The sequence below is a fragment of the Pristis pectinata genome, chromosome 8 (assembly GCF_009764475.1).
Source record: "Pristis pectinata isolate sPriPec2 chromosome 8, sPriPec2.1.pri, whole genome shotgun sequence".
Classification (NCBI taxonomy): domain Eukaryota; kingdom Metazoa; phylum Chordata; class Chondrichthyes; order Rhinopristiformes; family Pristidae; genus Pristis; species Pristis pectinata.
The window spans coordinates 12,407,931-12,552,109 of NC_067412.1; the positions used below are offsets into that span (position 1 = coordinate 12,407,931).

At 41.6% G+C, this 144,179-nt stretch overlaps 2 protein-coding genes across 3 annotated transcripts; one reads left to right on the top strand and one right to left on the bottom strand.

Moving 5' to 3' along the window:
• Positions 1–871: 871 nt before the first annotated feature.
• Positions 872–67,159, top strand: txndc11 (thioredoxin domain containing 11). Its single transcript, XM_052022050.1, has 12 exons — positions 872–1,355; positions 19,431–19,647; positions 24,883–24,980; positions 26,402–26,531; positions 37,973–38,066; positions 39,145–39,257; positions 39,920–40,120; positions 45,367–46,120; positions 49,566–49,711; positions 56,129–56,241; positions 60,458–60,538; positions 65,922–67,159. Exons 1-12 carry the CDS (start codon positions 1,216–1,218, stop codon positions 66,496–66,498), a joined length of 2,664 nt encoding a protein of 887 aa, XP_051878010.1. The 5' UTR covers positions 872–1,215; the 3' UTR covers positions 66,499–67,159.
• A 63-nt stretch (positions 67,160–67,222) lies between these two features.
• Positions 67,223–83,213, bottom strand: snn (stannin). Of its 2 annotated transcripts, none has more exons than XM_052022052.1 (3): positions 83,028–83,213; positions 80,531–80,680; positions 67,223–68,170 (listed from the first exon to the last, which is right to left on the bottom strand). In XM_052022052.1, exon 3 carries the CDS (start codon positions 68,065–68,067, stop codon positions 67,807–67,809), a length of 261 nt encoding a protein of 86 aa, XP_051878012.1. In that variant the 5' UTR covers positions 68,068–68,170; positions 80,531–80,680; positions 83,028–83,213; the 3' UTR covers positions 67,223–67,806. The 2 variants fall into 2 exon arrangements, with proteins under 2 accessions (XP_051878012.1, XP_051878013.1); XM_052022053.1 differs by lacking the exon at positions 83,028–83,213 and adding an exon at positions 82,730–82,872.
• Between the last annotated feature and the right edge of the window lie 60,966 nt (positions 83,214–144,179).

The following is a 144,179-nucleotide window of genomic DNA, read 5'->3' on the forward strand; positions in this document are numbered from 1 at the left end:
CCCTCCCAAAAGGCAGAAGATACAAAAGCCTGGAAGCACGTACCACCAGGCTCAAGGACAGCTTCTATCCCGTTGTTATAAGGCTATTGAATGGTCCCCTAGTACAATAATATGGACTCTTGACCTCACAATCTACCTCGTTATGGCCTTGCACCTTATTGTCCAGCTGAACTGCACGTTCACTGTAACTGTAACACTTTATTCTGCATTCTATTATTGTTTTACCCTGTACTACCTCAATGCACTGTGTAGTGAAATGATCTGTACGGATGGTATGCAAGACAAGTTTTTCACTGTATCTCGGTACATGTGACAATAATAAACCAATTTACCAATTTACATTTTTGTCCAAGTCATTCATATATCTCAGAAACAAGAGGTCTCAGCATGATCCCTGTGGAACACTGCTGATGACAGCCCTCCAGCCCTCCAGCCAGAAGAACATTGTTCCTTTTGGGCAAATTGCCTGCATTTCCTAGATCAAAGAACAAACTAATGGAAGAACTCCAGCAGTGTAGTTTGTGTTGCAGATTCCAATATTGGCGGGCCCTTGCCCCCTGCCTGCTTTTCCCACATTAGCTCAAAGTACTTCATGTAGGAGCGGGAGGGTGGGGGCGTAAGACGGTCTGGGTCGTCCTGAAGTGCTATATAAATGAAGATAATCTTGCCAACAGCTATTTCTTTTATCTCAAAACTAAACTTTATTCATAATAAAAAATATATACAAAAGAATATACACAGTGCTAAGCTCCTTACATTCTTAGTGTAATCTGGTCAATACATGTAATGTTACACGTCATTTCTACATTGGCTCCCAGGGGTTTGCCCACCGGACTCAGCCAACAACTACCGTGGGTGTCCTGGGCGGGTCACAATAGACCAGCGGATACATCCGACTCGCACAGGGACCCTGCGACGGCCGTCACCGGAGCCGCCTGTCTGCGGCAGCCGCTCCTCCAGGAGGGAGTCCTCCGCGATCCCAGGCTGCCTTGCGGACGCGGAGCGAGCGCCCCACCGCGCAGGGCGGGCGCCGTGGCCCCGGGTTACGGGCCGGAAGTGGTGGCGACGACGTGGCGGAGCGGGGTTCGCCCGGCGACGAGCCTGCGAGGGCCGGCGACCGAGGCCGGAGGGCTGAGCGAGTTCGAGGCGGCCGGCGGCCAGCGCCCGTCCCCTCCCCCTTCCCTCCCCGCCCCGTTATAAAGGCAGTGCTGAGGGATGCTGAGGCTACACAGGGAGCTCGGGCGGCAGTGCGGGTGTGTCGGCAGCGCGCTGTGTCACATGGCGAGGAGACCCGAGCTCCTGTGCGGAGCGCTGGCCGTCGTCTGCACCGTGGTCACCCTGCGGTTCGCCCTGAGGTAAGAGGCCGAGCTGCCGGCAGGGGCAGGGGCAGGGACACGCTCACCGACACACTAGCTGGCCCTGGAGCTGACAGATTCCTGCACTGGCACTGACGGGCTCCTTGCCCTGACCCAGGCACTGACGCACTCTTGCCCTGGCACAAGTGGTTCTGGCATTATAATTTGCCCTGTCCCTGGCACTGATGCACTCCTTGCCCTGACCCAGGCACAAGTGGTTCTGACATTATAATTTGTGCTGGCACTGGCACTATTCTTGCCCTGGCACTGATACACTCCTGCCCTGACCCTGGCACTGACAGACTCCTGCTGTGGCATATGGTTTTGGCATTATAATTTGCTCTAGCAACTGTCGTGCTCCTTGCCCTGACCCTGGCACTGACAGACTCCTGCTGTGGCATGTGGTTTTGGCATTATAATTTGCTCTAGCAACTGTCGTGCTCCTTGCCCTGACCCTGGCACTGACAGACTCCTGCTGTGGCATGTGGTTTTGGCATTATAATTTGCTCTAGCAACTGTCGTGCTCCTTGCCCTGACCCTGGCACTGACAGACTCCTGCTGTGGCATGTGGTTTTGGCATTATAATTTGCTCTAGCAACTGTCGTGCTCCTTGCCCTGACACTGGCACTGACAGACTCCTACCCTGGCACAAGTGGTTCTGGCATTATAATTTGCTCTGGCACTGACACAATCCTTGCCATGGCATAGCTGGTCCATGCCTATACCATGCTAACTTGCCTTTGGCACTGACTGACATGCCTGCCTGGTACTGTTGGTGCAGGTGTTGGCCCTGGCACTGTGACACACTTGTTAGTGCTGACACCATGATAGTCTGACTGATCTACTTGCCTGCCTTGGTACTGTCTGTGGAGTTGTGTGCTGGACAAGACATTGGAGCCTGCTCACTTGCCCTGACACTGGTGGTGTGATGCACTGATTGATGCTCACCTGCCTACCCTGCTGCTGTAACACACTGATGTACTTGCCTGCCCTGATACTCTGCCACTGACCCATTCACCTGCCCAGACACTGTTGGTGTGTATGCTGTCCTGGCAGTATTATTGATGGGGCAGGGAAACATGATTGCTGATCCATTCACACACCCTGACACTGTTCACATAATTCTGGCAGGCACTTGCTCTTTCCTGTTCCCACTAGAACTTACTTTCTTTCTTTCTTGCTTGCTCTGTTCAAATTAGCATTTGTACTTCCATTCATCCTTGTGTTACAGAGGTCTCTTCCTGCTCTTTTTTTTTGCACACTCGTACTCAATGCTATCCATTTATTTTTCCTCACACCTCTCCTCGGTCTCTCACATTTGTTCACATCTACTAACATTAAATTATATTACCAATAGTTCAACTATCTGCATATATTATATGCAGCTAAGAGCATGATGGGTAGATAATTGCTTGTAAGTGATTTGAAGTTGTCACGTTGAATGTACTGTGTCACTTTCCTAATTGTGGAGCTTGAAAGAGAGAATTTTAACCCTTTGTGAATTGGTACACTGTCCAAATGCTGGATATCTACTTATTTATTGGAGAGTCTTAAAATAAATTTTTGAGAAAACTTTTTGAATTCTATTTTTTTCCAGTATTTTTGAAAGTTCACTGTATATATGGTAGTTCAAAATGCAAGAACACTTGAATGATTGGAAGCCACTTTGGCTTTCTTGAGCATCGATTTGGAAGTGATACATGGTAATATGATGTGATTGGAAGTACCACTGTCTCCTATTGCTGGCGTGAATTACTCTTTTTGAACATTTGACTTGGCTCCAGAATTGGGTTAGCACACTTGTCCTTCCCAGTTCTCCACCCTGGATTTGAAGCTGTCATTCATGTAGCTTTGATTGAGAAAAGTAGGATTGTCTGTCACTTGAACCTGAATCCTTCAAATAATTTTGACTGTTAACAAATAGTGTGGTGGTAGCTGCTAGAGTGGATGACATGCTGTTGACCAAGAACTCTCTGTACATGCTTCCAGGCCTCTTCTATTCTTCCCCTTATTAAGCTGCTGTGTAAATATACAATTAATAGCTTAGCTTCTTGCTCATTTCCCCCCTCATAAGTTATGAGGTTATTCATACACAAATTAATTCTTTGGTCCAAATTTTCCTCTTCTAATTACAGGTGGAACTGACATTGCCATTAATACTATAAACTGACAGCAACCTTTACCCCTGCATTTATGGGTAAACCTAAGATTTCTGTCAGTGATTTCCAGCTCTTTCTCACTAAGCAATGTTTTCAGCCTTCAATGTAATCAGGAACATTCAGTGATCTGACAAACTTGCATTCTCACTGAAAATATTACATTTCATTTTGTGAGGTGTGTATTTTAAATGGTGTACTAAGCCATAATTACTGCTTAGTAAGTTATCAGGCCCTTAAACTCTGATTGTGATTTTTTTTTTACTCATGATTCAAAATATAATAGATTTCATTTATTTCTAGTAAGTTTTAGATTGAATCTTATTGGTTGGAATTAGCAGCTTGTATCCATCGAAACTTCAGTGAATCTTGGGTACATACACTGTCAAAAGTCTGAGACTTAGTGAGTGATAATTGGAACTGGACTTGACTTGGAATCCAAAGACAGAATCCTGCCGGGGAATTGCCACCTGACTCTATACCAGATCAAACATGGCATAAGATCTGAGATGCTATCAATTTCAATGGAGTTTCTAAACCTGTGGATTAGTAAGCAAAAGGAAAGCAAAGTACATTTTTAAAAGCAAACAAAATATTTTTAATTATTTCTTTTAGATTTAATTTAAATATTTATAAGCGTTTTCTTTTTTTAAAAAAAATACTAAAATCCTTGATGGTTTTGACAGAAGGTAAAGCTCTACCGCCAGCTCTACTTTCTCTGAAAGCCTGTCAATGACATTCTGGGACCCAGTCTTTGCAGTACACTGGGAGGCCCAGTTGTCACTGAGACCTCGCTGCCCAACTAGTGAGATGAGCCCTCCACATTCAACCAAAGCAAATGTGGTCAGCAGCCTGCTTTCAGCACAATCTAACCTTGTATTTCAGCTTCTACCTTAATCTTGTGCATATACTCTTAACCTTAATACTCTACAATGTTTAAAATATTAGTTAATTTTCTGTGAGAATTCTTTAATATAATTGGCTGCCAAGGTCAGTCTGACATGCAGTTGCTGTGCACCATTTAACTGATGTCTGGTATCAACCAGTTGTGGGAAAGGAAAGTCTACTCCACAACTTTATCGAAGGTCAGTGAGGAGTGCTGTCACTTCACCAGTGAAGGCAAAATCTAGGCTGTTCTAAGTTAATTTGGGTTTAGGATCTTCGTTTATGATGAATGATTAAACTACCTTCATCTCGTAACTTGAGTGCAACTCCTCAGGATTGATTCTGTCTGTCTTTAAAAGAACAAATTCAGTTTTCAAATATGTAAACTTGAGCAAATATTAATGCACTTCCCACACAACAGCACTAAACTGTTGTTTGCTTTCATGGAAAATCAACATAGTCCTCTATTAGTCAATAAGATTAGTGCTGCTCATAAGCTTCATATCTTTGTGGTTGTTTAATTTTTAGTTGCATCTTTTGCCATCTGCTTCCATGCCAATGTAATTTAGAGAACTGAAATGCAGTATGTATGTTGCGATGAATCATCATAATGGGCCAGAATATCTGATCTGCCATGTGCCAGCTTCCTACCTGAGAATAAGAGCCAGACTGCACACTACTTGGCCACTCTCCTGAAATCACAATGGAGTTCACACACTCCCTGTGACAGATTTAATATCTCCATCATAATGTTAATGTTTGGAGAGAATCAAAATAGAACTAGGATGTGTGTCTTGCAAGGTCTTTTTCACAAAAATGATTCAGGAAATGCTAAGATTACAGTGCCTTTTGTGCAGTATAGTAACATGAACCAATTATTTTGGGGAAGCCTGAAATCCAACCAACATCTTGCTAGTGGCAACTCTTGGGATGGTTGCAGCAGAAGTAGAGATGTGACTGTGTCATCCCATTCAGCAAGTTCTTCATTCAATAGGTTCTCCCACTTGTTCAGTCAGTGCTGGAATAATCTTGCCCCTTCTCAAGTGAATAAAGGTTAAGCTGATTTGTCATTTCAGCCACAAATGGAAGCTTATTCTTGAGCTTTGACACTTATTGTTAGATTTCTAATTATGATCTTTTAACATACCAGAATCTGTGGTTCAGTAATCCTTTCCACACACCCTTCCCCATCACCTCACCAAAGAGAGTCCAAGTCTGAACCAGTTCTTTTCTGGGGTTTCACTCCACCAAAGGTCATCCACCACTCGGTGATCCAAGTACAGGCAGTCCCTGGGTTTTTGTAATGGTTCTGTTCCTGAGAACTGTCCGCAAGCTGATTTCTCCATAAGTTAGAAAAGCCATCTAGTGGCCCATGTTGTATCACTATATAAGCTTGTTATAATTACTTCAATTCATTGAGTAATCACCTTAACCCTATCCGTAATTAAACTGATGGAATTTATGTTCTGTATTCAGTCAATAATGAATTTACCATGAAATTTTTTTATTATTATTATTTTCATCTGTAATGTATTCTAAAGTGAAACCATACCTCTGTTGCAATCTTTGGAGTTCTGAAGTTTTGGAACCAAAATTTGGTGACTGCAAGTTCACTATAATCTCAATTATCTGATTAAATGCAAATCATTGGGATTTAAACAAAATTCATCCATGCTGGCTTTTTTTTATTTATAATTTAGCCCTTCAGCAGCCAATCATTTCTCTGGCCTATGCAAATCTACCCCATGTACCTTCTTGCAAACAGCAGACCTAATACCTTGTATCTGGTTTGAAGGTGAGTCGGGGGTGCACCTCAGAAATCAAGGTACTGTATTTTTAGGACTTTGCTTCCATTATTCCAGCCTTGGAGGATTTTGATCAGTATGATTACTTGTTTCTGAATAATTATTTCAACTGTAGTTTTAGCAGTATGCTGCCAGGTTGGCAGAGAAATGTTTGCATGTGGCTATTGTATTATCAAAAATGTAAATTACTTTTTTTTTGTCTTGTCCAGTCGGCAAGTTAAAGATTTCAAACCATAATTATTTTGGTTCACTTTGATTAATGTATTCTGTTATCTAAAGACACAATTTTAGTTATTTTCAGGTACTTATGATGACTTGTAGAAGTTGTAAAGTTCTGTTCTGCCTCAGAACTGGACTTGTGTAAAAGAGCTGCTGAGTTATGCTTTTTTGTAATAAGTTTTGCTCACGCTTTTGAAGGTGGTCCTCCCTTGCTGTGATTTCAGTGTTGGATTTTTCATGTACACAACAGGTTCTTCACCACAAGGGGACCTTGCATTGATCAATGTGCATATGTACATCTGACAGTTTGCTAACTCAAGTCCCATATTCCTTGTAGTACTGAATCAGTCCTTTAATTACACTAGTGCACTTAATTTATTTTACTCTTCTCCTCACCCCACAAGCATTCTTTATCTTGATTCAATATTGAGAAATTACACTTCCTTTATAGGTTTGTTCTCTATTTTAGTACACTGTCAGAATTGTTACCCAATATCTGGATATGATTAGCTTTATGTTATAGGATATTGTTTCAGTGACAGTTATGCGGAGACACAAGTCAAAATCTCAGCAAGTGTATTTGAATTTGGGTATTTTAAGTTTGGAATAAAAATATCAAGAAGCTACTGGATTGTTGTTGCTTTCGGTAAAAGTTTCACCTGTTTTCTGCTGTTCCTTCCTGATCTGTTGTGGGTTCAGAGTTATACTATCCAATGTAGTTAATACTTGACTGCCCACTTGTAAAACACTACAAAAAGAATAAATTGGATGCAGTCAATAGGGATCAGGCTCGAGTACCTACATGAACATGCTCTCCAATCTGATATTCGTGTATCTATCCATGATGACAATATTAGTAACTGCTTTGAGCGATGACTTGGTTTACAGACTGGGGATTTCCTTCATTGTTTTACATGGCACTACCACTGCGTTAAATGAGATTTATTGTGAACAGGAAGTTCAAGACTGGGTCTCCAAGTAAGGAGTCAGCAGTACCTTGTTCCACCACCAACTTCATGGCTCAGCATATCCTTCATTCTATTATTATGATTATCATTGTTAGGTGATTAAAGAAGGTAGATAAGCTCCCTTGTTGGAGATGGTTGTTTGATTAGATCTATTGAATGTGATAGGAGTGCTACCAGACCTGCTTGCAAATAGGGTACCAAATTAGTAAAACTACAATACAGGACTCTAAATGTAACAAACATGCTGTAAAGACAGTTAATTAATTCCACAAGCCATGAATTCAAACTCTGCTGTTCTGTCACATACAATGGTAATGGGCAATTAAATGCTGCCAAAAAAAAAATCAACAATTGAGCGCAACACTTTTCGTGGGGGGTGGGGTGGGGAGGGAGAGGAAAGAGGGGAGAAAAGCACGATTAATCCATCTTTGGTCGGAAGTGCTGAATGGGCCAACAATTTTTCTTGCACTCCAGCCGAGCCAGTCTTAAGCCAATTTGTTTTATTCCATTTAAAATCAAGAATTCATTCAGGGCATTGGAGAAAGCAAAGGCTATGGAGTTGTAACATCCTGGCTCCATGACTGAAGATGTGCTCCAAACCTGGCTGCTCATACAGCCAAGGTGTTCGCTTACAGCTTCAGCACTGGCATCTAAACAAAGATTGTCCAGATATGTCCCAACCACAAGGGGAGAACAAATGCAGACTACCTAATTACCACCCCTACAGCCAACATTCAGTCACCTGAACTGCAATAAGGTAATAGTAACTGCTTACTGGTCAGTTATTATAGAGCAATAAATATTTTCCTTCCTGGTGAATGAATAAGTAGAAAGTAAATCTTTGTAATATGAGAGTGAAGTTACTGGCTTTCAAATTTACTTTGCATAATTATCTCAAAAGCAATCTGCTTATAGCTGGCAGAACTAATAGTTAGCAGAAGTCCAAGTAGCCATCAGCAATAGATGGCTACTTGGACTTCTGATAAGCTTGAGAAACTGCTTGTATAGGAATCTCGCTCTGGGTATGGGTTTCTGTTACTTTGACTTCCAGCAATGTTGTGGTGAATCCTTCAACAGAAAAGATTGATATTTAATTTAATGTTGTAGAATAATTTTAAAATATAATGCAGAGTGAGGTCTGGGAATAGGGACAGAAATTAAAATGAGGAAAATGCAAGTCTGTTAGCTTGTGGATGGGTTGTTTATTGGATGTGTTTATGCAAGTCCTTCTTCTAGAACATAGAACAGTACAAGACAGGAACAGGTCCTTCAATTCATGATATCTGTGTTGACCATAATACCAATCCAAATTAATCCCATCTGCTTGCATGTGGTCTATATTTCTTTTTATATCCCTCCATTCCCTGCCTGACCACGTGTGTATCGAAAAGGGTCTTAAATGTTGCCATTTCATCTGTTTCCGCCTGGCACCATGTTCCAGGCACCCACCACTCTGTATAAATTAAGGCCCTCTAATATTTGACATTTCCACCCTGGGAAAAAGACTCTAACTATCTACCCTATCTTTGCCTCATGATTTTATACACTTCTATCAGGTTGCCCCCTCAGTCTCCTCTTCTGAGAAAATGTATAGTTAATACTCCCTATTCCAGGCAACATAAACCTAGTGAACCTATTCTGCATCTTCTCTGCATCCTTCCTGTAGTGTTGTGTGCTGTTCTGGACACAGTACTCCAACTGTAGCCTGACCAAAGTTTTATAGAACTGCAACATGACTCCCCAATTTTTACACTGCACACCCTGACTGATCAAGGCAAGTATACCATATGCCTTCTTTACCACTCTATCTATTTATGTTGCCTCTTTCAGGGAGCTATGGACTTGTACTACAAGATCCCTCTGTACATCAATGCCCCTAAGGGTCCTGCCATTTACTGTGTTCTTTCCTCTTGGATTTGACCTCCCAAAATGCATTGGGTCATGTTTGTCCAGATTAAACTCCATCTGCCATTTCACTGCCCAGATTTCCAACTGGTCTGTATCCTGCTGCATCCTTTGACAACCTTCCTTGCTCTCCACAACTCCAATTTTCATTTCATCTGTAAACTTTGCTCACCCATGAGGAACCTTGTTGAAAGCTTTACTGAAGTCCATGTATACAACATCCACTGCCCTGCCCTCATGAACCATCTTCGTCATCTCCTCAAAAAAAAACTCAAACCAGCTTTGTAAGACATGACCTCCCCTACACAAAGCTGTGCTGACCATCCCTAATAAGATTATTCTTTTCCAGATGTGTGTAGATCCAATGCCTAGGATTCCTCTCCAATAACGTCCCTATCACTGGCCTATAATTTCCTGGTTTGTCTCTATTGCCCTTCTTCAATAGACCAACAACATTGGCTACTCTCCAGTCCTCTTGGACCTTGCCTGTGACTAAAGCGAGATCTTTGTTTCCTATCCAGGCCCCAGCAATCTCCTCACTTGCCTCTCAATAACCTAAGGATAGATCCCATCAGGTCCTGGGGACATATCCACCTTGATGCTCTTCAAGAGACCCAATGCCAACTCTTTGATCTCACCATGCCCTAGAATATCAGCATACCCCTCCCTGATCTTGCTTTCCTCAATATCCTTTGTGAATACTTTTGCAAAGTACTGGTTTAGTTCCTCGCCTCCTTCCTCTGGCTCCAGGGGTAAATTCCCTCCTTTTGTCCTTGAGTGGTCCTGCTGTCTCCCTAATTACCCTCTTATTTTTTTTTATATGCTCTACATTGATAAACTATTTCTCAGCCTTGCATTGTTTTTTATTAGACTGGTCTGTCCCTTGAACATCTGGCTGAGGGAAATTAGCAACAAGTTATTTCTGCTCCATTTTTTTTTGAAATGTAATCAGGGCAAATCATACCCAGTAAATGATATTTTTATTGAAATCAATCTACAGCTGTTATTGTGCACAGTTGCTAGTTAACATAATCTAAAAATGCTGTTGTGGTCTTCATGCTTTTAAAACACACGATTTCCTTTGCCAAATAGCTTCTTCCTGTTTTACCCTAGGTTTCCTTTTTTTATCCTCCTGCATTGCTTTTTGGTGTAGGGTTGAACTGGTGGTATGGTCCTAAACCTCTATTTCCTGATTTCATAAAACAGTACTAATGTGCTAACTAACCTCACTTTGTCAAATGGGTATCCAGAAAAGGGAAGGTCTGTAATGGGGTGGAGGCTGAGAGAATCTGAATCACACTTGCTAGCTTAGAGAAAATGGTGTCTAGATCTTGCTGCATTCAGACATGCACTGCTTCTGAGCAGTTGCAACTCGAATTGATCATTTATGGTGAATGTTCCCACTTATGATGGAAAGAAGAATAATTGATAAAGCAGTTGAAAATGGTTGGTTCCAGGACATGGCCCTGAAGAGCTTTTGCAGGGACCTCCAACAAACATGACCTTTTTGTTTTGTGCATGACATGAGTCTGACTATTGATATATTTCCCCTTGATGCCATGCTCTGTCAAATGTTGCCTTGATGTTGTAGGAAGGTCATCCCTGCAACATTTCTGGCTGAACCTAGTTGAAATTGCGTGACATCTTGTCTTTGGCGCTACATGTTGGGCCCACCATTAGTTGTTCACGGGCCATCCCTGACTTATGGACACCCCTACATACAAACAAGCTCCCATGACATTAAATTCAAAACTCTGATGTACTTGCACATGTTCATTCCTGTGAACAGCAGAACTAGATTCCTCTGTCCACTTTTAGTAATTGTTCATTCTTAACAGTTTTATGTGCTTTTGATGTCATAAGGTATTGTTACAAATGTGAGTGACTTTTGGTGTATTTTCTGACTTGAGGATGTTTGTAGAAATGGAACCCGTTTATAACCAGGAACGGTCCATAATTGTCCACCACCATACATTGAGGTAGAGAATACCAGGGATTGTGAATGAATTTGACACATTGAGTATAAGAGAAGATTCCCTGAGTAGAATTATGTCCATCTGTTCCTTGATTTGTCTGTGAAACATCTCTCGTTACGTGGACCCTCGCGTCCAAGGAGAATGTAAGGAGGGAGCAGTTTGACTGGGCTAGTAAAAACGTTGCCATGTCTGACTCTCTTTCTCTGCAAACTGGTAGTTCCACAGTTACCCTTACTGAGATATTTTAATTCATTTCCAGATGATTTAATTAACTGAATTTAAATTCCACAGCTTTGTCTCTGGGTTTTTGATCTAGGTGTCTGGATTACTAGTCTGTCAATATACCATTCCAATAATCCACCGATCCTCTCTAAAGTGAATTTATTCCTGAGAAACTCTGAGTCAAATGTCCCTGATGGATTCATCGAATAAAATGGTCCAGTTGGGACCTCAAGAGACCACTGCAGAAATCTGTACTTGAAGCAGAAACTGCACATGCTAGAAATTTGAAACAAAAACAAACTATGCCAGAACACTCAGCTGGTCAGTTAGCATCTGTGGAGAGAGAAATAGAGCCTGCAGAATGTCACTGGCGTCTTCTGTTCTTGTTGCAGAAATCCATGTCCTGTCTGACCAAGTAAAATAATAACTATATTAGCATAGAACCTTTTCATGTTTGACCCAATTGCTATGGTAAATAAAATGAAAGCAAGTAATTCACAATAAAACAAAATCTCTCTAGATTAGTGTAAAATCTTATCCCAATTCCTGCATATACCAAGAGCATCTTTCCGACAGATCCTCTGTAGGTAGTTTTATACGAAAGCCATCCACTGAGTTGGGGCAGAACCTTCCAAGAGGGGTAAAACTAGTCAAGGCTCACAGAGCAGGTCAAGGCTCTCAGAGCAGGACAGCAGTATTTTTTCTTTTGTTCATTAAGACCAAGAAACCACCACAAATAAAATGCAAAAAAAATTTTTCTGGAGGAACTCAGTGGGTCAGGCAGCATCTGTGGAAGGAAATGGCCAGTTGAGACCCTTCATCTGGACTGTTTCAGTTAACTGTCCATTTCTCTTCACAGATGCTGCCTGACCCACTGAGTTCCTCCAGCAATTTGTCTTTTGCTCCAGATTCTGCAGTCTCTTGTGTCACCACAAATAAGATTATGGAATTAGATGTTAAATGAAATTACTGAAGATTTAAATTACAACAAACTGATGCACATTAATATGAAATGTGTACTCTGAAGGTCACATAGATTACAGTTAAGGGTTAAAACTATATTTTCACATGTACATCTCTCTGCATACAAATTGGCTGTAGTCAGCTATCTGCAAAATGCCTATTAAATATTACTCTCTTTAACTCTACATGATTTTAGACTTTCCCGAGCAATCACTTAGCACGTGGTATAGTCCTTTTCATGGTTTTAAGTTGCCAATGTTTGTCTTGAACCCTCCTAATTTTATAATCCAAATATTGTAACTGTGGCAATTTGATTGGTGTAAACTGGCCTTTATACCATGTTCTTCCTGTTTGCCTGCTATGAATTGTCCATTTGTTGAATTGTTTAATGTTTAACAAGGATGCTTTAATGAGGAATAAGTATGAGCATTGATGTTCACCCCCTTCAAAGATAGAACTAGGCATATCAAAGCCATCTTGTTGACTTGCAAGTTTTACCAGTGACATTGCCACGTTGCAGAGTTCTGGAGAGAAGCTTGTGTTTGAGTAAACCAGTTCTTCAGGATTTTCCTTTGGCTTGCAGCCTGTTTGAAAACTTCAGCAAAGAATCCCTGGATCCCTTGTGGCGTGCTGGAATGGAGGTTCTGGTCAGTTTTAGCTCATGTGGCATTGACTGCATCGCTTGATAAAGGTGTGACTGCAAAGTTCAGTTTCATCATCAAGACAGTAATTTCTGCTGTAAATTATCCACAAACCACCTTTGAAGCAATCCCATTAAGATTAATTCTCTGTTTCCACAAACTCTATCTGAAATGCTGAGATTTGCAGCTTTTTGTTTTTACATTAGGCTTCCTATCACACCTATCGAAATTTGCACATAGTCGCACTGTAGCATTTGCATTTATTTTTGAAAGTTGCGTAATAACTTTTCCACCTCCATCGTATAGAAAATGCTCAAAACACTCAGCAGGTCAGGCAGCATCTGTAGAGAGAAAGAGTTAAACTTTCAGGTCAAAGACCCTTTGTCAGCACAGTTGATCTGATAAAGGGTCTTTGACCTGAAAGATTAACTGTTTATCCTCTCTCTACAGATGCTACCTGACTTGCTGAATATTTCCACATTTTCTATTTTTACTTGAGGTTTCCAGCATTTGCAGACTTTTGTTTTGGCTACCCTCATAGGTTGTCTTTTGCTTCTCCTGCAAAAACCACAGCTTCCTTCCAATAATTAAATAATTCTTTGCTTGTCCTCACTGATGTATTGTGTGTGAACTGGCTGAAAGAAACAAGATTATGGGCACGTATCATTGCTTGGTTAGTGTTGTGAACAAGTTATTCACTTCAGATAGTGTACCAATAGAATTTTCATGAGGTCTGTTTCTGAGTTTTATCTGAAATTAAACTAGGTATTCTGTTACACTTTAGAGCTGGGCTTCCTTGCCTTGTATCCTCATCTGTGTCATTGTCCTCAATATTGTCATTGCCATTCTGCAAATCCTATTATTGCCACTGGGTGGCAGTGTAATACAGTTGAAGTTGTCTGTCATTGGCATAAAATTGACTTGATTTCTTCCAATTTTCTCAGATGCACAGAACAAATTTCTCATTTACAAACAATAAAAATTACAGGATTTTTCTGAGACAGTGAAGGTGGAAGCTATTCCATGTCTACCCTTACTTGGAGTAGGTTGCCCAGAACAGCTATGAAGGAGGCAAGTCCAGTGGACAAATATTGTGTTCTGAGCTTGCAGTTTGTTGTTCCAGACACAGTTTGCCAAAGATTACAAAGAGGCTTTGCCAGTTCTTGTATCATTTTTTTCTGTTAAGACTAAGTGAGCTGATAACAGTTGAGCTGTGATGTTATCCAAAGCTTGGTAATTATTGTAACGTGTACCCAAGATGCAGTGAAAAACCTTTTTGTTTGCATGCCATCCAGTCAGATCATTCTAAATGCAAGTACTTCAAGGTAATACAAAAGGAAAAAAATAATGCAGGATATAATGTTACAGAGAAAGTGCAGTGCAGGTAGACAAATAAGGTGCAAGGGCCATGATGAAGTAGATTGAGAGTTCATCTTTATCATACAAGAGGTTCTTTGAGTCTGGTGGTATGTGGTTTCAAGCTTTTGTATCTTCTGCTCAATGGAAGAGGGGAGAAGAGAGAATGACCAGGGTGTGAGGGGTCTTTTGATTATGATGGCTGCTTTACTGAAGCAGTGAGAAGTATAGGCAGAGTCAGTGGAGGAGGGGCTGGTTTTCATGATGGACTGGGCTGTGTTCACAACTCTGCAATTTCATTGACAAAGTCAGGCATTTACTCCACCCCACTTCCTGAAGTCAATGACCATCTCTTTTGTTTCGCTGACTTTGAGGGAAAGGTTTTTGTCTTGACACCATGTCACTAGGCTCTCTATCTCCTTCCTGTACTCCATCTCATCGTTGTTTGAGATTCGGCCCACTACTGTGGTGTCATCTGCGAACTTGTAGATGGAGTTGCAACAGAATCTGACCACGCAGTCGTGAATGTATTGGGAATAAAGTAAGGGGCTAAGGACACAGCTTTGTGGGGCACCAGTGTTGAGAATAATCATGGAGGTGTCGCTGCTTGTCCTTGCTAAATACAGGTCTGTTGGTCAGGAAGTCAAGGATGCAGTTGCTTCATTCTTGATAAAGACTAAATGGTGCCCTGTGACTTTTTGATACTGATTGCTATATTGAACTTGGTGCGTGCATTGAAAAAGTTGTTCATTGTGTTCTGCAGTTCATCAGATGAGTTGGGGATGAATGCAGTGTCTTCTGTGAGTGGGTCTTCAATGGTAAGCTGGTTGATGTCTTTTGCTCTGAAATTTATTTGATGTTGACCAAGCTGCCATCCTACATTTAGTTAACGTACCAGATTGTTTCTTGAGGCAAACTTGAGAAAAATACTAAAGCTGGTAGGTGCTCTTCCAGTATGAGTGCTGGCCTCAAACTTTTTGTTCTCATAATGGATCTTTGCTTTCATTTCCTCATGGAAGTCTGAGTAGGGAGAGCATCTTTTCATGGACAGCCATTTCTCAGCATTATTTGTGTGGATGGCATTACTGTTAATGCCTTTTGTAGTTCAAGGAGTGTTTTATGGTGTTGCCTGTTGATCACTTCTTTTCATGCAGTAAGCGAAGTGTGTAGGAGATGCCAGTTGTGCACCTTGCAGCTTTGAATCTCATCAGCTCTCAGAGCAGACTCTTTCATTTTCTTTTCTTCAGCAGGACTCTTGCTTGCATTTAACAAAAAAATAGGATTTTTCTGAGCCAGAGGGCATGTGAGAAATAAGGAGTAGGGAAATGGGATTGATGGAATTGCTTTGAAAGCTGGCTTAACTACCTACCTGTATTGTAAGAAAATATAACATATTAATAGAGGTGATTTTCTTTGGCAATTGCTACAGTCCTATCTGCCTTTAATCTGGAGTTTAATCTTGACTTTAATCTGGAGTAAGTGGCTTCCTTCCAGTAGACACAGGAAATAGCATAGTCACTTGCCAGCTTCCTCCCCAACTCCATCCTCTTGCCGTTAGCAGCTCTAGAAGTATCTGATGATTGCCTGCTGCTTCCCCGGATGCTTCTGCTTCTACACCATCTTTGCGAGTTGGGGTTTCAATCCAGTCTTGTATTGTGGGAACCAGGGATTGACAGTTAACACAAAAACACAGATAATGCCATCCTTTGAGCACTACAGAGAACTCTTCTCAATCTCAGTTTGTTGGTCACCTGACTTCTGGGTGTCTGCCATTCACCACCCAAGTTTGCTTTGAGACTTCATCTTTTTGCAATTTGGACTGAATGTCACTTTGATTCCATTATGGGTACCTCGAAGGTTTCCTCTCTCAAAGCAGATCTGTATCATTTTGCACCAGTCTTGCCAATTCTGGTGCACAATCTTGGCCGCCTTTGAACTTCAAAGTTCTGGACTTATTTGATTGAAGTGAATTGGGTGAGCTTGCTTTTTCTTTGTTATGAACGGGAGCAACAGTGTTCAGAGGCTGTGTTCCAGTCCAAGGGTTTTCTTTAGCTCCAAAGGCATCCTTGGCAGTAGTCAAAGCCTTGAAGTTTTCCCACAAGGTGCTGGGCATGGATTAATCATTTTCAGAAGCTTGGTCTAGCACTCATTTGCAGTTGTCAAAGTCCTTTGTTAGTGGCACTGAGGTGAGAATTACCAGTCAGTTTTGCATGATGGGTCTTTTTAAGGTGCATGTAGAGCTTGGCTCTAATGAGGGTGAGGTCTCTAAAAGAACCAGCACTGTGTGTCAATCAGCAAGCAGTCAATCGATGTCATTCCTTTAGTAAATGTCTCTGGCTCTGACTTATTCCACCCACCATAGTTTGACTCTACCTGTGATCATAAGTGTGAACAAGGTATTCAACATTTCTCAACTGTTCTGAGTTCTTGGTCGCACCCTATCACAGATGTTCCCTTTTTATTCAGCCCTCCACCCACTTCATCACCTTTCCAGTCCTGAGAAAGTCATTGACTTGAAACTTTAATTTTTTTCTGCTTGGTATAGAGTCATAGAACACGGATAGAGGCCATTCGGCTCGATGAGTCTATGTCAACCATGTTCTACCCAGCTAGTACCAATTTCCTGCATTCAGCCCATATCCCTCCATGTACCTATCCAAGTGTTTCTTAAATGATACTTTTGTACCTGCCACAACCACTTCTTCCTCTGGCAGCTTGTTCCATATACTCCTTGCCCTCTGTGTTTGGGGGGGGGGGGGCAGTTGCCCTTCAGGACCCTTTTAAAATCTTTCCCCTCACCCTAAATCTCTGCCCCCAGTTCCCTGCAACTCAGACCCCCTAGTCCTGGCAACATCCTTGTAAATCTTTTCTGCACTCTTTCCAGTTTAACCACATCTTTCCTACAACAGGGTGACCAAAATTGTACACAGTACCCCAGGTGCGGCCTCACCAACAATTTATACAACTGCATCATAATGTCCCAACTCCTATACTGAATGTAACATGATAAATGCCATTTTCACCTCCCTGTATACCTGTGGTGCCACTTTCAACAAACTATCCACTTGTACTCCTTGGTCCCTCTGTTCCTTTGCACTCCCTAGTGCCCTATCATTCATAGTACAAGTCCTACATTGGTTTGACTTCCAAACTGCATCACCTCACACTTGCCTGTATTGAAATCAATTTGCTGCTCCTTGACCCACTTCCCTAACTGATCAAGCTCCCCCTGTAATCTATGATAACATCCTTCACTGTCAACAGCACCTGCTAATTTCATGTCATCTGCAAACTTGCTGATCAAGCCTTGTGCATTTGTTGTTTATATAAATGATTTGGATGTGAATAACAAGGGACCTAACCTTCCAGACCACCCTGCCATGTGGGACCTTGTCGAAGATCTTCCTAAAGTCCAAATAGGCAGCATCCACTGCCCTACCCTCTTGGTTACCTCTTCAAAGAACTCCAAAAGATTTGTCAAACTTGATTTCCCCCACACAAAGCCATGTTGACTCCTCTGAATCAGACTCTGTCTATCCAAATGCTGGTAGATTTTGTCCTTCAGAATTCCATGCAGTATCTTTCTCACCACTAACATCAGGCTGACTGCCCTATAGTTCCCTAGCTTGTCCTTGCTACCCTTCTTAAACAACGTTGGCCACCTTCCAGTTGTCAGGAACTTCAATAGTGGCTAATGATGAAGCAGATATCTCCACAAGGGCCTCCTATATGTCCAATGTCTTCTGTTCTTGTGTCAACCATTAATGTTTCTTTGAAGAGTAAAAGTCTAGCTGATGCCAGTGCCTACAAAAAAATGGGTCTCAAACTTTTGGCTCAGTAGAAGCACAAATTTGCAGGCCACTTTCTCTGAGGCCTCCTCTGTTGTGTGGTTGATGTATTTATTGTGCTTCTGGTCCTTGCAAAATGCAGTGGGTGCCAGAAATCTGAAGTTCAAAAAGAAAATGCTAGAAATGTGCAGCGGGTCTGGCTGTAGTGAGAGAAGTAATGTTTTGAAGGCCACTTCTTGAGTATTTGAAGGCTCTTCTGTTTTTTTTGTTTACTTCTCCTGGCTCATACCAAATGGGCATTGATATCACCAAAACCAGCATGTTTGTTTATTGCAGATGGGAATATTGTCCCTGTCTATTAATTAGTTTATTACAGTTGGAAATAGAACTCTTTTTACTGTTTGGACTGGTTAAGTGCTGGTCTGTAGGCGAGAGAGTCAAGGTTCCCAAATTCATGTTCCCAGCAGCCTTATTGAATTACCACAGTGAGGAGTTGATGACAGCCCTCAGAATAGAGTCATACAGCATGGAAACGGACCATTTGGCCCACTACTGACCATACTGACCAATGGGCACCATCCGTATTAATCCTATCTTCCAGCATTTGTCCCTTTTGGCCTTCTATACCTAGGTAATTCACACGCTCATCTAGACACCTCTGAAATGTTATCATTGACTCTGCTTCCAGCACACTAAGGCAGTGTCTTCCACGTACTCGCCACTCTCTGGGTCAAAGAGATCCCCTCAAATCCCCTCTAAATCTCTTGCCCCTGTACCCTAAATCTACATCCTCTAGTTTTATCTGCCTCCAAGTTTCCTGCAGTCTACCCTATCTATACCCATCATAATTTTATACACCTCAATCATGCCCCTTCTCTTTCTCTCCAGAGAGAATAGATTTAGTGTCTCCAGTCTCTCCTCATAACTGAAGCACTCCATCCCAGGCAACATCCTGGTGAATCTCCTCTGCATCCTTTTCAGCACTACCATGTGAAAGATTGTGTTAATTGGGAAGAGAAAAATTTGTAAATTAGCATTTATTTCCCTCTTCTCCATTTAGAATGACTTTTTTCTGGCAGAGTTTGTTCAAAACATTAACACTGATTTCTTAATAATACTGTTTCATCAGTTCATGTATCTACATAGCCCTTTTTAAACTGATTTGTGTTTTTATTTAACTTTATTTTGCAGTCGGGCAAAAGATGTGGTCAAAATGGCTCCACCGCCTGTTCGGTTTTTCTCCCCCAACTCCCCTGTGATCGACCTATACATGGGGCAGCTAGACCAAGTGGAGAGACACTGTCGCATGTCTGAAGTGTCTTTTATCCTGTTTTATGCCCCTTGGTGTGGAGAATCGATTTCTGTCAGGGAAGAAATTGATCAGGTTGCAGGGCAGCTTCAGGAACAGGTGAGTCCTTCTCTTCTTGGCCTTTTCATTGCTGCATTTCCTTTTTTACCTACAAAGAGATTTAATTCCCTCATGGGGTGTAAGTGTCACTGGCAAGATCAGCATTTAGTACCCATCTCCCAAAATCCCTTGAAGCGGCGACCTACCTTTTAAGCACTGCAATCCAAGTGGTTAATGTTATAATAGTTTGGTCCTACTGATGGTTTGCTGGGTCATTTCTGTAGGTGGAAGAGTCGAAGTTCCCAAATGCATGTTCCCATCAGCCACGTGATTCTCTTTTTGAATTACCACAGTGCTCTGAGGACTTGATGACAGCCCTCAGAATAGAGTCGTATAGCATGGAAACGGGTCATTCAGCCCATCGTGTTCATGCCGACCAGTGGGCACCATCCATATTGATCCCATCTTCCAGCATTTGTCCTGTACCTTCTATACCTAGGTAATTCACTTGCTTATCTAGGCACCTCTTAAATGCTATCATTGACTCTGCTTCTACCACACTGTCAGACCGTGTATTTCACGTACTCACCACTCTCTAGGTAGGTAAGGATCAACCACGTTGTAGTAGATATGGTGTCACCATTAACGACAAGATTTAAAGTAGGCTTGTTCCCAAGTATGTTGGTGAGCATTGTGGTTTTTACAAGCACTTGGTGGTTTTGTAGTCACCACTTCTGATGATTCTTTTGTTTTTAAGGTTAAGATTGATTTACTAACAAAACATAAATTCACCAGCTACTGAAAAACATCAGTTAACAAATTCACTGGATGTATTGTGTACCACACTGGTGCTGTTTCCTGTATATCTTTTGTTTAGGTATTCTCTCTCACCAGTGATACCTGTATACATCTAATCAAACACATTTGAACAGTTATCTTCAGTTCTAATTCTGGATGCTTGCTCATCCTTGCAGTCATTTCAATGCTGGCTGCCTTGCCTTTAGCTGCCAAGGTCTTAAATTCTTCACCCCTCTCTCCTCCTCTTAAGACACTCTTTAGAACTTAAATGGCCAAGCTTTCAGTCAACTCCTTGAATATCTCATGTCTTTGTAGCTTTCCTCTGAAGTGCCTTAAAATATTTCTGCTGTGGTTGAGGCACAATGCAAATAGTGATGGGGGAATAGGGAGATTATGCCAATATAACTTAATGATCATAAACACCAGTATAGTTCAATTGGGTTGAATTGTTCTACTCCATAATGTCTGTATAATTTTACTGATGTGTAGAACTTTTTTACCTGTTGTACAATAAACTACATTATGCTAATTGATTTGGTTATTTTTAAACATTTTTTATATACATCAAACCCTTAAGTGTAAGGTTCAGCAGGCAGTTTGTAGAAATACTGTGCATGCACTTAACATCTTCAAATGTCACGCTCTTGGTTTGGGGACTTCTGCCTGTGGCATTTAACAATAATAGTAATTAAAAATACGTTTAAAGGTAGCATTGGGAATCCCTAGCATCTGTTCAAAACTGTTTGTGTACTTTGCGCTAAGTAGTGATGAGCAATGTTGATGGCTAAGCTATAAGTGCACGTTCAGATTTCAAGTAGTCCATTAAAATGTTATTTGCTTGGTGACAAAGTTTAATATAAAATGGTCTTCTGTTTATGCGCTACTGAGGTGGCAAGTCTATTAAAGCACATTGAACAGATATCTTCAAGGACCATTTACTTGCTAGTTTAAATGCTACCTGAAATTTAAATCCCATATAAGACTACTTTGCTGTTTCTGTTGTGCATAAAGGTCCTTGTAGCTTCTGGGTTGCTCTGGTCTTCATTGTCCCTTGTTTGAATGTCTTAAAGTGTGCTGTTTTAGAGTCGCAGAAATAATGTTCTCAAGAAAAGTTGGCTTGCTTCTCAGTTTTTGAAACTTTGCTTTAATATTCAGTGGGAAGGTTGCTGAACTTGCATGCTTTTTAACAAGACCCATTTTCCAGGGCTTGTGTGTGTTTTAATACTGACTGTTCACCTACTGAAGTTAGTTATTATAATCCAAAGAATGACCCCAATAATCTTGCTTTTAGGATGACAAAATGCTTAAATTATAACTTTCAACCAGAAATCTTTTAAAATAGCATTGGTGCTGAATTGATTTTATATTAAAGATGAAGCAAATTCCAGTCTGAAGTGTTCCTCCAATTTTTTTTTTGGATCTCTGAAATTGAATAATAATAAATATGCCTACTGCTACCGACTCTCCTGCTTCCTCTTCCATCATGCTTACCTACATAACACTATGTACTGGCATCCTGTGAATTGGCTCTTTTGATTAGGTTAACATGCAGTTTTTTTAAAAGAAAATCACCACTAAGCATGGTAGTTTAATGTTTCAGTTCCACACTCCAGGGAAATGCTGAGGGAATACTGTTTTGCCAGTTCTATATCTAAGCCCTCCTCTGGCAGCGATCTTATTTTAGAACATAGAACAGTACAGTACAGGCCCTTCAGCCCACGATGTTGTGCCGACCCATATACACCTACTCCATGATCAATCTAACCCTTCCCTCCTACACAACCCATATCCCTCCATTTTTCTTGATTTTTAAGTTGCTTTCCCTCCCTTATGATCTCTCTTCACTGTCTGTTGCCATCTCAGGAAGTTTAAGGATCCATTACGTGCAGCTTTTATGGTATTGGCTAACTCTGAAGCAGCTGTTGGTAATGTTCTCACTCCTGTGTCAGGCATTTCTAAATACAAGTTTCACACTAAAAATCTGATGTGGGGTTTCGACCTGAAACTTTGACAATTCCTTTCCTCCCACAGATACTGCTCGATCCACTTGAGTTCTTCCAGCAGATTGTTATAGAGTCAAAAAGCAATACAGCATGGATACTGGCCCTTCAGCCCAATAAGTCCATGACGATCATGTTGTCCACCTAGCTAGTCCCAATTTCCTGTGTTTTGGCCAATATCCCTCCATGTACCTATCCAGGTGCTTAAGTGATACTATTGTACCTGCCTCAACCATTTCCTCTGTCAACTCATTCCATGTACTAACTACCCTCTGCATGCAAAAAGTTGCCCCTTGGGTCCTTTTTAAATCTCTGCCCTCTTGCCCTAAATCTATGACCCCCCCCCCCAGTTTTGGACTCCTTACCCTGGGGAAAAGACTGCTACTGTCCACCTTATCTGTGCCTCTCATAATTTTAAACACTTCTATAAGGCCGCCTGTCATTCTCCAATGTTCCAAGGAAAAAAAATACCTAGTCTGGACAACCTCTCCCTATAACTCAGGCCCGCTAGTCCTGGCAACATCCTCATAAATCTTCTCTGCACTCGTTCCAGTTTAACCACATTTTCCCATAACAGGGTGTCTAAAACTGCAAGTATGGCCTCACCAACAACTTGTACAACTGCAACATAATATCCCAACTCCTATTCCCAATGCCCTAACTGAAGGCTGGTGTTTTAGCACACTGGCCTTCTTTTTCACCACCCTGTCTACCTGTGACGCTGCTTTCAATGAACTATGCACTTTCAGTGAACTAGGTCCCTCTGTTCCATTATACCATTACACTCCCCAGTGCCCTGCCATTCATAGTATAAGTCCTACTTTGGTTTGACTTTCCAGAATGCATCACCTCGCACTTATCTGAATTGAAATCCATTTGCCACTCCTTGGCCCACTTCCCTAACTGATAAAGCTCCCCCTGTAATTTATGATAACCTTCTTCACAATTAACAACACCTAATTTTGTGCCATCTGCAAACTTGCTGATCAAGCCTTGTGCATTCACATCCAAATCATGTATATAAATAACAAGGGTCCCAACACACCCTGCAGCACACCACTAGTAACAAGCCTCCATTCTGAGAAACAACCTTCAACCACAATCCTGTGCTTCCTATCTCCTGAGCCAATTTTGAATCCACCCAACTAGCTCTCCCTGGATTCCATGGGACCTAACCTTCCAAACTAGTCTGCCATGTGGCACCTTGTCGACGGTCTTGCTAAAGTCCAAATAGACAACATCCACTGCCCTACCCCCATCGACGCTTGGTTACTTCAAAGAATTCTAAAAGATTTGTCAAACTGTACTTCCCACACACAAAGCCATGCAGACTTCTCCTAATTGGATTCTGTCTATCCAAATGCTGGTAGATCCTGTCCCTCAGAATACCCTCCAGCAACTTCCCTACTGCTGTCGTCACACTGACTAGCCTATAGTTCCCTGGCTTGTCCTTGTTACCCTTCTTAAACAATAGAATGACATTAGCCACCTTCCAGTCTTTGGGAACTTTACCAATGGCTAATGATAAAGCAAATATCTCCACAAGGGCCTCCACAACTTTTTCTCTACCCTCCCACAAAATCCAAGGATGTACTTGGTCAGGCCCTGGGGATTTATCCACCTTAATGTTCTGTAAGGCTGCAAGTACCCTGGTAATATGAATGTTCTCCAGAACATCTCCACTTGTTTCCCTTGTCTCTTGAGCAACCATGATTTTTCTCCTTAGTAAATAGCGAGGAGAAATATTCATTAAAAATCTCACCCATCTCCTATGACCCGTGACACAGTCAGCCTTGCTGATCTCTAAGGGCACCTACTCTTTCCCTAGCCACCCTTTTACTCTTAATATATTTATAGAACCTCTGGGGGTTTTCCTTAACCTTGCCTTCCAGATCCAGATTGTTTGTTGCTCCAGATTCCAGCATCTGCAGTCTCTTGTGTCTCCACTAAAAATCTAAGCTGTTACTTTGGTGCAGTATTGTGGGATTGTTGAATTGTCAAAGGTCAGAGATATTAATCGTCAGCTCTGTATTTTTCAGGTTGATACAAAAGATCCCATTTTGAAGGGCAGAGCAGTAATCTACTGTACCCTGGGCAATATTTACTTATCAACCATCATCCTAAAACCAGTAATCTGGTCCTCTTTATTACATGCTCTTTGAGTTTGCTATGCATAAATTGGCCACTGAATTTTCTGCACTTACGATTGCACTACAGAAGTATTTCATTGGCAGTAGAGCATTGGGGCATTCCAAGAGGGACATGAAAAGGTGCTAGATAAATGCAAATCCATCAGTCTCTTTTAGCAGTCACAGAGCAAGTCTGTGGATTGTGATTAGATCTATACCAGGTTTTGTGTTTCTTACCACTGAGAGATTGGTTGGGTCATTAATTCGTGCATTTGGACTAAAACTGAGAGAGAGGGTGACAAGGTCCATCCAGCTGATGTAAGAGGCTGCTGAACTTGGGATAGGACTGATCTTGCTCTGTGTTCCAGGTGCTGTTCCTTGCTGTAAACTGCTGGTGGCACCAGGGGAAGTGCAGGAAGCAAATGAATCTCTTTTATTATCCTGTGATTCATTTATATCAGAGGAGGTAAGAAGCAATTTCCTGATTAGTCAACTGACATGCAAAAGTAACCAAATGATAACCAGCCTACCCCCAAAAGACTGACAAACAAAAATTGTGAAAACTAACAGAACAACTATTAATAAAGACCTACAACCAGGGGCATTATTTTGAAGAACAATGAATAAGTAAATTTTTCTCTTACCTGTTCAATTTTATTTTTTTTACTGTTTGGCAGTGGAAACCCATTCTCCTTTTATGGAAGACGACGAGTGTATAACACAATACAGTATATCTGCCTATCTCAAGGGAGAAATGAGGCAGGAAAGTAGATTTTGAAGGACTGTGTTCCGGTGTTGAGAGCTGCTGCAATCCTCTTCTTGCTGTCAAAACCCATCCAATTTGCTGCCCTTTGGGAAGGGAAATCTATTGTTACTTGCTCTGGCCAATGCATAACTCTAGACCCATTGGTGTATTGTATTCTAACTACCAGGGCAAATATGGTTGAACAATATACCTTTTTATTCCATTGCTAGTACCAAAGCAAATTTTTAAAAAAAAATGATTTAGTGGACAGATTATATAGTGAATTTGAAACTGCATAAACTGAGGAAATGCCAGCAGTTTTGTGTGAAACTGCTGGTATTTTCCACTGAATGCCAGTGTACTGGGTGACTTTGTTAACCTCCTCATGAGCCACAGCTCAGCAACTTTCAATAGTTGTTTATGCTCCCACATGATACAAGGCAAAATAGCCCCCAGCTAATTCCCCATTTGATGTCAGAACTTGAACTATTATCTTGCAATTATAAATAATAATGGATTGACAATGGTAGTTCTATAATTCTTTTACATTCCATCATAAATAGTGTGCATAGGTACTAATAATATCTACATTCACACTACAAGTTAATCATTTTAAAACATCTTCTTCAGCTCTTTTTTTTATTGATGTCAGAAAGTTGTATATCTGACTCCATTTTTATTTTTGTTTGCCTTTGTTGCAATGGGGATGGAATAAAAGGGTATGGAGACCTTGCTATAATACTACAGAACTCTAAAACCAACATCTGGAGTCCTGCGTACAGTTTGGTCTCCTTGCTTTTTTAATCACCTTTCCTGTTAGTAAACATCCAGTGCCAAAATTCCACAACTCCTGTTCATCAATGGAACGGGCAACTTGTATAAAGAAATGTACAGCTCAATAGGTATAACTGTAGGAACTAACAGTGGAATGAAATGTTGAATGAGTGCAGAGGCTCACCACATCAAGGGAAATTGGGGATGGGCTCTTGTCAATGATGCCCTCATCCTGTAAATAATTGAAAAAAAAAATAATTATTCCAGGTGTGCTGCAATATTTTGAGATAAGATGAGAGCCTATATCCAAATTAAAAATAAAACTTCATATCACAATTGATAGAAACTCACTTTTTGTCCTTTTTCAGATTTGGCCCTATTGAGTACAGGGGACCTCTTACAGCTGGTTATATTCACAATTTCATTCAACGAGTTATGAGTCCACTTCAGTATATCTCGACTCATTCAATTTTACTGGACTTTCTTTCCCACTATGAGGTAGGTACTTTTCTTTGTATACAGGGTGGATGGGGAATCCTGGTACTATATTTTATGTTACTAATATGTCATCATTAGTTTCTGAATGCATGCTAATTACATTTTTTCTTGATTCTGTAGATTTTTTTAAACTAGCACTCCACTGCATATCTGAAGGAATGTTATTAATGTTAAATCAAATGCACATTGAGGGTTTAATTAGTGATTAAAAGAGCTGTTTTCTTTGAATGTTTACCTTGCAGTCTTCCAGTGTCAAAATATTAGAGGAGAAATATAATTCTTTTGTACTTGTGCAATTTTATCTGACAACAGTAGTGTCAGGTTTTGCATATTAAAAGAATAAATGAGTGTTTCCAAGGTGGATATTTTTCACTTAATAATTTTACAGTGTAATTTGTTTGAAATTTGGTGTATTTAAAGAATGATGTTTATACAATGCCTTTCATTACCTTTGTCCTAAAATCACAGAAGCATAGTTGCTTTTAAGTAGGAAAACTCAGCTGACTGACAATTTTTTACATGGCAAGGCCCATGAACACCATTGATATAAACATTAAAATCATAAGAAATTGGAGCAGGAGCGGGCCATTCTGCCCTTTGTGTGTGCTCCGTCATTCGATAGGGTCGTAGCTCATCATATTTTTTTTAAAAACCTCTTTGGCACATTCTTGCACTAATCTGATTTAACATCCAAAAATCTATTGATCTGCCTTTGATTATATTCATAGGTTCACATCAGGTGAAGAAATGCCTTCTTATCTTGGTCCAGAATGCCTACTCTTTTATTTTGAGTCTGTGACACCCTGGTTCTAGATATGTCAGTTGGCAGAAACAGCATCCCAGCATGTATTGTTAGAATTTTGTACGTTTCTATAAGACCACCTCTCATCTTTCTATGCCCAGTCTGTTTAATCTCTCAAAGGACAGACCTTTTCATTCCCACTATTATAGGTTTACCCTTCCATCAGTAGGGAACCAAACCTGTATGCAGTATTCCGGGTGTGAAATCACTATGGTCCTATATAGTTGCAGTAAGATGTCTTTATTCTTGCACTCAGTTTCACTTGCAATAAAGGCCAATGTACCTTTTACCTTTTTGTAATCATTTGCTCTGATTTGTGGGCAGCCAGGTCTCTCTGAGCACCTGGATGTTTTGATTTCTCACCACATAAAATGTATTCTGTTTTTTCTACTTCTCTATCAAAGTGGATGACCTGACATTTTTCCACATTGTTCCATCCACCATGACCATGCCTATGTATTCTGGCATTCCAGAAGCCCCTTTTTGCTTCCCTGAATCCTCCTAGCAGCCCACACTGCTACACAGCTTTGTGCCATCAGCAAATCATTTACAGTAGATAGGGCTCCGACACTGATCCTTGCAGCACCCCAGTAAGCACAACCTCCCAATCTGGGATGTGGCTCATTTATTCTTATTCTGTTTTCCATCCATTAACTAATCCTCAGTCCACTGACGTATCTTTATCTGCAATAACATGCTCTCTAGTTTTGTTTTACAAGCTCTTGTATGACATTTGCTGAAGAGCCTTTTGGAAGTTCAAATTTGTCTTTTGTTATTCAACTTCAAAACATTCTAACAGATTTATCAAATATGATTTCCCTTTTGTAAATCCATGTTCACTTGCTGAATCTTTTATTTTCTAAAATGTTCTGTTACCATTTTCATACTAGTGGATTGTGGCATTTACCCTACTACTGATAATGGGCTAACTGGTCTGCAGTTCCTATTTGCTGTCTTCCTCCTTTGTTAAATATCAGGGCTACGTTTGCTACTATAATCTGTGGGAACATTATAGAACCTGTATCTTTTAACCAGGGTATAATTTTGCAGATATAAAATGTCAGTACTTCCTTCTGAACTTACTCGCTATTGCCTTTAGCAATTTGCAACGGCTTCCCCTCAGGTTCTTGCAAGTATGGAATAAGGTTTGAATCTTGGCAGATTGAGTGTCTGGGTCCTTCTGCTTATTCTGCCCTTGTAGTGGCGATTTAAGGCTAATACGTAAGTTGGATAATATAACCAGCTTCATTTATTTACCTTCTGGTTATACTAATTTTTCATGGTGAGTTCTTGCTTCTGGCATATTGCTGAATGGAATTTAATTGTCATTTTAGAAAGTTGTAAAACTTGTTTCAGTTTTGCTCTTTTATATGTGCACCTGAGGTTGTTATGACATTGTGACCATTTCCCTACAGACCACAAGAGGGAGGTCAAGCATAAAAACATTAATCCAGTATCAGGATAAAACTAGACTTTTAAAATAGTGATTTTTTTTTTGTTCATAAATGTGTAATGTTCCAATGGAACAGTTCATTTTCTGAATGAATTGACTGATTACTGAATTGATCTGAATACAATATGGATGGATGGTCCATCAGTGACTCGTGCATTGCAAGCCAAAATATGGTAATTGTTTTGCATTTTCTTCATGACATGTTACATTTAATAGCTGGGATAATGAACTTTCCCCCTAATGAGAAGCTGAAATTAAATTCCAGAAGTTAAGCAAGTTTCCCTCTTGCATTCAATAGTAAGAATTTATTTTGGAGAAATTTGACAAAAATGAAAACCCTGAGTTTTACCTCTGCTAACTTTGGCTAATGTCCCTAACAGCCACTCGTAGGGTCTTTGAGCATATTTTTAGTTGTTTTAATGATGCTCTTTAATTATCTAATGACCTTATTTTTCCTTTTTGCCATAGAATCTGTTATTAAGAGCATTGGACTTAGTTATGAAAAACTGATATAAGAACATGCACATCAGAAAACTGTCCATTGATTGCTAGATTTCTGGAGTTTGAATTAAAATAAAGGCATAAAAGGAGTTTTAATCATTCCCTTCAAGGACAAGCCCATCACCATTGCCTATTATTCAAGGGCTTTCACCAGCACTAATATGTGATTTAGCTCTCTGCACATTCTGGTGTTTATGATGCTGGTTATTAGTTGACAGGGTATAGGATTTGCTTTAATATTATTGATCCAGAGAGATTTCTCCTTTTAGTTAACACATATTACAAGAGAAAATACTGCAGTTGTACATTACAGGTTATTGAATATTAATTTTTATCTGGTGCTTCTAATTGATTTCAATTAATTGCACCACTAATGTGCCCATTAAAATTTCAGTGACAAAAGCTTAGCTGGTGCTTTACGTAACTGAGTGCTGTTCATTTGCCGCTTCAGTGGTGAATGTTAATTAATCTGCTTTGTTATTAGTCTGAATAGATGAACCAAGTTCTGTGTCTTTAATTTGTAGGACTGGACAGTGAAAGGAAAAATAACGGTTAAAGTGGCGAACATGCCAGAGTGAGGCAGAAACACTTTTAATAATTTAGCTAGAGACAATATTTTCATTGAAATTTGTGTTAGATATAAATTTAACAGTAGTTATCTTAACATAAAGGTAGGAATTCCAGCCCAGGAAGAGACTTGTGCGGAAAGTTGCAGCACAGAAACTGACCTTTTGGCTCAATCAGCCCATGCCAGGATTTGTCCTGCATCTTCCTTTGGCTCTTCTAGAATAACTGTCCATTTCCTCCTCCATTTCATATCCTCCTCTTCAATACACTTGGAACTTGATCAAAGATGGGCATGTTTGAGGCAATTTATACAAGTCTCTAGGTAAAGAACTTGTTTGATTTCTTGCAACTATCTTATATTGCAAGCTTCTGCTTTTTGTTCCCTACAGGTACAAGCACTCTTCCTATATCTAATCCATCAAAACAAAACCCTTTTCAGAAGAACAAAGACCCAGCCTATGCATCCTTTAGAATTAGGTGAAACTTTACATTTCTAATACCACCCTAAAATGTTTTCTTGCCACCTTCTCCAGTATGATAACTTGTATAGCAATATGTACATAACTGAACATTGGTTGTCTCTTGCGAGCCAGCAATGATTGTGGTGCTTTTGGGAGGCTTCTCTTGTGTCACTGTTTGTTCTTTGGTTGATCTTCTTCAGGAATTGTTTGCAGGCGTGTATTCTCAGCAGGCTTGGAGGAAATAAATTAACTTCCCAAAAGGCAAAACTCAGCCTAACCTTGTGTGTGTTAAGATATAACATCCAGCAACTTTTTTGAATGTAATATAGCAATCAGAATTGTGCGTGTGGGCTAGCAAATGTTTGACACGTGTTGAGCTGGCAAAGGCCGTGGTGTTGAGGAAGGAGTAGGAACTTTCCACAAACCAGAGAAAGTGATGTATCAGAGTAAAGCAGGAATGCCCAGAGCAATTGAACTTCTCCAAATAGGAAATGGTGACTTCCTCTCAGGAAATTGAGGATTTTGGATGGGACTTGTAGATGTGCATTTTGCCAAAAACAATGAAATGGCTGGATTGGCAGATTGAAATAGCAGATTTTGGTAGTTAAAAAACCCATAGGTCAAATGTAGTGACATTAAATCCATCAACATTTGTTATTGTTACTAAATGAAACTACATCTTCTGGAGTATGCACATGCACAGTTATAGAGTCATAGTTGTACAACATGGAATCGGGTCCTTCAGCCCAACTTGTCCACGATAACGTGGGTGCCTTCCCAAGCTAGTCCTGTTTCCTGCACTTCCCCCTAAACTTTTCTTATCCATATACTTGTCTAAATGTATTTTAAACATTGTAATTGTACCTGCCTCTACCACTTCCTCCAGCAGCTTGTTCCACATACCCACTGCCCTCTGCATTGGAAGAACTTGCCCCTCTGGTCCCCTTTAAATCATTCCCCTCCTGCCTTAAACCAATGCCCTCTAGTTTTGGACCCCCTTATCCTAGGAAAAAGACTGACCATCCACGTTACCTATGCCCATCATGATTTTATAAACTTCTATATGGTAGCTCCTCTGCCTCCTTCACTACAAAGATGGTTGCAGCCTATCCAGTCTCTTTGTAACTTGAGCCCTCCCAGTAACATCCTTGTGAATCTTTTCTGCAGCCCCCTAGCCTAACTGCATCCTTCCTATAGCATGGCAACCAGAACACCGCACAACATTCCATTTGCGGTGTTACCAACATCTTAATATCAGCTGAGTTAAATAAGGAAATACCAAGTTGCTGTTGGTGATTCCTTCTGCTTGTAAAATGAGTGTTTTATAGCCTCCTTTAATATAATCAGGGAAATCTGTAACTTATTGAGAGCATTCAGTAATTCATGAACAGTTTGTGAATAAAATGTTAACACTTTGTTGCTTTGAGTTTGTTTGTGCATTAATAATTGCTTAGCAAATTGTTTAAAAGAAAATATCGGACTTGTATATGTGGTTTATAAATGTCAAACTGATTCTTTATTTTTGAGGTTTGTTTGATGTTTGTTTCTTAAAGGAGTTTGATTTATTCTTTATTCCTTCTCTATAAAGTTTGGATACTAGTGTTTACTTCCTGGCTTTCTGCCTGTGAGTTCTTTGACCAAATTGATGGCATCAAAAGGTGTTAGTGGGGGTTCCTTTAAATTTCTGCATGAGAACAACTGAGATTGGAAAAGGGGACATCCATTGCCACAGATTTACTTGATCTTTTGTGGGGAGTTCCTTTTGAGGTCATCAGTAAGCCTCCTGTCTGTGCTGATGAATGAAAAGTCCAAGCCAATGTTTCTTTTTCAACCCAGAACAAAAGCACTAGTTGATTTACCCTCTGAGAATCAAGCCTTATGCTTGTGAGTTTGTAAAATCTGAGAGTGATCGGTATGTGCTGAGAGCTTGTTTCCTCAGTGTAAGAGAATCTAGAATGAAGGAGCATTGGCTCAAGATAAAGGGCTGGTTATGCAGGACTGGTGAAGATTGCAAACCTTCCAAATAAAACAGAAAAATTATGAAAACGCTCAGCAGGTTAGAGCATCTGTGGAGAGGAAAGTAATTATTGGTATTGGTTTATTATTGTCACTTGTACCGAGGTATAGTGAAAAACTTGTCTTGCATACCATTTGGACTGATCAATTCATTACACAGTGCATTGAGGTAGTACAGGGTAAAAACAAAAACAGAATGTAAAGTGTGACAGCTACAGGGAAGTGCATTGCAGGTAGACAATAAAGTGCAAGGTCAGACAAGGTAGATTGAGGTCAAGAGTCCATCTCATCATATAAGGAAACCGTTCAATAGTCTTATCACCATGGGATAGAAGCTGTCCTTGAGCCTGGTGGTATGAGCCCTCAGGCTCCTGTATCCTCTGCCTGATGGGAGAAGAGAGAATGACCCAGGTGGGTGGGGTCTTTGATTATGCTGGCTGCTTCACCAAGGCAGCGAGAGGTACAGACAGTCCATGGAGGGGAGGCTGGTTTCCATGATGCACTGGGCTGTGTCCACAACTGCAGTTTCTTGTGGTCCTGGGCAGAGCAGTTGCCATACCCAGCTGTGATGCATGCAGATAGGATGCTTTCTTTGGTGCATCGATAAAAGATGGTGCGTGTCAATGGGGACATGCCAAATTTCTTTAACCTCCTGAGGAAGTAGAGGCACTGGTGAGCTTTCTTGGCCGTGGCATCTATGTGGTTGGACCAGGACAGGCTATTGGTGATGTAGATTGGTGATTAATGTTAAAAGGTCAATGATCATTCTATAATTCTTTCCTGAGTGATCTTTGTTTTTAACTGCATTGATTTGACAAACAATTGTTGTTATTTATTCACAAAACAACCACATTTAACTAATAGTTTTCCATAAAGCCTTGCTACTTAAAGGGCCAAACTTAAACAATATTCTTTGTCATTACTGTGATATGCAGTATATCCTCCTATAACATAAAATAGTCTTGTGTACTTTGACTCTTTTTGTCCATGTGAGCTAAGGTCACAGTCATTGTTTTCAGCCTGCTTCTGATCTCTGCCATATCAAGAGTTTCTTCACTGCTACAGAGATAAGATTTTAGTTATTTCACCTATTTGGGCACTGGGATTTGCCTGCATTGCAGTTTTTGCTGAAATGCAAGCTTTCATAGCCTGCATTTGTGGAGTATTACTCCTTAACAGAGAATTCCATTGCAATGTCCTGCTAGGAGTTGGCTGTATATATAAAAAAAAATGAACCTGTAATGCTCAGTTTGGGTAGCTGTGAGAACTTGCAATAGATCAATATAATGTAGTGCATTGAACTGACACAGTATGACATTACATGAGGAAAGCTGACAGCACTGTTCTTTAACATTGCAATTAAAGATTGTGAACTTTATGGGGCTTTCATAAACAACAATGGGGTGAGACACAGCTATGTTTTAATGCATCTTCTAGATGCTGGTATGTATTAAAAGGAAGAAGTGCAATAGTGGTTGGGCAGAAATGCTTGAATCCAAACAAGTGAGATTCTGATAATTAAGATATCCATATTAATTTCTGGTGCCATTTTTGCCATTGGATTTGGCATCTTCTGGGCTTTACCATTTTCTCATTGTTCACTAATGGATGTTGTGCAGTGTTTTACATGATTTTTTTTGAAACTGAAAGCATTGCCTTTATTTTTTTTAAGAAAAGGCCCTAAATTCTTCAAGACTTGTATGAAATCATTAAACAATCTTCTGTGACATTGTACATGGGGAGGCAAGACTTGGGCAGTTTTGGAAAGACTTGAATGTTGCAAAACGTAGTGACAGCACACCCAAAGCAGAATCTGGTACCATAACATGAGATTTAACCAAGCATCCATCAAGGTTGTGTTCTTAACTGAATCCAGAGGTGATTGCAGACTTTATATCAGCAGCATTTGGACAGGTAGAAACATGACCAACTGGATAGTGGTGGTATAAAAAGGATTTAAATATTGATTTGAATAAGATCAATATTTAATTGAAAAAAAATCTTCACTGTGTAAATCATTGGTACAAACATACTTTGAATACTGTATGTTCTGTCTGCCTTAGTACAGGGATATTCAAGCAGTTGAAAGAATAAAGAGAAGAACTGGATTGGTAAGATTATATGGAGCAGTGAAGTGAATTCAGCACGTACCCAGTGAAAAAGACCATTTTAAGGGCAAGGAACAATGCCAGTTATGGAATGAAAAAGAGTCCACATGGGCAATAAATTCAGTTGCATTGGCATTACATGAATATTTTTTTTTAAATCTTATCCAGACCAGTAGAGCTAATGGTCATAGCACTTGGGAGGGGTAAATTCAAAACTGAAATTTGGAAAGCATTTTAGTACATGAGTCGTAAATCTACAGCTCTCCAATGAGGTCAAAAAAATGTCTTTGACTATGACTAATCTGAGACAGCAGTAGCATGCTGGAAAAGAACAAGTAACTTTGGAACTATATTGCAGCACTTACCAACAGAAGAATTTTACATTTTATATTTGGGGCTGCTATAGACCATTCAATAGAGATTAATTAAAATTGTTAGTTGACCATTGTATTATATAACAACCAAGGTGGAAGAAAAAGTAAATGAACCTTAAAGATATTTTTGTCCAGTGAATTCTGCAAGGGCGAATTTCCGTAACCCGAAAGGCTGTAACATGGGTCGCCTATACAATTTACCTTGTATCGATATTGTATTTAACCAGTGTTGACTGACTGCCTGCTTCTGGTCTCTCCTGCCAAATTAATGGTTCAGTGAAGTTTTCTCTGTATCATTTGTTGTGTTGAAAGCTAATCATCATCAAAGACTCAAACTGCATTTGTTTCTGGATTTCTACTTCAAAACACATATGGAAAGTTTCAGTTGTTAACAAGTTCACTTTATGCAATCCAAAGTCAATAATGGTAATTATTTGGAAGATCACATTTCTAGTCTTAACTGTACTTTTTGGATTGTGAGTTTTCTTCAGCTATTGGATAATTCTGTTTTGCTTCAGCTATTGGATAATTCTGTTTTGCTTCATCTACTTGCTACTGTATCATAATTTCAGTGGATTGGCATTGGGATGTTTTGAAAACACGAGTGATGAATTAGTTTTAATCCAGTAATCAGTGCTGAACATGAAGTACCTAATGAGTAGGTTGGTGTCAAACTCTTAAGTAGGCAGATCAAACTTCAGGGGAAAAGAACAGTTTTATGAGAGCTGTTCTTGTGTAAGTAGTGCTATTTTATAGCTTTAATTCCCTGTAAGTACTTGCTCAAATTTACAGGTATTTGTGAATAATATGAATGTGAGACCAACATTGTTATTGTCAGAAACAAAACAAAACTCTGGCTGGCTGTGAGGTTTTTTTTGTGGGGACATTGTATGTCTTTTCCTTTTGACCTAATATTTGATAACTTAAGTTAAACCACTTTTTTTTTCCCCTGTTGGCTTTTTTGCCTTAAAAGAATATATAAAGGATTAATACATAGTTTGCAAATAATGTTTGCCATTACTTGTTTACTGTTAAACCTTTTTATATGAAATTTCGCAGCTTACCTTGCCTAACCCGTTCTTATCTGCCTTTATACAAATTTTAAAACCTTGGTTCAGATTGAACTAATCATTTGCAAATTTTAGAAACTTATCATATTATGATCACTGTTCTCTAAAAGTAGTTTAACTACCAGCTTATTGATCAACATTTCCTCATTAAATAATATTATACACAATATTTTACAATTCAATATAGGCTGTACTAGGCAGAAATGACAGATTTCTTTCTCTAATGGACATCAGTGAGCCAGATGTTTTTCTACAACAATCTGATTAGTTTCACAGTCAACATTATTGATGCTAGCTTTTCAATTGAATTTAAATTCCTCAGCTTCATGATAGTTTTTGACTCTCAACTCCAGTTCATTTTACTGGATCACTAGTAGCATAATTTAACCACAGTTACACTACATCCTCCATTATTACCAAGAACCCATTACAGCCATTGCTCCTGTGGTTAGCAAGTTGAACTGTACCTTTTAACCTCTTTTTAAAACAGTGACCATGTGCTCACCTTGTAGCAGTCAATTTGAACTAAATACTACTTTTGCTCAATTGACTTCCATATCCATTTATTGGTAGCTGATTTCTGTTAGTTCCTGCTTAACATGCATATAAAAATTGAAAGAGAAAGCAAAGTTGGTTCAGGAAATTAGTTGTTGGGAATTTAAATGTTGATACAAAAATAAACTGTTGCTATTAGAGTTCTGAAATATGAATGCTCAGCAGATTAGACAGCATCTGTGAAGGGACAAATAAGAGTTGAAGACTTGCATGACTGATCTTTCATCAGAATCTGAAGTTACTGTTATAGGTCAAAGTCCTGAAAGTTAATTGTTTCTTCCTCCTATACATGGTGCCTAATCAAAGTGTAACATTTTTTCTGCTTTTTTGATTTGATCACACATTAGTGTCCAGTCATGGATATTGCTCAGGCAGTGAATGTCTAGCTATGCAGTAAAAGTAGCGCACATTTATATGGTTGCTGTCGAGATCCAGATGCATTTTGAGATGTATAAGAAATGGAGCATACGGTTGTTGCATAAAAGCAACAGTGGTCTTAAGTTACAGGCTTGGGATGGAGCTGCATTAGTTTGCTGCCTTCTGACTTAAGTGTGAAAGTGAACATTGAATTTGAATCTTAGAATGTAGACCATAGGGCCTGTTCCTGTGTTGCACTCTATGGCCCACCATGTCTGCACTGACCATGATGCCAATCTAACTAGTGCCATCTGCCTGCATGTGTCTGGATCCCTCTGTACATCAGTACTCAACTGGGTTCTACCATTTTAGTCCCAGCTATTTTTTTCAGAACAGCATTGGATTGAATTCCTTTTTTGGAATGAGAAAAATTATGCAAATGTCTTTTTTTTCTCCATAGTAGTATGATTTTTGAATGCTGACTTTCAATTACTGCTTAATTAATAAGAATTTTATACCCCTTTTGCCCTGGTGGTAACTGTTTGGGTGAAATACAATAAGTTGTTCCTTTCAATACCATTGTTTCCCCTTTTAACTCTGTTCATTGTCATTGAACCCAGTAGTGTATTTATTGCCAGACTGCTAATTGTGTGTAAATTGCTGGAAAAGTTAACACTTTTTTTGAAATTGGGTTCTAATTGAGCTATGAACTTATGATTTTTCTTTTAGATCATTCCTGGGATTTTTTTTTAACTACATGCAAATGTGCTTCATAAACCCAAGTTGTTGTTATTGCTACTATATTCAAATAGTGGTTTTTAACTATCACTCGGAAGCTCGTCTCATAACATAGGATATCTAAACAAACAGGTGTTCCTAGCATTTCTTTTATGTGATGCAGCTTCATTTGAGTTATTGCTGTGTGGACAAGGTCATATGAGTGTTATGTGGGGGGGGGGGGGGGAGGGATTTAATATCTTGATATATAATAGCAGCATGCCCTGGAAGGATTGTTTGACTTTAATGCACTAACCTGCATCACAATCATCTTTACTTAAGTATAAGTAACTTTTCATGGTGCTAACTGTTTTCAGTGCAAGTTTTGTGACTAGGATAGAAGATGCTAATGAGCCTTCTCAAGGTTGAGTTGCCTTCATTTTCCCTTTCTCCAACACAGCCAGGTGTTCTTGGATATTTCGAGTTCAACAGCTCGCCACAACCTCCGGGTTACCTGACTCTCTACATCTCCGCATTGCATGCACTAAAAAGAGGTAAAATATTCTCTTTTTTTTATTTGAGGAAAAAAATGTATGCCAAAAGTAATACAATCTGTGTAATGTAAACTTTAATATCTGGTGAATGGATTTTAATTTGTTGTAAGATGTTGAATGTTAAAGTACAGGAGACCATTTAACCATCCTGCTTTTAACTTGTCTGTCCTTTTCCTCCCCCATCTTTTTCCTTTTAAGTGTCTATCCACATCCTTTTTATGGATTTGTTGTGCATGTTCAAATAAAACTTGTCTTTCAACTTTTGAAAGCTTTCAAAAAACATGACCATATACTTACCCAGATTTCTACAAAATAGTGGATATTTTCCTGGCTAGTAAGATATCTTTATTAGTCACATGTAGTACATCAAAACATGCAGTGAAATGCATCTTTTGCATCAAGTGTTCTGAGGGCAGCCCACAAGTGTCGCCGCGCTTCCGGTGCCAACATAGCATGCCCACAACTTCCTAACTCATACGCCTTTGGAATGTGGGAGGAAACCGGAGCACCCGGAGGAGACCCACACAGACACGGGGAGAACGTACAAACTCCTTACAGAAAGCGGCCGGAATTGAACCTGGGTTCAATCCTGGAGGATTAACCAGTTTATAACTTTGAGCATTTGTAGCAGATTTCCTGGTAACATTAGCATATTTGTTTCAAGATTCTGGGAATTAATTCACCATGAACATGCAAGCACTAACTTCAGATTTGGTGGCATATTTGCTCATGGAGGTCAGTGGATTTTGCTGTACTGCTCTTAAAGATCCCAGTTTGAAGAAGGATGGCTTCTGGTTTTACTCAATTTTTAAATCTCTGGAAACTGCACACTATTTAATGGAAATTGAGATGGCTTGTCAACAATTTCATTAGAATGTCATGGGTTGCATTTCTTCGAATTCTGATGTTGATACTAAAATAAATGTAATTTGTGGGGATTGCTCATCTCCAGAATAATTCCAGCAAAACAAAGTAATGTGATCGGGGGGTGCATTCTTATTTCATGAGGTGTTTTGATCTATTGATGCTCTAGAATTAAGTTGAGATCTGCTGAAAATAAAACATCTCTTGGTTTCAGATCATCAAGGAACAATTCGCTTTGGTGTGATTACAAGCAAGCAGGTGGCTGAAGAGATATCAGTAACTGATCCTGGAACAATTTATATGCATAGACATTTCAACTCTTCCTTAGTAAGTTATTTATAAGCCAGTTTCCAATTTAAATGTAACATAAATTCCCATGTTCCTCTAATTGCTGCACAATGTACTGCTTTTTATATTTTGTATATTAAACAATGTTTTTGTTTCCAATTAACTAATTAAGAATTGAACATGAATTTTGGTGTTGAAGGATTGCAATAGTGGTGTAACAGTGCTATTAATTGAAGATTTGTTCTTGTGAACATTTAGGAATAGTTAGATGATTTGAAGGATAGAAGAATTAAGGAATAGGGGAGCTGAAGTACTGTTCACAGTTGGATAGACAACAAAGACTACTTGAGTCAGACAGTATGTTTCAATGCAAGTCAGGAAAAGGTTCTTTCCCAAGGTGTCTATACCCAGAGCGCAAGATCACATTGAATAGGTATGGCAAATTGGGAGATGTTACCATTCATGAGGGTCAGAAAAGATTATTGAATGGTTCCTCTTGATGGTCTTGTGTACTAATCCTGCTTTGAGCTGATTTTGGAAACATGAAAGGATTTGATTGTGATATAGAGGACCTAAAAGATGAGAGAAAATAAGAGTATGAGACAGTTATTTAGACTTGATTTTATTTTACTTATTTGGATTTATCTACTTCTGTTAATTAAGACTAGTATCATTCTGAAATGTATGTTTTGCCAATTCAGGTCTTCCCTCATGAGGTCCTAAATTTCACCGCAGTGAATGTCTACAGCTGGGCTTATGAGAATAGAGAGACCTTTATACACTGGTTGCGACCACATGGAAGCAAGAGTCTGCTCCTGAATAATGAGCTGAAGAAAGGCCCAGCTTTGTTGTTGTTTTTCCCCTTCAGCCCATTAGCTGAAAAACAGCCCCTGATGGAGGAGGTGAGAAGTTAAGATGTGTGAATATAATTGCATGACTGACTGTTTGAAGGGACGAATTGGGCTGTACGTCGGCAGTAAGATTAATCTGTCCCGTTCAATTCCTATATCTGGCTGCTCCTGCTTTCTTATTGTTGGTTTAGCTGCAAGAAAACCACTTTACAGGCTGTCCTTGGGTTATGGACGCCTGATTTACGGACATACAAGTTCCCCTAATATTAAATTCAAAGTTTGAATATACTTTCGCTCATTTGTCAGACGTTCATCCAACGAATGGCAGAACTAGTTTCCTCTTATTTTCTCCACTTTTAGTACTTGTTCTTTCTTATTAGTTTTGTGTTTTTGATATCATTTTTTACAATACTGTTGAAGTATGGTTACCATAGAGTAACAGTTTTTTCCAACTTGTGGACAAAATCAATTTGCAGGATGTCTGCCTTTTTTTTAAAAAAAACCTATTCATTATCCACAGATGGCCTGTAAACTGCTATACCACCTTTATCCAAGTAAGTGAGGTAATTGTGTAAACACGTGCTAGAGCATTGCTGTGGTACCTCCCATCTTTCTGACTGGTCAATGATTCATGTGTTCCACAGTCTATTCTTAATGACAACAAATGCTCAAATATCCAGCTATTTCCTGATCAGTGTAGCTGAGGTTCAGAGACTCCCATTATATACCTACGGAATCAAAAGATGGGGACCTTCATTGGATTTGTATTAGATGTTTGATTGTAGTCAAAGTCAAGCTTATTGCCATGTGTACAAGTACATGTATGCACAGGTGCAATGAAAAATTTGCTTGCAGCAGCATCAGTCATTAGGGCAGAGCTCAGAACTTTAAATTTGACAGCTTTCGGATGGGAGCAATGATCTATTCTAAAGCTATGGGATTAATGTATGCATGCATGTCCACTATCATTTTGTATATGCTGTTTGAAGGGGTGGATCATTTGTCATTTTATAATTTTGTGGTTAAGGAGAGTTAAGTAAAGTAACTCTGAAAATGGCACGATTGAGAATGATAGTATTGTTGGACAGACTTCTCAAGCCCTCCTTGTCCTGATCAGTTTTTGAAGAGCTTTTAAGCCACGTTACAGCCCCACAGTTCCCTTTTTACCAATGGATGCTGCATTCTTGCCTATCAAAAATGAAATAATGGGAGGAATAAAAAAAATACTGGAAGTCTGAAATAAAAACATAGAAAATGCTGAAAATACAAAGAACTAGTTTGTCTTCCAGGCATTTTCTCCTGCATCAGCATTTTTATAACTAGATTTTACAGTTTGTTGTGTACCTTTTGGTGCACAGTATCATCTTTTAAGATCTGTAGATTTCAATCAATGAGAAATGGAATAGAACAGCTCAAAATTTTGCAGCTAAGACATTTGAAAGTGTTACTTTTCAAGCCAGACATGATGGAGAATGAGTAAATGAGTTTCTGAAACTTGCTTTTAGCACTGTTGGATTGGAATCGTTACGCCTTGCTCAATACAGAACAAACATATGTTAGGGGAGAAAAGAACTGAAGAGGTGTAGTGATGGTAATGCTATAAATGAGATATAATATTATCTGATCATTCAAGTAGATGTTGCCACAATGGCAGTTGGCTGACACTGTTAGCTTTTTCCTTGAGTCTCACCTGGAAAACTCCTTAAATCACAGTTTTGTACATTTATTGAGCTTAGTTCATTTTCAATAAATGTAGGCGATCCAGAAAATCTATTCCATAATCCTGCCAGTGATTTAGTGGATTTGTATCCGTAGTCTAAAAATGGTCACTTTTCAAAGTACAGATATGATATCCAGGAATCGTGAGATGCTTTCTTTAATTACACCTTGGCTTTAGATGTTCTCTATCTGCTATGCTGTAAATGGGAAGCTGTTTTAACTATGAAGGAATTTGATGGACAGGCTTTTGAGAAAATAGCATCAGGAAATGATTTGGTTCAAACTAAATTTGCCATAATTTGCAGAAGAGTTAGTTCTTCATGTCGTGCATGTCTTTATATTTTAAAAAAAAGTAATCCTTGAGAGGAAACTCCTTTTTAGCAGGCGATTCTTGACATGACTTGCCATGAAGTTTGCTCAGCATTTAATTTAAACATTTCCAAATATTGGAAGCAAGTTTGTTGTGAGAACTAAAAATGTCTCCTTTTGTCAATCCTTAAATTGCTGAAGAATTTTTTTTGCTTCCTCCTGATTTTAGCACACATCATCATTTATGTAATGCATGGCATGAGAGGTAAACCATTTCCTCACGAAAGGTGCCGCAATTCTTCTTTAAAACTGGTGCAAGCAAATTTCATAAACTACTTGTATGTTCTTCAAAGTGAGTGTTGAGCAATAAACTTTTTCTGTTTTGCTCATACTCTACATCTTATTACAATCATTGGTTAAAAGTTAAGTTCTGCACAGCCAAATGCATGTACATTTGTCTTGACCTCTGGGTGGGAGGAAATGTTTTGGTGCACTAGTTTAACACTTTCTCATTTTATATAGGGAGTGAGATTAGTAAATTAAGACTGTTTGGAATGTAATGATAGAAGTTGATTGTAGTGTTTAGTGTAGGATCATTGCAGCCAGTAGAGAGACTTTTAAACGTTATTTATTCTGGCTAGGATTTAAACGTCAGTCTGAGGTTAAAGACTATCTGTCTGTTCTATTTCAGCATCCTTCTACTAAAGGCCAAGTTTTTATGATTAAAGGGTTATTGTAGTGTCTCTAGGCTCCTTTGTGTTGCCATTCAGCAAAGCAAGTAACTCAAGTATCAATAAAATATTCTTGAAAATAGTCAACTAACAGCAGGATCTGGTACAACAGTGTATTAAATATCAGATCTTATGGTACAGTTCTTAAAGTGAATCATACTTATTACTCTGGTTCCTTTTACTAAATTGCCTTTTCCACTCGTCCTCAAGAGATTCTGCCTTTGTGCCCCTGCCCTCACTGCATCTTGCCTCGTGACTTCCCCTTGTCACTGAAACTGCTGATGTTAGAAACTCATCATCTCCGACCTTTCTCTGGATTATTTCCAGTGCTTGCTCCATTAAGACAGCAGTATTCAGCCTTTCTTGATACACTTTGGCCACCATGTATTCTGTTGCTATCAGTGAGTTCAAGCCAAGTGTAACATTACTCACAGGATCCTCCGAACTCCACAGTGCCAAACATTCCTCAGTTACAGTATCCTGCTTAATCTGAGCTTGTTTCAGCCAATTCAGTAACTTTGTTCTTTTTAAGGAAAAACCCTACAAACATCAAACATCTTTCCCAAGGTATACCTTGTATTCCCAAGGTAATTTACTAATCTCACTCCCTATATAAAATGAGAAAGTGTTAAACTGGTGCACCAAAACATTTCCTCCCACCCAGAGGTCAAGACAAATGTACATGCATTTGGCTGTGCAGAACTTAACTTTTAACCAATGATTGTAATAAGATGTAGAGTATGAGCAAAATAGGAAAAAATCTATTGCTTTCCCATCATCCGGCATACTGGAAATAGCCTTGCTGCAGCACATAATATCCTGATGAAGGGTCTCGACCCGAAGTGTCGACTGTTCATTTCCCTCTGTAGATGCTGCCTGACCTGCTGAGTTCCTCCAGCATTTTGTGTGTGTGTGTTGCTCCAGATCCCAGCATCTGCAGACTCTGTGTCACCATTCTTCTCACCATCCATCTTGTCTGTGGGCACTTGCAGTGGTACAGTTGTCATCCTGACATTGAAGAACCAATTGTCTTGTACTATCCAAACAGATTAGACTCTCTGAACTGCTTGCTATTGAAGATTGTTCAAATGAATTTGGGCTCAGTGGACTGCCCTCCACTTCTGAACATGCTCCCTTTTCCTGGTTTGTTGGTGCTTTGTACCACAGATTTGTCTTTCCACCTCAGTGACTGCTGCCATAATGAACACCCACCTGGTAAATCACCTAAATTTTGGTAGACTTCTAAGTATGTAGTTGGACACAATGACTACTTTTTGGTAGTGGGTGAGGGGGAGGGTTGCTGGTGGGGGAAGAGTTAAGTAGCTTCAATGCAGTAGCTTCAAGATTATCTGCACCAGCCTGCAACCCCATCACCTTTCCATATTTCTTTATGACATTGGTGGAAGCCCTTTTGGCTCATTGAGTCTATTTCGGCTCTGAGAGCAATCCCATTCCCCACTTATTTTTCCATTTCTCCCCATTAACTCCCCCAGATTCTACCACCCACCTACACTCTAAGAACAGTTTACAACTTGCATGACATAGTGTTATACAGCATGGAAACGGGTCCTTTGACTCAGCTCGTCCATGCTGACCAAGGTGTCTACCTGAGCTGGTCCCACTTTGCATCCAGCAGCGGAGGTCAGAGTTTAACCCAGGTTGGTGGAGAGCGAGACAGCAGCTCTACTAGCTCTACCACTGTGCTGCTTAGTGTCTTGGATTTTGTACTGACTTTGCTTCCATGGTTGCTGTAGACCTCCATAACTTCATCCATATGATTCCTGTTGATGAATAGACACAAATTACAGTGGTCACTGTTTATAGACTAATTCAGCTTATTGATTGGGGCTGTAGTTTCCAGGAGGTGAGGAGGTGGTAGGACTATCAGATTTGGTCCCTATTTGATTTTCCCAGGAACTATACATTTTCATGAAGCAGATATAACTTTACCTGAATGCTACCTATTGAGTTACTTGATATGACTGGGATACTGAACCTATGTGAAATATTTCTGCTGCTGTTGTTCCGATTGAGATCGGCCAATACAACTCTTGGTTGACACACTTCACTGCTATTTCAGATTCTGTGCTTCCTGCTGAGCTATTGAGAAATACTTGAATTGAATTAAATTATCCAGCAAAAATTGCAAACATACTAATCTGTTCATATGTAGCACAATGGTCTGTAAAATTATGATAGTGTTTCTTCTGGCTATAGTAAATAATAAAACTTTTAGTCAAATAAGTAGAGGTTGGGATGTAAGCAAAAATTTGCCTGTTCAGAAATATTTTGGGTTTTGAAAAAGCACTTTTTTTTAATATATACCAGCTCTGTTCTCTGTTACCAGGTTTTCAGGAGGTGAACAAATCACCTGTTCCTGCAGAAAGGCTCAAATTATGATGCCATTTAGTAACTTAATAGGGTAGGTAGAATGGAATAGAGCCTTGCCTTTGCATCACTACATATTGTGACCAAAGTTCAGTGACAATACTTTCCTGGTTATTACAGTGAATTTCATCTGATTTCATTTCTTTTCAGATAACGGAAGTTGTTCTTCAGTATCGCAACTGTAACAACAGCAAGACCATTCAACGTATACTGCAATACTTGGAAGAGACAGAGCAGGCAGATCAGGAATTTCACTCGACAGAATCTTTCTTCCAGACTGGAAAACCTTGTTGTAACACAATAGTGCTTTCCCAGTGGCATTCTATAGCTCAAACCCACAACATCTGTGAGCTCTGTATTAATCAGACTATTGGAATTCAACCAAGTGTGGTCCACATTGCAGAATGCAATTTTATAGAGATGGAGGCAGCTCTGGATTCATTCTACCTCAGAGAACAGACATTTTTCCAGTTGCAATCAAGGACTGTAGAATGCAGCAATTTCTTGAGTTATTACAGCCCATTCAATTATTATACTGCTTGCTGCAGGACATTTAGCAGTCCAATTAAGTCTAAACAAATTAATGCCCTTGCCCCTTCAGAACTGTTTTCCAATGCAGAGCACAACCAGGGAATGATTTCACCTAATTTTCCTCACATTGAGGATAGATCGACGGGTCGTCGTGATTTGCATCACAGTCAAATTCGCATTGCAGGACTAAGTTGTAATACTAATAAAACTCTAAACTTTTACTTACTGGATTCAAACTTGCACTGGAGATTTGCAACTAGATTAGGAGCCAATGAATCTGCACAAGTGCAAGAATTTGCTACCATTGTTGATCTGTGGGATGAAGTTCATTATGTTTTTGACCAAAAGCAAGTCCTCAATAAGTCTTCAATTGGTAGGTACCCATGAAAATAATTTTGAATGCAGCTGATATTTTACTGATTTTTTTTTTGAAATAATTTGTTCAGTATTAATTTATAGATTCTAGTTCTGTTGATGTTTCAGTTAAGTTTAATTTTCAAAATTTGGGTTAATTTTATCCCTGTGCCCCCACTCAAGAAAGAATAACTTAATACTGCAATGAAGCAAAAATCAAATCTGTGTAATTGATGCCCTGAAATGAGCATGGATTTAAATTTCCAAATAGTTTGATTTTTTTTTTTTGCCTTGCAGCATTTAAAATTTGACTTGCTGTATCTCTGCTTTTAAAATCTGCTCACTAAATCTTTCTTTTGAGGAGCCTGCTTAGCCCCAGAGTTAACAATCTGCAAAATAGTTATTTAGTGTGTCTATTCAGCTATGTTGCAGCACACCTAACTTTGGGTTACAAGGTTCTCTGGGAATTCAATGACAATATTTATGTTTGTATTTCTTGAATTCCACTTTCAGTTTACAGTAGCTTCATCTCAGTAGAACTCTTTTCAATTTCTAAACAATATATTTCCTGTAGACACCTTGCGCAATTTTTGGATCATGCTACAGAAGATCCTCTTGGTGAGAGGATCTACAGAGGCATGAGAGAGGAGCTGGCCAAAGCTGATTGGAAGGGGACCCTGGCAGGGATGACAGTAGAGCAGCAATGGCAGGAGTTCCTGGGAGTAATTCTGAAGACACAGGATCAGTTCATCCCAAAGAAAAAGCAGCATTCTAGAGGATGAGGCAACTGTAGCTGACAAGGGAAGTCAAAGGCAGCATAAAAGCAAGAGAGGCCATACAATATAGCAAAAATTATTGGGAAGCTTTTAAAAACCAGCAGAAAGAAACTAAAAGAGCAGTAAGGGGAGAAAATATGAAGGTAAGCTAGCCAATAATATAAGAGGATACCTAAAGTTTTTCAGATATATAAAGAGTAAAAGCGAGGCAAGAGTGGATATTGGATCGCTGGAAAATGACACTGGAGAGATAGTAACGGGGAACAAAGAAATGGTGAATGAACTGAATAAGCATTTCGTGTCAGTCTTCACTTTGGGAGACACCAGCAATATGCCAGAAATTTGAGAGTCGGGGGGGGGGGGGGGGGCAGAACTTGCTATCACTAAGAAGAAGGTGCTTGGGGAAACTGAAAGTTCTGAAGGCAGAAGTCATCTGGACTGGATGGACTACACCCCAAGGTTCTGAAAGAGGTGGCAGAAGAGATTGTGGAGGCATTAGCAGTGATCTTTCAAGAATCACTAGACTCGGGAATGGTTCTGGAGGACTGGAAAATCGCAAGTGTCATTCCAATCTTTAAGAAGGGAGGGAGGCAAAAGGCAGGCAATTATAGGCCAGTTAGCCTGACTTCAGTGGTCGGTAAGATGTTAGAGTCCATTATTAAGGATGAGGTTTTTGGGTACTTGGAAGCTCATAGGCCAAAGTCAGCATGGTTTCCTTAAGGGGAGATCTGGCCTGACAAATCTGTTGGAATTCTTTGAGGAAGTAACAGGCAGGATGGACAGAGTCTGAGGATGTTGTTTACTTGGATTTTCAGAAGGCCTTTGACAAGGTGCCACACCTGAAGCTGCTAAACAAGATAGGAGCCCATGGTATTACAGGAAAGGTACTGCATCGATAGAAGATTTGGTGACTGGCAGAAGGCAAAGAGTGGGAATAAAGGGGACCTTTTCTGGTTGGCTGCCGGTGACTAGTGGTGTTCCACAGGGAATGGTGTTGGGTCCGCTACTTTTCTTGTTATATGCTGATGATCTGGATGATGGAATTGATGGCTTTGTGGCCAAGTTTATGGATGATACAAAGATGGGTGGAGGGGCAGATAGTGTTGAGGAAGCAGGGAGTCTGCAGAAAGACTTGGACAGGTTGGGAGAATGGGCAAAAGTGGCAGATGGAATACAGTGTAGGGAAGTGTATGGTCATGCACTTTGGTAGAAAGAATAAAGGCATAGACTATTTTCAAAACAGGGAGCGAATTCAGAAATCGGAGGTGCAAAAGGATTTAAGAGTCCTAGTGCAGGATTCCCTAAAGGTTAACTTGCAGGATGAGTCGGTAGTAAGGAAGGCAGATGAAATGGTAGCATTCACTTGGAGAGGACTAGAATATAAAAGTAAGGATGCAATGCTGAGGCTTTAAAAGGTGTTGGTCAGACCATATTTGGAGTATTGTGAGGATTTTGGGGCCCCTTATCTAAGGAAGGATGTGCTGGCATTGGAGAGGGTCCAGAGGAGATTTACAAGAATGATCCTGGGAATGAAAGGGTTCATGTATGAGGTGCCTTCGATGGCTTTGTGCCTCTACTTGCTGGAGTTTAGAAGGATGAGAGGAGATCTCATTTAAACCTACTGAATATTGAAAGGCCTGGATAGAGTGGACGCGGAGAGGATGTTTCCAGTAGTGGGAGAGACGAGGATCACAGCCTCAGAATAGAAGGATGTCCCTTTAGAACAGAGATGAGGAGGAATTTCTTTAGCCAGAGGGTGGTGAATCTGTGGAATTTATTGCCACAGACGGCTGTGGAGGCCAAGTTATTGGGTATATTCAAAGTGGAGGTTGATAGGTTCTTGATTAGTAAGGACATCAAAGATTATGGGGATAAGGCAGGAGAATGGGGTTGAGAGGGAGAAATAAATTGGCTGTGATCGAATGGCGGAGCATACTTGAAGGGTTGAATGGCCTAATTCTGCTCCTATGTTTTATGGTCTTAAGGCTACTCTCCTTTCAACAGTCTAAACCAGGATGCAAGTAATATTCTTAGATATCCTTCAAATTTTCCATTTCTCTAAACAAGCAATTTGGCTGCAATGATGTGGAAAAGCTCAGTTGATGAATACCTCCAAAAATAATTAGTGTCAAATAAATTTAATGAATTGGACAGTTAGTTGTGAGTCTGATTAGTTGCATATTTTAATCAAATCCAAAAAATTTGAATGGAATGTCTTGTGATCTTCCTTTGCCAATGTTGGTACAACACAAAATAACCAAGTTTTGTAACAATTCATTGAAGTAAGACTAGACTTTTTTTTGTTTTCATTTCTCAGGATCTGGGTATTGCTGGCAATTATTAATATCTGTTTTTATTTCAGGTTTCCAGCATCTGCAGTATTTTGCTTTAGGATGAAAGTTAATTCTATTGCACAATATAAATCATTTCATAAATGGATTAACTTATTTTTCTTCTAGTATTTCTAAGCTTGGCAAACTGCGAAATGTCTTGTCAGGACAATGGAATTCTACTAAAGCAAAATACTGCAGATGTGGGAAACCTGAAATAAAAGCAGAAGTTATTGTGCTAGTGATGAGGCTCAGGATCTGGAGTGAGATACAAACTGATTGTCACAAACTAGCATTAGTTTGTAATGTGCAGTCAGAAATATTGTATTTTTACTTGAATACCATTTTTGTGTTGCAGAAAGCATTATAAAAAATTACAGTAGGACATACAGTCCATTAAGTCGGTGTCTTATTGCTGGAACAAAGTCTAAAGCTCAGGAAGAATATTTAATTGCTGAAGTAACAACCCAAACATTCGACAGCATAGTTCTGGATGTCGAAAAGGTGAACCTCTCATTTCTGTCATTACTTATCTAAATGTTCGTGTTTACAGTTAAAGCTATTTGTTTTGTTGAAAATGCCATTGTACTTATTATTGTGAGGTAAAGTTTAAAGGATAATGCATTTCCTCAGGGCATTCCTATTTTCTTATAAAATACATGCAAATATCTAGTTCTTGGAGCTCATGGGTGCAAACTGGTGCTTCTCAGCAGAATCCATGTTGGTTTTGTATTAATGACTATCTTTCTCAATGGTCCAAGCTCAGAACTAACTAAGCTTAAATAGAGTACCACTATTGCAGGCTCACTTACTGAACAGCTGTGAAAATTGGAGGAAAACTTGCATTTTGACGACAGCTCATTGACTAAAGTATTCTATAGGATTTTAAGATTATTTTTCCTCTTTTTGAAGATGGAAATTCATGCTGGTAAATGTTATTCCAGCTATTGCCAATCTTTTGGTTCTTGAACTGTTGTCCTGCATAGATTAAACTAGATACTGTGCTGTGGGAGTAGCTAAGTCATTGGAGTCCAGTTTACATTCTGCTCAAAGTCTACACATTAAGAAAGTGCATTCTCTTTTAAACTTCTTAATGTCGATTTCTATTATCATATGCAAACAGCTAGTTCTTTGGGTCTATCTCTGCATAAACTGGTGCTTCTGAGAGTGGTCACCACAGACCAATGGGAGCATGGACCCCACCTTTCTTTCAGAAACTTTTTTTTTTGTTCCCCACCTCCCCCCCCCCCCCCCCCCAATTGCCCTTCATTCAAGGAACTGACATCAACTTTTGCCCAGTGTTCTGCTCTATTCAGGAGCTTCCACTTCATGTAGGCAGCCTTGATCCCACAATTTCCTCCTCTTTTTCCCATTCTAAAAGGACAATTATTATCGTGTACAGTTCCAAAAGTGTCCACAGCCAATTTTCTATCCTATCTGATCTTGCTTGCACATAGCTGTTGTGTTGGCCGGCTGTCCCACCAAACTATCATCACATTTGAGCTTCATGCCCCACACTTCACAGAACTGGTCATGAACATGTGGAAGTTGCAAAACCGACAGGAAACAAAAATTCTTAACCCCGCCTCACTGAAAACCAGCCTAACCTGTATTGGCATTGAGCCTTCTGGCCTGTTATTATGCAAACGATTAAATTACAAAGCAACCCCTAATCTCCTGCATTGTTTGGGGTTGGGTGGTGGGGGGGGCCAGTGGGGGGGAGGCAGCTGTGAAGCAATATTATTCACAGCACTTCAGAAATTTCTTGAGGGCTGAGGCAAGATTTGTCATTTGGTAGTAAAGAGCTGTTTGTCTGTCTCTAAACAATTGTCTTTACATGCAGAGGTGAATAAGAACCAAAATAAGCTGTTAAGCATATCAGTTATGTTTTATTGTTAATTCATGTAATGTTATTGGTCATAATTCATCTTGCTTGCTTTTTGGAACCTGATATCGGGATTGGTGCTCAAAAATTAACTAACGGGCATTGTTTTTTCTTTAGTTCATTGTTGGATTTGGGTAAACAAGCAATATTTGTGTAGGTGTTCTGCAAGTTGATATGGAACCTTTAATATTTTAACTTTTTAAAATTTTATAGATCTGCTAAGTATCTCTTTGTGGATTATGATGACTGGGAGAGTAGTAAGCTTTCTGAAATTTATTCACTTTTTTTGCGGGATATTTCCCCTTTTTAAGATGATGCATTTAAGATTTCAATTGCTTTGAAACTTGTGTCATTACTGGTGATGGTTGTGATCCTATGTAGTTTGCATACATGGTAGTTACGGGTAGGGCAGGATCATCTGACTCCACATAACTGCCTGCACTTACTGTTTCGGGCCAAAAGATGGGTGAATTGACAGAGTCCTTTGGCTAATTGCCAAACCACCCAGCTCTTGCCTGCTTGTTCCTGAAGGTCTCTCACTGCTGCTGGGAGCTGAATCTCCCAGCACTCATTGGCACATGGCCTCCTCTTCCAGTGGTCTAGGAGTTGAGAATTTCTGACACATCTGAACTACTGGATAGCAAAAGGTTTACAATAAATGGAACCTGGCTTGGTCTGGCACTTAAGGAATTGGTGTGGAAAATAGTAGAAATGTTGAACCTTTTTTCTTTTATTGTTTTTAAAAAGCCACTATGCAGGCTTGCCACACTCTTACATATTTTTTTCTCCTGGCTTTAAAAAAAATGCTCTTTGAACCTCTCCCTCCTGTTCTGCCACCCTGGAGTATCTGTTCTGAGTTAAATCTTTTTTTAATGCCCTTTTTAAGTATCTTCTTATCGTATCCATCCTCAAGCTATGAATCAATAGTGGATGCTAAGGTAACGTTAACTAACTACAAGCTTTTACATTAAGTGTGTGGTAGAAATTATTTTACTTGACATTGCTTCATTGGTTGCCCTTTTAAACAAAAAAGATCTAGCCAAGCAAGTAGACTTCATTATAATAGTTAATTCATTAATTATTTGTCAAAACTCCACCCCAGAAAAATAGATAACTATACTTGAACAATTATGATGTAAAAAAAATTTTATTGGAAATGGTCAAATGCAATTAAAGGTGACCCTTGCATTACAGGGAAGGTTGTGTTCCTAAAAAATGGTCCATATTGTGGTTTTCCTTGCACATGCGTCAAGAAACACAAGTTGAAGAAAATATTGTTTATTTACTACTTCTCATGCAAGTTCTGTAAGAGCAAATTTTATTCTGAATATCAAACTTTTGGGTAGTGTTTTGTGAATTCTGTAGGGATGAATTTCCATTACTCAAATAGCTGTAATGCAGGGGTTGCCTGTACACAATATTTGTAAGCAGTTAATTAGTGGTTGCCTCTTTTGTCCAATTTTATATCTAGAATAATTCCTACTTCGTCTTCCATTGCAAGCTGTTCTGATGCGATTTAATTACCAGAGAGAAATGTTCACACATTTTAAACCCACTGCAAATCAAATTGATGCATAAAATGATAGTGCTGGGTTGGAGCCATGGATTAACCTTGGATTTGGTAGTCTGCTTCTCAGAATGTAAACATGCATTCTCAGATTGACTTTGACTTTGCCTCCTTCAGGTCCTTGTACAATGATCCTACTAATGTGAATATATTAATTGTTGTGTGATACTTGCAATTAAACCAATTTTAACATAATCCTATCAAGAAGTTTGTTTTGGGATGTCGCACTTTTCCCCTGAAATGATTTACTACTTCCTTTGATTTAAACTGAACCCAGGAATTTTGTTAAGTTCCTCAAAACCAGATCCAGCAATTCTATCATCCTCATTGGACTAGAAACACTGCTCTAGAAAATCTATTCTGGACACATCAGAAACTCTTCATCCTCTCTGACCTTCACTATCCTATTTACATTGGGATAATTAAAATCTCCATCTGCAACTTCTCTGTAGTTTTGTACTTTCATTTCTCTGTATTTCCTCCTAGATCTCTAGGGAATACACCAAGCAATGTAGTGTTCCCTCTAACACTTAATTCTAACTAAACAAATTCTGCTTTTTTTAAAAGGGCATTGTAACATACTCCTGTATCAGTATTACTACCCTTCCTTTCTTTCCTGAACACTTTCTATCCAGGAATATTTAAAAACTTTGAGCCAAAATTTCTGTCAAGGAATAATACAGCATGGAAACAGGCCCATTTGGCCCATATCTCTCCAAACCCCTCCTATCCATGTACTTATCCAAATGTCATCTAAATGTATATTGTACCTCAACCACTTTCTGTGACAGCTTGATCCATATACACACACCACCCTCTGCATGAAAAAATTGCCCCTGGGGTCTCTTTTAGATCTTTCCCCTCCTCACCTTAAACCTACAACCTCTAGTTTTTTGGTTCCCTTTCCATGGGACAAGACTATGTATGCATTCACCTTGTCTATGCCACCATATCATATTCCAATGAACTATCTTTGCCAGAAGTTCACCTATCTTATTTCCTGCACTTTGTGGATTTGTGTACCTGCTTGGCAAACCATGTTTAGTTACTTAATTTCCGTTTTGACTTATCCCATTTGAAATCCTTATGCTAAACTAATCCAGTGTGACCTGTCTTCTCAATTTTTTGCTTTTAACTTTATCTTTACTGTATTTGCTGATCCCCTCTTGTGCTTGTATGCTCTGATCCTTCCTGATACATTCTGGTTATTGTTACCTGTTATTGCTTTGCACTATTGCCTTTTCCTTTGTCTTCCTAAATGCCCCATCACCTGAACCTCTACCTTCTGATTTCGGCTTAGCTTTTCTCCCTTCTGACTCTACCCACAGGTTCCCACTTTTATGCCAAGCTTTTCAAGCTATTCCCACCATCACTATCAAACTTCCCCACGTGCTGTTCATCAGGCTTGTAGATGTCTCATCTCCCCTACAAACTGTTCCAATTCCTGAGAAATCTAAAGCCGCCTTTCCTGAACTATTTCTCCAGAAATGTTCACTTTCCTTTTTTTTGTACTCACTAATACGCGGCACTGGAATTATTCCAGAGATTACAACCGTTTTGTTATCATTTTTAATCTCTTTCCTACTCTGCTTTGCCTGCAGGACCTCATCCCTTTTTCCACCACTTACAATTTACCCCTAGACATGAATTTTAAGGCTTCTGCAGTAAGTGTTGGTAGTACCCTTTCTGGAACAAATACATTTTTCCATGATTAATTACTGTGGAGAAATGTTTCCCATCAAAGGCTGATTTTAATCGCAATATCATCTATTTGAGAGCTTAATGATTCATTTACTCTTTTAAAAATATCCTACCTCTGAATACTGACACAAGGTCAAAAATACTGTTTGTAGTGACCATGGAATAAGGATTTACAAGATGAGCAGATGTTTCATTGAAAGGAAATATCTTAGAACTGCAACACTGAAAAACATCAACTTGTCAAAGGTTAAAACTTTGAAAAGGTTGAGATGCCTGGCTCTGTAGTTTGGCTGATTGATAGAAATGAAAACCTTGTAAAGTGAATGCTGTAACAATATACTGAAGTGCTTTTTCTTGATTTCTGCCTCTTCCCTATACACAACATTCATTGTTGCTTAGTCATCAGCTCAGTAAGGAAGGTGTTGCTGCCTTCTCCACGTCAGTACTGCTTATTGTGCCTTTTGCAGCTACAGGGGATTGCTACACATGGATGCCGGGGCCATCCTGACTGTCTGCTAGATCTAGGGTGGCAGATCCTAAGAAAACCCTGAAGACCTTTGACAACTCACTACTGTCAGAGTCCCATTTAACTGCTTTTACACTTTTGATAATTGGAGACGTTTAAAAGCAAATCAATAAATATTTTAAAAATATTTAAAAATATCTTGCAACTAGAGATTAACTTAAATTTAAAAACATTAAAAGGAAAATAAACCACTTATTTGCACTTCCCTTTTTAGTTAATGTTGGCAACTTTCAAGTGAATGGGATCGTGCAGTGGTTGACATACAGCTAGCTGGCCCTTCAGCTCAGTGTGCACTGGATTGTGGTGAATCCAGAATTGGAGCATGTGGTCATGTACATCAGTATGTGACCTCCATCTTGTCTCTGATTGGTATGGTTGAATGTGTGGGTGGAAAAGTCAAAGATGAGCTTATCCATTAGAAGTATATTGCCAGTGGTTCTCCACTTCCAGCCAGAGATGAGCAAAATTCTTGTACAGCATATGTTTAGACTTTATTTAGTTAGGCCTTTGTGAAACAGCTTGGAATGTTTCATACTGTTCAAGCAGCTATAAAAGTTCATGACATTTTCTAGTTTGGTTGGCTGGTGTGCCTTTTCTAGCAATCTGGCTGGAAGCAGACATCTGGGAACTTTCTTCAGAATTATTGAAGGAGACTCGTCAGACCATCTAAATACTGCTCTTTTTTTTCCTGAAAGATGTGAAGAACTAGCTCACAACAATATTAATAGCATACAGAGTCTGCATACACCACGTGAGCCAGCAACTCTTCACTTTTGAACTGATTTTGTGTTGCACCAATCCTTTCAAGGGTATATTTTAGTTGCTGAGAAGAATTGGAAAATCAAAATATTACTGGAAAACAGCAGCTTTTGCATTGAACATTAATATAGCTATACATAATGGTCTTTTTAGTTTTATTATTTTTCCAACGGTATTGCTTCAACAACAGCTGCAAACATATTATTGCTATAAGTAACTAGATTAATAGGCATTGTGTCACAATTGTTTTCTACATAAAAATTGCAAAGTCCAATGACATTCTATTTTATGTTCCTAATAAAATGTTTAGAGAGCAAATTTGTAAATGTAAGAATGTGAACACCAGCAATCATTACACTTTCACTGATCCACTTATTTCCTTTGTTTCCTTACTTAATATGTTAAGTAATACACACATAGCATTATTGAATATTTACATTAAATATATCAAACTTGTTTGTATAACCCTGTCTTTTCTTACAGAATGTCTTGCTCCTCTACTACACTCAGTGGTGTGGATTTTGCACTGTTTTGAATCATATCTTCATTCAGGTTGCTCGCCTCTTCCATGCCAATGATGGAATTGTAACAGCCAGGTAAGAAATATTTCCATTTGTTTCAAAGCTCTTTTTTTTCACATTCCTTTCTCAGTTCTTTTTTTCATTTTGCTCTTTCCCACCCCCACCACCCCCAACCATAAAGCTGCCTGAAATTGTGTGCAATTTCTCCAATCTCATTATTTGTCATCTGGAATATAGGAACTGGAGTAGGCCTTCTGACCCCTTGAGCCTGCTGCACCTTTGTACAGATCATTGGCCTTTGCTTCCCTTTCTTCTTGATCCCACTAATGTTGTGATTTTCCCCTGCAGTCCAACAATCAGTCTTGAATATATTTAATGATTCAACATTTGTACATCTTTGGGGTAAGGAATTCCAAAAATTTACAACCTTCAGAGGAGAAATCCCGACATACTCAGCCTTGAAAGGGTGCTCTTAATTTAAGACTATGCCTCCTAGTTCTAGATTTCCCACTCAGGAGAATCCAGTGCAATAGAATTTACCCTGTCAAGCCCCCTAGGGATCTTTGTACATTTCTCTGAGATAATCTAATTTTCCTAAACTATGTAGTATAAGGCCAATTTGCTTCCTCTTTCCTTAAGGATTTGTTAAATCAAGATGATGAAATATTTAATTCACTTGTCAGGCAAGTAACTCTAAACTACATGTTTTCCATTTTCATGTCTCTAAACTTGGAAAATTTGGTTTAGTAATTGGTATTGGTTTATTATTGTCAGTTGTACTGAGGTACAGTGAAAAGCTTGTCTTACAAACCAATCATACAGGTCAATTCATTACACAGTGCAGTTACATTGAGTTAGTACAGAGTGCATTGAAGTAGTACAGGTAAAAACAATAACAGTACAGAGTAAAGTGTCACAGCTACAGAGAAAGTGCAGTGCAATAAGGTGCAAGGTCACAACAAGGTAGATCGTGAGGTCATAGTCCATCTCATTGTATAAGGGAACTATTCAATAGTCTTATCACGATGTTGTGTTTCTTCTTGCCAAGACAGTGAGCTTTAAGCTGAGGTATTAAATACAGAGGAGGTGTAAAGACAGTGTGACCCACACACGTGTTCATTGTGCTGCCAGATAGCTCCTATATTTTAGTCTTTTGTAGATCAGCCATGAAAACATACCAATTGTATGTCTAAAATTTTATTGTTTATTTCAAGAAGTTGCATTGAAATTTTGGTGGTGATATCTTGCCCCATTCATTCTGCCAAGTTGGCACACAGCAGAGTCAATCAGCGCTTGTGTTTTTAAGAGGAACTTCAGAAGCTGGACTAACACCCTTGGCAGCATTGAGGCAATCCTAAATCCTCTAAGATGCTGTCTTTCAGATGTATTGGTGAACTGAATCACCTTCTCTGTTAAAGGTCCAGTGGTACTATGTTTTATGTCTAACATTTCCTCAATTCTCCATTGAAGACTTGGTATTGGTTTATTATTGTCACTTGTACCGAGGTACAGTGAAAAGCTTGTCTTACAAACCGATCGTACAGGTCAATTCATTACACAGTGCGGTTACATTGAGTTAGTACAGAGTGCATTGATGTAGTGCAGGTAAAAACAATAACACTACAGAGTAAAGTGTCACAGCTACAGAGAGTGCAGTCCAATAAGGTGCGAGGTCACAACAAGGTAGATTGTGAGGTCATAGTCCATCTCATTGTATAAGGGAACTGTTCAATAATCTTATCACAGTGGGGTAGAAGCTGTCCTTAAGTCTGGTGGTACGTGCCTGCAGGCTCCTGTATCTTCTACACGATGGAAGAGGAGAGAAGAGAGAATGTCCTGGGTGGGGTCTTTGATTATGCTGGCTGCTTCATCAAGACAACGAGAGGTAAAGACAGAGTCCAAGGAAGGGAGGCTGGTGTCCATAATGCGCTGAGCTGTGTCCACAACTCTCTGCAGTTTCTTGCAGTCCTGGGCAGAGCAGTTGCCGTACCAAGCTGTGATACATCCAGATAGGATGCTTTCTATGGTGCATCTGTAAAAAGTTGGTGAGAGTCAAAGGGGACAAACCAAATTTCTTTAGCCTCCTGACGAAGTAGAGGCACTGGTGAGCTTTCTTGGCTATGGCTTCTACATGATTTGGCCAGGACAGGCTGTTAGTGATGTTCACTCCCAGGAACTTGAAGCTCTCAACCTCAGCACCACTGATGTAGACAAGTGCATGTACACCGCCCCCATTCCTGAAGTCGATGACCAGCTCTTTTGTTAACATTGAGGGAAAGGTTGTTGTCATGACACCATTCCACTAAGCGCTCTATCTCCTTCCTGTACTCTGACTCATCACTGTTTGAGATATGGCCTATAACAGTGGTATCATCTGCAAACCTCTAAATGGAGTTAGAGCAGAATCTGGCCACACAGCCATGAGTGTATAGGGAGTAGAGTAGAGGGCTGAGGACACAGTCTTGTGGGGCACCAGTGTTGAGAATAATCGTGCCGGAGGTATTGCTCCCTATCCTCACTGTTTGCGGTCTGTTTGTTAGAAAGTCAAGGATCCAGTTACAGAGGGAGGTGTTGAGTCCTAGGTCTCGGAGTTTGGTGACAAGCTTACTTGGAATTATTGTATTGAAAGCAGAGCTGTAGTCAATAAACTATAGTCTAATGTAGGTGTCTTTACTGTCCAGATGTTCCAGAGCTGAGTGTAGGGCCAGGGAGATGGCATCCACTGTAGACCTCTTTCGGCGATAGGCAGATTGCAATGGGTCCAGGTTGTCTGGTAGGCTAGAGTTGATGTGTGCCATGACCAGCCTCTCAGAACACTTCGTTGAGGCATGTTACCTTGCTTTTCTTCAGTACCGGGATGATGGTGGTCTTCTTAAAACAGGTGGGAACCTGAGATTGAAGCAGGGAAAGGTTAAATATGTCTGCAAATACTTCTGCCAGCTGATCAGCACAAGATCTGAGCACGTGGCCAGGGACACCATCTGGGCCAGGTGCTTTCCTTGGGTTCGCTCTCCGGAAGACTGATCTTGCATCCTCCACTGTGATCATAGGTTTAGCTTCATTGGTGGCTGTCAGGGTGGATAGTGACAATCCACTTCGCTTCTGTTCAAAACACGCATAGAATGTGTTAACTTCATCCGGAAGGAATGCGCTGTTGTTAGCTATGCAGCCTAACTTTGTCTTGTAGCCTGTTATGGCATGTAAGCCCTACCATAACTGATGACTGGTCAAGGACTCTATTTTGAGTCGGTATTGCCTCTTGGCATCCCTGATAGCTTTCTGAAGGTCATACCTTGATTTCTTGTACAGACCAGGATCTCCAGATTTGTGTGCAGCAGTCCTCTCCTTCAGTAGGGAGTGGATCTCTCGGTTCATCCATGGTTTCCTGTTTGGGAACACCTGTATTATCTTCTTTGGTACACAGTCCTCCACACACTTGTTGATAAAGTCTATGATGGTTGTGGCATACTCATCAAGGCTGGCAGCTGAGTCATTCCTCTTGTGCCTGGGATCCTTCTGTAAATGGGATAGTTATCTCACTTAATTGTAAAACAACCATTGGACTTCAAAGTTGGCCATAGCACATTCAAATGCTTGGATGTATTCCTACATAATACAATCAATCACATTATAAATACAAACCTCTTTCCTTGTATTTTGTGGAAAGGGCCAATTCATTGAAGTTTTTTCCATACACTTCTACATTACACTATTTAAAATGCCAATAGATATAATCTTTTAACATCAGAAGTTGTTGCTGTGGTTTATGTGACACTTGATTACTCAGTAGACTTCTACAGATCAGCCAGCATGGCAACAATGATGCTATTTTTAGTCAGCACTGTATGATGATCATTTATTCTGTGAAACTGAGTCCAGTGAATGCATAATGACAATGTATTTTGTTAAAGCTACAATATCTTTTGGCAGCTTTTTCATGAATTTAAAATGAATTGACTGAATTCAATGAATTATAATAAACAGGAATTTCCAAAAAGAGTGTGACTCCTTCCCCCACCTCCACCAATTGTAAAGAATCTTAAAAGCAGTAAGTCACTTACTTTCAGCTGTATCTGTGCTGGCAGGGGATTAAACAAACTGGACTTTGAACAATGAATAAAATTCTTCTTGCTGCAGATTTCTTCATTAACTACAAGTGAAATGACTTGAGCAATCAGTTTTATTCAGAGGAAATATGGGTCCCTCATTTGTCTTGTAGAACTCCCTTTCCTCAATATGACTGTCGTCACAGGACAGTAAGATAATTCACAAAACTGATTTATTCTTGCAGAATCAATGTTGCCAAAAATGACCTTCCTTGGGAATATATGGTTGATCGATTTCCAACTATCTTGTTTTTCCCCAGAAACAGGTAAGGTACACACGACTTGAATCTTTTCTGCATAAATACACTCTGTGACAGTAGTCTGATATTTGAGTTTCCTATCAATTTTCTGGCTTGCCTGAGTGTGATTTGTGACTTTTATCAAATCCTGCACTGTTAAAACTACTTCGACTTTGTATGACACTCCTTTTTGAAATTGCTCACTCTTGTATTAGCTCTTGCCCAATATAAAAATGAAAAGTCTGTCAGTTTTGTTAAACTTTGTGTTTGAAGTGTTTTACATTAGTTCTCTGACTCATTACTATATGAGACAAAAAAGAAGTAAATTGCATTTCTACATTACTATTTCCATCCTCCTGTTGGCACTATTACTGGTATAATGTGACGTGGTAATTGTGCTGTCACAGCTGCACAGGAAAACCTCTGGAGAGCTAGAATCCCTAAAGTATCAACAGTGGTTCTCATGGCATTATGTTGAATTCAATGTATACTTTCTCAGTTTGTAAAGTAGATGAGGTAATATGTTGTCTCTTGACTATTCACTAAATGTCATTCTAGCACCATAAACAATTAACAACTGGGCATAACGTGCAAACTCAACATGTTTTTTTCCACAGTCACTAAATACGTCAGTGATGTGAATTGTGTGGCAATTACAGATATCATGTACCATATGTAACTTTGTGTGCTGCTGCACAGTCAGCACAAACAGAATTTGGGTACATGTGACAATAATAAACCAATTTATTTTAAATAACTGATGCCAGGACTACACATTGGAATCTGTGCAGAGGAGATATTAAGCAGTCTAGGCCTATACTTCCAGGGATGATGTTTCCCCTGGATTGCATGTTTAGAACCTGGGGTTACAGTCTCCAAATAAGGGGCCAACCATTCAGGACTGAGATGAGAAGAGATTCCTTCTCACTGAGGAAAGTAAATCTTTCACAGTCTCTATTAGAGGCTCAGACACTGAGTACATTAAAGACAGATCAGTAGATAGTAAGGAATATACGATTAGTGCAGGAGAACAGTGCTGAGACAAATAATCACTCAATCTTATTCAGTGGCAAAGCAGTTGCAAGGATCCTAATGGTACATACCTGCTTTTATTTCTTATGGTCTTAAATATAGACGAGAGAATATTTAATCTACAAAAAGTCAAAATCTCTTCCTTTTGGCTTTTTATTGAATCTGATAAGATGGGAAGGTTACAAATTCCCAATGACTCTTTCAAACTAGCCTGGGAAAGATGGAACAATAGTCTGTGTGATTCTTCTTCCTTACTATTTACTTCCCATGCTGAGAATTATCTTGAATCATTCTACTTCTGACTAGCTGCTAGTCTATTTTGCTGAAGGTTTGAAACAAGCACTCAGTTCCTTTTGTCAAGACGTATTCGAACTCTAACCTGATATTTTTTTCACCAGGCATAAAGCTGTGCCTTGGGGAAATGTACCCTGGCTACTCCATGGTGAGCTGCCTGCACTTGCTATTCATCTCTGGACCAAGCTCCAGCTTATCTGAGTGGAAGATCAAAATCCTTTTTAAGAAGCTGGCCAAATCATCAACAGTGATTTGCCTGCACCATGATATGGCTGTCTATAGGTCCTCCCAACATACAGATACCTGGCTTGTGTACAGCCTTTGCATACAAGCGAGTGTTTGAGAGACCAGTGGTATGGATTTGTGGGCTGCTGTAGGGCTGCAGGCATCTTCTGCCATGTGGGAACTCGGTTTGCAGCCGTATTTCTGACTTGCAAATTGTCTGGGATACAAACAGTCCACAGGAGCGGAACCAAACCCTACCATAACCTGGGGACGACCTGTATCTGTAAATTGTGGGAATAGGGTGGGTCGGCAGAATAGTTCTTGCACAAACCTGCTAGGCCAACTGTGAAAACTAATTAATCAACTAAGATAAATTGTTAAATTTTTTAAAAACTGAGAAAAAAACATTGAAAGCATCCAAATAAATTCAAACAATTAAAGACATCTGAAAATGCTAACACCCTAACTCCTCTTCCACTGAAACCAACAGAACTCCCAGTGCCTGATTTTAATCCTGTCCAAAGTATTCAGATTGATTCTCCAACATGTGATGGGGAATTGCCACACTTTGCACTTCCATGCTTCCTTCATAAGGAGTCCAATGATGGAGCACAGTTCTAGAAAATGCTGGCTAATTTCTGACAGCTACTTCAGGACCTGTTAGCACTTACGCAAGAAAATGCCAACAGTTCCTTGTAGAACTGCAGGTTTTCTCTGCAAAATCCAACTCTTCAGCTCTGTTACATTTTAAGTTAATACAAAGCTTTCTCTCAAGTATGTCAAGAGGACTACTCCAAGTCCAGTCAATGTGTAGTAATTTTATAGAAGAGTAACCTCCACTCCACATTTTTTGTACATTGCCTGACCTTAGCTTGTCATATGGGGATGTCATTTCAGGAACTGGACTAGGAGGCTGTACAGGATTCATTGATCTAAACCTTTCCTCTTCCTGCTCCAGTGAATTCAACTATTCTATTGGCAGTAGAGTCTCCATTCTGTAGTAATTGTTCTGTCTGTAACAAAGAGACATCTGTTTTAGTGTACTATTTTGACTTCTAATGTTGGGGCAGCAAGTTAAACAATGTAATTACTATAATACTAGAAGACATTGAGAGCACTGAGAAGAATGTAGGGAGGCTTCAAGTGGACAGAGACAAGTTGAGTGAGTGAAGGCGTGCTGAGTGGGAAATGTGAACTCCACTCTGGTGCACAAAATAGAAAAACATGAGTTTTTTTTCAACTGGTTATAGATAGGGAAATGTTGGTGCGGAAAGGGACTTGGATATTTTTGTATGCAAGTTCCTGAAAATGAATGTGCAGGTGCAGCCAGCAATTAGGAGTGCCAGTGGATCATTGGTTGTAAAAGAATTTGAGGATAGGAGTAAATAGGGCTTACTGCAATTCACCTCAGAAGGATATGCCTGATATTGAGGAAGTGCAGTGAAGATTCACTAGACCAGTTCTTGCAATGACTAAGCTTCCGATGAGGATAAAAGACTAGGCCTCTGTTCTCTAGGATAGGGAAGAGTGATTACGTCATTGATAATTATATAATTCTTGCAAGGCTTGACCAGATGAATGGCATTTGTTTCCTCAGTGGGAGTTAGGAATTGTGACTGAGATGGAGAAACTTCCTTCACTTGGAGAGTGATGAATCTTTGGGTTATGGAGGCTCAGTTATTGAGTTCTTTGAAAACAAATTTTGATAGATTTTCTGAGTATCAGTGGAATTGAGGGATATGGGGACAGTGGAGTCAAGTAAAAAAAATCAGCCAATTGGCCTATTCAAGCTTCTATTTCTATTATTTTCATCAGATGCTGACACTGTGTGATCACTGAATGTGTATGTTTTTAAGGATTCTCAATATTCCTTGCATTCATAAATGTTTAAAAGCTGTGGAAAATGAAAAATACTTCAAAAACCCAATACTACAATTAAAAAAAACTTGTCTTACCACCCCACAGCTGTAAAATTTCCACTTGCAGATCTTGCAACAGGTATAAGCTGTCACTGGATCCAGTAACTACCAACTATTTAAGTAAAATTTGCAAAATAGTTTGCCTTGTTCTTCAATCTTATAGGTAAATTATTTAACACTTGAAGTTTGGGATCGGAATGTTTTCGTTTGCTAACTTGTGGAAATATGGAATCGAACAAGCAAACAGGGAAGGTGAAATACAACAACTATGTGCTGGTTATGATTTGCCTTGCAAGTACATACTTTGAACATGTGGATTAGGAAGAATGTTGCTCTGAAACTTGAACTGGAAATCCTCGTAAATAGATTTTGCTAGTAATTCTGCATTGAACTCTCGGCACCTACCCTTCAAGTGCTGATGAGTTCAGAAATCCTGTGTGAATCCTGAAGCCTGCATTCACACTTTGGATTTTGCTCTCAAATCTAGTTCCATATTATTCTTGGTGCAAGTTCCTCCAGCACATTTATTTCAGTAGAAGTTCTACAGCTGTGAAGCAGGGTTTTCTTTCTATATTTATTTATATTTGTTAAATCATATTTGCAGTGTTCTATTTCTAGGGTGTTTTGATAGCTTTTAAACACTTGTGAATGTCATGGACATTGAGAAGCAGACTGCTTTGATAGGCCCCAACTAGGAGGAGCTTGCCATCAGCCAGTTTTCTGTCTCAGTTGTGTAGTGTGAAGCCTTGGTGCTGTTTGGGGTTTCGCTAACTGGCTATGGGATAGTCTTAGATAGTGAGGTTACCTTTGTATTGCTTACCTGTAAACAGAAATATCACCCCCAATTTTAATGATTTAGAATCTGCATGCCATGTTGAACTGGGTCTCATTCTCATCACAGCACTTGTACACATTACGTAAAGTGGCACTAGATAGGGGGAACAAAGATGACCAAGAAAACCATGCACTCCCTGATGTGCATTGCTTCAACACCCTTCACCTTTGCCCTCAATTGGAGTTGATTATACCCAAGTCTCTCGCTGTGAAAATCCATGGCAGCTGTAAAAGGAACACTTTTCCATTAAGTGTTTAAATCAACTTTTGAAATCTTCAGTTCCACATCGTTAGTGTTTAGCAGATTAAACCTATTTTTAAATGGGTCTCTGTGAAGGGAATTGAAACCAGTAATGTGAGCATTTTTTATTATTACCACTTAAATGGCTCTTTAAGCAATGACTTTAATAAGAAACAACTATGAAACTGTTTGCCTTACTTTTGCTATCATTATCTGGAGAAGCATTACTTTCTCAAACTACAACAACATACTTTTAACTCCATGATTGTCCAACTCAAGCCCAACAGGCTGATTCTGCCTCTTGAAACTTAATGGAGAAACATATACTGAGGAGAAATTCCCATATCTCTTCAGCGGTTAATATACGCAAGCACCAGAAGTCTTAGATTGAATTATCACAGGTGGCATTGGACAAAGTGTAGTTTTGGACTTGCATGCCAATTAAATGTATTAATCTTCAGGACAGATCACTGAATGCAAAGCATGTCAGCCAATCTTTGTTTCGTGGAGGTGGAGGAGAACTTTTGCATAAGCTGTCAAAGCTCATGCACAAGTTAGTGTTCCAGAAGGTTGCTGCTTCCTGTGGATTAGTTACCATTCAAGTCATAATGCCCCATTGAGGAAAATAGGAGTTGCATCAGCAAGAGTCATGCCCAATTAAAATAAACCACTGGAAATCACAAAAACACTAACTGAAGTTTGGTTGATCTATTCACCTTTGAAACTTTAATTGAATGAATACCTTAAATGTTTTCTCATTTGAAGATGGGTTTTAAAAAGCTCCTACATACAGGAATAGTGTGGAGGGTAGAGTGTAAAAAAAAATGGAGAAATATTTACTTTCTTTTTCCTTTTTTATATATAGGAAAGACTTGAGTGTAAAGTATCCAGAGGATCTACCATTAACTGTCCCTAACCTGGTGAGATTTATTCTACTGCATTCTCCCCAGTTAGCTCAGCAGGACCTGTTACACTCCTGTAACCCAGAGTGCATTCAAAGAGTAGCAGAGCTGCAGAAAGACCGTATTAGCCAGCTGGAGAAAGAGATAAAGAGACTCCATGCAGAGATGCAGGTGTTGCATCAGGCTGAAAAACAACTGGCTTCTCAGCTCTCTGTATCAAGGCATGAGGAACACCAACTGAAGCTCCATAACAAAGCTCTACAGGAGAAAAATGAAAAGCTCAAACACCATAATGAGAAACTAAAAGATCTGTACCAGCAGAGGAACACTGAGCTAGCTGAAACAGCAGCAAAACTAAATGAGATTGCAACAGTATCAAAAAAACTGCTCAATGAAAATATTTTGCTAAAAACATACATGGTTTCAATTGAAGAAGAACTGGAGATAAATACCTACCCTTCCTCAACTCCACTTCCCATCGAAGAATCGGAGTTACCTTCCACTCATTCAGAAAATACAGAAGCTGAATCTCCAAACTAGCTCAATGAATGTTTGGGATAAAGACTCATGAAATTAGAGAAATTTGAGCCATATTGCTAATGTTTTTAAATTGTACTTAGGCCATGATTGAAGGGAACAGGTGGTGGTGTGGGAGGAGAACAAAACATGTTAAGTTTTATCAAACGAGTAATCTTCTTTCTGATAACCAGTTTTTGTAAAGAAAAAACCTACCAGGTTCTAAGCTTAATTTTTTGCAGCTAAGTACTGGTAAAAGGGGAAATTCTTTATTTGTTTACAATTGAATATTGCACTAATGAAATCTTGGTTACAGTGTACATAGAGTAAATTCATTTGTAAAAACAATTACAAGAAAGTAATTATGGTAGAGTACCACAATCAAGTTTTTAAATTAAACCATTTAATTACTACAAATCCCATTTAAACATGCGTTTTTAATTATATAACAAACTGCTCAGCCACCATTGTTACTTCACTATAGACCTTCCGGATCATTTGTAGTTTGTAACTACAGCCTTCTCCATCATAGGCCTCGATTAGAATCAGCTTTTAAAAATAGTGGTCTGGTAGCATCCTAGCAGTTGTCATTTCAGCACAACCTCATGCACAAAATAGAGAACAACTCTGCAGTCTTCATTGTGCGACCCTGTAGAAACTATTCCCCCTCTCACTTTCCCCTCTTCTCTTCTCCACCTCCCCACCCCCGCCCCCCACCCCCAAAACAAGATTTTACAGAATCCAATTTGAGGTGAAGGGCTATTTTGAACTAGCTCTGCACAAATGATTCTAGCATCAGGTTAATTTTTAAAAACAAAACCCTATTTCTAATTCTGCAACTGTTTTTCTTCCTCTTTTACACCCCTCCCCCCAATTCCAACTTGGAGTCAAGAACAACACTGCAAGATAATCAAAACAAGTTCTGGTAACACTTATAGCAGTTCATTTTTGCTTTCCAGAATATAATACTATCCTGTATCATACAGAAAATAGATTAGAATTTCATACTGATCTCTGCACATTTCTCCCCCAAAGATCCACAGGTTCAGTAAGGATGAAGTTTACAGTAGCTACTGCATCAACACAGGCTCAGTTAAGAGGGTTTAGAATTCAAGTAGGAAACACTTAAGTTTTAAATAGCTAGTCTTGATTTCCTTTTAACATGCAGTTGCAGATCAGATTCCTGATTAGACCAGGTCCTGCTGTACTACCTTGCTATTTCTTTTAATAAGCAGCTTGAACAGATTTAAACTTTCACAGTATGAAGAATGATTTGACTACAAATGTTTAGTCCAAACAGCAAATGCTGCAGCCATGAACTGCAGCTGAAGACTAGCCATGACCTTCTGAACCATTTGCTGTCAGCTTGGCTTTCCGCTCTACCCGTGGCCCTTTTGCAGAGTACTGCACCAGCAGAAAGGGCTCTTTGGTTTCTCCTTCTCCCACAATGCTTTCCTCATCTTCTGACTGACCTATTCGCTGTAAGCGCAGGTAGCACCAACAGCCCAGGATGAGAGCACCGAGAGCTGCTATAGCGATGAGAATCACAATGACTGTGACCACTCCAGTGGTGGGGCTGTGGTCCATCGACATGGTAAGTGTCCAGTGTAAGCCTTCAATTTCAAATTTTGTAAAGTGTGTCGCTTCAACTCAGTGGCTGGAGAGATTGCTGTAGTCAAGATGCTTCGAAAAGGATCTGAAAGAAAGGGGGAAAGAACAAGGAAAAAACATCAGTAAGCATTCTCTTTTAATATCAACACAAGTAAAATACTTGCTGGAAGTAAAAAGAATAGAGTAAATGGTTAGCAGGTCAGGCACTGAAGGGCCAAGGGGGTGGAAAAGATGTTCAGGTCAGTGATGTTATCAAAACACCAATCAGATGAAAGATCATCGACTGGAAACTTGCACCACTTTCTGCTGATGCTGACTGACCTGCTGGGGATTTACTGCAAGCAGATGGTTTCAGATTGTAAATGCTAGTCTCTGGAAATAAGAACCTTATCTGCACACTTAAAACAAGAAGCAGCACTGATTATTTAAAACTTTTTTGTGGTAGCTCCTTATTCTATCAAGGGATTTAAGGGGAAAAACCTACAAACAAATGATTCTTAATTTTCAAACTCCCTCTTTAAATGAGCATGTAATAAAGTGTTATAGATCTATGTGCTGGTGTTAACCTTAAGAATATAGCCCTCCCAATCTGGCATGCTGATGTTTCCCCTAAGAGGTTAAGGGGAATTTCCACTGTATTTTTAAGAAATAAATGGTAAGTCCAGAGTGTTGGTGGTGGGAGGGGAAGAGATGGGATGACATTGTTTGTAACATTTAAAACTACAAAATTATGAACAGATTCCTTCAGTCTAGACTGCTATGTTACACTTCGTAGTGTTGGGTTGGAAGTTCACAAGTACAATGTTGGTTACTTAAATGTAGGTAAACCGCCTGGGTATAGAATAGTACATTAGGCTGGATCACACTCAGCCCAGCTTGAGCTTGCAACCATGCAACCTCAAAGAATATAGGGTAGCAAGGAAGGAACTTAAGGGGCTGAGGAGAGCAAGGAGGAAGACATGAAAAGGCCCTGGCGAGTAGGGTTAAGGAAAACCCCCAAGGCATTTTTCACTTACGTGAAGAGCAGAAGGATGACAGGAGTAAAGGTAGGACTGATTAGGGATAAAGGTGGGAAGATGTACCTGGAAGCTGTGGAAGTGGGTGAGGTCCTCAATGAATACTTCTCTTCAGTATTCACCAAGGAGAAGGGCCTTGATGACACTGAGGACAGTGTTGGTAAGGTTAATGTTCTAGAGCATGTTGATATTGAGAGAGGATGTGTTGGAGCTGTTAGAAAATATTAGGACAGATAAGTCCCCGAGGCCTGACAGAATATTCCCTAGGCTGCTCGGTGAGGCAAGGGAGGAGATTGCTGAACCTTTGGCTAGGATCTTTGAGTACTTGTTGTCCACAGGAATGGTACTGGAGGGTGGCAAATGTTGTCCCCTTATTCAAAAAAAAATAGTAGGGATAATCCAAGGAATTATAGACCAGTGAGCCTTGCATCTGTGGTGAGCAAGCTGTGGAGATAGGATCTATGGGCATTTAGAGAATCAGGGTCTGATTAGGGACAGCCAGCATGGCTTTGTGAAGGGCAGATCATGTCTCTCAAGCCTGATAGTGTTCTTTGAGGAGCTGACCAGACAGATTGAGGGTAGTGTAGTAGATGTGGTCTACATGGATTTTAGTAAGGCATTTGACAAGGTTCCACATGGTAGGCTTCTTCAGAAGGTCAGAGGGCATGGGATCCAGGGAAGCTTGGCCGTGTGGATTCAAAATTGGCTTGCTTGTAGAAAGCAGAGGGTTGTGGTGGAGGGAGTGCTTTCAGATTGAAGGGCTGTGACTAGCAGTGTCCCACAAGGATCGGTTCTGGGACCTCTGCTTTTCATGATTTTTATTAATTACTTGGATGAGGGGGTAGAAGGGTGGGTTGGGAAGTCTGCAGATGACACAAATGTTGGTGGTGGTGTGGATAGTGTAGAGGATTGTTGAAGATTATAGAGGGACATTGATAGGATGCAGAGCTGGGTTGAGAAGTGGCAGATAGAGTTCAATCCAGATAAGTGTGAGGTGGTACACTTTGGAAGGACAAACTCCAAGGTTAATGGCAGGATTCTGGGTAGTGTGGAGGAGCAGAGGGTCCATATCCACAGATACCTGAAAGTTGCCTCTCAGGTGGATAGGGTAGTTAAGAAAGCTTATGGGATGTTAGCATAAGTCGTGGGATCGAGTTTAAGAGCTGCAAGGTAATGATGCAGCTCTACAAAACTCTGGTTAGACCACACTTGGAGTACTGTGTCCAGTTCTGATCGCCTCATTATAGGAAGGATGTGGAAGCATTGGAAGGGGTGCAGAGGAGATTTACCAGGATGCTGCCTGGTTTAGAGTGTGCATTATGAGAAGAGACTAAGGGAGCTTAGGGCTTTACTCTTTGGAGAGGAGGAGGATGAGAGGAGATGTGATCAGGGTGTACAAAATATTAAGAGGAATAGAGTGGACAGCCAGTGCCTCTTTCCCAGGGCACCAATTCTCAATACAAGAGGGCATAGCTTTAAAGTAATGGGTGGGAAGTTCAAGGGAGATATCAGAGGAAGGTTTTTTTTACCCAGAGAGTGGCTGGGGCATGGAACACACTGCCTGGGGCAGTGGTGGAGGCAGGTACATTTCTCAAATTCAAGAGAATACTAGATAAGCATATGGAGGAATTTAAAATAGAGGGATATGTGGGAGGAAGGGGTTAGATAGTCTTAGGTGAGGTTTAAAGGTAGGCACAACATGGTGGGCCGAAGGGCCTGTATTGTGCTGTACTGTTCCTATGTTCTATGTACCCCAGTCTGTCCCACTGATTACACTAATCTCTCACAGCTTTGCATGTCCAGTTGAGCTGGAGGCCTCACTGCTCCACCCATCCCCTGGAGCATGATCAGAACATTTAACAACTTTAGTAGTACTTTTCAAAAAGGGGATGCACTTGATACACCAGCCATGGCTAGAGGAAGTGGCTAGTGTATCCACCCTCAACCCCACAGTGAAGCTCAGTTATGCTGAGCCAAATCCAAATGTGCAGCTGGAGGATAGTTCTGTGGTGTGATGTAAAGGTGCAGAAATCAGCAATGTGCTGAGCCATCATGTAGGGTATTACTATGGAAGAAGCTGGGGATTAAGTGAAAAGACGGGAGGACACTCCACTGGAGTAATTTAATTCCCCCCACGCCGAGTTCAAATACTGCACATTTAATAGCAAAAACCACTAACAATTTACCAGATCAGTATAGTTGCTAATTAACATGTGATTTCAGTAGTGAAAGTGTGAAACTCAAAGCACTATATTGGCTGAATAGGGCTATAATGCTCTGTACCACATTTCTTCCAAACCATGCAGAGTCACGTTGAACATTCTGAAGTTATCATCTGTGTAGCCAAGTTAAATTGGAATTATTCAACAGATTTAACGTAAGGCCTTCATTTCTAATTGGCAAACCACATATGCCATTTCGTTTTGTAATAAGACAAAAACTTTATGCTGATGCTAGTTTTCTGTACAATAAAGTGGTTAACCATGTGTAGTTTTGTACAGAAAGTTATGCAACACTCTAAATGCTTGGTTCTCCATACATTAATTTTGTTAGTCATCTCAAAATCTCAAGGCTCCACATCACTTATCTTGATAAGAAAATACAGCGTCCAGTCCATAGATGTAGACTATAGGCATAGCCACTGACATTGTGGCATTTATTGCAAATAACTAACACAAACTCATACTAATTCAATACCCAAGACTAATTCTGACAGAATCTAACACTTATGCAGATGTGACTAATTTCCTAAAATTACCAGTTTTATTAAATGTTCATGTACACCTTCTTCCAGCCCCATTTTCTCAGTCTTCTAAGCATTCACTGTAAAGTTCTGCAGACACCTCCTATCTTGGTTAAGTAATGTACAAGACTAACTTGAGCCCTTGCATGTTTAGATCGATTTTTAACCTAGCTAGGACCTGCATTCTTTTCTTTAGTTTGAGAGAGAGTTTCTGTCCCAAAGGAAGCAGCAACAAATTTGGATGGAATTGGGATAAGCATTTGCAAAAGTTTAGTTAAAAATCCAGCAAAAAAAAGGTGGAAAGCCAGTCTGCCAAAGCAGGGCACAAGCTAGTCTTTGGGGCTCAAAGGTTAAGATTGGAAAGACCTGCAAAAGGAGACTAGGCATTGATTCAAAACGAAGGCTAGCATCTTTAACTTCAACACATGTCCCCAGTCAACATGATTAAACTCCACCATGGGATTATTATAAGGCTGCTATAATGAGTGAAGAGTTACCTTCATCCATAGATCAGTTTGAATTCTTAAGAATATCTCTAGCAAGACAATTCTTAAAGTATCTGTTTCATAACCAAATATCTTTCAGATGTATCCACGCAAAACTGGTAGGTGTAAACTGAGCAAGTGAGAGCTGGAGAATTTGCTGTTAAATGTCTACAGTGGATTTCTCCCCCACCCACCCCCACCCCCACCTCCACAGAAGGAATTTTACAATGCACTATATTGTATGTTTTCATAATTTTTTTCTCCAATGCAGTACATAATATTCATTACAACTCACAAACAATATAATATTCTTTACTCAGGGCATCGAGTGAAAACAAGGAGAGTTTTGTTGGAACTATGGGGCTTAAGTACAATTCTGGTCACCATATTACAGGAAAGATGCATTTGCACTAACTAGAAGTGTAAAGGAGATTTGATGATGTTACTAGGACTAGAAAATTAAGCTACAATGAAAAATTGGATTAACTAATTTTATTTGAAACAACAGGATGTGAAGAGATGCAATTGAGGTATAAAACTGAAGCGTCTAAGTAGTGAAACTAGAAAGGCCATTTACCTTGGGCTCAAAAACCAGGGGATATGGTTAAAATAATTGTTAGAGGAATTAAAAGGGAAATAAAGAAATATTTCTTCACTTAAAAGTGGAAAGGGTTTGTAACTCACTGCCTAAAGCGTGGTAGTGTTTAAAAGTGGTTGTATTTAAAGTATATGAATGTGAAGAGCCAGAACCTGGAAGGTGGGATCAGGTAAAGTGAAATTTCTCTTCCTTCTCAGAGAAGAGACTGGCTCAGGTTTAAGCAATCATTGGGTAATTTAGCACAAGAGTGTTAATGGACTTGGTACAGTTAACCTTGGGACTACGTACTCCAATTCTGGAGGACTGAGTCAAACCTCTCATCTTCATGACCATACACGTGTATACCCTGCCCAAAGATGGGCCTGAACTCTGCCTATAAGGTTGCTATCAGAATGCACAACCTAGCAACACTGAAAACTAATTGCTTCATAGATGTTATACTGGACTGTGCTTTGCTGGCCCTGGCAATATCCCAAGATTTTCAGAATGCATGCCTTGAAGTTTTCTGGATCAAGTGCAACAGACCTCAGCTGAGAACAAATTGCCCTTTAGCCCAAACCAGTCAATTCATTAATGCACCACAAGACCAACATTTGTCCTTCATCTAAATGCCACTTACCAAACAATTTTGAAACAGAACTTTTGCTTTCTTGAAGGAGAAAGGAATAATTAAAATGGCTTGTTATCCATTTAATTCAAAATGGAGCCCTTAGATTTGACCTTGAGTGAGCCTAGTCAGGCACAGGCCTGATGTTTTTAACCAGCACCTCATGCAGAACTCAAAGAAATTTATGGATATAAAATTCATATGGAGAAACCAGCATTATAAAAACATTGAAATTTATATCCATTACCCTCTTCCTAGGTACGTTCCACCTATAGCTGTAAATCTGATTCTAGACCAGTTTATTTGCCTTTCAAATGTACAGAGGAGTGATCAACAAACATGCCACAAATCAAAATCTTTTGGGAATAGAAAGTCTGTTTTCTTGTATGCAGGTATTAGTGTTTCCAGATGTACAACAAGTAATTTTGAAAAGAAAATTAAGCTTTTGGGTTTCTTCAGCCAATTCCCAGGTGGCAGCTGGGATGAACTGTGGAAAGCCATACAGGAGGAATGCAAACCAGACTCCGAATGGAGAAGTTTCAGTCAGTTCTAGCAGTAATGTGTATCGTCTTTCCTTCACTTGAATTATGAAAAGCAGGTAGCTCTACAATTAAGGTATTCCATTCTTGGGTTATTGCTGGAGTGAAGCATACGATGAAAGAAAATGTCCTAGAATGTGCACTGATTGGTTAAATGAAGCTATATTTTACACACACACACACACACACCCCAAAAGCACCATCATGACTCTCAAGTTGTTCCATCCTGCAGCATCTAACTGAAACTAAACTGTTTGTAATCCTAGCTAAGCTTCAGACCAGATCTATGCCAGTACTATACATTATTTCTATCTCTGTAGCATCTCCTAACCAACTTGTGGGTAAAGCTCTCCTCCATCCCTTTGCTACCTTTGGATTTGACTAGTCAACAAACCACTGGCCAGTCTCAGTGCTCCCCTCTGTACGAGTTGGGATGGGGGCATTTATTTAAGTCGCATCATCCTGACCTACACAGACTCCTGTAGGATTTCGATAACATTCCTGTGAAGTGTCTTCCAAAGCTTTGTAAAAATGCTAAACAAATGAGGAGTGGTTGCTTTTTGTAATTTGCATAACTAAATTATAACAGCATGACTCAGCTACTGGCATCCTCAGGGAACTCTTGTTTGATTAATAGAGCAAACAAGGCAGCTTAGGTTTGTCCTGCTAATGAACTTCTGGGAAGATTGTAAATTACTTAAATTTTAAATCAGCTGCTGGATTGTATATCTGTTGCAATCAAACTGCAGTCAGGAAGGCTGACAGTACATTTTTTATGCACGAAAGAAAGATCTTGATCACTTAAAGTTCCTGTTGTTTCAACTTTGCCAGAATCGTGTGGATAATGAGCAGGAAGTAACAAGAACAGAATCTTGTTCCATAAATACATGGCTTCCCTCAGAAAGGAAACATTCCACATCAACCCTTCGCAATAAAACATTGTGTTACTTTGGAATTCAAGGTATTACTGTCAGACCTTATGCCCAAGAGGCAATCAAAGGATTTTTTTTAAAGAAACAAAGTGAACCAACTTTATAACAAAGCAAATGATGCATTTAATGTGACATTTCTTCTTACAGGCAAGCTGGAATCCAGATACATGGAGCTTTCTTTTTGTGTGTGTGAGAGATGGGGGGGGGGGGGGGGGGGGGGGTGTTGCAGGGAGAAAGACAGAATTTAGCAAAGTAATTGTAGGGCTGCACTGATTAGATGGAACATTCCTTAAAGGTGGGTTTAAATGTTGTACTTCCACCTACTGGATAATCAACTTTCATGCAGCACTTTTTCATTGCTGGCTAAATTTATGGATCTGCAAAAACACTGCTTTTGATTTTTTTTAAATTTAAATTAGTTTAAAACAGAAGCAACCAGCACATCTATTATAACAAAAATTACAGCTCAAGGTAATTACTGACTAGTCTTAAATTTGACAAGAACCCTTTGTAGTGTAAACCTGCATCACACAAAGGGCAACACCAAAACCCAATGAATGCAGTGCACCATGGAACAGCCTTTTTAATGTTAAAAATTTTAAACTGGTTTCCATGATCCACCCATCCCATTATTTAAAAGCAAAAGCAGAACACACACCTTGTTGGTGATGACCATAACTGACATTGAATGTTGACACTCTTAAGGATAACTAACTGTGAATGTTATATTTTTCATATTATCCTCACTGAAATACACTCTAGCATTCCAGTATCCAAGTGACTGAAGCAGGTTCATGGTTACATCACCTGAATGGGAAATTACCTCACGTTCCCTTTGAGCTCATCTCCTGTTGTTCCCCATTAAACCACGGAACATTCAATTCCTGTCTCTGGTCTCAACAGAATTTTGTAAATAGTTCTCCAGCTGGGTGCAGCCACCCACATAACATCTCTAAAAACCCCCTTTGGTTGCACTGTGACACAGCTAGTAGAACCACTGCCCCACATTTCCAGAGACCTGGGTTCAATCCTGACCTCTGGTGCTGTCTGTGTTCTCACTGTGACTGCAGGGGTTTCTCCTGGTGCTCTAGATTCCTCCTACATTCCAAAATCGTGGGTTGGTAGGTTAACTGGTCATTAAATTGCCCTTCGTATGTAGATGAGTGGTAGAATCTGGAGAGGAAGAAGTTGAGAGGATTAAAATGTAGTGTAAGAGGGTGGTTGCTGGTTAGTCTGGACTTGGCAGGTTGCACCTCTCTATGACTAAATCAACATCCTCATCTCCAACTTCAAATTCTGGAATATGTTGTTGTCCTCTAGAACCATACCACCAACATAAGCTCCAACCAAAGCAATGAAGAACATTCTGTATGCCTTCTCAAATATTCCTTTTCTCAACATTGATCTCTCTGCACCTTTGTTCAACACAGTAAACCACACAGTCCTGTCTCTGTGGTCAAGATGAGCCCAATTCTTATATATTCACTTATGGCCAGAGCATCTGCAAAAGTAGTTTTATTCTTTCACATCTCCCCCCCCCCCCCCCAAGTCCTCAACTTAGGCCTGCCTCATGTACACTGATAACACTTAACCACTGCATCCTGTAATGATGGAGAGGCAGAGCTAAGTTACACAGCATCCAGGAACCTCATTAGTCCCATAGCCCTGCCAACCACACTCCCTCAACTGCTTATCCAACTCATTTTAGAAGATAAGTAATCCAGAAGCATTTGGAGATGGAATGTTGCAAAAGTTGGCCATGGATTTGGGAGCTGATAACTAGTACAGGGAACCATAGAACCATACAGCACAAAACAGGCCCTTCGGCCCACCATGTTGTGCCGTCCATCAAACCACCCTCACACTACCTAACCCCTTCCTCCCGCATATCCCCCCCATCTCACACTCCTCCATATGCCTATCCAACAAGCTCTTGAACCTGTTCAATGTATCTGCCTCCACCACCACCCCAGGCAGTGCATTCCATGCACCAACCACTCTCTGGGTGAAAAACCTCCCCCTGACATCTCCCCTGAACCTCCCACCCATAACCTTAAAGCCATGACCTCTTGTCTTGAGCATTGGTGCCCTGGGAAGGAGGCGCTGACTGTCTACTCTATCTATTCCTCTCAGTATTTTATATACCTCTATCATGTCTCCTCTCATCCTCCTCCTTTCCAGTGAATAAAGCCCTAGCACCTTAAGCCTCTCCTCATATTCAATACTCTCCAATCCAGGCAGCATCCTGGTAATCCTCTGCACCCTCTCCAACGCCTCCACATCCTTCCTATAATGAGGCGACCAGAACTGAACACAGTACTCTAAGTGTGGTCTAACCAGAGTTTTGTAAAGCTGCATCATTACCTTGTGGCTCTTAAACTCAATCCCGCGATTTATGAAAGCCAACTTCCCATTGGCCTTCTTAACTGCTCTTTCCACCTGTGAGGAAACTTTCAATGAACTGTGAATATGAACCCCCAGATCCCTCTGCTCCTCCACTCTGCCAAGTACCTTGCCGTTTACCCTGTACTCTGCCCTGGAGTTTGTCCTTCCAAAGTGTACCACCTCACACTTCTCTGGATTGAACTCCATCTGCCACTTGTCAGCCCAGCTCTGCATCCTATCAATATCCCTCTGTAAGATCCGACAGCCCTCCGCACTATCCACAACACCGCCTATCTTAGCGTCGTCTGCAAACTTACTAACCCAGCCCTCCATCCCCTCATCTAAGTCATCTATAAATATCACAAAAAGTAGAGGTCCCATAACCGATCCCTGCGGGACATCACTAGTCACTGCCTTCCAATCCGAGGGCACTCCTTCCACCACAACCCTCTGCTTTCTACATGCAAGCCAATTCCTAATCCACACAGCCAAGCTTCCTTGGATCCCTTGGCCTCTGACCTTCTGAAGAAGCCTACCATGAGGAACCTTATCAAATGCCTTACTAAAATCCATGTAAACCACATCCACTACACTGCCCTCATCAATCTTCCTGGTCACCTCCTCAAAGAACTCTATCAGGCTTGTGAGGCAATATCTTCCCTTCGCAAAGCCATGCTGGCTGTTCCTAATCAGTCCATGATTCTCAAGGTGTTCATAAATCCTATCCCTTAGAATCCTTTCTAACAGCTTACCCACCACAGACGTGAGACTCACCGGTCTATAATTCACTGGCCTATCCCTATTACCTTTTTTGAACAAAGGGACAACATTCGCAACCCTCCAATCCTCCGGCACCATCCCCGTGGACAACGAGGACTCAAAGATCCTTACCAGCGGTTCAACAATCTCCTCCCTAGACTCTCGAAGCAGCCTGGGGAAAATCCCGTCAGGCCCCGGAGAGTTATCCGTCTTAATATTATTTAACAACTTCAACACATCCTCTCTCTTGATATCTACAACCTCGAGAACATTACCCCTACCAGCACTCCCTTCCGCATCATCAAGACCCCTCTCCCTGGTGAATACCGAAGAGAAGTACTCATTGAGAACTTCTCACACTTCCGCCACCTCCAGGCAAATTCTCCCACCTTTGTCCTTATTCGGACCTACCTTTACCCTAGCCATCCTCCTACCCTTCACGTACTTGAAAAAGGCCTTGGGATTTTCCTTAACCCTACTAGTCAAAGCCTTTTCATGTCCCCTTCTAGCTCTCCTCAGCCCTTTCTTAAGTTCCTTCCTCGCTACCCTATATTCCTCACGGGCCCTGTCTGAACCTTGCTGCTTATACCTCACGTATGCTACCTTCTTCTCCCTAACAAGTCATTCCACCTCTCTCGTCACTGAATGGAAGATTGGAAGTAGAGATGAATTTTCAGATAGAAGTCTTTTGGAGGGGGAGGTACTGTTGTCGACAAATTTGAAGATGGAATGAGGCAGTACCCAAGGCCTAAATTCTGTATCTTAAATTCTCAAATGGTCAAACATTTCATTGCTTCTCTAAAGAAGCGGAGATATAGTAACAAAATTGCTGCACTCATGCTTGAATCAAGCACTGGCAATATTTAGAGTCGAGCGTCACAGCACAGAAACAGGCCTCTTGGCCCATCCTGTCCATGCTAGCCACAAAAGCAAAAAGTCACGGTCAGTGGATGTTTTAGAAAGCAGCAAATATCTGCATCTGCAGTACAAGCCTGACCATTACATCACCACATGTAACATAAATCAATATATGAAATGGTTGACTTTTAAAGATAATTTTCTTAAGTAACGAGTCATAAAAAACAGAAAAAAAAATCACTATCCACTAAGTATCCAGCCCACCGACAAAGTGGACTCGTCCCTGCACAGACGGGATTTGGCGATTGCTGCACTGAAATTCTAATTCCAATCCCCAGAGTGCATCAGCCTTTCTGGTATCTTTGCATTTGTCTCATTATGTACCTGGTCCAAATAATAAAATGGTTTCCTTCAGACTTCCTTCCTGTACCTCAAGAGAATTATAAGAGCTCAGAGTGCTTAGGTATTATTTTTCTAAAAGTATATTAAAAAGGCACATGTGTATACTTTGCAACCTAGTGCTGGAAAAATAATTACGTATTCTTTCATATTCATCAGTTATGCCCTTGAACTGAGGAGACAGCTGGGCATCAATCACATTAGTCAGTGTGGAGTCACACCAATGCCAGGCTGGATAAGGATGGTGGGTTCCTACCCCTGAAGGGCATTGGTAAATCAGATGGGTGTTTGCAACAATCTGGTGAACACAAGCTCATCATTACTGCTACGATTTAAAAGATTCATTATCCCACAGATGAATACAAGCACCCCCCGTGTTACAGCTGTTCAGATTACAGAACTCACAGATCACTACCCAAAAACTTGAGGTATGGAAATAAAATCCCACTCACGGAACTTATGTGGGAAGTGTAGTAAATAAATCAACAAATTTTTTTCATTAACCAACTTGTGTTTCTTGACATGTGTAGATGACGTGGAAAGTACGGGCCCATTTGAGGAATCCAAAACCTCCCTCCATTCCCCCCTCGTAATGAGGTGTTCACCTGTCATGAACTGTTAATACTTAGATATCCACAGTTCCTATACACTAAGTAATAGCATGTTAATCTAGTGTTGGGCATGTCATTCTAACAAATAAAGGCACTTGAAAACCAGCCTTTGCTGCTTATTTAAGTTTGGAAGCAAGCTGTGCACCACTCAAGAGGTAACCACCTCTCTCTTCTTCCCAGTACCAAGAATGGATTTCTAATTTGATGAAACAACTTGAAACTATTCAGTTATCGTTTTAAGACTTTTTCTACCTATTGCATACATTCCATTAGAAGTCCCTCTGGGATCACTGGCTACAGCTTATCCGAGTGATACAGAAGTTGCATTAAGAACCATCCTCCACAGTTCATGTCAACAGCCACATGTGATGTTTACACACATCTAATGGTTCCATTCACAAAATATACACGGTGTTGTACAGGGAAGCAGGGTGGTGAAAAACAGAAAAAAATAAAGCACAGGAATAGACACCTAACAGGCACCAATTTCAGCTCATTTAGCAGCACTCTCACCTCTTGAGTCTGATGGATCCAAGTTCAACCCTTGCAGCAGAAGACCAGGGCACAAAAATCCAGGCTGCTACTCCAGTGCAGTACTGACAGAGTGCTGCACTGTCAAAAGTGCCAATCCTTGAGATGAGACTTTAAATAGATCCCACAGTGCTGTTTCAATAAAGAGCAGAGGAGTTATTCCCAGCATCGTGGCAAGTATTTGTCCATTAATCAACTCTTAAAGCAGGATATTTAATTATCATCATTATGTTATTTGAGGGAGCTTGCCATAAATTGGCTACTGCATTTTCTGCATTACAAGAGCAACTACATTTCAGTATGGGTCCATTTAAAAGCATTTCACTTGCCTAAAAGTACTTGGGAAGTTCTGAAGGGGATGCCAAACCCACTACAGCAAACCAAGTCTTTTTTTCTTATGGTAGGAATCTTATCCCAGAGAGGGGCAATTAGAAAAGATGACCAGAAATGTAGCCACAAAACCATAGTTTTTTGATCAGGTTTTAAACTGGTGTAGATGCGTCAAGGGCAATAGTTCCAGAGAGCTAGGTTTGGGCAGCTGAATTCATAATGAGATACAGCACAGAAACAGGCCCTTAGTCTCAGAAGTCCACACTGACCATCAAACACCCATATACACTATTCTCCCCACATTCCCATTAATCCCCTTGATTTTACCACCCACCTACACACAGGAGCTAATTTACAGTTGCCAATTAACCCACCAACCTGAACATCTTTGGGATGTGGAAGGAAATGGGAGCATCTGAGGGGAATCCTACTCAAAGGAAGGACATGCAAACTCCACACAGACAGCACCCAAGGTCAGGATTAAGCCCAGGTTGCTGGAACTGCAGAGACTAACTAGAGTAGTAGCTGTGCCACCCATATGTTAATTTTCTAAATATACCATGCCCTATTAGTGGTCCAGAAGTTAGAGCTGCTGCCTCTCAAGAGACCCACGTTCGATCCTGACACTCAGGTGCGATCTGCGTGAAATTTGCAGGTTCTCTCCGAGGCTGTGTGGGTCTCTCCGGGGTTTTCTGATTTCCTTCCACAATCCAAAAGGTGTTCTGGGGGGTTACTGGCTACTGAAAAGTCTCCTTAGATAGGCACATGAATATTGCATAGGATGGGGATATGGATTTGTGTCAGCAGAAGTGACTGGTTTAATAGGCTTTTAATTACTAGTTTAGCTTGCCACAACATTGTGGAGGGCTGAAGGGTTGTACTGGGCTGTACTGTTCTTTGTTGGGTAATGGCAGAAGGAGTTGATAGGCACATGCGAAAGAGAATAAGATGGAGGGAAATCAGGAAATAAAGAGAGGGCAATCTGGACTAATGTAATGGGATTGCTCCTCTGGGCACCAGCATGAACCCAAAGAACAGTACGGACTTCTGTGATCTTATAAGCAGAATATAACTATCAGACAAAATCATAGGGTTTGCAAGCTGGCAAGAGGTTAAGTATTTGCATCACCTACAAGCCAAGTTGTACATCCAGCCTGCTTAAAATTAGAATTGACAGGTTTACGGTAAGCTGCAATTCTTGTGACATTTTTAGCATTTCATTGCTGCAAAGATGTGAAATACACCCATCTGATTCTGTAAAGTGATGCAGTGACCTTACATTTTCAAATGTTTCCCTCAACATTTGTTTGCAATTGAATTAACCAGCAGAATAGATCTGGTTTTACACCCCCCCCCCCCAAAAAAAAGCCAGAGCACCTGTGAGCAAAATTAGTTATCAAGGAACTTTACATTTTGCCCAAATTGACTCCAAGGGGACTGATATAAACAAAGATCATGCTGTTCAATATTCTAACGGCATCAGAAGTTATTACAAAAAAATCCCTTATAAACAAAAAAACCCATTCGCATTTTTTGTCTGCTAACACTCACCCACCTAAGCATGTACGTGCATGCATTGCCCACGAATTAAGTACCTACCACAAAAAAATATCTGGGGTAGTTGCCCGATTGCAAATTTAAAAAGACAGCGAATAGATCATATTTCCGCAAACAAGGGTTCAAATGGAAAATCGATCTAGAGATAGACGTAAAATTCAACTGCTATCTGAAGACTCAGTTCCCATGCAACTCTGCAATGGGATGAACACCAATAATTTCAATTTACAGTTGGAACGTATCGCCGCGGGAGGAACATGCAGAAAAATAAGAAATTTCAACCAATTTCCCCACCATAGGTCTGGTTTTCCCCAAAGACTCTTACTCTATTCACCAGCACGATGGATTCAACTGAACGATCAATGCACGTACCCAGTGCACCGTTTTACGACCCTGATACTAGTAATGCCACTTAATATCACGGTTTAAACGCTGCGTCGCTTTGTTTCTCCGACCGCCGGATCCTGCACTGCTACAAAGGTTTCCACTGCGGAAAGCAGCGCCCCTGCAGTATATATTAAAAATGAAAGCATGCAAAGACACACACAGAGCTCAGGGCTCTTTCGTATAAATCCACACAAATATTGCTTACCATTTTTGCATTCGCCGAACAATCACCAGCTAGCGTGCAGCTCAGTCCTGGGTTATTGCAGCGTTGACTACAGCTGGACGGGAACTCCGCGGCACCATGTCCATGATACTGCCCAGTCAATGCAGTACTACTGGGGCCACCGTGCTACAAGCACTCTCCTCCCCTGTCCGCTCCTCCCCGCCTGCCTCTCCTGTCAATTTCCTGCAAACTGCGCGTCCTGGAGCCGCCCCGGGCCGTGCGCTCACCCCAATGATTGACGTTCACCGTCGCCCAATCGGAGGAGGGCAGCGGCGGCGGCCAAGGGCAAGCAGAACCCCGGGGCTAGGTGAAGGTTCCATTTTGACACAGTCATGGAAGGGCTGCGATGTTTGCAATTAGCTCCGTCCCTGCAAACTGCACCTTTCACCGGGAACCATTTTGGTGCGTTTCTCCATCAAATTATTTCCAAGTCCAAATGCAATTTCAAGGGGGACGAGTGTGGACGAAATTGACTCTACCCTGTGCAATTTGACCATTTTTGGACAAAATTACAATCTCAAAAATGTCGTGCAATTTGTGCATCGATTTAAAGGAAAACGATCGGTGGTGTGTGTGTGTGAACTTTTTTCCATTTCATTATCGTGCAACAACAGTACGCATGCACATTGGAGGGCTTCAGAACCATTATTATTGAGCAAAAGAAAATCAGATGCCAGGATTAAAAGGGGGTTTCAATAATTAGATTTGTCAGATTTCACATTTCTCAGTAACGCTACTTTTTGTGCAGAGGGGCTAATTTTCCATCATCAATTATTCAAATGTGAATAAAAATCCTCTGTGGTGACTAAAAATGTTTTCTCAGATTGTTCATTTCGTGTAGGGACTCGATTTAATTCTGTTATTTACCAGCTGTGTCAACTTCACCCTTCAGAAGCTCAGTTCCTTGGCACTGTCTTGGTGGCTTAGAATGTTACCCCAGACCCCAACTATATTTTTTGCATTTAATTTTTTGTTTGCCTTTGTTACATATTAGAAGGTATGTTGTTGTTACACATTAGTATAATGATTGCGGTTTCTGAATTAAAGAGAAGTGATTTTAATGTTCATAACTAGTCATTTACTTATGTTAAATTAAGGTCAAGAATGGAGGGGTGTGTTTTCTACATGATGCTCCCAACTCTCTGGTGCAGTTGTACAAAATATTGGTTAGGCCTTGGAGAACTCTACAGTTCTGGTTGCCACACTGCAGGAAGGATGTGGTAACAATAGAGAGAGTGCAGAAGAGATTCACTGAGATATTGCCTGGAATTGAGGGCTGCAGTTATAAGGAGAGATTGCATGGGCTGGGTTTATTCTCACTGGAACATAAGGGGCTGAGGCGTGACTTTATAGAGGTTTATAAAATTATAAACGGCATAGATAGGATAAGAATCTTTCTCCCAGGGCAGGTCTCCTAGAATGAGAGGGCACAGGTTTAAGGTGATAGGGGAGAAATTTAAAGGAGATCTGCGTGGTAAGTTTTTCACACAGACTGTGGTATCTGGAATGAACTGCCGGAAGAGGTAGTGAAGGCAGATACAACTCACCATTTGGACAGGTTCTTGGAAAGGAAAGGCGCAGAGGGGTACGGGCTGAATGCGGGCAAATGGGATTGGCATTGATCGGCATCACAGTCGGCACGGATGAGGTGGGCTGAAGGGGCTCTACGATTCTATGATCCTTTGAATGTGGAGCATCTGTAGAAGGTCTACGAAGAAACCACAAACATTAATGTGAGCACAGTGTGGCTCAGTGTTGTCCCAGCAATGAATTTTACTCACCTGTTCGCCAAATGGTAAATAGTTGAGAAAATGTTGTGCCAACTTGAAAGTGTGTTATTGGCTGAGGGAAAGAAAAGTAGACGCGTGAGAACTCAGCATAATCCAAAACAGACTTAAGAACATGAAGCACACAAATACTGCAGAGATAAGATACATATGTGTGTGCCAGAGTCAGGATGCTACAAAAAGCAAACCTCTGCAGATGACGGAACTCTGAAATAAGATCAAAAAGTGCTGAAAGTACTCAGCAGGTCAGGAACCAGCTAAGGAGAAAACAAAAGGTTTCAGTTGTATGAAACATAAGAAACAGAGTAAATGTTTCATATAAGTGAAACCTTTTGTTTTCTCCTTCACCAATGCTGCCAGATTCCCGGAGTATTTCTGGCGTTTTCCGTCTTCTTATTTCGAATTCACAGTATTTTGCTTAAGGTTAGAATGAAACAACGAAGAAACAGAGGAAATAGGGAAAGAGAGGAGATAACAAAAGGGATATGGTTGAACTTCAGAGAGGTTTAATGGTAAGAAGTGATGATGATGAAAGAGGGTTGTAAAGAGACGAAAGATGGGTCTAGAGGAGGTATAAATCATTGCTTGAAGTTGTTGAATTCAATGTTGAGCCTGGAAGGTTTTAATGCGCCCAGTAGAAAGATAGGGTGCTGTTCCTGGAGGCTATGATGGAGTTTCAGTGGAACAACGCAGGACACAGGGGACAGAGGGTCAGAGTGGAAGGTGGAATCGAGAACTAAAAAGTGACAGGCAACCAGAAATTTCAGGTCAAGTTCAAGTCCAAGTTTATTGTCAGAGGTGTGCATACACAGGGTATAAGTGCCGTGAAAATTAGCTTTTGGCAGCAGCAGCTGCACAGTACATTACAAACATGACAAACAAAAGTTAACAGAAATTATTCATAACTTATACATGTGCAAAAATAAACAACAAAGTGAACATAACACCACCAGTGCAAGTTTAGAGAGAGAAAAAGACATATAGTCCGAGGTAGTGTGAGGGTTTTTCAAAATTCAAAAACCTGACGGCAGTGGGGAAGAAGCTGTTGTTGAACCTTGAGGTGTGGGTCTTCAGGCTCCTGTACCTCCTGCCTGATGGCAGCATCGAGAAGAGGGCTTGGCCCTGACGGTGAGGATCCCTGATGATGGATGTTGCCTTCCTGAGACATCGCCTCTTGTAGATTTCGTTACACTTGCAAATTGAATGGAAATGTTCTACAAAACAGCCACTATGTCTGTGTTTGGTCTTGATGTAAAGGAAACTGCATCGTGATCGGTGACCACAGTACACTTAACTGAGGTAAGTGTGAGTAAACCGCTTTTTCAATGAAAGAAGTAAATGTGCCACAAATAATGTGTTTGATGCAATGTCTGGTGCTGAAGTGGGTGATGATTATACCATTACCTGAATAGCTCATCCTGCGTAACTCACTGAAAAATATTTATTCCTTAACATGATGAGCGGTTAATGATCTCAAACTCTATTTATTCACACATGCTTGCTGTCTTGATGGGCACTTCCAACACTTTCTGTTTTTATTTTACATTTCCAGACATTCACAGTATTTCATTTTTCTATAACAAATTAACTTAATTTAAATCTGAAAGACAGATTGTCTAATTTTTCTTTGAACATATGTCTCTATCATGTCAGCAGACACTCTCTCTCTCTCTCTCTCTCTCTCTCTGGGTAATTAACTCATTTTTGGACTACATACTGAAGCTAATTTGTGTCCTCAGTTTTCTAATTCTGATGAAGGGTCTTCTACCTGAAACATTAACTCTGTTTTTCTTTCCAGAGATGCTGCCTGACCTGCTTGAGTGTTTCCACTGTTTTTATTTTGATGACACATTGTTTCTGCTCATGGAGTTATACAGCACAGAAACAGGCCCTACAGCCCAACTTGTCCATGCAAACCAAGATGCCCATGTAAACTAGTCCCATTTGCCCACATTTGGTACTTTTCTACCCATGTACCCATCCAAATGTCTTTTAAACCTTGTATTTGTACCCACCTCTACAGCTTCCTCTGGCGGCTCCTCCCATAGAGGGATATGAGCCAAACGCGGGGAAAGCAGCTCAAGAGGACACTAGGTTGGCACGGACATTGGGCCAAAGGGCCTGTTTCCATGTGGTATAACTCACTACCCTCTGTTTGAAATGGTTGCCTCACGGGTCCCTTTTCAATCTTTCCCCTTCACCTTAAATCTCTCACTGCTGTCACAGTTATTGGCAGTAACAAGGGAGAGCTTGGGGGGGGGGGGGGGGTGATCATTTTGTTCAGAGTCATAATTTTCTTCCCAATTTTCCATGACTATCAGCTCTATGATCCAATGCTGATGGTTTCCCTTCACCAAGCCACCTTCCTTGCCTATAACACAGGTACATCTCCCAGTGAGCCCTGCATCTCCCAAGAGTTTCCGGCAGTGCTTGAATAGACCTCTTTGAGCTTGTGGTCACCTCACCTTTCCTCTTCCAATCAAAATTCCTCACCATCTCATGCCTTCTGCAGTCCAGGAATTTCTCCTCTTCCCAAACACTGCACAGTGTTCCCAACTGTTTCTCCAGGTCATTAGCTGTAATGGAAGGAAAATTATATGGCGGTGGTCGGGTGGGAAAGGAGAAAATGATTCAGGCTTTGGTATGTGCTGTTGTGAAAATTGCTGAAAATAACCGTTTCTTCTCTGATTTCCAAAACCTCCAACTTTGTGTCCTATGAATAATGGGCTGAGAAACTCAAATCACTGAAAACTTCAAGTTAACTATGTTTCTAATTCAAACCTCAACACACAGCTGCCTTCTCAGTCTGTCGACCTCTTGCATCTTAGATTTCTTTCATAGAACGTAGAACAGTACAGCACAGAACAGGCCATTCATAGCTAATCCCTTTTACCTGCCGACATAGCTGTTTGGCCCATCATGCCTGTGCCAGCAACAATAGACATGAGGAGCTCACACAAGTTGTGTGAGTTTACCTGTCTGCTCTTCATGGACCACCTCTGGAATTTTCTTTAGACATTGCTGCGGTCAAAGGCCAGTTAGTCACATGGCAGAATCCTTAAAGAGGTGACAGCTTTAAAGCAACAATCATTGTTCACAACCAGCTTTACAAATAGTACAATTACTTTGCACATCTTCAGTCCCCCGAGGGGTTTTGTCAGAATATTTGAAAAGGAGTAAGAGTCTCAGGAATGGAATCAGAACTGAGTCTCTGCCTAGGTGGAGAGACTGAAAAGTCTAGAAAAAGTCTTGGAGAATCTGTCAGAGATCTTTGAAAGAGGTTTGGGAGGGCAAACATAGAGATCTTTTCAGTAGTGAGGCAAAACTAATGGTCGCAAATAAGACAGACGCAAGAGAGACTTCAGATGCTGGAATCTGGAGCAACACACATTTATGGAGGGAAATGGACAGTCAACAATTCGGCGGTCCATTTCCCTCCAATAGATGCTGCCTGACCCACTGAGTTCCTCCAGCGCTTTGTGCTTTGAGTCATAAATATAAGACTGTTTCTAACGAATCCAACAAAGAATTCAGAATAAATTTTTTACTTAGAGAGCATTGATAATGTGGCATGCACGACCATATAGGATAGTGGAGGCAGCAGGGACAGATGGATTTATAGGGAAACTGGAGGGACAATAATGTAGCTAGTAGAACTGCTGCCTCGCTGCTCCAGTGACCTGGGTTCAATCCTGACCTTGGCTACGGAGTTTGCACGTTCTCCCTGTGACCGTGTAGGTCTCCCAGGTGCTCCAGTTTCCTTCTACATCCCAAGGACATGTGGGTTGGTGGTTCACTAAGCCACCGAAAATTGCCCCTAATGTGTAGGTGAGTGGTAGAAGCTGGGGGGGGGGGGGGGGATGTTGATGGGAATGTGGGGAGAGTAATAAAATGGGATTAATGCAGGATTAGTGTAACTGGGTGGTTGATGCTCGGCATTGACTAAACTGACCAAAGAGCCTGTTGCCGCGTTGTACAACTTTGACTCTAGTATAGAACAGAGTGATATAAAGTAAGAAGGAAAGTAGTTTCTGTGAGGAATAAACACTGACATGGACTTACAAGGTCATTTTGCAAATTAAATATTCTGCCCTGTTTGTGTGCTGTAAAATTCTTTGTGGGATCACTGTCATTTTCAAAGGGGCCATCTGTTTACTGTTCTAGAGATCACACCATTGTTCTCAAGAGGGAAAGAGACAGGCAAGTAAAGGTGACGCTGGTGAGAGACAGTACAGATATTTCTGCTGTTGAAAAGTAGGTGCATAAATAGCTTTCAGCCTGCGTCACAGGCTGTGTGATGTGGTAGAACATGGTGTGCGTAATGTGTGCAGTGTGTTCAGGGCTGAGGGTGTGGAGGCTCATTACACTGGGAAGGATTGCAAAGCTTTTAACTAGTTGACCTTTTAAACCGGGCACTGCAGTCTGTGTGTGGAATTCACATATTGGGTGTACGTCCCTTTAATTTGATCCCCCTGAGACAGAGGGACTGAGAGACACCAGTCAGTGTTCAGATATCCCCCTGCGAGAGAGGGACTGAGAGACACCAGTCAGTGTACAGATATCTGCCTGAGAGACACTAGTCAGTGTACAGATATCCCACTGAGAGAGAGGGACTGAGAGACACCAGTCAGTGTACAGATATCCCGCTGAGAGAGAGAGGGACTGAGAGACACCAGTTAGTGTTCAGATATCTGCCTGAGAGACACCAGTCAGTGTACAGATATCCCACTGAGAGAGAGGGACTGAGAGACACCAGTCAGTGTTCGGATATCTGCCTCAGAGAGAGGGACTGAGAGACGTAATTGCCTGGTTGGCACGCAAACAAAGATTTTCACTGTATTTTGGGATGCAATAACAATTACTCCTGCCAGCTTATTTCTGCCCCTCCTCTTCCAAAGGCACCGATTCCTTGCAGGAGCAAAGCCTCAGTGTCCATACCTTTCTCAAGTGGGTAGCACTGGTATGTGAGCATTAGCAGCGAATAGCAGCAAGTGACATGGTGCGAGGGGAACAGAGGAACACACTGGAGCCTTACCTGCTGTCATTAACTGACATCCACTGCCAGCCATTTCTCAGGGACAGATGAGGCATGGTGGGGGGAGCGAGTTGTTATTGAATGTGGATCAGGAATGAGAACCCCTGTTGTTAGTCCTTGTGATTATTGAAACCCAGACACAAGAAATTCTGCTGATGCTGGAATCTGGAGCAATACACAAAAAGTGCTGGAGGAACTCAATGGGTCAGGCAGCATCTATGGAGGGAAATAAACAGTCGATGTTACGGGCCGACACCCTTAATCATGACTGGTAGGGAAGAGGGCAGAAGCCAGAATAAGAAGGTAGAGGGAGGGGGAGGAGCACACACAGGCAGGGGATAGGTGAGTTCAGGTGAGAGAGGGAAGGTAGTGGGTGGTGGGGGGGGAAGATGTAATAAACTGAGAGGTGATAGGTAGAAGAGGCAAAAGGGTGAAGAAGAAGGAATCCGGTAGGAGAGGGCAGTGGACCGTGGAATAAAGGATGGGGGAGGGGAGGAGAGGAGATGGGCAGCTCATCAAGGCAGGGGAAGGGAGTCACAGGAATAAGGGAAGACAAAGGAGTGGGGGGGGGGGAGAGAAAAAGAAGGGGAGGGGTTACCGGAAGTTAGAAAAATCGATGTTGAGGCCATCAGGTTGGAGACTCCCAAGGCGGAATATGACTTGTTGTTCCTCCAACCTGCGTCTGGCCTCAAACCCATTGTTTTATCTTGTCAGGGCAAACTGCAGCTCAAACCTGTTATTCCAGGTCTGTGTAGTTTCATTTCACACTGAATATGTTCAAGCTAAACGACATAAGATAGAAAAACGACAAAAGCTTGCACTGATATGGTTTCTTTCAGAAGATCCCAACATGATTTGCAGCTGATGAAGTCCTTTTTTTGAAGTGTAGTCAATATTGTAATCGAGGTAACACAGCAGCCAATCTGTGCACAGCCAGCTCTCATAAACTGGGTGATAATGAGCAGATGAACAGTTCTCAGCAATGTTGACCAAGGGGTCAGTGTTGAACAGGGGACACCAAGGATAGCTCATGGGTTCTTTGAAATGGTGTCATGGGATCATTTATATCTACCTGAGAGCATCTATATGGCTTTAGCTTACACCACATGAAAAAGATTGCACTTCCAACAGGCAGCACTGCTCAGGCATTGCACTGCAGTGCCACCCTAGATCTTGCACTCGAGACTCCAGAGCAGGACAGGAACCCACAGCTTCCTGACTCAGAGGTAAGAACGCTACCCCCTGAGCCACAAGGACTTCACAAGTCTGCTTCGTGTTCTTACAGTGTAAGTGCTATAATATTCCAATTTTAAACAATCATTCTGCAACATATTTGCCGTCGGTCAGCACCCGAAGACTCTGGCCACTTCCTCTCAGCAAGAATTATTTTCTGTACAGCTATTTTGCAGTCTCTATTCCATTGCTACCCTCCTCTTGCTCCCTACTCCTCACTCCAAGCCAGACACAGGTAAGGTTCTCACCTGCAGGTAGAGGCGTGTAAGGGCAGCAAGGAGAGACCTGAGTCATTGAACTGGGAGGTAATGTCGGGAGGGCTTACATGAGCTGAGGCAGTGGCAGGGACATTGCAGAAGCAGTAGCCAATAATCGTGCTCAGTGGGGCAATCGTGCATGCAGCAGAATGAATCAAGGACTTTGACCTCAATGTTGCTCTCAAACATGACATGACTAGTCCATGGCACCCTCAGGTGTTCCAAAGCCATCGCTCCTCCCACCTCTGTTGCGTATGAACACTGATGCAAAGCCAAATCTGGAAAAAGTTTCAGTCAGAGACCAGTCCCTACACGTTTTTCATGAGGTTAGTGAAAGGTACGGGTTGTTGCAGTGATTATCAGTGTAGATGCATTCATTGTTATCTTCTCGATGAATCTCGGTGATTCAGCTTCAAAACATGTGTGGAACTCATTTTCTCAGAGGCATCCAAGTTTGTTAAAAGGAAAAAAAGAAATCAAGAACCAGAAAGAAATAAAGAAACTCTCACAAAATGTGGAGAAAACAAGGAAAGAGAAATAGCAGAAAAGGCATAGAATATAATGTAACAGCATAAAGAGTCTAGAGAAACACAGTGTGCAGATAACAGCGAAAGGATTACAAGGGGACGTAGAGAATGGAGACACAAGAAGCTGCAGATGTTGGAATCTGGAGCAACACAAAATGCTGGAGGAATCCAATGGGTCAGGTAGCATCTTTGGAGGGGACTGGACTGAAAGGTAGAGGGGAGATGGCCAGTATAAAAAGGTGGAGGGAAGGGGTGGAGCAAGAGCTGGCAAGCGATAGGTGGATTCAGGTGAGGAGGGGTGATAGACAGATGGAGGAGGGGAGAGTGGAGATAGTGACAGAGACTGAGACGTGATAGCTGGAGACAACAATGGGCTGCAGACGATGCAATCCGATAGAAGAGGAAGGTGGAGCACGGAATCAAGTGAAGGAGGTGGGGAGGGCAGATGGGAATCCTTATCACCTCCACCTATCACCTTCCAGCTTCTGTCACTATCTCCACTCCCCCCTCCTCCATCTGTCTATCACCCCTCCACACTTGGATCCATTGATCACTTGCCAGCTCTTGCTCCACCCCGTCCCTTCACCTTTTTATACCGGCTATCTCCCCTCTATCTTTCAGTCCAGATGCAGGGTCTTGACCTGAAACGTTGCCTGTCCATTTGCCTCCACAGATGCTGCCTGACCCACTGAGTTCCTCCAGCATCTTGTGTGTGGATTACAGGGGACGTTAGAAAGAGCTGGAGATTGCAGCAAGATGCAAAAGGATATGAATATGGGGAGTTGGGGGGCAGAGGAACAATGTCATAAAGATATATTCCTCAAAAATAGGAAATGATTAAAATTATAGATCAGGGAAAAAATACTTGAGGGTAATTTTCTGGATCCTGCTATTGATGTGGTCTGCCTCTATCATATAATGATTTCTGTTGATATAAAAATCGTGTTCAAATTCCTGGGGTGCAACCTATAAGCTTGCACCCTAACTGTCATGGGGTTCAGACTGAATGTTATTCGGGCTGCGGGAGTGTTAGGGATACTGAGAAATAATCCTGGTGGGACTTCCTCCAGGGACTGGCATCTGTTGTAACAGTTGCTGAGTCCAGACCGGAGACTTGACCACAAAAAAAACTCTAAGCTGATGGTGCAGTGTTGAGGGCAGTCCTATCAGATGTATAACTAACTGCCTTCCCAGTGGGATATGAAAGAAACTGGGCACTCTGCTGAGGAAGAGGAGGGGAGTTATCATAAATGTCTAGGCTTGCATTAATCCTCAGGCAACAATAAAAACAAATTATCTGGTTTTTATAACCTTCCTGTTGTATAAACTTGCTATGTGCAAATTAGCTGCTGCGTTTCCTAACTGACAACACTAGAAAACTCCTCAATTGGCTGTGAGCACACTGGAAGATCTTGATTGTTCAATCATTCTCGTTAGGCATGGCATCAGAACCATCTACTCCATGGACTCTGTCTACACTTCTCGCTGCCTCGGAAAAGCAGCCAACATAATCAAAGACCCCTCCCACCCCAGACATTCTCTCTTCTTCCCCCTTCCGTTGGGCAGAAGATACAAAAGCTTGAAACCACACACCACCAGGCTCACAGACAGCTTCTATCCCCCTGTTATAAGACTCGTGAATAGACCTCTTTATGTTAAGACAAACTCTTGATCTCACAATCTACCTCATCATGGCCCTTGTACCTTATTGTCTGCCTGCACTGCACTTTCACTGTAACGAAAACATTATATTCTGCATTCTGTTATTGCTTTTTCCTTATGCTACCTCAAAGTACTTATGTTTTGAAATGATCTGTATGGATGGCTTGCAAAACTAAGTTTTTCACTGTACCTCAGTACATGTGACAATAATAAACCAATACCAAGAGAACTAAGGCAGATAACTATTCTTAGGAACTTCATCTGATACTTGGCTTATCAACAAGCATGTAAAACCACAACTGCAGCTCCTGCAAACCATATTCCCATACCAACATGCAAGACTGTCATGTAAGCATAAGAGAAAAGGTCAGCACCATCAGCAGTTAGCAAGGACTGTGGAGTGCTCTGCTCAAGTTCTGCTGCATGTGGGAATTTTGCTCCTGATGGCATGCAAACCATGATCCTACCCAACCGGTCCACAACAGAGCCCTCTCCAAAGGTTGCCTCATTGCCCCACCATTCTTCTCAATCTTTCTCCCCACAATGTGACACCTTCCCTCCAGCAAGCTTCCCCCCCACCCCCCGATAGCAATGAATCTACCGCTCCCATGTGAAACTGTTTGACCTGTGTCACCCCTGCCCCATAGAACCTGGGGCACCCTGTTGAGGAAGAAGGGGGAGTTACCTTAAATGTCCAGGCTAATATTAACTCTCAAGCAACAATAAAAACAGATTACCTGGTCTTTATAACCTTCCTGTTTGTAGAAGCTTGCTGTGTGCAAAAGGTCACACGAACCTCAGTGGTTGGGCTGCAGAACACAGATGATGTTTGCATTTGCACAAATTTGGATTCCAAGCTTGAAGTCATCGTCAACTCATTCACAGGAGCATACGAGAAGAAAGCCCTAACGCTCAACTTCCACAAAACAAAGGTCCTCTACCAACCTGCCCCCAAACAGACAAAGAACATTCAGACAACAATCCCACATTTCTTTTCTCTCTGTGACTGCAGTACATTGTAAACACTCTGTCAACTTTTGTAAGCTGGGGAATGCATGTCTAGCTCCAGATAGCTGCTGAGAATTATTCTCAGTGCAACAAGTCAGAGACCATGGCAACTACTTTTCGTCCAATGAGTTGAAAGGTTTCATCTTTGTTTAAAATGGGATCCGGTAACTGGGCTGGGAGCTGAATGAATCCAACAAAAGGCAGTCCTGTGACAAACTCCTGACCTCCCCTGCCTGTTGGTGCCTTGGCCCTGTTCCTAAACTCGGTTATCTTCTCCATCTGTAGGACCTCATTATGCTTCTTCTGAAAGGTATTTTTGGTTGTCTTTTAATCCCCTTCTGTGACAAGCTGCTGCCTACCTTGGACAGTAGTGAGACAATCTGTTGTGAACATCTGCTGATTCCACCTTGTGACCTGCCAGGGAGGTTACTAGGCAGGCAAGATCAAGGGAACCAGCCCCTGTTCTTCCCAATTGCTTGGCTGAGATCAAGAGCTCGCAATGTTCTTGCATTTGCAGGACTCCTCCTGCTGTAGGCCGATTAAGCTACTTGTTAACCTTCTTATTTCCCCCTTCCCCTCCCCATTTAGAATCATAGAGTTGTACAACACAGAAACAGGCCCTTCGGCCCATCATGTCCATGCCAACCTTTTTGCTCATCTACACTAATCCCACTTGCTCACATTAGGACTGTATCCTTCTATGCCTTGACTATTTAAGGGTCTTTCTAAATGCCTCTTAAACATATTGATTGTATCTGATGCCACCACTTCCTCTAACAGTACATTCCAACTATCAACCACTCTCTGTGTAAAAGATTTACCCCTCAAATCCCCTTGAAAACTCCTACATCTCAAAGTAAACCCATGCCCTTTTGTTTTCGATACCTCTACCATGGGAAAAGGATTTTGACTATTTACCCTATCTATGCCTTTCATAATCTTACATACTTCCATCAGGTTACCCTTCAGCCTCCTTCACTCCAGGGAAAACAAGTCCAGTCTATCCAATCTCTCCCCATAAATAAAAGTCTCCCAATCCAGGCAAAATCCTGGTGAATCTCCTCTGCGCTCTCTCCAGCGCAATCACACCCTTCCTATAGTGTGGCAACCAGAATTGCACACAGTGCTCCAAGTGCAGCATAACTAGTGTTATGTAAAGTTGCAATATAACATCCCACCTATGTTCCATGCCCCAGCCTATGAAGACAAGCATGCCATATACATTCTTCACCACCTTATCAACCTATGTTGTCATTTTCAGAGAACTATGGACTTGGTCTTTCCATTTATCAACATTCCTTAGTGCCCTACGATTTATGGCTTCCCAAAATGCACGCCACACACTTGTCGGGATTAAATTCCATCTTCCAGTGCTCCTCCAGTTGTAGCCTGTGACAACTTTCCTCGCTGTCCACAGCAATTGTAGTGTCATCCGCAAATTTACTAATCCTACCTCTGACATTCACATGCAGGTCGTTACTAGAAACAGCAAAGGTCCCAGCACCGATTCCTGTGTTACAACACTAAGTCACAGACCTCCAATCAGAAAAACATATTCCAGCACTTACCCTCTGCCTTCTTTCCCCTACCCCCTTTCCTCTGTTCAATGCTCCTAAATGTGTCATTAGATGCTGCCAATAAGAAAAAGGCCACGTATGTACCTTTGTTACTTCCATCAGGGTACAGGAGCCTGATGACCCACACTCAATGATTCAGAAACAGCTTCTTCGCCTCTGCCATCAGAACAGCCCATGAACATCACCTCATTATTTCCTTTTTTTTTGCACTGTATTTATTTCTGTAATTTATAATAATTTTATATCTTTGCACTGTACGGCTGCTGCAAAACAACAAATTTCACGTCATATAAGTCAGTGATAATAAATTAGATTCTGATTCTAATGGAAGTTGTTGGGCTATTTAGTTACATCAGGCAACACAGCTGAGCCTGGTTTTATCTTCGATCTTGGCAGAGTTCCACACAATGGACATCAGGCTTTACAGTAAAGAAAGTTGTGTTCCTTTCATGGGATGGAAGTGAAGTCAATGCCTGCGTAGCAACTAATCACGTAGATCAAAAGGACCAGAGTTTTGATTCAAGCTGGATCAAGTTTTCTTAACCCACCGGAGATGATGTCAGTGGAACTGGAATTCAGTGGATCTGGATAATAGTTACAAATTTGACAGGTTCATCACAGGCATTCTCCTGCACCCAGCATTTCCAGTCAATCTTGTAAGTGGATCTCACATCACTTATGATCATATTCATTGCCCTAAGTAGTGACAAGAAACAAGGGATTATAACACATCCATAGTGGATTCCTGAGCTCAACTGCAAACTCTGGCCCTGATCTTTATGGAAGCACTCTAGTGAGACAAAGCATGAAGACAAGTTTACTTGCGTGCGTGGATCAAGGGCAGCTTTATTTTTTCTATTATTTATTTACAAAATGTGGGCATTGTTCTCAAGGGCAGCATTCACTGCCCACCCCTGAATGTCCTTGGGAAGCTGGTCTTGAGCCATGTTGAACTGCTGGTGTGAGGGTGCTTACACAGCGCTGTTGGGGAAGGAGCTTCAGAATGTTAAATGAGGTGCAGTTACATCACAGATATCTCAGCAGAACTCCCAGTGCAGTAGATAGATAGATAGATAGATAGATAGATAGATAGATAGATAGATAGATAGATAGATAGATAGATAGATAGATAGATAGATAGATAGATAGATAGATAGATAGATAGATAGATAGATAGATAGATAGATAGATAGATAGATAGATAGATAGATATCTTTATTAGTCACATGTACATCGAAACACACAGTGAAATACATCTTTTGCGTAGAGTGTTCTGGGGGCAGTTCGAGGGTGTCGCCACGCTTCCAGCACCAATATAGCATGCCCATAACTTCCTAACCCGTACGTCTTTGTAATGTGGGAGGAATCTGGAGCACCCGGAGGAAACCCACGCAGACACGGGGAGAACGTACAAACTCCTTACAGACAGCGGCCGGAATTGAATCTGGGTCACTGGTGTTGTAATAGCGTTATGCTAACCGCTACACTACCGTGCCTGCCCTGGGGGATTGTGACACTGTAGGAGCTGTCATCTTTCAAATAAAACGTTAAACCGAAGCTCTTTCAGTGGATATAAGAAAGATCCTATGCCTTTAGCCTGAAGATCAGATTTCCCCAGTCACCTGGGTAATATTTATTTCCCACTAAACATCCCAGGAACATATTGTCTCATCATTATCAGGAGTCACAAGAGACTACAGATGTTGGAATCAGGAGCAACAAATAATCTGCTGGAGGAACTCAGCGGGCTGAGCAGCATCTGTGGGGGAAGGGAGGAATTGTCAACGTTTCGGGTCGAGACCCTGCATGAGGACTGAGAGCGGAGAGGGAAAGTAGTCAGTATAGATAGGAGAGGGACAGTGGTGAGACGGGGGCGGTAGGTGATCGGTGGATTGAGAAGGGGTGAAGGATGGTGGGCAGATGGAGCCAGGTAGGGGAGGAGAATGGGGGGAGTTGAGAGACAGAGGCAGGTGGATACAGACATTATCTCACCTTGTCATTATCAAATGACTGTTCAAGGGACTCCGCCATGTGCAAATTGGCTGCTGCGCCTCCTACAACGCAGGATGTTAAGTACACATCAAAGGTACTTCATTGGCTGTAAAACATCTTGTGTCATTGTTAAAGACGCTATATAAATGCAAGTCCTTCTTGTTATGTATCATGGTTTTCTGGTTCGCCTTTGCTGCTGGGGTCAATCAGACTTTTTATGCCAACAGACCTAAATCCAGGTTTAGGGCTTATTGTCAATGAGACTTAAGTAAAAGACACTTGCAAGTTTCCACCATCCAATGATCATAGTATATTTTAATGTGTGGGTTACTGGGCTGACGAAGTGCTTTGTTTTGCTGTCTGTATCGTTCTTATGTCACTCATTGTAAAGGTGACTGCTATTTCAAAGTTGGTGGGTCACTATTATCTTATGGACTGGAGTATTGTGTACAGTTCAAGTCGCTACAATATAGGAAGGCTGTGGAGGCTTTGTGGGGGGTGCAGAAGATGTTCACCAGGATCTTGCCTGGATTGGAGAGCAGTAGCTAGAAGGAGAGGTTGGACGAACTTAGATTGTTTTCTCAGGAGCATAGGAGACTGAGGGGCGGCCTGATAGAAGTAGATAAAATGGGTGGTTGATGGTTGGTATGCACTTGGTGGGCTGAAGGGCCTCTTTCTGAGCTGTACCGTGGAATTGAATTTAGGAGCTGAGAGGTAATGTTGCAGCTATATAGGACCCTGGTCAGACCTCACTTGGAGTACTGTGCTCAGTTCTGGTCGCCTCACTACAGGAAGGATGTGGAAGCCATAGAAAGGGTGTCGAGGAGATTTACAAGGATGCTACCTGGATTGGGGAGCATGCCTTATGAAAACAGGTTGAGGGAACTCAGCCTTTTCTCCTTCGAGTGACAGAGGATGAGGGGGGACCTGATAGAGGTGTATAAGATGATGAGAGGCATTGATCGTGTGGATAGTCAGAGGCTTTTTCCAAGGGCTGAAATGGTTGCCACAAGAGGACACAGGTTTAAGGTGCTGGGGACTAGATATAGAGGAGATGTCAAGGGTAAGTTTTTTACTCAGAGAGTGGTGAGTGCATGGAATGGTCTGCCGGCAACGGTGGTGGAGGCGGATACGATAGGGTCTTTTAAAAGACTTTTGGATAGGTACATGGAGCTGAGTAAAATAGAGGGCTGTGGGTAAGCCTAGTAATTTCTAAGGTAGGGACATGTTCGGCACAGCTTTGTGGGCCGAAGGGCCTGAATTGTGTTGTAGGTTTTCTATGTTCTATGACTCTATATTCACTTTCAAAAGCATGCTACAGAGTCTGAATTGTAATTCTGAATAACTTACAAACTTTTTTGTTTCCTAAAAGAAAAACAGACGCTATAATAAAAAATACCTTTCAGCACATATAAATTACGTATATGTTCTGACAGTAAAAAATAAAAGAGAAAGGTATTTTCTTTCCTTAGTAATATTAAAGTTCTGCAGGCATCAGAGCAGACTAGATTTCTTTTCCAACATTGTCACAAATATATGGAACAGACATCCATGAAAGGAAATTAGAGAAGAATAAAGATGAAAAACTGCATGATTATCTAGTAAAGAATAAGCATAATTACATGTGGCTAAATACAATTTGGAGATGAGATAAAGAGAGAAAATTGGAGCTGGTTTAAAAGAAGGTAAAAGCAAACAATGCCAGCTTAATAAGTGTAATTTGGAAAGAAGTGTTTAATTTGTACAGAATCCACAATGAGATGTGTGCAGGATCAAAATCCAGATTGTTAATGTGTCTCCAGGACTGGTAAGGTTTTAACAATGATTTCAAGCAAATTAGGCTATTAAAACACAAGTCATAGTTCACTGCATTTTAAGTAAGAAATCCATTGTTGGCTTGTTTAAACTGGTGCAAAACATAAATCAGGCTGTTAATAAACTTTAGACTTTGCATCATCACAAATATGACTAAAGACATCAGAATCTTGGTTAAAGTAAAATGTTTTGGCTGAGTGGCCTTTGGAAGTTATTAGGATTGTCAGTCTGGTTCTCTCTGCTGTGAATCAATGGATTAACCTAAATTCCATTTTTGGTAGCATGGATTTGATGGGCTGAATTGGCTCCTTCACTGATTTATGGGGATGTTACCAAGATTTGAGGGTTTGAGTTATAAGGAGAGGTCGGATAGGCTGGGACTATTTTCCCCTGGAGGGTAGAAGGCCGAGAGTTGACCTTCTAAAGGTATATAAAACCATGAGGGTCATAGGTAAGGTGAATATCCACAGTCTTTTCCTCGGGATAGGGGAGTCCAAAACTAGAGGGCGTAGGTTTAAAGTGAGAGGGGAAAGATTTAAAAGTGACCTGAGAGGCAACTTTTTCCACACGGAGGGCAGTGGGTATATGGAACAAGCTGCCATTGAAAGTGGTATAGACCGGTACAATTACAACACAAGAGACATTTGGAGAAAAAAGTTTCAGAGCAATATGCCAAATACAAGTGAATGGGACTAGCTCTGTTAGGTAACTTGGGTGGTATGAATGTGTTGGGCCGTGCTGTGTAGCTCTATGATTCTATCATAAATTTCAATGAAAAATTGATTTCTGCTTCGTTGTGAGTAACTGGAGACAAGTGGTTCAAGAAATAAATCTCTGCATGCAAGTGCTAAGCGCATGTTAGAGAATTAGGTGCCTGATATATTCACCTCCACACATTAGGTTTCACTGCCTGCGTGTGGTCCTCCCCCTCCCCCCACCTTCTTATTCGGCTTCTGCCCTCTTCCTTTCCAGTCCTGATGAAGGATGTCGGTCTGAAACATCAACTGTTTATTTCCTTCCATAGATGCTGCCTGACCTGTTGAGTTCCTCCAGCACTTTTTGTGTATTGCTCCAGATTCCAGCATCTGCAGAATTTCTTGTCTCAGGTTTCACTGGAATTGGGGTATTGCCTATTTTAAGTATTTTTAGAAATACAAAACTGAAGTGATAAGTCAGCGAGGCCAAATGTATGGAGGAAAGGAGAACAAGTGGCTGATGATTTCATTTCATGACAACACTATTCCCAATGATCGCAAGAAAACGGCATTCATACCATCGAGGAGAAGATACAGGAGCCTGAAGGCCCACACTCAACAATTCAGAAACAGCCTTTTCCCCTCTGCCATCAGATTCCTAAATGGTCCATGATCCCATGAACACTACCCCGTCACTCCTTCTTTTTGCACTATTTATTTATTTTTATAATTTATAGTAATTTTATGCCTTTGCACTGTACTGCTGCCATAAAACAACAAATTTCACATCATTTAAGTCAGTGATAATAAATCTGATTCTGAACCCTGCATCTATCAATGGTCTAATAATGCTTTGAAGTGCCCTGTGACGTTATTAGGACTCTTCTAGTGCAAGTTGTTGTTGTTGCTCGGAATCAGAGAATGTAATTTCACCCCACCTCCAACAACGATCAGTGTACCTCCCTGTAACGTAGTTCCCAGATTCAGTCTTCTGATTAATTGCAGAACCCCTGAAGATATTTAAATATTAGCAGTTCCTTATTCAGGTTCTTATTTCCTTTTCAGATTCAGATAATGTATTTGCCTTCCAGGAATTTGACAGCTCTCTTTCAATATGAAGCAAAATGAGTGCCGGTTTCCAGCCTCTGTGTTAATCATCAGTATGACAAGGCTGAGAATGACATTTTGTGATATAATCACCAAATACACATTTGATAGATGATAGAGAGATCTGCATGCTTTAATCAATTGTTTTCACAGAAATTTCAAAATATTCCCCATGGATAACGCAAGACAATATTACAGATGGCTGCTGACAGGCACATAGCTATGGTGAATTACTATAACATTAAATCAAAGCACTGATATATATTTTTTTAATTACTGCTTTTGGCATGATATTAGTCAAACTGACGTTAGACTGTAGCTGGGCAATGAGTCAGCTGCATGTGGAAGCAGGGAGCATGTATCCTTCCTTAGAATTCAAATTCAGTGGGCTCTGGGAAGACCACAACAATTAACAATAACTTGTATTTATATAGCGCTTCTAATGAGGCAAAATATCCAGAGCTTTGACCCACATGAGGAGGGACAGATGACCAAATTCTCAGAGGTAGGAGAGAGGAGTAGGAAGGTTGAGGGAGGGAATTCCAGAGCACAGTGTCTTGGTGCAGAAAGCATCAAGTGAGTCCAGAACACTGGGAAGGTGTCAGGTACTCCCACAGCATTTAAGAAGCATCTGGACGAGCATGTGAATTGCCAAGGTATAGTAGGCTACAGACCAAGTGGTGGTAAATGGGATTAGAGTAGCTAGGCTTTCGATTGTTGGCATAGACACTGTGGGCCAAAGGTCCTGTTTCTGTGCTGTGTGACTGTATGCGTTTCAGCTTGGTTGGAAGGCAAGTCATTGAACCTTGAAGTGGCATTTCGATCTTTAAATCTTTTACATACAAGCCGGAGGAATACTAACAGCACTGTAAGAAGACAGAGGAGTAACTTCCGTGAGATTAGATTGCGAGGTTTGCTCGTCAAGTTGAAGGAATTGCTCAGAAGTAGTGGTACGAGGGGTTTATGCTGATGGAAGTCTGTACTGGAGAAGGGAAACAACTGGGTAGGTGCAAGGGGTAGAGATGTATCCTCCGTGGCATGCACTAATATGTCAGACAGTACTGGCTGCACATTGGATTCTGCTATTGAAGTGCGGTTTGAACAAAGTTAAAGAGGCAGAGAGTCAAAGAGTCGTACAGCTTGGAAAAAGGCCCTTTGGCTCGACTCATTCGTGTCAAGCAACACGCCTATCTACACTAATCCCGTTTTTCTGCATTTGACCCTTATCCTGCTATTCCTTTCCTATCCATGTACCTGTCCAAATGCTTTTTAAATGCTTGTGATTCCACCTGCCTCCAAATCACCTCCTCTGGCAGCTTGTTTGATATACCCACCACATAGTTTTCACCTAGTTTTTCTAGCTGAAAAATTTGCCCCTCAGATCTCTTTCAGATACTTCCCTCTCACCTTAAACCTACATCCTCTAGTTTTAGATGTTCCTATTCTTGGAAAAAGGCTGTGACTACCTACCCTATCTATGCCCCTCATACGATAAGATACCTTTATTAGTCACACGTACATTGAAACACACAGTGAAATGCATCTTTTTGTGTAGAGTGTTCTGGGGGCAGCCCGCAAGTGTCGCCACGCTTCCGGCGCCAACGTAGCATGCCCACAACTTCCTAACCCGTACGTCTTTGGAACGTGGGGTGAAACCAGAGCACCTGGAGGAAACCCACACAGATATGGGGAGAACGTACAAACTCCTTACAGACGGCAGCCGAAATTGAACCCGGGTCGCTGGCGCTGTAATAGTGTTATGCTAACCACTACACTACCGTGCCTGCTCCTTTTCTGAACCTGCATGCCCGTGAGAACAATACCAGCCGATCCAATTTCTCCTTGTAACTAAAGCCCCGCATTCCAGGCAACATCCTGATGAATCTCTTCTGCACTCCTTCTAGCACGACCACATCTTTCCTGTAGTACGGTGACCAGAACTGCATACAGAATTCCAAGGGTGGCCAAACCAATGTCTTGTACAGCCACAACATGATGTCCCAGTTCTTGTACTCAATACATCTACGTATGAAGGCAAGCAAGCTAACTACCTTCTTCACTACCCTATCCACCTGTGTTGCTATTTTTAGGGAACTATGAATTTGCACCTCATGGCCTCTCTGTACATCAATGCTTCTAAGGTCACTGCCATTCATTTTGGGTCCTCTAATACTGGCCGGACATATACAGTGGATTACATCACACTTGTTTGAATTAAATTCCTTCTGCTACCAGTCCACCCCATTTTCCAGCTCATATATGTCCCGCTGTATCTTAGGTAACTAGCCTCACTATCTGCAACTCCACCAAACTTTGTGTTGTCAGCAAACAAGCTAACCGACATCAGACCACAGACATTCTCATCCGAGTCATTTATACATACTGTATGACAAGCAACAGAGGTCCCCACTCTGATCCCTGCAGTACACCACTAGTTACTGACTTCCAATCAGAAAAACAATGCCCTACCAGCATCCTCTGCCTCCTATCACCAAGCCAATTTTAGATTCAGTTTCCCAAAACACCTTGGAGCCAAAACACCTGAAGTCAATAGAATTGAATTTTGGACACCGTTCTAACTAGCTTTACTCTCCATGGGTTTGTTTAAAGCAGGTGATGGTGGGTCATCATTCTCCTAAAGACTCTTCAATAACTAAAAAGGGAGGTGACCCAGACTGTGGCCTCGCTGCTACCTGCTTTACAGTGTCACCTGATATCAAGTTTGATCCCAAGGAGTGAACTAATCTTTCCTCTTTATTCAGATTTGCTGTTGTGGCTCCTTCACGATGTCTCATCAGGACTCCGTCCAACTTTGGAGACACAAGAGACTGCAGATGCTGGAATCTGGAGCAACACACAATCTGCTGGAAGAACTCAGGACCCTGATGCAGAGTTTCAACCTGAAACATCAACAATTCCTTTCCTCCCACAGATGCTGCTCGACCCGCTGAGTTCCTCCATGAGAGTGTTTGTTGCTCTGTCCATCTTCTATCAGTTGGTTATTTGGCATCCCCTGTCTGACTTGTTCCAACTCTATTATGAAGCGCCACCTTTGTGTTAATTGTACTTCCCAGGCCATTTTCTCAAAGAATTGTTATGTCCCTGACCATCCTCCACCATCATTGTAAGAGGAAGTGCCAACTGTTGTTGAGGTTTGATGAAAGGCTTTGATCACAACAGGTTTGCAATGAAACAAATGCCTTTGATGTGCTGGTCACATAACTGGGTTCACATAAAGGGTTGTTTTGTTCTGTCTTGATGATGACTGCTTTGATTATATGAGTGGACTAATGGAATTAGTTTCATTGAAGCAAGGTACTGCCTGTTCCAGTGATTGCATTGTTCATCAATAGAGATCGCCTACAGACTTGGTCAACATCCATCACACCACCAATACCATTACGACTAGATTAAGGCCTGCTCCTTCTCTCTGTATGATATTTTCTTACCGTTATTTGTGGGAGCTTGTTGAAGCTAACTGACTGTCAAGTCTAGCCACGTAAAATTATTTAGTAATTGGTAAATTATTGTCACAGGTACCGAGATACAGTGAAAAGCTTTTGTTTGCATGCCATACAGACAGATCATTCCATACATAAGTACATCGAGGTAATACAAAAGGGAAAAAAAAAGAATGCAGAACATAATGTTACAGTTACGGAGAAAGAGCAGGTAGACGGGCTGTGGGGCAGTAATATCAGTGGGTTAGTGTTGGACATTCCAAAGCCCTGGACTAATGACCTGGAGGTGAGTGTTCAAGTTCCACATGGCAGCTGGGCAAGTTATATATAGTTAAATCAACATAGACTATTAGTAGCTGCATGCTTATGGTGTGGGGGCATGTGCAGGTATTTAAATTTGACTTCTTTCCCATCCTGATCAGACGTATATTACATGTAGATGCATGTAGATGCAGGTAAGTGCATAATGGCAGGGTGTCCGTGCTCCTGTGGGTCCCACCAACAGTCGTTCTGTGACCACAGCACCCTTCTAATTGCCTAATATCCTTTAGGGAAGGGAATCTGCTATCCTTACTTGGTCTGACCCTGACTCCAGCCCAACAGCAATGCGGTTGACTCTCGACTGGTCTCTGAAATCACCTGGCGATCAACTCACTTGGTTCAAGGTCTATTAGAGATGAGGAGGAAAGGCCAAGTTTGCCAGTCACACCCACATGCCTTGAAAGAATGATAAAAATAACAAGAAGGTCAGTGTTTTCAGAGCACAATCTATTTCAGAGCACAATCTACCTCATCATGGCCTTTGCATCTTATTTGTCTGCCTGCACTGCACTTTCTCTGTAACTGTAACTCTACATTCTGCAATCTGTTATTGTTTTTCCTTTTGTACTACCTCAATGTATTTATGTATAGAACGATCTGTCTGGATGGCAAACAAAAGCTTTTCACTGTATCTCAGTACATGTGACAATAATAAACCAATGACCAATCCTGTGAGGTGCCACAAATTGGTAGATATTGGCACAAAATGCACTGTGTAATGAATTGACCTGTACGATCGGTATGCAAGACAAGTTTTTCACTGTACCTCGGTACAAGTGACAATAATAAACCAATACTAATAATCCAAGCAGTTCAGAAGCTGTCCAGATGAAGGTTCTCCACCCGAACCACTGACTGTCCATTTCCCTCCCATAGATGCGCCTGACCGGCTGAGTTCCTCCAGCATTTTGTTTGTTGCTCCAGGTTCCAGCATCTGCAGTCTCTTATGTCTCCTGGCTCTGTAATCCAAGTTCTTTCTTCCTTTTTATTCTACTGTTTATCACTTTGCCTGTCTGATATAAGATTGTGGCTCTGATGAAAGGGCCTCGTCCTGAAACACTAATTCTGTTTCCTTCTCATCAGGTGCTGCCCACTGAGTGTTTCCAGAATTTTCTGTTTTTGTTTCAGATTTCCAGCATCTGCAGTTTCTTTTTTCAATTTTCATTTTTGGTTTTTCTTATTTAGGTTTTCAACATCAAGGCAGTCTTATGGTTTATATGTGGAGAATTTGGGATCTTTTACAAAGCTGTTACATTTTCCTTTGATGGATTGGAATGTTTATTTTCTCTCATGTGGGTGTAAAACATTCCATGACTGCATTTCCAGGAAGAGTTATCCCTGCTGCCTGGGCCAATACTTACCCCTTAATCAACATTGCATAAACAGTTTATCAGGTCATTATTACTTGGCTGTTTGTGGGAGATTGCTATGTGCAACTTGGCTCCTGTTGGAGTGACTACATTACAAAAGCATTTCATTGGCTGTGAAGTCCTTGGGATAACCCGAACAGTGTTGTAAAAATGCTGGTCCTTATTTTTCTGCTCCAGCCAGCATGTAGCCCTTAGCACCAAGATCTGCCAAGGGAAAAGCAGCCAAGTGAACTGAGGCAAGTTCTTATTGCAGATGCAGGCAGGCTCCTCGTAGCTGACAAATGGACAATTTTCTGCCAGGAAAGCCAGCACCTCAGCTGTATAAGCCGTGTATGTGTGGCACAGGCAGCTGCTCTCTCTGAAGACAGCCACATCCCCTCCACCCACACTGTGCACCAAAGACCTTGCACAGATGGGTCTTGCAATCTAGTTTCCATCTGCAGCCTACTGTTCTGAAGCTGCTCAGTGACTGCTCCCTTATCTTTGCGTCAGAGAGCAGGGGTTCAAGCACTCACACATTCGAGCACATAACCTAGGTTGTGTGGAGTGTTCCGCAGTCATCTGATCTGCTTTCCGTCTCACCGAGGGAGGGGAAACCACAGTGTGAGCACTTATTACAGATAAACAATTCATTGTGCTCTCTTGGTTGAATGTTGGCCCAAACACCTCTGCTATTTATGGGATCTTGCTGTGTACAGATTGCTGTGTTTACTTACATAACAACAGGGATTGTATTACAGACATAATAATCTGGCTGTGAATCACTGTGGGATATTCTCCAATCATGTAAGGCATGAGCTAAATGCAAATTAATTTTCTATCGAGCCTCGGAGCCAGTTTCCATGGTTTTTTGTGAGCTACTTAATTTATGTGGATGTTAGGCTTTCTCAATGCAGTACTGAGGGAGTCACAGATGCTGCCTTTGAGGAAGCACAATTTCCCTTTTCCTTTGGTAGCAAAATATCCCGTGGCACTTATCTAAAAGGAGCAGGGGAGGTCAGGCCAGGACACGATGAATTATTTATATGTGTTCAGTGCTTAACACATGATCTCTTTCATATCAGGGAGACCAAACACAGATCACATGAGCCTTCTGCAGGCCTCCATTCTATCCGCAAGCACGACCCCAAGCTCCTGCTCAACGTCCCATTCCCACTCTGTCCTCACTACCCTTGGTCTCTTCCACTGTTCTGATGAAGTCCAAGTATGAAGAAGAACAGCTCACCATCCGATTTGGCACATTACAAACACTGGGACTCCATAATGAACACAACAATATCAGATAACTGGCAATTCCAACCATTATATTTCCCATTTCCACCATTTGTACCTTTTTTCTCTACTGGTAATTATTTCTTTTTTTAACTCCTGTAGATCTATTGTTATTCACTGATCTTTTTTCCCCACTCAGTTCCATTGCAAATTTGTCATTTGCCTTTCATCCATCATAAACCTTCCTTCCCTGTCCTCTCCAGGCCTCCCCACCATCCAGGACATCCTCAAGAGGTGGTGTCTCAAGAAGGCAGCATCCATCAATAAGGACCCTCACCACCCGGGACATGCCCTTTTCTCGTTACTACCATCAGGGAGGAGGTATAGGAGCCTGAAGACCCAATCTCAACTATCAGGAACATCTTCTTTCCCTCCGCCATCAGATTTCTGAACGATCCAAGAACACTACCTCATTAGTCCTTTTTTTGCACTATTTATTTATTTTTGTAATTTATTGATTTTGTGTCTTTGCACTGTACTGCTGCCGCAAAACCACAAATTTCACGTCATATGTCAGTGATAATAAATCTGATTCTTTCACACCTTAAAACTTGTTATATCTCAAACTTTTCCCGGTTGGAATGAAATGTTGTTGATCTGAAATGCTAACTCAGTTTCCCATAAATCACAGAAATTTACAGCGCAGAGAGAGGCCACAGCAGATGCTGCTCAAGCCTCCAAGTACTTCCTGCACTTCCTGTTTTAGTTCAGATTTTTGGCATCTGCAGTATTTTGCTTTTGAGTCATTCATCTCATGTGCTGTTTGTGGGATTTTGCTCTGTAGAGGTTGCTCTTTTACCTACATAATAATGGAGATTGGATTTCAAAAGTAATCTCCTGGGTATGAATCACTGTGAATCATTTTCTACTCGTGTAAGGTGCTAGTCAAATCCAAATTAATCTTATTTTTCCCCAGCCTAAAACAGTTACCATGGTTTTTGTTTTGAAGCACATCTCTCACTCTACCTACACACCAATTTTAGCTCTGAAACATGATACAGGAGTGATCACTCCTGGTAAAGGGTGTATGGGATTTAAGTGCCATATCTGTTTCAGGCAGGAGTCCCCATCTCCGTCTTTTCAATCCAGGAGGAAGATTCTTACTTGCAAATGAAGCCGGCAGCCAGTGAGAGTTCAGTCTCTGCTCTGAGTTCCTTTGTTTGTTTGAACAGGACCTGATGTGCACAAGGATTTGAAAATGGGAAAATTATGACCCATTTCCTCATTCTGTTCTGGATAAACTCTCCCTGCCCTCGTTTGATTAATCTCCTAAAGTTCTTTGAGTTTTTGATGAATAGATAAGGGGGAGTTTAGTGGCTGTGGTGTATTTGGATTTTCTATAAAATCCCACACAGGTTAGTCAATAAAGTTAGAGTACAAGGAGTAAATGACATGGATAGAGAATTGGGTAACAGACAGAAAGCAAAACGTGGGGATAAATGAATCCCCCTCATATTGATAGTAGGATATTGCTGGGATTGGTGTTTGGAAGCCAGCTATTCACAATCTGCATCAACAGTTTGGCTAAGAGGACTTAATGTCATGTTTCTAAGTTTGTTGGCAATACTCAACTAGGTGGGGCTGTGAGCTGGGACGAAAGGAACCTAAGGGAGATATAGACAAGCTGAATGAGTGGGTTAGAATGTAGCAGATGGAACGAGGAAAAATGTGACGTCATCCACTTTGGTGAACATAAAAGAAAAGTAGTGTATTTGTTTTAATAATAAGAAATGATGTAGAGTTGACGTTCAAAGGGATCTTGGTGTCACTGAAGGCCAACATACAGATGCAATAGTGGTTAGTCTTTGTAACAAATGGGTTTGATTACAGGAATAAGGAAATCATACTGCAATTGTACAGGGTCTTGATGAGGTTGCACCTGGGGCATTGTGCGCAGTTTTCTCTGGTCTCCTTACCTAAGAAAGGATGTGCTTGCCATAGAGGGAGTGCAGAGATGGTGGGTTTGCCAAATGAAGAGACATTGAGAAGATCGGCCCTGCATTCTCTACAGTTTTGAAGAGTGAGATGTGGTTTCATTGAAACTTACAAAATTGTTAAAGGACTCAACAAGATGGATGCAGGGAATTTGCCTTTGACAGAGGACATGGGGCTCAGTTTGAGAATAAATGGTAGGCCTTCAGGACAGATGCCTATCACTATCTCTTACCTGCATCTACCTATCACCACCAGGTGCCCATCCCACCTCCCCTCTTTTGTCCACCTATCACTGCTCTGCTTTTCCCTCCTTTTTGTTGGGCTTCCCCTTTTCCTATTTCCTGAAGAAGGGTCCTGACCTGAAACGTTGACCGTCTGCTTTTCTCCACAGATGCTGCCTGGCCTGCTGAGTTCCTCCAGCATCATTGTGTTTTTCACCTGGATTCAAGCACCTGCAGTCCTTTGTCTCTCTAGACTTGTCTAACTTGGTGAGATCTCTCTGTAACCCCCTGAGTTCTCTCCTCCAATACTGGCCTCCTTGGCCTTGCCTGTTTTCATTGCTCCTCCCTTTAATGACCAGTGTCCTGCTGTGTGGAGTTCAGCAAGAGACTTCCATGAGGACAGAAAAAAACTTCAGGAACATTCTTAAACTTTCATTGACTAATGGGAATCCCGACCCATGACCACTCAAAATGGAGACACAACATTTGGGAAGACACTGGGCATCTCAAGACTTCTCAACGTGCAAAAACAGCTGAAGGAGCGCAGAACTTCTGGAGAAACTGCTCACCTCACCCATTGTGGATCTTTGGATCTGTAGACCAGAGTCTACAGATCCCACATTGGCCTTATCAGCTACCTGAGCATCCACAGCAATAAAGTGGAATCAGGCCATCCCTGACCCTGATGGACTGCCTGACGAAAGGAAAGTTGTAATCCCCTTGCAAGTTGTTAGTGATACCAGCAGCTGTGTGTATGGGACTTGTAGAGGTGACGCTCTAATGCAAGTGTGAAAGCAGCCCTAATAGCTTTGTTACTCTTATTGATAGGTTAGTGTGAAAGCTTCATAATGATGAAGACCTTCTGTGGATGTCTTGATCTTTAAGAGAGATTGGGTTACCAATGGCTTCAAGTGAAGCAAGTGTCTATGGTGGCCTTGGTGGCCCTAGACTGTACTTGCTATACCTGGTCATGAGTTTAAACAGACATTTACTGATACATTAATCCCCTGAAGCTGAAGTAACTCTTCAGCATTAAACTGATATTCTTTGTAAATTAATCTACTTGATCCACCTTCTAACGTCCAGCAGGTACTTATGGAAAATTCTAGAAGAAATGAGAAAATAAAACATTCATTTTAAAACTCAAGAAAGCCCTTTCAGTCACGTGGCTGTGAAGGGGGGACAAAGACTTTGACCACCTACCCTATCTATGCTTCTTATCGGTTTTTACATCTCTATCTGGTTACCTCCCAGTCTCCTTTGCTCTAGAGAAAACAAACCCACTCTATCCAATCTCTCCCCATAACTGAAGCCCTCCAATCCAGGCAACATCTTGGTGACTCTCCTCTGAAACCACAGTAACTTTGTTGAACCTGACTTCTTGTCAGTCTTATTCTGTTCCTGTTTTAAATGTACTGATGTATCTTCTTGTGAGTTAAACACATAACAGTTTAATCAACCAATCAATACGTCAGTGTTGGTGGTGAATGTTAAAAAAAGTCAAGAGGTTATTTGATTCCTTATTAAGTAGATCAGTATTAACGTTGATCAGTTTTTCCATGCCTCTGCATTCTATTCTACGGTTGACATTCTATCTGATAACATGTGCCTGACTCACTCTCTGTTTTAACACTATGACGATGTGCCTTCAAGCCCAGCATAAGGGTAGGAATAAGACCATAGCAACAGAAGTAGGCCAGTTAAATGCTCAATTGTTCTGCCATTCAAGTGAGATCTGGCTTGAGATATCACTTCATAGGTTTGCCTCTGTCCTACCTCCCTCAATGCCTTTGGTTAATAAAAGTCTACCAATCTCAGGTTTAAAATGAATGCTTGACCCAGCATCAAATGCAGTTCATGGAAGAGAGTTCTAAACTTCTTACTCTTTGAAAGTAGCTGGACTCCCAACTTCATTATTGGAATTCCTGGGTCAAGATGGTCCTTGACTTTCCAACCAGTTTCTGACTCTCCATCCTTTCATTTACTGAAGACTTAAATCAATCATCAAATTAACCTTCTAAATGCCAGGAAATGTTGCACTAGTTTATGCAATCTCTCTTCGCAATTTTACCCCTGGAGTCCCGGTATTATTCTGGTGAATCTACAATGTCCTCCCTTCAATATCCTTCCTACGGTGCAGAGCCCAGTAATAAATACAGTATTCCAGGTGTGAAAACAAGCTGCATAATACATCTCAAATACCTTTCATGGTATCCAAAGTGCCTTATAGCCAATGAAATAGCTTTTAAGTACAGTGGTCACTGTTAGAAAAGCATTAATATCTCTATTGCAAGCCTCCACAAACAGCAAGAATGATATGGACCATGTAACCTTTTTTTGTGATGTTAATTAATGTCATCAGGTGATCTATTTTGGTTTCAGGTCCGAGAACCTTCATCTTTCCTGCCTGATTCTGATTTTATATCAGATTTCCAGCACTTTCAATTTTTAAAATCTATTTTGATGTTGTTAGTTGAGAGATCATTTTTTGCCAGATCACTGAATATAGTTCTCCTGCTCTTTTCAACATAGCGCTCTGGGATCTTTAACAAGAGTAGACTGTGCATTGGATCCAAAGGCAGCATCTCTAACCGTGCAACACTCCCCACACATGACTGGAGTCCCAGTCTAGGTTTTTCTGAGCCCTCTCAAATGGGATTTGAAACCACAACCTTCGGATCCAAGGGTATGAATCCACCAACTGTACATGATTTTTATGACATAATAACTTACAACTTGCTCATGGATTCTAACACATGGTTTGTGTAGATGTAACATAATTTCTATCCCTTGCATTCTAATCCTCAAGATATAAAGGAGAATATTCCATCACCCTGACAAGATTTCACACAAGACTTTAATGTGCAAAATTAAAGAATATAGGATTGGGTGTAGTGGATAAAGAACAGATTGGCAATCAGGAAGAGTTGGAATAAACAGGCGCTTTGCTAAGTGGCAGGCAGTGAGTAGTGAGCTCGCACAGGGTACTGTGCTTGGACCACAGCTATCCATGATATATATTAATGTATAGGAGTCCTGATGCATTGAACCCTGTGCTACCTCACTAATTACTGCCTGTGTGGAATCTTGTCGGGGAAACATTGATAATTCCTTTCCTCCCACAGATGCTGCTCAACCCACTGAGTTCCTCTAGCAGATTGTTTATTGCTCTATATTACTGCATTTTCCACTGGGTTTGCCAATCTGTTCAACCTCTTGATAATGGAATGCTACAAGTACAGTTCCTATGTTGCCACCAACATTGTATCATCAATAAACTTAGGCATGAGTCTTTCTATCCAACTTTCAATTTCCCTGCTCTAGGTTATTATTAACAAAAACAGCGAATAGCTTAAGTTCCAAAATAGTTTCCTGTAGAACCCACCCTGCTACTTTGAGTACCTGACCATTATCCACATTCTTTTGCTTCTGAGCTACCATTCTGAAGTCTTCATTGTCACATCACTATAGCTTCCATTGATGGTCAGGGAGTTTGTTCAATGTGTGTTCTAGAGCAAGAGTATGTCAAGTTTGATCCATGGGCTGTGTGGAGATAATTGATCACTCTTCTAGTATAGGTGCGGCATCATAGAAATTGCTTCAGGAGCTAGGAAGAGAGAAGGAGGATTTGCCCTTTATCCAGTGACTATTCATCCATGTATGTGTTGGGGGAGATTGTTAGATGGTACATATGAGCAGGAGTTAGTTATTGGGTTGCCAGCTCAGGTTTCTTTACACAATTCCCATCTGGAATGCACCTGTATGACCCAACTGCTATTTTTACTTCTTCCCCCCAATTTTCTGTGATAAACAGAAACGTTGAAAGAAAATGAAAAAGGCCCTTTTTAAAAATTCTCCAGAGTTTCTTATTACAAGCTCTAGGAGATCAATCTTCAGTTCCTGGAGTCTCCTGGGGAATCCTGGAGTTGGCAACCCTGGTTACACTGTGCATTCTAAGTCACTGCAATGCAGGTTAAACAATGCATTAAGATAAAAGCTCCAGACTTAATTTAAGTACAAAGCTGTATTTCTTTCAAGAATGACAGGATGATGAATAAGGCCAATAATGTGCTTTATAATGGAAGATGAAAGAAATTCTGAAAGTATTCCTCGATTTACAAAAAGGAATGCATTCCTGGAGAATGGTTCATTAAGAGAAATTTCACAAAACTAAAACCCTGGACGAAATGTATCATGGGCACTTTGGTACAGTGTAGCCTCATGTATGGAGATTGAAGCACTATGCATTATAGGGAAAAATAGTTACAGAAATCAAAGGCATGTACCTCAAAGAGCCAATGAAGTTATAAGTGAAAATGTGTAAATTTAGGAACACCTGTAGTTCTCCTTGAAAACTTCATGTTCTACTGCTAGTGGCCAATACAAAGGGAAAACTACTAATGATCTCAAATAAAAATAATTTAAAAATGCATCAGGTTCCACCTTTGGAGAAAAAACAATGTCAATGCCAGCTGGAGATTTGCCACTTGACCAGAAAATACAGAGCCAGTGTAAAATTGGGCTGGTTGGGTGGGGTGGGGGGAGCAGATGGGAGAGAGAAAGCAACTGAGGGTAACGGCCATGATGTGGAATAATAGAGTAACAAAAGGAAAAGGCAAAAGCGGATGCTGAAGCGTTGTGTGTCCACGCTCATGTGCTGTGTGTGTGGATGTACATCAATGTGTGTCCATGCTCATGTGCTGTGTGTGTGGATGTGCATCAATGTGTGTCCATGCTCATGTGCTGTGTGTGTGGATGTACATCAATGTGTGTCCATGCTCATGTGCTGTGTGTGTGGATGTGCATCAATGTGTGTCCATGCTCATGTGCTGTGTGTGTGGGGATGTGCATCAATGTGTGTCCATGCTCATGTGCTGTGTGTGTGGATGTACATCAATGTGTCTGCATGTACCCATGTGCCTGTATGTGTGGATGTGCATCAATGTGTACATGTACCCAGGTGCATGCCTGTGCATGTAAAGATGTGTGTGTGTGTGTGTGTGTGTGTGTGTGTGTGTGTGTGTGTGTGTGTGTGTGTGTGTGTGCACGAGTTCGCATGCATGCATGTATGTGGAGCTGGGATATGCATTGTTTTATTAGCTTGTATTTTTCAAGTTGGAAGCTTTCAGAGACAGAAAATATACTTCTTATGAATTAATATTAAGAACATTTCCACCTCCTTTGACTTGTGTTTGACCAGGAAACCATCCCAGCTACTTACCCAATAAGATATTACGGGACAAATGCATTGCTCGTCATTCTGCTGTAAGATTATCGCAACCACTTGGAACGTTCTGTGAGGTAGGAGAGTGAATGAACTGATGCTGCTTTAATCTGAAGCCCGGTGAAAGCTGGCGGGATTGGAAGCACTTGCATTTTACAACAACACAAGAAAATAGCAGGAGTGGGCCATTCAGCCCCTCAAGCCTGCCCCGCCATTCAATATGATTGTGGCTGAGTGGTGGTCTCTTCTGTGCCAGTTCCCCATAACCCTCAATTCCTCAATCTTTCAAATATTTATCAGTCTCCACTTTCAATATATCTAATGATGTGGCCTGTATAACCCTTGGGGCCAGAGAATTCCAGAGATTCACTACCCTCTGAGAGAAGAAATTTTCACACACCTCAGTTTTAAATGACCTGCCCTTTATACGGCGGCTATGTCCTCTTCTTTAGGACACAATTACAAGACAAGAGGCCACTCATTTAAAACTTCCACTAGTGAAAATGTCTCAGCATCTACCTTGTCAAGCCCCCTTAGGACCCCTCATCCTTCAAACTGTGGCCCTCTATGTTTACTAGCTGAAATGGGGAAGTATGAACCATAGAACACTGCAGCACAGAAAACAGGCCATTCGGCCCTTCTAGTCTGTGCCGAAACTTTATACCGCTAGTCCCACTGACCTGCACCCAGTCCATAACCCTCCAGACCTCTCCCATCCATGTATCTATCCAATTTATTCTTAAAACTTAAGATTGAGCCCACATTTACCACATCAGATAGCAGCTCGTTCCACACTCCCACCACTCTCTGAGTGAAGAAGATCCCCCTAGTGTTGCCCCTAAACCTTTCCCCTTTCACCCTAAAGCCATGTCCTCTCGTACTTACCTCTCCTTATCTAGGTTGGAAACAGCCTACTAGCATTTACTCTGTCTATACCCCTCATAATTTTGTAAACCTCTATCAAATCTCCCCTCATTCTTCTACGCTCCAAGGAATAAATTCCTAACCTGTTCAGTCTTTCCCTGTAACTCAACTCCTGAAGACCCGGCAACATTTTAGTAAACCTTCTCTGCATGACATTGTCATATACTGATTAAAGGGCCACAGAGGCTGTGCTGTGCAGATTGTAGCACAGCTACATATTTCCCATTGCTTTTAACACCTAAGAACTTCAATGCATAACGAAATCATCAAGGGCACTGGGCTTTTAAAGAGGATGAAAGGGTGAATGTGCAACCATCACAAGGTTACCTCACTGTCTCCACGCAACTCCACATGTGACGTATGTTAGAATTTGGAAAATTAAAAGTTGTAGGGGGTGAAAATGGATTTGGCAATGCCCATTTTTTTTTGTACTCTGAGAGATCTTATTCGTTCAAAACAATGTCCACAACACACATGTGGAATGAGCTGCTCCCAGCAGTGCACTGCTGTTTCTACCTGCACACAGCACATGGAAGATATACATGAAGCAGGCCCTGATGACGATTCCGATCAGCATTAATGACAGCACTGTCATACTCCGGCTTACTGTCTTTTAACTGCTGAACACATTTCTGTAGCAAAGAGTCCCATCCCTAATACCACTCACATAAAGGGGTCATCAGGTTGGGTGTTGATGATTTCTCCTTCCCAGCTTGGTGAAGTGTTGCAGAGGTCCAGGCTTTTGCACAGGCCAGTTGCTCCCTGACACGGGTGGACTTGTAGGCATACCCTAATAATAGAGCATAACTGGAAGGTGGGGCTGTAGACATGGAGGGAACAGGACAAGTTGTGGGAGAAGGAAGAGGAGACAGGGGTCTCACCAGAAGGGCAAATCCATCCAGTGTATATAAGGAGAAATTGTCTCACCTGAATCTTGGAATGGAGGTGTGTAAGCTTCCATGAGGATGTCCTCAGTGCAATGGCACAATGGCCATTCTCAGAGCTGAGCAAAGTCCACATCATCACTTACTGTCAGTCTCACCATGGAGATGAACGTTTAGGTATCTGTCTCATTGCAGACAAGAAGATGGATATTTTGCAATATCTTGCAGTATACCATCCACTGTCAGACGCAGGGAGGTCACCGATGCATCCAATTTAAAGACAGCTGACTGCTTTTCATTCTATCTTGTGAGAGATCAGGACACAGAAAGAGCAAGTAACTTTGCAAGGATTGCATGGTGCCATTGAGTACAGGCACTTTGCTTTGCAGGATCTATATATTAACTCTTGCCTATTCCACAAACAAAGGAGATTCCTCTCACTGGGAGATGATGATAGACAGCAAATAATGCAGGTCAGGGCCTGGTTCCAATGTCTTCATCATGAAAAGTCAAAGTTAGCTTGAGGGTGATAGGAGTCAGGAGCCTGGTGCACAACTCATGCACATGTGCAACACAGATATTACTTGTCAATGCCACTGCCTCAACTGTTCTGCAGGAACCTACATTTCTCAGTAGGTCAGGTGTCCACTCTTCCAGTGGCCTGCTGGATAACCTCACCGCCGTGCTTGGTCAAGAACAGCGGAGGAAGAGGAAAGGAAGAGGTGACCTCAGCAGCCCAGTTCTGCCCAAGCTCTGAGAACTCATCTATGTACTAGTTCAGTAACCACAATCCTCATCACTCATTCACCAAAAGTTCGATGCTTTTTCAACACTCACCATCACTTGGCCACAAAAAACCCCCACTCCAGCCTGAAGTTATGAATGTATTTTTGTCACCTTGTAAATGGCAGGTGTGTAGCCTTAGTGCCTGTCTAAGTGGCTGCTGCCTGCCAAGTGCAATGTGACTGACTTCCTGAGGATATGGTCGATGGCTTTGGAGAGCTGCCTTAGAAGCTCTGGGCTGGGAAGCCAGGGTGAAGATTGCACCATTTTGGCATGCTCTTGGCTGGCTGGCTGACTGACAGACATTGGCAAGGGCACTAGCAAAACAGCAGGGGGGACGGACGGATAAATGCAATCCTTCTTATGGGGGATGTTTCTGTTGATACTTCGGACATTATCAGGATCCCTGGCAAATTACTAGGGTTTGGGAGTGTTCCAGGTAGACTCCAGATCAGTCCACTTCCAACCTCCCCCAACCCTTCAGAACTACATGTAGACAGACAGTGCTTGGCTGTGAACATACCTATCTGGAGTCTGCACCTTTCCTTCCTGTTACTGGCAAAGTTTTATACCAGAGCTCAGTGGGGCAGAGAGCCAGGAAGCACACAGCTTCCAAGTGGAAGGGAGCTGTGCACGAAAAAAGTCTCTGATGCTACAATTATTTGCTAAGGTTGTATTTGTGTAAGCAGTAAATCACTGCCAAGCATTTTCTTTTGAAATTCTAAAATTCAGGCAAGGAATGGGTGGGCACGGGGTTTGATGGTAATCCACCTTGATAGCACTGAGAGTGTGGGGGGGGGGGGGCGCGGTGGGTGGAAGGGACGTGTGACCCAAACAGGCATCCCAGCCCACTCTAACAGAATATCTCTTGTAGAGCGGGCATTGGAGAAGTGGGGGAGCAGAAGGACGCGGTGGAGACTCCTGGACCTCCATTTTATTTTATTTTATTCATTTGAGAGATGTGGACATCACCGGCAAGGCCAGCATTTGTTGCCCATCCCTTATTGCCTTGCGCCATCTTCTCGAACCATTGCAGCCCTTCTGGAGGAAAGTTGTTGGAGAGGGAGTTCCAGGACTTCGACCCAGCAGTGATGAAGAAATGATGACATATTTCCAAGTCAGGATGGTGCGAAACTTGGAGGGGAACCTGCAGGTGCTCTTGTCCTTCTTGGTGGCAGAAGTCATGGGTTTGGGAACTGATACTGGTGTAGTCTAGGTGAGTAACTGCACTTCATTTTGCAGATGGTGTACAAACCAGCTACAATGCTGGAGGGGTAAGTATATATATATATATATATATATACATATATATATATATATATATATATATATATATATATATATATACACATACACACACACACACACACACACACACACACACACACACACACATATATATATATATATATATATATATATATATATATATATATACTTATATATATATATATATAGACTGGTGGGTGTTTTGTCAATGAAGCAGGCTAGTTGTCCTGGATGGTATCACGGTTCACGAGGGTTGTTAGAACTGCATTCTTTCAGGCAGGTAGAGAGAATTCCATTTTGCTTGCGATCTTTGGCTTGCAGAGAGTGGAAAGGCTTTGTGAAGTCAGGAGGTGACTGGTCACTGCTGGATAGCCAACCTCTGATCCACATGCAGCTAACCTAAAACTGTTACTTACGAACACTTTAGGGTCTGTTCCACTTGATCATTCAGCTTGACTGGATGGAGCACACATTACTGGTACCTATCTTCATCAGGTAGGGCTCTGGTGTAAATGATTTTTCAAAGAACTGAGAGTAATTGAATTTGCAAACCTCTCCAGTGGATAAAGTGCAGCCAGCATTTGAATTAATTGCCATAATTGCCATAGTTGTATAAGCATGAGATCATTGCCAAGCACTTGCTTTTGAGGATTTAATCTCTAGGCAAGGAACAGGTAGGCAGAAGGTTCTGATGAAAGGTCATCAACCTGTTATATTGTCTCCTATTTCTCCCTCCATGGATGCTGTCTGACCTGCTGCACATGCTCTGCTTTTATTTAAATTCTGAATTAGCCTGGTCTTACAGAGATCTCATCCTTGGGTTTACTTAGAGTGCATAGGTGGAAGGGACTTTAACTCTTAACCAATGGGTATTCTGATCCCAAGAAACCTCACAATCTACCTTGTTGTGACCTTACACCTTATTGCACTGCACTTTCTCTGTAGCTGTGACACTTTACTCTGTACTGTTATTGTTTTTACCTGTACTACATCAATGCACTCTGTACTAACCCAATGTAACCACACTGTGTAATGAATTGACCTGTATGATCGGTATGCAAGACAAATTTTTTACTGTACCTCAGTACAAGTGACAATAATAAACCAACACCAATACCAATACCTAGAGTTTTGCAGCTTGTCCTAAATAGGGATTAGTCTCCTTCTCAGATATTCTGAAGTTACAGCTTCATAAAAGACTTCAGCAGCTAACTACAACTTAATCAGGCTGAATCAAAACAAGTCATACATTTCACACTGGGGAACTCTCCAGGTTTTCCAAGGAGTCTCTGGAGGATTGTGAATGTTGTCAGAGCTCTGCTGACTGAGTGTGTGGCCATTCACAGGAGGTAACTGAATGACTTGTGGCACTCCAGACAGATCCTCGGGGTTTGACCCTGGCTCTGACCTCCACAGCTATCAATTGCCAATGCCTTCTGGTCCCTGCCAGACACACAATATTCTCCCCTCCCTTCAGCCTCCTCTGCCAATGCCTCTTGTGCATCTTCAGAGACCCATGGAGACCATTCCATCCCATCTAAGCAGCTCCACGGTGCCTGAATTGAGCTTACCAAGAGCTGGCAGTGCTAAGGAAACTGCTGGTCATTAGCCGCTGAAGCTTCAGTATGTCTCAGACTCACACACACGCATAGGTGGAAGGCATAAGCCCAAGACAAGCAGGAGGTCAGAGCCACTGCTGGATTTGCCATTAAGCCCTGGGCACTCTGCAGGGTGGGGCGAGACACACCTTAATCTGGCCTGCGACTTTACATCAAGGAGGGTTAGTGCACAAGTGGCTGCATTTGAATGAAATTACTGACCTGGTGGAAATTATTTTAATTTATATTAATACTTTTAATTATTTCTTCATATTTTAATGTTCATTGCATTGTATTTCAATTATTTTTTGTTAATTTTTTTGGAATTATATGTACACCTATTTGATTAACTGTTAAAAACATTTAACATCATTCAGAGGTCTCTGATGGCCAGTGAGCTGTCAGTCAGGAAATTCTGGGCAGAGCTTTGGGCTCACACGATACAGCCTGCCCTGCTTTTTGGGACACCTCTGGGTGTGGAGGATCAGCTCATTCAGCTCCAGAGAAATAACTGTGGGTGGGCAGGAACTGTAGGCAGAGAGTAAAGGCAGTGGGGTGAGTTCATGGTAATCAGACACTAAAACCTATTCACCTAAAACAAATGCCAACAGCTGTCTCTATAGTCTTAATACCCTTTGAGCAGGAGCAAGCTACTTTCAATGGGAGCCTTGCAACCAATGAACACTGACTACATTCCATTCAACAGGTGAGGATTAATTGCAGACCCTGCGATCTGTTTTGGGGTCATGAAATTTAGTTGTCTCATTTTGATGTGACTCTGCAAAGTCAGGGTTAAATTTTCTGGGAATCGAGCTGAGGAACTGTAATCAAAAGAGCTGTGTAAAAGAACAGCTCACATCTAATTAGTGCCATCCCAGACATTATCCAGCTGGAAATGTATGACACCACACAATGGCCACTGCATCTCTCCACAATCAACTGCACACCACTCCTTGATGCATTTTCAACAACGATACCATTAATTTGACAGTGTTAGCATCATTGCCAGGGGCATGCTGGCAACTTGCACTGTTATTGCTAGCAGCTGGCCTCAAAAATTGAATAAAACCATCACATGAAATTAAAAGGGAGCAGACAGCAGGAAGTGATTTTGGGGCTTGAATCTAATCCCAGGATTTAAGACTGGGTCTGAAGCCTTTGATAGTTCTTGTAATCATCCTCATTATTCCTCTCCATGTAAGATGTGCTCAATCCCATGCAAATACAGTTCAAAGCTCTTGTGTTTTCTGTAGAATTTTAATACTATTCTGGTTAAAAATCTGGTTCCACTTGGGCCCTGAAACCTGCATCATATCTGGAGCAAGTGGTATCCGTCACCGACTTCATTTTGAGCATTTTTTCTGCTCCAAGCTTTCCCTCTCCTTTCCAGCCTCATACCTGTCTATCACCTGGGATGGTCTCCCTGTTGACAACACTCCAGGAAATCCATCAACATAGACATAGAGCAACGGGGGAGAGAGGGGTTGATAAATTTCCACGAAGCCCAGGCCTAATTCGCCTCTGTATTATCTTCCTGCTCTCCTCCTTAGATTCATAGAGAGATACAGGATGGAAACAAGCCCACTGAGTCCGTGCCGACTATCAACCACCCTTTTACACTTTTAATCCCAACTTTTTATTCTCCCCATCATTCCCCAGATTCTATTGCTCACCTATACAATGGGGGTAGTTTACAGAGGCCAATTAGCCTACCAACCCACAAGTCATTGGGAATGTGGGAGGAAACCGAAAGAAACCCATGCAGATGTGCAAACTCCACACAGAGAGCAGGCAAGGTCAGGGTTGAACCTGGATCTCTGGTGCCGTGACATCCAACACTGACATAGACCAAACACATTAAAAATTCTTTTTGCAAAATGACATTTTTGTGTTTTAGGGAGGTTTCAAAGGGTTCGGGGAAATGCATTTTAATAAGGGAGAGAGTGGAAGTGGTAAGTCGACCATGCATGCTTGCAGTCTGCAGCTTGTAAACCAGAGTGTGGTTGAGGGGAGGAATATTAAATAGGAAGATGCTGTCTTGTTGAAACCCCTACAAGCCTGGCCCAGTTGCTGCTTTCTAGACCAGTCTTGACTGTTCAGTATCATTCTCACATAACAGTTAAACTATGGATACCATAGTAATATGTGCCAAATATATTCAAACTGGCTGGATTTATGTTTTGTAGGGGTTCTTTTTGCATTGACTTAAATGTTTTCTGTTGTGAGAAGTAACCGGTTGTTCACTGAACTGGCTGTTACATGGTTCAGTATTAAAATACCATTCCTTCACAACTTTTATTGCGAAACCATACAATCTCGATCCTTACCAAGACCCAGTAATGTATCATGTAAATGATTAAATGAGGGCTGACAATCTGCTGTGGGCTAGGTAAAAGGAACTTGCACATCTTCCACCAATAAATTGCTTCTTATATTTGGAATGAACCACAACTAATCTTCCTCCCTATTCTGTCAGCACACCCACCAAACCTATCACTGGCAGCTGATCTTTATCCTGGTTGGCTTTTTCCACTGACTCATTTAAGGCTAATTTTGTCTTTTGCATAATAGCAATAAATGTAAGTTAGTGAATCACCAGCCTGTTTTCCGTTCTGCAGGGTTGAATTCAATGTTAACAAAAATGGGGAACATGTACAATAGACTACAACTTGCGGTCACCTATTGTAGACCATTGCTCAATGTCATAGCACCTACATTGTCCTCTGCCCACAGTTTAGTGCTACTCTGGACTCTATAGAAATGTGTCTTTGGTCACACATGCTAAATACATAACACTGCAGTTTGCACGCATTGCACCCAACTTCCAAAAATCAGTAATGTTAACTGCAATGGATGTCAGTGACTATTATTTTGCGTGTTTAATGTTTTCAACCAAAGACAAAGCATTTCTCTCTGTGGAGTTGCTCTTTGTTAGTTTGCATCAAATGTATTGTTCAGTTCTCAGTGAGAAAGTTCATTTTGTAACCGTGATGTATTCTCAAAGGTGGCCATTTCCATCCATTGTTTTGCTTTCCACAGTGTTTCATGTGCCTGGGGCCAGGAAGGTGCGGCCAATGCACAACACAATGGTTAATAATACAGGAGTCCTTTGTTACTGTGTTGCATTGGAACAACAGTGTCAAAGACAATTGAATCACAGGCCATATTACACCTGTGATTCATTTTCAATTCACACCTGTCTTTCCAAACCCCACTCATTATTACGCTGTTGATTACAAGAAAAGGGGCTTTTGGCCATATTCGAAAATATTGCCATTACCTCTGCTGCCTTATATTTTTACCAGGATCCAACCCAGTTTATGTGGTAACCAAGGTCCAGGGGTAGGGTTGGATGGGGTGTGGGAGGATTTGGTCGCAAGTTTAAGTATGATCTGGATCAGCTGATCTCCTATGCACTTTATAGCTATTTCATTTTACTGCAGCAATGGTTAGATCAGCTCACCACAATCCAGCTTGCACTGCTCTGTATTGGCTGGGACTGTAGTGCGCCAATGTCTTGAGATTTCTAGGAATTTTTCATTTGCTGTCTTGTACCAACTACCTTTTGCATCAGCTACTGTAATTGAGAAATGACTCAATGAGGACAAGGATGGAACCTCGAGATCTTTGCAGTTTCCTTTCCTGATAAAAACTCATCAGGGCTGCAGAATTCCAGCAGTGTTGCAACATTTAGAAGCAAATCAGACTGCCAGGTTTAACCCTGTCAACTTAAAAACCACGCTGGGATAGATTTCATTCAAAACCTTTGTTTATACTTTATAGGTATACTGAAAATGTCTGACTGTGCACAACTATTGGAAGTGGGAGGTCATATGGGAGATTCCAGGAAAATGAGCACAGGTGATGGTACCTCTGGTTGGACCTTATCTGAATATCAGGCTCTGCTGTCCTTTCGCTCAATGTGAGTATCTGAGTTGGTGCTGCAGGTGACATGGTGCTTTCTTGCTGTTCTTGTACTTCCTGGCTGATTGTTCATCTTGGCTCTCTGGAAGGAGAAAGGTGTAAGGGTAAGGGTGTGCTGTGCAGAGGAGGAAAGGGAAGTAGAAGTTAGAAGTACATGCAGCTGCAGTTTATAAAGCAGTGTGGGATGAGGAGATTAGATATGAAGAAACGTCAACTTTAAATACTCTCAGTCCTGTGACTGGCTACTGCCTCACCAATGGCCTTCGCAATAATGGCTGAACATCTCTCCTCCAGGGCATGCAGGCCCACGTGGTTGCCTCCTGCCACATCTGTTTGCACTCCATCCTGATAGAAAGAGTGTGAGGTATCTCAGTGAAGACTGTGCAATATGTTGGGTGATGTGACGGTTGTGGTTAGGTAGTTGACAATATATTGCAAAGTATGAGGCTAGCAGCATTGCTTTGGATGTAAGAGCATGCTTGAGCACGTGTGCAAGGTGTGAGTCCTGACTGATATATATTGCCAGTTAGCGAGTGATAGAGAACTGCAGGTACAAATATATTCTCCCTTTCTAATCAATTAAAAAAACATTTATAATTTGTAATACCTCTGACACATTTTTGTTTTTTTATGTTACTAACAAAAATATTTTGTTGCTCACTTGCAACTTGCAATAAACTAAAGCACATTCATATGTTTCAAGCTAGCAAAGCTATGCAATTTTCAGGTGGATAGTTATTTTTAATTTAACAGTTTAGAAATGAATGATATTTTCCTGTTTTATATCACAAGGCATCTTTCAGGTTGCCGACCTTTAGAGAAACAACATGGTTTCTTGATGAACAATGTAAAAACCATCCCTCTCCCATTCCCGGATACATTTGGAGCTGCATTGGAACAGACATATGGCATGAAAACCTACTGTTGCTTGCACTTAGTTTGGCAATTTTAGTGAAAATCACTCCACTAAATTACCATTTTTGGTTCATCAATATACACCATCTATAAAGCAGCTCATGTAGTGTAACACAGATCAATTCAGTTAAGAGGATCTCATTAATCTCTCTGCTTACATTGGGGTGTCTACACTTAAGAATACATCAAACATGTTCAGTGTAACAAGCCCAATGATGTTTTACAACCAGCCATTCAGTGTACAATGCCAGTGTTGCCACACTGTTAATTTTCCATTTTGACCTTCAGTATGTCATCATTGGTCTGAAAGAGGGCTTGGAGATCCTTGGACAGCATGTCCCAGAGCTGAGATGCTCGTGGGCCTTTACAAACCTCTGCCCCCAACAAGCCTCTCTCCTCACCTTTATATTTTACGAATCATATATTTCCCCACCCAGCCCCCTTTTAAATGAAAATCAAATTTAAGGAAACCTTGCCACACTATGCAATATCACGGGTATCTGATTTACCTCACAACTCAGTAAGCGGGATGTCTGTGGGACTGCACTAAGCAGCTGATCACTGCAGCATGAATCACACACAACAAATCAGTGGGTGGTAGTCATTAGCACAATTTATATCATTCAAAACCCACATTCCAGCAGACACTTAGAACAGTACTTTAAGAATAACATGTTTTGGTTCAAGTGGCGCCATTGCTAGTTAAGCCCTTCAGCAGATTAATGTAATCAAACAAGGGTGATGCTTTAAATATCTAAATGTAAATAGCGCTGGGATAAATGTTACCAAAAATAATGAATGTAGATTCATGGCGATGACTCCCTTCTGCCTTTTATGATTCATGATATCATGTTCTACATTAATAAACTCTGCTGACAACATGCTAAATTGCATTGTCCATTAATCTATCAGTCCTGCCTGTTGACCAGCAATGGCTCCTGTTCCAGCAACACCTCGATATTAATTAACCAATAACCTTCCAAGATATTAGCCCTAGTCCAATTCTGCCTTTTACTCATCCCTGATTTAACACTTCCTTCAATGGTGACCATGCCTTCAGCTGCCTAGACCCTAAGCTCTGGAAGTCCCTTTATTCTTCTTATAAGATATCTTTATTAGTCATGTTACGGACTCAGTGAAAGTCCCTTTAAGATAGAGAGTGTGTGTGTATGTGTGTGTGGAAACCCTGAAAAAAAGAGAGAGAGAGAGAGAGAGAAGAGAGAAGGGAGAGAGACACCAGCCTGCTTGTTTTCTCTATCAATGGATGAGAAACAATAACTGTGTTTGCCACTGAAATCCATGTATGGAAGTTGGAAGTAATCCGGTGGAGTTCACTTTGTTGCTGACCTGTAGAAGGAAACAGGTATTTGTGTGTGGACAACCACGATTCGGATGCTTTTCGGGGTGAGGAAGTCACTACCGAGTAAATACTGAAGTGTCGTTTGGGGTTCCATCGTGGAACATTTGGATTTCGTATCTACTCTCCCTATGTTCTCTACACCTACGTCTTATCTTCTGACAACGGTGGTTGTTGAAGAAGCCCTTGCTCATGTTTCACCTTATGGCTTGCGGAACTGAACTTTAAGAACCATTCCGGAACTTGGAGTTTGGGACTTTGTCACACACACACACATGACGAGTTTAGTTTTGGGGTTAACGTTGGAGGTTTAACATTTTTGAATTCTAACATACTAATATTTTTACTTTTATTTTACGTATTATCATAAGTAGTGATTAATAAAATAGTTTTTAACACTAAATCATGCTCAGTGTGTTTCTTTTGTTGCTGGTTTGTGACAGTCACATGTACATCGAACCACACACTGAAATGCATCTTTTGCGTAGAGTGTTCTGGGGCAGCCCGCAAGTGTTGCCACGCTTCTGGCACCAACATAACATGCCCACAACTTCGTTCTTTGGAATGTGGGAGGAAACCGGAGCACCCAGAGGAAACCCACGCAAACACTGGGAGAACGTACAAACTCCTTACAGACAGCAGCAGGAATTGAACCTGGGTTGCTGGTGCTGTGATAGTGTTACGCTAACCGCTACACTACCGTACCTGCCTACAAGCATGCCAAGCCTCTCTAGTCATGTGCTGGTCATTGTATTGTTTGGTATCAATTTTTGTTTGACAACTCTGCTGTGAAACACATTTGGACATTTATGGTATGTTATGACAGTGCAGGGGTGGGGCAGTGATTAGTGCTGCTGCTGCATGACTCCAGTGACCCAGGTTTGACCCTGACCTCAGGTACTGGCTGCATGGTGTTTGCATGTTCTCTCTGTGACTGTGTGAGTTTCCTCTGGGTTCTCTGGTTTCCTCCTACATTCCAAAAATGTGCCAGTAGGTTAATTGGTCACTGTAAAATGCCCCAGAGGTGGGTTACTGGCAGAAGAATCAGTGGAGATTTGATGGGCACAAAGGAGAAGTTACAATTGGGGAAATGGAACTGATGTAGTGCTTTTTGAGCTGTCGTAGACTCTATGGGCCAAATGGCGTCCTTCTATGTTGTAAAGAAATATGGGAACTAAAGGTGCCATATAAATAAGTAGTTGTTATTGTTGAAGCACAGCCACATGTTATCTTTCACACTGTTACTTGTGTAATTCGGACTGTGACAGATGAATACCTCAGCCAAGGCACCTCACAGCTGACTGCAAAAAGCAACTGTTATTTATAGCCAATATTTTACTCCTACTGTGTCATACAATCTGTGCTGCACACATTCCAAGAGTTGCAAGCTAAGAATCGTACATTTTTCCAATGAGACCTATTTAACTGAGATTTACTGAAACACATCTGGGAAAGATACCACATTCATTCACCCAGAGGTGGCAGGCATGGTGAATTCTTAGTAAAGCATGCTGTTAGTTCAGAGGTGCTGATTATTACCAGATTACACCAGTCTTTCAGGAAATTTCACAGGGGTTCACTCTTTGTATGAGTGTTGGTAGGCAATGGAATTGAGCTGGGCATTATTACAGTTCTGTCCGCACTTACAGGTCACTCACAAGCAGAAGCACGAGCCCCATTGTACCTCTTTGATTGTTGGTGCCACTGTCACACCTGGGTCAGAAAGGTCATGGGTCCTTTGTTCCACGCCAGATATAGACACAGAAATTTAGGCTGGCACTCCAGTGTAGTACTGAGGGAATGCTCAGGGGGGCACAGATGATGGCATTCATTATTGGGGATTTATTTCTGATGGCGTGGCCAATATTTATCCCCAAATCAACATCCCCAAAAGAAAATAACCTGGTTACTTAAATATTGTTAATTCTGAAAGCTTGCTTTGTACAGATTAGCTGCTGTGTTTCCCACATTACAATCGAACTACACTTCAGAATTGGATGAATGTTTTGGGATATTTCAATGTGCGATAGAAGTGTTACCTACTTTCTCTTATTTTCTCCACAACTAACCGTCAATTCTGCTTAATATCTCATAGATTTCAATCAAACTACTCCTTAACCTTCTAAATTCCAGGAAGCTTGACACTGATTTCTGCAATCACTCCTAATTTAACTCTTGGCATCGAGGTATATTGTCTTAAGTGCCCACTGCATTCCCTCCAAGCCCATCGTGTCCTTCCTGAGGTGTGATGTCCACAGTTGCTCACAATACTCTGGGTGTATGGATTAGCCAGAACTTTAAATAGAGGCAGCATAACCTCGTTCCTTTGTACTCCATCCAATTAACCTTTTTGATTATGATTTTAATGAGCTGAGTACATGAACCCCTAAATTGTTCAATGCATCTGGTGCACACAACCATTAAATTGATGTAGTTTGCTGTAATTGAAGCCAGGCTTACAGCTTTGAAGAGTTGGAAAGAAAGTGATGGGAAACACACCAAAAATCTGGATTTACAACAGTTCTGTACAGTGACAGGCATGGGATGTTGCACACTGGAGTGTATACCCCCTTACCATATCTTTTTAAAATTAATGTTACAGTACGTGAGGGGTGTTAGCAAGACCATTATTTTCTGCCCATCCCTAATTGTCCTTGGGAAGGTAGTGGCGAGCTGTCCACTTGATCTGCTGCAGTCCTTCTGGTGAAGGTTCTCCTTCAGTGCTAGGTAGCAGGTTCCAGCGTTTAGACCCAGTGACAAAGAAGTGAAAGTGAAATACTTAAAAGTTAGGATGCTGTACAACTTGGAGGGAACCTGCAAGTGATGGTATTCCCTGTGCCTGCTGCTCATGTCCTTCTTGGTGGTAGAAGTCACAGATCTGGGAGATGTTGTCAGTGTAAACTAGCCAAGTAACTGCAGTGCATTTTGTACTCTGCACCCTGGTGAACTAGTGGTGGAGGGAATTAATCTTCAAGATGGTGCATGGAATGTCAATCATGTGGGCTGTTTTGTCTCGGATGGTGTCGAACTTCCTGAGTGTTAGTTGAGTGCAGTTGGGTGTAGTTGAGTGCAGTTGGCTCTTAATCTATCCTCTGCTTGCATTTGAGACTCCAACCACTGTGATCCCAACCTATCCAATCTCTCCTTGTAACTAATGCCCTCCATTCTGGGCAACATCCTGGTGAATCTCTTCTGCACTCTTTCTCATGCTACCACATCTTTTCTGCAGTGAAGCGACCAGAACTGCATGCAATATCCTAAGTGCGGCCTAACTAATGTCTTGTACAGTTGCAACTTGATGTCCTGGCTCTTGTACCCAATACCCCTGCAAAGACACCTCTGATGCCCCAGAGAAAACAATACAAGTTTGTTCAACCTCTCCTTATAGCTAATACACTCCAATCCAGGCAACATTCTGGTGAATCTCTTCTGCGCCTTCTCTAAAGCCTCCATATCCTTCCTATAGAGTGGTGACCAGATGTGGCCCAACCAAGTTTCATACAGCTGCAAGATGAGTTGAGGTCAAGATTAGGTTAGCTATGATCTTATTGGATGGCAGAGCAGGCCTGAAGGGCCAAATGGCCTCCTCTCGCTCCTATTTTCTTTGTTCCTGTGCTGACGGATATTGTAAATCCATCTGAGAGGGCAGACAGGGCCTTCATTTGTCCTGTCTTTTCAAACTTCATTCCCTACGCCCATTTAGGGTATTGGGTTACTTGGGCTGGGTACCATGTGTTCCGCAGCAGGCTGTATCTCACTGAGGTTACAGCAGGTGCATTAGGATACCGTTATTCAAAGGCTCCCCTCAAAATCACACACTGCCCCCCCCCCCCCCCCCCATTTAGAAGTACATCCTTGTTTCTTCATTGTCACTGGATGTAAATCCTGGAACTTCCTACCCATCGGTTCTGTGAGAGTACCATCACTTCAGCGTTTCAAGAAGGCGGCTCATTACCTTCTTCTCAAGGGTAATCAGGGATGGGTAATAAATGCTGCCTTACCAATAACGCTAGATCAAGGGAACAAAAGGGATATGGGATGAGTGCAGGAAAGTGGTGTTGAGGTAAGAAGTCAACCATGATCTTAATGATTGGCAGAGCAGACGTAAGAAGTTGAATGGCCTATTCTTGCTTCTATTTCTGACATTATTAGATCCTAAGTAACAGGTTCATCAGGTCGATCTTCAGTTCTGTGGAGAGAAGATCGCCTGTGTTGAGGTAGATGTAAGTTTAGCACATCGGAAAAGAATGATATATTGGGGTTACAGTATGAGTTTTTTTCCTGTTTGCAGTACAAAATTAAAACTCGACCCAACCACAGCTGAATCAAACTTGATCCAAGCCCAAAGACTCATTATATTTTTGATACCTGACCCAGCCAAAGCTGACACATGTAGTTCGGTTTGTTGTGCTCAGGTCAGATAACTAGCCTCTAGTTTGCAATGCTGTTGAAGCCCAAGTTGTTGAAGTGTCAGGGTAGTTACGCAGTGGTAACATTCATGGACTAGTAATCCATATTAAGTAGGTGGAGAATGCAAATTCAGTTCCAAAAGTAATCTGGAAACAGAAAGCTGTGTTTGGATTGCAGTAAGAAACTCTGAGTGCTTATTGAGGGATTTCATGGTGAAACTGTGCTTACCCAATCTGCTATATATGCCATTTCTGTTCTACACCAACGCAAATGAGCTTAACTGCTCTTTGTAAGCCACTCTGTTGTACGAAACCTCTACATACAGCAATTTAAGGTGAAGCAAGATTAGAGATGGGCAAATACTGATCCTGCCAGTAATGCACAAATCCTGGGAATGATTACTGCAAGACAGATTTCCATCGAGGTTAGCTCTATTGAATAGAAGAGCAAGGCTCAATCCTCACAACATAAGGCCTCTGGGTTATATTGTCCATCTGTAAATTCCAGGGCCCACTTTTTGTTTGACAGTATAATTCATTTTAACTTTCAAGTAAATTTCCATCACTTTCTTTTGTTCATTCAAGTCTACACTGATTGTGTGGACAGCCACCAAAAAGACCCTTTGTAAACTCCACTGCTGACTTCCAGCTTTCCCATGCTTCCTGCAGTGGAATGGTTGGGATCCTCCTGTGGCATGAATGGACAGCACTTTCAGCCATTGGAATGAGAGGTGGAATTTTCTGGGGTAGGTTTTAAATGGCTGCTAAAGATAGCACAATGTAGTGGAGAGGGGTCAGAGGAAAAGGGAGCTCAAGGGAGAGAGCAGATGTGAAGTTGCCATAGGTCTGGAAGAGGCTACAGAGATGTGCTTCATGCTTGACCCCGAGATGTGCTTAAGACTACATCAGTGCCAAAATTCAGAACATATTTTTACCTCCATCTCTATCAGCCTTGCTTCACTTTCCCCTGGACATGGGAATTCCAACACACACCTGACCAGCATTTCTCCTACAATCTATAACCATGAAGTCATGATATCGGTGTCCTAACTTACCCAAAGTCCTGTCACCTGACACCATCGTGCTCACTGAACTCCAACAGCTCTGGGAAGGCAGCATGGTGGTGCAGCAGTTAGTGCTGCTGCCTCCCTGCTCCAGAGACCTGGGCTTGATCCTGACCACGGGTGATGTCTGTGTGGAGTTTGCATGTTCTCCTTCTCAGTGCATGGACTTCCCCTGGCTGCTCCGCTTTCTTCCCGTGTCCAAAGACATGCTGCTATGTTAATTAGCTGCTGCAAATTACCCCTCAGTATGGGTAACTGGAAAACGAATCAGAAGGGTTTACCCAGAGAGTGGTTGGGGCATGGAATGCGCTGCCTGGGGTGGTGGTGGAGGCAGGTACACTGGTCAAATTCAAGAGATTACTAGATAAGCATAAGGAGGAATTTAAAATAGAGGGATATGTGGGAGGAAGGGGTTAGATAGTCTTAGGTGAGGTTTAAAGGTCGGCACAACATTGTGGGCCGAAGGGCCTGTATTGTGCTGTGCTGTTCCATGTTCTATTGTTAGGAATCGGCATGGATCGAATGGGCTCCTTCTCCACATGCCTACATTTTAAATTTCTTATCCTTGTTTTAAAGTCCCTTCCTTGGCTCTCCCCTTCCAATCTTCCGTCACCTGCTCTAACCCTGCCACACTCTGGAATATCTGCACGGGTAGAAGATACAGGAGCCTGAGGGCACGTACCACCAGACTTAAGGACCGCTTCTACCCCACTGTGATAAGACTATTGAACGGTTCCCTTATAGGATGAGATGGACTATCACCTCACGATCTACCTTGTTGTGACCTTGCACCTTATTGCACTGCACTTTCTCTGTAGCTGTGAAACTTTACTCTGTACTGTTATTGTTCTTAACCTGTACTACATCAATGCACTCTGTACTAACTCAGTGTAACTGCACTGTGTAATGAATTGACCCGTACGATCGGTATGCAAGACAAGATTTTCACTGTACCTCGGTACAAGTGACAATAATAAACCAATTCCAATACCAACCTCTTGGGTATCGCTGAATATAATCGTTTCACCTCTGGCAGCCGTGTCTTCAGCTATCAAGCTTCTAGGTTGTGGAGCTCCTTGCCTAAACCTTTACATCTCTCTGTCTCTTTTTTTTCATTGAAGACAGTCCTTAAACCCTACTGTTTTGACAAAGCAGCCTGCAGTCTACTGGCACCGAGCCATGGGAGAGGTCAAGAGAGGCAGGGAAATGTTAGAGCTGGATGATCTTGTCGCATAGAAGGTTCCTGATCCATATTTATGGTTCTTTAATCTGCATACTTTAAATCTCTGACAAAAGGCAAGAGATCAAGAAAATTCATTCAAAAGCAAGCGCAGTGCAAGAATACAAAATTAATAATAATATATTTGGTGCTAGTTTTAGCTATTACACACATAACAGAATTGGGAGAATTGGAAATCCATTTTAGTTTCTCTGGCTGCACCACTGAGCTTCTGCATATAATTGGCCTGGATATTAAACAGGATTGAATATAAATGTCCTGTAATGGTTTGAAAATACAGTTTCATATTATGCCTCAGAATCTGAAATATTAAAAATACATCTCTTGCATATGTGTTGCCTGAGAGGGTGGTGGAGGCAAATTCATTGGGGGCTTTTAAGAGGGGCTTGGATGGGCACATGAATGAGAGGAAAATGGAGGGATATGGGTATTCTGCAGGTAGGAGGGATTAGCTGTATCAACACAACATTGTGGGCTGAAGGGCCTGTTCTGTGCTGAACTGTTCTATGTTCTATGTTCTACAAGGTCTTTATTTCACTGCAGCTTGTTAGGTAACACTCTCTTTTTCTCTCTATGTATATGCGTGTGTTCTCAGATCGTACAGACGACATAATCATGTTTTGAAAGTAATAGGATGTTGAAATTGATTTTCAAATGGGGCTGCTGCTAAGGCGAAGTGACCCAGACATTTTATAATGAAGACGCAGAGGTCAATCTACTGAGCTGCTGCCAGTATAAACTCAATGGAATTTGCTCTGGTTTATACTGGTAGCAGCCCAACACATTTATAATATATTTTCCTTATTGACCTTAGTGTCAGTTAGCTCTCAGTTGGTAGAAGGTTGTGGGTTCAAATGCCACTTCAAAAGGGTTTTTGCAGAAAAATCTTGGCTGACAGTCCTATACAGAGTGAAGGATGGCTGTGGTGCTGGAGGTGCTGTTTATCCAGAGGGGAGATAGCCAGTATAATCAAATAGCATATATCAGATAGCATGTACGTTGGCCTGGCCCAGGGCAGGGAGGGTTGGGAGGATGGAGGATAGGCCCAAGGGCCACCTGATAATGAGCCCTGACCCTCTCTTTACAAGAACATGGCACCCAATAGGAAACATCCCTTGAGTGGGTCTCGGGCAAGTGCAAGAAGTGGTTGGGAGCCAACTGACATGGATGGTATGGAAGCAAGCCATCAGCAGGGGTCTTTGTAGTAGCTTGCAATGATTTTTGACACTTTAATGGACCTTCAGATACTCCCTCTTCATTCTGTCCCACCAAAGTGGCACTGATTAATTCCCTCTCAAGACCATAAGATGCAGGAGCAGAATTAGGCCGTTTGGCCCATCGAGTCTGCTCTGCCATTCGATCATGGCTGATTTATTTTTCCCTCTCAACCCCATTCTCCTGCCTTCTCCCTCTAACCTTTGACGCCCTTACTAATCAAGAATATATCCAACCTCTGCTTTAAATATACCCAATGACTTGGCCTCCACAGCTGTCTGTGTCAATGAATTCCACAGATTCACCACCTCTGGCTAAAGAAATTCCTCCTCATCTCTGTTCTAAAGGGATGTCCTTCTATTCTGAGCCTGTGTCCTCTAGTTCTAGACTCTCCCACTACTGGAAACATCCTCTCCAAGTCTACTCTATCCAGGCCTTTCGATATTCGGTAGGTTTCAATGAGATCCTCCATCATCCTTCTAAACTCCAGCAAGTACAGGCCCAGAGCCATCAAACGCTCCTCATACATTAACCCATTCATTACTTGAAGCATTCTCGTAAACCTCCTCAGGACCCTCTCCAATGACAGCACATCCTTCCTTAGATATGGGGCCCAAAACTGCTCACAATACTCCAGATGTGGTCTGACCAATGCCTTATAAAGCCTCAGCATTACATCCTTGCTTTTATATTCTAGTCCTCTTGAAATAAATGCTAATGTTGTATTTGCCTTTCTTACTACCAACTCAACCTGCAAGTTAACCTTTAGGGAATCCTGCACTAGGACTCCCAAGTCCCTTTGCACCTCTGATTTCTGAATTCGCTCCCCATTTAGAAAATAATCTACGCCTTTATTCCTTCTACCAAAGTGCATGATCATACACTTCCCTACACTGTATTCCATCTGCAACTTCTTTGTCCATTCTCCCAACCTGTCCAAGTCTTTCTGCAGACTCCCTGCTTCCTCAACACTACCTGCCCCTCCATCTATCTTTGTATCATCCACAAACTTGGCCACAAAGCCATCAATTCCGTCATCCGGATCATTAGCATATAACATGAGATGTAGCGGACCCAACACTGTTCCCTGCGGAACACCACTAGTCACCGGCAGCCAACCAGAAAAGGCCCCCTTTATTCCCACTCTGTGCCTTCTGCCAATCAGCCAATCTTCTATCCATGCTAGTACCTTTCCTGTAATACCATGGACTCCTATCTTGTTTAGCAGCCTCATGTGTGGCACTTTATCAAAGGCCTTCTGAAAATCCAAGTAAACAACATCCACTGACTCTCCTTTGTCTGTCCTGCCTGTTACTTCCTCAAAGAATTCCAACAGATTTGTCAGGCAAGATTTCCCTTTAAGGAAACCGTGCTGACTTCTGCCAATTTTATCACATGTTTCCAAGTACCCCGAAACCTCATCCTTAATAATGGACTCTAAGCTATTTAATTGTCCAGTCTGACAGAAATAAGTCACAAATATTCCTGTCAAGTAATGGCACAGGATGTATAGAGATATTGAAGTCAAATTACTGCACTGACATTGAGAAAATTCAATAAGGATGTCACAAGATTGGTATTAGAAATTAAAATAGAGATCTTAAGCACATTATACATGTAGCGATCTGCCAAAGAAAGTGTGTAGTGTTTTAATCCCCAGTGATGTATTCTGAATGTGAAATTTCACATAACAGCAAGAGAGAAGCAGTGTGGTGTAATGGCATTGAACAACTTAGTCCATGTAAAGACATACTTGCTGCTTTACCATATCTAGCAGGACTAAAGTGGAGACATACAGCAGGAACTTCCTCCATCGTTCCTGTGGCATGATTTGCAAACATTGCATCAATATTTACTGCCAATTTAAAAGATGTATTCCATTATTTCCAAATCTGTTTGTGTTGCTAAAATGTGGAAGAAAATCAGAACATCTCTGCGCCAACCCCTCCCCACAAAATAGTTTCATTTTATAGATTTCGTCAGTTTGAGACCTTGCTTCTGATTCTGAAGATTTTGGGTTCTTTGTTCTGCTTGAACACAGAATTCTATCTGAAAATCGAGGACTGCACTGTTGAAAGGACTGTCCGTTGGATCAATTATTTACTCTCTCAGGGGGATTGAAGGAACTCCTACCACTGCAGGGGAGTTCTCCCTGGTTTCCTTGGAACCTGGCCAACAGTCATCTTTCAACCAACATTAAAACAGATTTTCAGTCATAATCACAGCAATGTTTCTGGAAGTTTGTTGTAAGCGAAATAGCCACTGTGCTTCCTATATTACAGCACTGACTGTACTTCGAGAATATGCGCCTGTAATGTGGAACATTGCGAAAGGTGATATACAAATGGGTGTCTTTTATTTTCATTGAGATTTTTAAATGATTGAGTTCATTAAATAACAGTGCAAATAAGTGCAGTTTAGATGTCAATGTTGACACACGATTAAGAAGTTTACCAATGATACAAAAATTGCTCAGGTGGCTTTATGTGAGAATTCTCTTCCCCCAAGGGTAGTGGAGGCCAGATCATTAGATATATTTAAGGTGGAGATAGATAGACATTTGAAAGATCGAGGAATTGAGAGTTTTGCGGAACTGGCACAGAAGAGGAGTTGAGGCCAACATAGATCAGCCATGATCATTTGAATGGTGGGGAAGGCTTGAGGGACCTGGTGCCTACTCCTGCAATTTTCTTGTGTTCATGAAAGCTATTAGCTGTAGGAAGATATCCACGGATTTAGATAACTTGGTCAGTTGGATAAAAAAGTGCCGTGGAATTCATTCTTGAGAATAGAGAGGCAATGAAATTGAGGAAGACAAATAAGGTGATGAAATTCATAATAAACACATAAGGAACAGGTAGGCACAAAGGCCATCTTATAGTGGTGCACAGTTGCCACCTCACAGCTCCAGTGACCTGTGTTCAATCCTGACCTCTGGTGCCGTCTGTGTTGAGTTTGCACGTTCTCCCCATGGCGTGGGTTTCCTCTGGGTTCTCTGTTTTCCTCTCACATTCCAAAGACATGTGGGTTGGTCAGTTAATTGGCCCCTAATATGTTGGTGAGTCTGGGGTGAGCTGATGGGAATATGGGGCAGAGTTAAATAGAATCAGTGTAAATGGGTGCTTGATAGTTGGTGCAGACTCGGAAGGCTAAAGGGCCCATTAATGTGTTGCAAAAAACTTTATGAAAGCATGGAGGAACATAGGGGCCTTGGAATCTAGGTCTTCACTCCCAGGGATGGCAAACATTGGTAAATTGGTTTATTATTGTCACATTTACTGAGGTACAGTGAAAAACTTTGTTTTGCATGCCATCCATACAGATTATTTTTATCACATCAGTACATTGAAGTTATACAAGGGCAAAGCAATAACAGAATGCAGAATAAAGTGTTACAGTTACAGAGAAAGTGCAGTGCAGGCAGACAATAAGGTGCAAGGCCATAATGAGGTAGATTGTGAGGTCAACCAAGCCTGGTGGTACTTCAGGCTTTTGTATCTTCTGCCCAATGGGACGGGGTAGAAGAGAGAATGTCTGGGGTGGGAGGGGTCTTTGATTACGTGGGCTACTTTACTGAGGCAGCGAGAAGTGTAGACAGAGTCCATGGAGGGGAGGCTGGCTGGTTGGTTAACAGGTTGGTAATCAAATTCCTGAACCAACAATTAGTATGAGTCATATCACTGCAAGTAGAGAATTTTAACTTCAATTAAATGAGTAACTTGGATAGAAGAAAGGACTGGTCTTGGTTATAATGATTATGGAACTTGGATTGTCATGAAAATCCATTTACTTCATAGAATCACGTAACAAAGAAATGAGCGCTTCAGCCCACTTCATCCATGCCGACTGCGAAGCCGTTCTATGCTAATCCCATTTGCCTACATTGGTCCTGTTTTGCTCTATGCCTTTCCTATCCTAGTACCTGCCCAAATGCTTTTTAATTGTTGTAATTGACCAACAAGAACCAAGACCTCGCTTGGCTGGCGGTGAGAGGGGCCCTCCCAGTAAGATCCGTCCTGCACGGTTGGGGCATCACCCCCAGCGCGCGCTGCCCCCGGGAGGACTGCGCTAGGGACGAGACGGTCACCCACCTCTTTGTGGGCTGTGGGTTTGCGAGGAGGGTGTGGCGAAAGATGCAGGGGTCCTTGTCACGTTTCATCCCCAGCAGCAGCGTAACAGAGGATTCTCTGATCTATGGGCTGTTCCCGGGGACACACACAGAGACGGACATCAACTGCTGCTGGAAGGTCATCAACTGGGTGAAAGACGCCCTTTGGTCTGCCCGAAAATTGTTGGTCTCCCAGCACTGCGAGATGTCCGTAGGGGAATGCTGCTGACTGGCACATTCCAGGCTTCAGGAGTACGTGCTGAGGGACGCACTGAAGCTGGGTGCAGCCAGCGCGAGGGCTCGGTGGGGAAAGACGACAGTTTAGGGTTCTTCTGCCACAGGAGAAGGAGGGTCAGGCGAGGAAGCCACTCAAATGTTGTAAATATGGGATTGGGGTATCACCTCAGGGAGCCACACCTGTGGCATCGGTGCTGTGTTTTTTATATATAAAAAGGTAACACTAAGAATTGAACGGTACACGAATGTAAAGGTTTGAACAGTTTTATTATTGTATATAGTTTCTTTTATTATGAATAAAGTTTATTTTGATTAAAAAAATTGTATCTGCCTCTACCGCCTCCTCTACCACCAGCTCATTCCAGATATTCACCACCCTGTGTGTGAAATACCCCTCAGATCTCCTTTAACTTTCTCCCTTCTCACCTTAAACCTGTGCCCTCTAGTTCCAGATTCCACTGCCCTAGAGCAAAAAAGACTCTGATTATCTACCCTATCTATTCCCCCCTCATAATTTTATAAACCTTGATGGGTTCACCACTCAGCCTACATTCCAGTGAGAATAAACCCAGCCTTTCAAACTTCTCCTCATGACTCCAGCCATCCGTTCCAGGTAACATCCTCTTCTGCGTTCTCTATATTGCTACCACATCCTTTCTGTAGTGTGGCAACCAGAACTGGGCATGATACTCCAAGTGCGGTCCAACTAATGATTTGTGCAGCTACAACTATGATGTTCTTTGGGGAAGGAAATCTGTGCCTTTAACCAGAGCAATGTGGTTGACTCATAACTGTCCTCAGAAATTGCCAAACTAGTCACTCAATTGTAACAAAAATCATCATGTGACAAAATGGACAGTCCAAGTACCAGCACTACAAAGGCTGTAGAAGTTGAAGAAGGCCACTCATCACCCATCAAGGACAATTGGGGGTAAGCAACAAATGCTCGTGTCATCAGCAATGCCCACATTCATAATTTAAAAAAAAATCCCCTATGAGGTTTATGGATTGAGAGCTGAGGAGTCAGATTAATTGCAATGGCTGTCTTTTAACTTACATAAACTCAATGAGACAAATGGTTGCCTTCAGTGCTGAGAAATACTATGATTGTATTCATTTTAATCTAACCTTTGATGCCAAGGCATTGAAGGGGAAATTAGTTCCTGCCCTGGAACAGGTGCTGTGAGAGCACATCAAAGGCCTGGCCCCATCCAATACTGGGCCTTGTTGAAAGGATAAAGTCTAAGTGGCTGTCTCCCGTAGTCCTCGGGTAGGTCTTGGGGAGGGGGGAAGAGGACGAGTTGTTCAGGAGGGAAGGGGACAATTGAAGGAGGGAGACAATACGGGGAGTGGGGGGGCAGTAGGTTGTGCCTGGAGGAGAAGAACCCAGTGTCTTTCACTCAAAACTCTGTTGGAATGGCCCTATCACCTGAGATAATACCAGATTCCCATGCCAAGCTTCCAATTGGTTGGATATGGGTCCTGGTTTCCCTGCACCATGATGTTGAGAGCTCTAGCGCCAACTTCCCTTCCTGACATTCTTCCAAGCACCCATGATCATCACTCCAGCCCATGTTGGTACATCTGTGGAGCTGGAGCTCCTGAAACATTCCCTCAACTCACAGACCTGCCTACAAAGGGCTGGAACTCCAGGGCTCTACTCACTTGGAGCCAGATGCCCTGCTCACCACCTACATTGGAAGTCAAATAAACTACAGATGCTTAAAATCTGAAATAAATACAGAGAATGCTGGAAACACTCAGCAGGTCGGGCGGCATCTGTGGAAAGAGTAACAGAGTTAATATTTCAGGTCTGAGACTCTTTATCCAAAATGGAAAAGGGGAATTAAAAAAAAATGTAGTTTTAAGTTGGTGGCAGGAGAGGTGGATAGGACAAAGGGAATATCTGTGTTAGGGCAATGCCAGGGTTGCCATGGGGATTAGTTGTGGAGATCATCCAGTCAAGTGGCTCAACAGGGACAGTTACAGGGTCACAGACAAAAAAGCATAATGTGCTCATTCAGACAGTCCCTGGGTTTCAACAGGGTTCCGTTCCTGAGAACTGTTCATAACCCGAACTGTTTGTAAGTTGGAAATGAACAGAAACAGTGTGTGGGAGAGGATTGCAAGTAGAGCGAGCAGGCTGGGGGAAGAGTGACTTCCGGTCGGCCTCATTGACTCAGTGAACGAGCAAGTGAGTCTCCCAGCTCTGCTCAGCTCCACCCAACCCCCCCCCCCCCCCCGACTGTTGTGGCTTGGGGGAGCGGGGGCGAGAAGGCAGGCGGAACTGCCCCATTCTCATCCGGCAGCAGATGCCTGCAGCCCCGCAGCAGCCAGCAAATCCATCCCCACTGGTCTCCCGAGCACTCGTTTGTATGTACAGGGTGTCCGTAAGTTGGGCATTCGTAACCCAGGGAGGACCTGCAGCGGGGCTGCGGGACATGCTCAGGTCAGGCTGTGCTAATGGAGAGGGAAAATCAGCCCCAAGGTTACTAATGGCTGACTTACAGCAGAACTGTCCTGTTCGGATGGTGAGGGGTTGGCAGCATGATGCTATCTCATCATCACAGGCAAGGATGACACAATCCCAGAATGGGTCTCAACCCAAAACGTTGACTATTTCCCTCCAAGATGTACCTCCAGCATCTTGTTTGTTACAAACCAAAACTATCCAGTTCAGGCCGCAAATCTGGGAAGGAAAACAGTAATTATTCCAGGTCGAAGACCCTTTGTCAGATGGGTCTTCATTCTGACTGAGTGTCTTTAGAACATAGAACACTACAGCACAGTGCAGGCCCTTTGGCCCACAATGTCGTGCCAACATTTTATCCTGCTCTAAGATCTACCTAACCCTTCCCTCCCATATAACCCCCTATTTCTTTATCATTCATGTGACTATCTAAGAATCTCTTAAATGTCCCTAATGTATCTGCCCCCGCAACCTCTGCTGGCAGTGTGTTCCATGCACCCACCACTCTCTGTGTAAAAAACTTGCCCCTGACATCCCCCTTATATTTTCCTCCAGTCACCTTAAAATTACTGTATGTGCCTTCATCTTAGCCATCGTCACCCTGGGAAAAAATCTCTGACTGTCCACTTGATCTATGCCTCTTATCATCTTGTGCACCTCTATCAAGTCACCTCTCATCCTCCTTCTCTCCAAAGAGAAAAGCCCTAGCTCACTCAACCTATCCTCATAAGACATGCTCTCCAATCCAGGTAGCATCCTGGTAAATCTCCTCTGCACCCTCTCTAAAGCTTCCACATCCTCCCTATAATGAGGCGACCAGAAATGAACACATTACTCCAAGTGTGGTCTAACCAGAGTTCTACAGATCTGCAACTTTACCTTGTGGCTCTTGAGTTCAATACTCCGACTAATGAAGGCCAACATTCCATACGCCTTCTTACAACCCTATTGGCCTGTGTGGCAACCTTGAGGGATCTATGGATGTGGACCCCAAGATCCCTCTGTTCCTCCACACTGCTAAGAGTCCTGCCATTAACCCTGTATTCTGCCTTCAAATTCGATCTCCTGAAGTGTATCACTTCACACTTATGCAGGTTGAACTCCATCTGCCACTTCTCAGCCCAGCTCTGCATCCTATCAACATCCTGTTGTAATCTACAGCAACCTTCTACACAACCTTCTTTGACCTGAAACATTAACTGTTTCTCTTCCCACTGAGGCAGCCTGACCTGCTGAGCATTTCTAACATTTTCTGTTTTTGTTTTAGATTTCCAGCATCTGCAGGGCTTTACTTCCCCCACCCAAAACCATACAGTTGTGTGGGGTTAGACAACAGCCTGCTGTCAACAGCTGGATTTATTGACCACTGCCTGCGGCTGCAGAAACACAAATCAATGGGTTGATAATGGAGCCCTGACTTGCTGATGTTCATTGCACCAGGCAAGGATTCAGAACATCTACTCTGTGATCCACATTGGGCATTTTAGGAACCACATCCCACATGCACCTTTCCCCAATAAAATGGGATCTCGGTCAGTGAACGCTCATACCTGGGATTGTTGGGATATCCCAGCCTTCCGTCTTCACGTTCCTGAGCTTCCTGCCCTCTCGGTTCCAGAGGCGGGACTGACGGGCTTGGAATGGTGCAGGGACGGGAAGGGAAGGGACGGGAAGGAATGGGACAGGAAGGGAAGGGACGGGAAACTGGAGCTGGAGCTCGCAGCGGAGCGCGCACTGAATCTGGGACCGACGTGCAACAATTAGGAGGCACGGGACTGTGACGTGGGTGGGGGGGGGGGAGGTGGTGGTGGGGTTGGCTGGAGAGACTTTCCCATGGGTCGGCAGCTGAAACTCGGCAGCTACCGGTGTAGGTGCTGGTTATGAGTTGGGGATTGCAACAATGGCATTGGGAAATTTAATCCTTCCTGTCATTGGAATTGGAAATCCAACCCTTCCTGTAACTTGAATTGGAAATCCATTCTTTCCTGTCTATGGGATTGGAAATCCAATCTTCCCTGTCATTGGGATTGGAAATCCAATCCTTCCTGTCATTGGAATTAGAAATACAATTGTTTCTGTCTATTATGTTGAAAATCCAATTCTTTCCATAAATGGCGTTGGAAATCCAATCCTTTTTGTCTATGGTGCTGGGAAGTCCAAGCCTTTCTGTCTATGACCTTCAACACAGTAAATTCAGGAGTGACCTGGAGTAAAACATTACCTCTTGCAATTTGGCTG

What these genes read in the sequence shown, in the direction of transcription:
- snn (XM_052022052.1), bottom strand. Translation starts at nt 68,067, where the DNA reads ATGTCGATGGACCACAGCCCCACCACTGGAGTGGTCACAGTCATTGTG.
- txndc11 (XM_052022050.1), top strand. Translation starts at nt 1,216, where the DNA reads ATGCTGAGGCTACACAGGGAGCTCGGGCGGCAGTGCGGGTGTGTCGGC. An exon ending in CAGGGCAGCTTCAGGAACAG is followed by an intron (nt 19,648 to 24,882) that starts GTGAGTCCTTCT and finishes TCTGTGTTCCAG; the next exon opens with GTGCTGTTCCTTGCTGTAAA. An exon ending in ATTGCATGCACTAAAAAGAG is followed by an intron (nt 38,067 to 39,144) that starts GTAAAATATTCT and finishes TCTTGGTTTCAG; the next exon opens with ATCATCAAGGAACAATTCGC.